At 44.6% G+C, this 144,179-nt stretch overlaps 2 pseudogenes; both read right to left on the bottom strand.

Moving 5' to 3' along the window:
• Positions 1–2,931: 2,931 nt before the first annotated feature.
• LOC115859909 (small ribosomal subunit protein uS2-like) lies at positions 2,932–109,699 on the bottom strand (annotated as a pseudogene).
• On the bottom strand, positions 103,754–103,834 carry LOC115859969 (U6 spliceosomal RNA; annotated as a pseudogene).
• Positions 109,700–144,179: the final 34,480 nt, after the last annotated feature.

Consider the following 144,179-nt stretch of genomic DNA (forward strand, 5'->3'; position numbering starts at 1 on the left):
AGTGAAGGCAGAGGGACCAAATAGGAGAGACATAGGGAGCCTGAAGTGATGAATGGGCCTGAGTTACTGCAGCCTTTGGAGGCAAGTATCAATCACAGATAGGGAACAGAGAGGAAGAAGAAGTTCAAGGAGAAAAGGGAAGTTCAGTTTTAGGTATGTTGAGTATATCTTTGGGAGGTGCAGGTGCAAACAATAAGAGGTCACATTTATTGAGCATTTATTATATGCCAGCACTGTTCTGAGTATTTTATAGTTCTTACTCATCCTTCACAACAACCCATGTTTTAGGTATTATATCATCTATATCCATTTTACAGAGAAGGAAACTGAGGCATAGCAAGGTTAAATAAACGGCAGGAGATCATGCAGCCGCTGACAGGTGGCGCCAGGCTTTGACCCAAGTTTTGCTGACCACAGACTCCCCGCCTTTAATCCATCAGCTGTACGGCTTCTTGGCAGTGTACATTTAGAACTCAGGAGGAGACGGGCTACTGACAATGAATACAGTTTTCAGAGATTACATGTGGTTGACAATGAAGTAGAGAAAAGAGCAAGAGGTGGGTAGAAAACTGCAGAACGTGTGAGGCAGAGAGATATGACAGGGACATGCAGAGGTGACAGGTGTCATAGTTGTTTTGTTTCGAAATAGGAAATCCTGAAGCCTGTTTATAGACCAGGGAGAAGAAATCTTAAATTTCAAAATTTAGGATGGGAGGGGTAACTTGGGGGATGGGTGGAAGGACTAGCCTTGTAGATGTACAGACAGAGGTGAGCCTAATGTGAGCATGGAGAGTCAAGGGCATCTCAGTATTCTCCATGAAGTAGGAAGCAAGAGGCTCTAACAGAGCCTGGGAGGCCAGGAGATGGAGTCCAGAGAGAGGAGGTATATCTGATGGCTTCTCAGGGGCCCTTTGAACATCTGATGCCGCGGGGATGGAAATCACAGAAAATGCACATTCCCCTTTATTTTTGCAAACTATTTGAATGGCCTCACAGACTCAAGGCCTCTAAGGGACCCCAGACATTGTCCTTTCTACAGCCTCTTCCATGTCTAAGAATTGTTATCTTTAATGAGTTGAGTTTGAGGTGAGAGTGGGACGCCCAAATAGATACATGAAAAAGCAGAGGAAATGATGAGACTTTCTATATAACAGCTTTCCTGGGCTCGGGAGTGTAGACTATGGACAAGAAAGCAAATGTGCTCTGTGTAAAGGGGAACCTAAACACGCAGCCATGACCCATGGACCAAGTGCACTAACGCCCCAGTGGGGCCAGGCCCTGGCATCCACGCTGGTCTGCAGGCCTGGGTGGGCAGCTGACTCCCACGCCCAGCGGCTCTCATTACCAGGGGAGCTGGGAGGCAGTGCGATGTCAGGTAGAGCTCAGATCTCAGAAGCAGGATGCTGCCAAGGCTTCAGTCAACCCTTCCTTTTCACTTGTTATCAGTGAAAAGGAGAGAAGCTAGGGCAGAGAACCTGATGGAGACACCAGTCAGAACACATGGCTCTGGGGCTTCTAGGTGTTCCCAAGGTGATTCCACTTGCCTGGGCTGTGCAAAGGATCACACTCAGGGCCAGTCATGGGCAGGGATGGACTGGCTAATAATACCTTCTGGGGACTGGAAGTTTCTTCTTTAATGTTGTTTTTAATCTGGGGAGTCATCATCAGTAATTCATTACCTATTTATAAGAAACACTTGGATAACACCCTGCATACTGCGTTAAGCTAATTACTTGGACTAACACCAGGTGGCATTATTTCCTAAGGGTGAACCAGCCTCTGGCACTCCTGGCCTGGGCTCAGACTCCGGGCTGTGGAGCAGACACAGGTGTGGAAGGAAGGCCTCGGCTTCTGGCCCACAGCCAGATCTACTCACCGCAATTCACCAATAGTGTCCATGGTTGCTGCAGAAGGGGAAGGCCAAGTTCTGGGCATAGAAGGACAGCACCATTAATCCATCTTAGTGATCAGGGTTTGAGTTAATTATACCTTTTTATTTTCTGCGTTTCTAATGCTTTGACGTCTGGGGGCCTTGCTGCCCCAGGAGAGACTGCCCCCCTCAGGGCTAGCTAATTCCTAGACATGGTAAAGACTCACAAGCGATGCTCTTCATAGGCAAACCAACCAATCCAGAACCCATACCCCATCCTTCTCCTCTATCCAACTCTCACACTCTGGACCACCATCCATCTGCCCTAATCACCCCAGGGTCAGGTATGGGACAAGCAGAGACAGGCCCTACACCCCAGAACCTGCTGAAATGATTTAAACCAGAAATGCTTAAGCTTGCTTACCCTGCCTTACTTGTTCCCTCTCACAGGAAAATAAAGGCTCTGGCCCATGTTTTCCTCCCACTCTCCCTGCCTCCTCACTGACCCTGGTGCTTCTCTGTGTGGCCCTGCCTGGTGTAGTGTACCCCCTCCTCTTGGAATTGCCCTCTCAAAGGCAATTGTCTCCTGATCTGTTGGCCTTATCATACCTGAATAATAATAAAACCTACATTTTAAAACAGGGTTTCTATTGAAGCTGCTCATTTGTGAACCATATAAATGATTAGGCAGAGAGAAGGAATTAATATTTATTCTGTTTTTTATTATGTGACAGGCATTGTAATAGTCATTTTTAATCTATTATATAATAGTATTTTCCTGGTAACGCTGTAGTGTAGATTTTTTTTTTTACAAAAACTCAAATAGTTTAAGTGCCATTTCCAAGGTCACAGAAGCTAAACCCAGGCTTTCTGGTTTCCAGCCAGACTTTCCCATTGCACTGGTTGTAGATAATTAAGACAGATTTCTTCTTGCTGTTACTTTATTCCCTCTTCCCTTCTCTGTTTAATGATCCCTGCTTACCCCATCCTCTACCACTTTTCTTTCCTTCTACTTTTCCATTTATTTATTTACTTATTTATTAGCAACTGTTTATTTTCCATCAACCTATTCCTTCAGACCAGTCTGCGACCTCAGGTCGAGTAGCAGTGAACATGGGAGCTGGAGCAGTCCATTCACTCTGAAATCCCTTCTTGGTCACAGCCTTTTCAGCTGAGGCCTGCTCTTCCTTTTCAATCTCTTCAGGATCCCTGTAGAAGCAGAGATCAGGCATGATCTCTGACGGGTGTTCACGGGAGGTGGTGCCACGCATGTGCAGAACTTCCCAGGCCAGCACCCAGCACATCAGACCCACTGGGTGGGCTCTCTTATTGCTACACAGGATGGCAATGTCCACATAGCACAGAGGAGAGTCTGTGTTACAGGGAGCGATGGTAGACAGGTTAACGTAAGACTCCTCTGTGAGAGGCTGGTGTCGGCCCTGGGATCAGTAACCACCGGAAGTCTTGGCTCCCCAAAGGCTGCCTGGATCTGGTTAGTGAAGGTTCCAGGAATGGAGCACCCACTATAGGAGTGGCTCCGATGGCAGCAGCGAGCTTCGGCACAACTCGCTGGCCAGAGAATATGACACTGACATCAGCCGGGTTTTCAATGGCAACAATCGTGCAAGCTGCCAACAGGACCTTCTCCCAAGTTCTCTCCAGATTTATGATATAGATGCCGTGTAGATTCCTTTTGTAGGTGTGCTGTTCCATTTGGAAGTCGAGGTTGGTGACACCTAAGTGGGTTCCTGCTGCAAGGAATTTGAGGACATCCTCCTCCTTTATTTGCAGGACATCAAGGGCTTCAGATATTGTGAAAGTTTCCCTTTAAGTTGTTATGGGAACGCGGAACAGCACCATATGGACCCCTGTCTGGGTAGTTCAGAAAGGCCCTACCTTTCCCCTTAAACAAAACAATGTCTTGGCAATGTTATTTGTGTGTGTGTTTCTTAACTAGGTGAAAATCTGAAAGACAAATCATAAATTCCAGGATATAATAAAATTTCTTCTTTTAACTACAAAAACTTTCCGTTCTGAACTTATGATTATTTTTACATTTTAAGTGCAATAATCCAATTTCAAATATGTACTTTGTTTTAAATGCTTTTGTAAAACGCCAGGGCCAAGATAGAGGAAAAGCTCTGGATTTATCCTCCCATGTGAAATAACTATAAATTCAGACAAAATATATGAAACAACAGCATTCAAGAAATTGGATCAGGTAACAGAAGACAGTGATCCCTGAGATGCAGGACACCAACTAGGTCATCCCCATGGTGGCCCTAACTTTCTGCCTAAAGAGTTTTTAGGCTGTGGTATAAGGAGGGGGAACCAAGCAGAGCCTAGTGGGCCCCCTGCACTGAACAGGTAGAGCTAATAGGGTTTAAGGAGGCAAAGGAACAGAGATGAGAAAGCTGCAGGTAAGGAGAACTCTAGAAAAACACAGAGGCTCCCCTCAAGTACTCAGTTGAGTGCTGTTCAGTGTATGTGTGTGAGGAAAGAACACCCTGAAAGGATAAAAGGGGGCAATACCTAGAGTCACACAGTAAATAGTATCTGTTATGACCAGCCAGGCTGGCAAACCTCCCAATCCATGAAGCACTGGGTAGTGTAATCAGACTGGTCTTGCCTCAGTAGTGGGGCCAAAACACTCTAGATTAAATGCTGCTCTTGTTGGGCCAAATGAAGCTTCAAAGCAAAACCTGAAAGCATCAAACTGTTTCCAAGTACTTTATGTTCCAAACAAAGGTCAAGAACATTTATGAAATACACAAATATGCAGCATTCAGCAAAGTACAGTAACAGGGATCCTATAAAAATTACCAAACATATAAGGAAGTAGAAGAATGTGGCTTAAAAGGAGGAGGAAAAATCTATCAATTGAAACACCAGAATTGACACAGATGATAGAATGAGTAAAACAAACAAACAAAAACCCCTTTAAAATGGTAATTCAGAAAGCTAGGCGTGGTACAGCCACTGTGGAGAACAGTATGGAGGTTCCTTAAAAAAAAACAAAAATAGAGCTACCATATGATGCAGCAATCCCACTCCTGTGCATATATCCAGAGAAAACCATATTTTGAAAAGATATATGTACCCCAGTGTTCATTGCAGCACTATTTACAATAGCCAGGACATGGAAGCAACCTAAATGTCCATCGATGGAAGAATGGATAAAGAAGATGTGGTATACGTATACATGGAATATTACTCAGCCATAAAAAAGAATGAAATAATGCCATTTTTAGCGACATGGATGGACCTAGAGATTATCATACTGAGTGAAGTAAGTCAGACAAAGACAAATACCATATGACATTGTTTATATGTGGAATTTAAAAAAAATGGTACAAATGAACCTATTTATAAAACAGAAATGGAGTCACAGATGAAGAAAAAAACGTACTGTTACCAAGGGGGGAAGGGGGGGAGGGATAAAGTGGGAGATTAGGATTGACATATACACATTACTATATATAAAATAGATAACTAATAAGGACCTACTGTATAGCCCAGGGACGTCTTCTCAATACTCTATAATGGCCTATATGGGAATAGAATCTAAAAGCGAGTGAATGTTTGTATAACTGATTCACTTTGTTCTACAGCAGAAACTAACACAGTTTTGTAAATTAACTAATACTCCAATAAAAATTAATTTTAAACAAAGCTGGGGGAAAATTAAACATGATAACCAGAGAAATGGAAGATGAAGTCCAAGTTGAGCTTCTAGAGATGAAAACGATAATGTCTGAAATAAAAAATATACCAGGTAAGATTAGCAAAAGATTAGACATAGTAGGAACAAAGATCAGTGAATTTGAAAATATAGCAAAAGAAACTATCCAAGTTTGTTAACCTCTTCTTATGCAATGTGTAATCCGTTGTTAATCCCATCCAGTGTACTTCTTCATTTTGTACTTTTCATCCTAAAAGTTTGATTTGTGTCTCTTTTATATTGTCCATGTTTCTACTTAAATTTGAAATGAAATAACTATTTTAATGTCCTTGTCAGCTAAATTTAACATCTGTATCAATTCTTTGTCATTTTCAAATGGCTGATTGATTTCTTCCCCGTCACTATGGTCATATTTTTATGCTTCTTTGGATGTCTAATAATTTTTTATTGGATACTAGACATTGTGAATTTTTTTGGTGATGGTTAGATAGTTTTGTATTCCTATAAATATTCCTGAGCTTTGCTCTGGGATGCAGCTAAGTTATTTGGAAGTCGTTTGATCCTTTTAGGTCCTCCTTTGAAGACCTGTTATGTGGGACCAGAGTCATGTTTACTCTAGGGCTAATTGCTTCCCAATACTGAGGAAGACATTTCTGAGTACTCTACCCAACACCCCATGGATTATGAGGTGGGAACAGGCACTATTCCTAGTTAGTGTGAGCACCAGGTACTTGTCCCTCTAATCCTTTTGAGTGGTTCTTTCCTCAGTCTCAATACACTCCTCACATTAATACACTCATCAGTATTCTGTAGAAGTCATTAAAGGGACTCTCTGAGAATCTCTGAGGTTCTCTCTCTGTGCAGCTCTCTCCTCTCTGGTACTCTCTACTGGAAACTCTAGCTACCTTAGTTTCTCTGGACATTCAGAGAAATGTCTCCTTATCTCATGCAGTCTTCTGGGCTTTTCCAGGTTTGCCTTTCCTAACCACAGTAGGATTTCTCCCAAGAGAGTAAGCCTGGGCAATCATAGGTCTCACTTTGTTTGTTCCCCATCTATCAGGGATCACTGTCCTCTGTTGCCTAATGTGAAATGTCTCAAAACCACTGTTTTGTGAATATTGTCCAGTTTAAAAGTGTTAGGCAGGAGGGTAAATCTGGTCACTGTTACTCCATCTTAGTTAAAAGTAGAACCCCTGGATGATTTACATGTAATTTAATTATTGACTTGGTTGGCTTTATATCTACTATGTTGCTCAGGGTTTTCTGTTTGTTTGATTTGTTCTTTTCCATTATTTTCCTTTTCTTGCTCTCATTTGTATTAATTATTTATTCGTGATTTCATTTTATACATTATTAATTCATTCGTTACTTTTTTAAAAGGCTTTTTTTAGAGCAGTTTTAGGTTCACAGGAGAATAAAGAGGAAGGTACAGAGATGTCCCATGTACTCCATGTATGTACACCATACATGCACAGCTTTCCCTGTTATCAACATCCCCCACCAGAGTGGTCCATTTGTTACAGTTGATGAATCTACAATGACACATCATAATTACCCGAAGTCCATAGTTTACCTTAGGGTTCACTCGGTGTAAATTTCATGGGTTTGGACAAGTGTATAATGACATGTATCTATTGTTATAATATCATAGAGTATTTTCACTGCCTTAACAATGCTTGGTGCACTGCGTATTCATCCTTCCCCCTCCCCAACCTTGACATCCACTGATCATTTTTCTGTCTATATTTTTGCCTTTTCCAGAATGTTCTATAGTTGGAGTCATACAGATATAACCTTTTCAGATTGGCCTATTTCACTTAGTAATATGCATTTAAGGTTCCTACAGGTCTTTTCATGCTTGATAGCTCATTTCTTATTAGTGTGGAATAATTTTCCATTGTTTGGATGTACCACAGTTTATTTATCCATTCACCTACTGGAGAACATCTTGGTTGCTTCCAAGTTTTGGCAATTATGAATAACGCTGCTATAAACATCTGTGTTCAGGTTTTCGTGTGGATATAAGTTTTTAACTCCTTTGGGTAAATATCTAGGAGCACAATTACTGGATCATATGGTAAGAGTATGTTTAGTTTTGTAAGGAACCACCAAACTGTCTTCCAAAGTGGCTGTACCATTTTCCATTCCCATGAGCAATGTAGGACAGTTCCTGTTGCTCCACAACCTCACCAGCATTTGGTGTTGTCAGTGTTCTGGATTTTGGCCATTCTTATAGGTGCGTGGTGGTATCTCGTTTCAATTTGCATTTCCTTGATGATATATGAGGTAGAGGATCTTCTTATACACTATTTGCCATCTGTATGGCAGTGCTGAAATGTCTTTTAAGGTCTTTGGCCAATTTTCTAACCGGGTTTTTGTTTTCTTATTGTTGACTTTTACTAGTTCTTTATATATATATATATATATATATATATATATATATATATATATATTTTTTTTTTTTTTTTTTTTTTTGCAGTACGCGGGCCTCTCACTGTTGTGGCCTCTCCCGCTGCGGAGCACAGTCTCCGGACGCGCAGGCTCAGCGGCCATGGCTCACGGGCTTAGCCGCTCCGTGGCATGTGGGATCTTCCCGGACCGGGGCACGAACCCGTGTCCCCTGCATCGGCAGGCGGACTCCCAACCACTGCACCACCAGGGAAGCCCTTGTTAAGCTTTTAGTTTACTTTTTACTTGTTTGTTTAGCAGCCTCATCTTTCTCCCAGGCTCTGCCAAAAGAGAGACACTGTGTGTGTCCCACCTTGCCTTTGAGGGTCTTGTTCCTCCTTGGAATCTGGTTAACTTAGTTGCCTTGTGAACTCAGATCACTCATGGGCTCTATAAAAGTTATAATTTTATAGTTTATCTAGCTTTTACTCATTGTTAGGACGGGAATAACATTCTTTCCAGCTCTCTTCATCCTGAGAGAAAGCCTCATTCTCTTAGCATCGAATTCACTCTTTTTTAAAAAAGTTTTGTTTAATCTTTTTAAATTATTATATTATTTTTTTTTGGCTGTGTTGGGTCTTCCTTGCTGCACGTGGGATTTCTCTAGTTGCAGCGAGCGAGGGCTACTCTTCATTGTGGTGCGTGGGCTTCTCAGTGCGGTGGCTTCTCTTGTTGCAGAGGCTAGGCTCTAGGCACGTGGGCTTCAGTAGTTGTGGCTCACAGGCTCTAGAGCGCAGGCTCAGTAGTTGTGGCGCACGGGCTTAGTTGCTCCATGGCATGTGGGATCTTCCCGGACCAGGGATTGAACCTGTGTCCCCTGCACTGGCAGGCGGATTCTTAACCACTGCACCACCAAGGAAGTCCCTGAATTCACTCTTTTTCTTAATGGCCAGAAGAGGTGAGTCTCCCATTTCACACAAAGGAAACTGAGATCTTGGAGAGGTTATCCTCCTCGACTAGTAGGTGATGACGCTGGGACTCCTCAGCTACCAGAAATCTGTGAGGTCTTCATTGGGATGGAGGGGCAGGATGAGACAGCAGAAAGCTTGGGCACCCTGGGAGGTGAGAGAGCATGAGGAATAGTCGCTGCCCAAGGGGTGAGGGTCCAAATATTCACGCTTCGGTCGGAGGCAAGAATCGAGCTATCAACCCAAACCAAAAAGCCTGGCTGGGTGGCTTTCTGAAACATCACTGGCTAAGAATTGACCCACCCAGTGTAGGGGAAGAGGATTGTGGAGGGCAGTGCTGATGCATCCACCACAACTCTGCTTTACACTCAGGATCCAGGACGATGCCTCACACCCCCCCTCCACCGCCTGCCCCCCTGACCTTCACAGCCGTGCTCTCCGCCACTCCCAGCCTACTCCATGCCCCTCCACGATGCAGACACACTAGCCTCCTTGCTGTTTTTCAAACACACTCCTCCCTTTCCTGACATTATTGACTTCTTGAAGGTGTTGCCTGAACCTCTAATGCCCTGTCTGACTCTCACAAAATGCCCTCAGGTCTGCCTTCCAAAGCTGAAGATAGGGGGAAACAACTCTGTGTGTATATGTGTGTGTGTGTGTCCATCCAAGAGAGTGATGAGGGCAACAGTGTGCATTGTGTATGTGAAATGAAAGTAAGGCTCTGGGTGTGACTGGCAGGAGGAGGGCACCCCAGCAAAGGTGAGGGATGGCTCAGAGGGCACTCAGAGGGGAGCAGAGGCAGGCAAAAATGGGCTTGCTCATTTTATCACAATTCTAGAGCAGCCCTGGAGAGATGCATCTCATCCATCAGTGCTAATGTTTTGGTGACGTAAGTGCCTAGCTACAAATGAGACAGAGTTAGTGCAGCAGGGTAACGATGACAGCTCTTGCTGGGGATGCTCTTCCAAGCCAGCTGCATGAAAAGGGACCCAGTGAGGTTGCCCCTGCTGCAGACAGAGGCGCAGACAGGGTAGGCACACCTAGGTGAATGGCTTGAGGGGTCGCGGAAGGTCTAATGCTAGAGTGGATGAAATCCCACGATTAGGGATTCAATACTTCACCATGTCCTCCATACCATGTCTTTTAAAATGCAAATCTAAGAAGGGTGATATGTTTGATTCCTTTGGTTTGGTTTTATGTGAACAGCATGGGCTTTGAATCCATTAGAACTGAGTTCAAATCCTCACCATACCAATGACCAGCGATGAGCACTGCGAACCTTTTGTTTTTAGTCTTTAAGCCTTCTGAGCATTCATTCCCTCGTCTGTAAAATGAGGACAATGATACCCACTTACAGGTATGTGAGGATGAAGTGAGATGGTGAACATAAAATGCCTCACACAGCATATCCCACAAGAATCACCCATTCACCCATTCATTCACCAAATATTTATTGAGCACCTACTAAGTGCCAGGCACCCCTCTACATGCCGGGCATTCAACAGTGAACAGGGCAAATTCCCCACCATCATGGAGCTCGCATTGTAGAACAAGGTGATAAAAAAGTAAATAAACAGGTAAATATAAAGTATGTCAGATAGTAAGTGCTCCAGGGAACAACAGAGCAAGGGGGTAGGGAGTATGGGGAAGGGGCATCATTCCAGTTTTATATGGGGTGTTCAAATGCCTCTTCCTTGAAGTGATATTTGAGCAGGCCCTGAAGGAAGTGAGGGTGTGAGTGCCAAAGATATTGGGGAGACAGTTGGTAGAGGAGCAAAGAGTGAACAAAGGTCTGGAGCCGGTGGCAGGCTGGGCAAGTGTGAGGGATGAGGGAGGGCAAGGAGGCCAGGGTGGCCTGAGCAGAGTGTGGACAGGAGCCATGGGAGAGGAAGAGGGGCCGAGGGTGTTATATGTCCTGTAGGACTTGTGGGCCCATGAGAACCACAGCTTCTACCCTGAGATGGAGCCGTGGGAGGGTCATAAGAGAGGGGTGGCCCATGTTCACCCGGGGTGCTGTGTGGAGTGTAGACTGCAGGAAGGGGAAGGTGTAGACACTGGGAGACCGTTCAGGGAGCCATGGTGATGCAAGGAGATGTTGTCTAGGTCCAACTGTGTGGCTGGTGAGAAGAGATCAGATCCTGGATAGAAAGCGGAGGCCACAGGATGTGCTGGTGAATGGAATGTGGTATAAGAGGGACAGCAAGGGGGACTACAAGGTGTTTGACTTGAGCGACTGGAAGGACAGACGTGCCAGTTACTGAAATGAGGAAACTGAAGGTGGTGGGCTACAAGTTGGTTTTGGATGTGTTTGTTGGACACCCAAGAGGAGCTGTCAGCTGACAGATGGATGCATGAGTCTGACATGCAGAGAAGAGGTTAAGACTGGAGGGAGCAGTGGACAGAGGGAGGTAGGGCAGTGTCTCGGGACCATCCCTTCTTTCTCTCCATGTAGGTATGTCTGTAGGGGGGCATAAAGAAGGCATTGGAAGGAGGGCAGGGCTCTGACAGTTCACACCTAGGCCCCACCCCTTCCTAGTATGTGTTTTTTCAGATGACTGTCTGCTTTGAGCTCATCTGTTTGTCCGTGGAGGAGGAGTTGGACCAGATCATCTTAAGGTCTGACACGTCATGGCTCTGTGCGTGGCTCATGGAGACTCAGACTCACTTAGAAGAGGTAACGCAGCAAACCATCCATAACCTGTGTGGGTCCATCTATCAGTTATCTACCTGGGAAGCAGAGGAAAGATCCTGAGGGTTAGAACCCACAGAGGCAGGTGCTAAGGGCGGGGGTGAGAGCCCATCTGGAAGGATGTGGGTGCTACTCTTCAGAGTAGAAGGGGCAAAAGATGGGTTTTGCATTGCTGCCCAGAGCAAGAAAGAGTGGACTGCCCACCCCTGCTCTTCAGGAGCCTGGCCATCCCAGCTGCTGAGTGGCCTGTTCACCTTGCAGCTCAAACCTGAAAGCTCCATGTTCCTAAGAGAATTGACTGCCTTTCCTAAAGGAGGCTGTTTCCCTGCCTGAAAGCACTGATCACACTGCAGCTGCACAATTCGGTACAGGCTTCCAGTTCTACAACTAACTGAAGGAAACAGTTCTTTGGCCTGAAACCCGCCAGTCTGAGATGGGTGGTCCCTCAGAGAGTGTCCTAATGAGGCAGAAACTTCACTTGCTAAGAGAGAAATTAAACCGTGTCGTTAGTATTTCAAGTTATCAAAAGGGGGGCACTTATGGAATAAATTATCATGCAATAAAAAACAAAAGCAGGGCTTCCCTGGTGGCACAGTGGTTGAGAGTCCGCCTGCCGATGCAGGGGACACGGGTTCGTGCCCCGGTCCGGGAAGATCCCACATGCCGCGGAGCGGCTGAGCCTGCGCGTCCGGAGCCTGTGCTCCGCAACGGGAGAGGCCACAACAGTGAGAGGCCCCCGTACCGCAAAAAACAAAAAAACAAAAGCAGTCAAGTCAAATTAAGCAAGAATATAAGTTAAGCCATGAGTACAGAGCATGCTGGGATTTAAGTAAAAATGGTTGAGAATTACACCCAAAAAGTGGCTCCTTGCCAGGGTCATGCTGGTCAGAGGTGAGGCCCACGGTCAGAGGGTCGACAGAGTCCTAGGTCCACGCCATTCACAGCGGGGAATCGGATGCCACCTCCATTGGTCCAAGGAAGGCAGAGACAAGGACGATCGAAGGCGCTCAAACTCTGGTGTGTGGAAGAATCACTTTTCAAACTGAAGGAGTGCTATGTCCATCCCCAGAGATTCAGTATGTGTGGGATGTGGCCTGGGATTCTGTATCTTAACAAACACCTCAAATGAGTCTGCTTCAAGTGATCCTGTGCCACCCTTGAAGAAGCACTGGTATAGGAGGGGAAGGTCCCACCCAAGGAGGCTGGGGACTAGGGGAGGGTTTCGGTGTTTTAGTAGTGAGTTTTGCTGGCAGTGGAGATGGAAGCCTGGCCCTGGACATACCAGCAAGGCAGCAGTAGGATCAATTGCTAATTGAACCTGTTTGGGCTCATCCCTGGTGGCCAAGTATTGGGTCCATGTAAACAAGACCTACCCTTAGCCCCCAGATGACAGGCAGGGGAGTGGAGAAACTAGGAAGGCTGGTGGAGGATGTCTGTGACTCCACCTGGGATGAATAGGGAAGGGAGAAGAGGACCATTGGCAAACTCTAGGATATGCCAACAAAATTTATGAGGGGCGTGTATATCTATTTGTGTTTCAACCATGGCTGACTTTGATAGGAAAGGACTTTGTTCCCCAAAGATTCATCAACAGGAGAGTTACCACTGGTGCTCCCTGGCTGAGTATAGGAGGACTTGTTTGTAAACAAAGAGTTAAATTTTACAGAGAAGAAAGCTCGTCACAGAAGCTTCCTTGTTGATCTAAAATGGGAGAATGCATTCTCAAGGGGTGGGCTTGCATGGCATTTCCCTGCCTCCTGGTGTGGAGGAGAGGGTAGGCTCTCCCATGAGGATGTATAAACTCACCAGCCTGTGGTTATGGATGAGGCCCCATTAGCTGGAGTGACCACCCCATGTAGGCTCATTACCTCCACCTGTGCCAACACAGTACTCTGGAAAAAGTACTAAAGTACTAGAGTACCTGGGCGATGAGACAGGTAAGCAAGTAATAGAGAAAGAGGGTGCAGACGCATCTCAAACCAGGCAGTGAAATTAGTCAACTTTTCAACCTGCAGCTGGAATAGAATCATTCAGCTGAGATCGTAATTTTGTTTCCTGAGGTAGCAATTTATAACCCTAGACAGGTATAAAATAACTATAGAGATAATGAAACACTGGATGCAGAATTCTTTCCAGTGGGTTATATTGTATGGGATTTGTAACAAGTCTTGAAATCATTCTACTGCTTTATATATGCTCTGTCTGCTTTTCTGTTTTTATGATGTTGGAAATGGGTAAGAGAATCTGACACACCACATTTGCAAGACTGATTTATTAATTTGCAGTTCTCATAATTGCTGAGAATAATTTTTCTCTTGTTAAGTCTGCCACGACAGGAGTTTCAATTACCTGGAAGAATCCAATATATTGAATTTGTGATTGTACTTTCAAATGTCTGAGGAAGTGTGATTAATTAAAAAATAAATGAAGTAAATGTTTAAGAAGGATTTAATCTGTTAACCTTAAGTTAATTGACATTAATCAAAGAGCCAGTAGAAACAATTTTTATACTTCTTTTTCATTGCTGGATTTGTACAGACGAAACTGATTTGTAGGCTGAGCTCGAAGGTTTAAGATAAACTAGGCTTTAAGAATTAAAACTTTGATATATTGCATATTAGATTTTGAAAAAAAACCCACAATGAACTGTAATCAGTGTTTTCAAGGTACAGAAGTCTCCTTTCTCCATATGAAGAAAAGAAAAGAAAAAAATTATAGCCACATTCTCATCAGCTCCCTGCAGGATTGCTCCAGCTCTTGCCGCAAGTTGGTTGTTATTCGTCTTATTAATTTCTGCCAACCTTACGAGTCAAAAATGATATTTCATTATTGCTTTAATTTACATTTCTATGACTACAGAGAGGCTGAACATCTTTTCATCTTGAATTGGACATTTATGGTGGTGTCAGAATTTCTGCTGAAGCCTGAAAGCTAAAAACAGTACGTGATACCGTGTGTGGGAATGTAAACTGGTACAGTCACTGTGGAAAACAGCATGGAGGGTCTTCAAAAAATTAAAAATAGAAACACCATATGATCCAGCAATTCCACTTTGGGAAATGTATTCAAAGAAAATGAAAACACTAACTGGAAATGATATATGTGCCCCCAAGTTCATTGCATCATTATTTACAATATCCAAGTTATGGAAACAACCTAAGTGTCCATCAGTGGATGAATGGATATATAAAATATATATTATATAAATTAATATATATTTATGTATATTAATATGTATTATATTATTTAGCCATAAAAAAGAATGAAATATTGCCATTTGCGACACCATGGGTGGAACTTGAAGGCATTATGCTAAGTGAAATAAGTCAGACAAAGACAAATACTACATGATCTCACTTATATGTGGAATCCCCTTTCCCCACCCCCCCAAAAAAACCCCAAAGCTCATAAATACAGAGAACAGATCGGTGGGCTGGGCAAAAAGAGTGAAGAAAGTCAAAAGGTACAAACTTCCAGGTATAAAGTAGATAAGTGATGGGGAGGTAACGTACGGCATGGCTACTGTAGTTAATAATACTGTATTGCATATGGACAGTTGCTAAGAGTAAATCTTAAAAGTTCTCATCACAAGAAAAACATTCTCTAACTGTGTATGGCAAAGTCCTAGGACCCACCACTGTGCTCACTCACTAACTGGATGCTGCCCCAGAAGGACACAGCTCATTCCAAAGCCAAGGCCAATCCTGTGGGCACTGCAGCGGGAGGCTGCCCTCCTTTCAACTAAATGGCAAATTCTTTCTTGAGGGGAGATCCAAACAGCACGCCTCCATGGTTGCCATGTCAACCAGTGGGATTAAATTACATTTAACTAGTGATGAAATACCCCCTCCTTCTATCCCTAGGGCAGGCAATGCTGTATTCTACAGGGCTCCACAGAGGGCCTCCAGCAAGACTGAGCCCTAGTTGCCTACAGCAGTAACAAGCTTGATGGCGTTCCCTCACATCTGTTCCCCGCGATCACTTCTCAGGTGATCTGCGTACAAGCCCTGGTCTCAAACTCTGCTGTGGTGGGAACCCAGGCTGAGAGGCTGGCTTACTGCGTCTCTTAGTTCAACAGTGCCCTCTTCTGTTGGTACAATGGAGTTCAGGTTCTTTGATGAATGGTGGTGTGTGTGCCATCATTAGTGGCATGCTTCTGATTCTGTGATACTCTCTGTTTCTAAGGACACTTAAATTCAAATGTTTCTTCCTCCCTTCCTTTCACTATCAAGCCTCTAAGGGATACCTCCTCCTTCCAAATTACCCCCCTCCCCTAAAGTGCTTAAGGCTCACATACTTTCTCTGCTATTGTCATGCTATTACTGTTCTCCTTTTCTATTTCATAAGGCGTTATCATTATTGCTGTACTATATAGTCAATATTACTTAGATTTACTCACATCTTTACTATTTTATTTTCTCATTATTCTTCCCCACATATCAGATATTTCTTCGGGAATAATTTTTCTTCCTTCTAAAGAATCTTCTGGATTTCTTTTTAGTGATGGTCTTTGGTGGTCAACTCCTTCAGTTTTTGTTTGCCTCAAAATTAATTTAGTTAACCTTTGTATTTGAAAAATATTTTTTATTGTTGTAGAATCCTAGTTATTTTTTCTCTCAGCAAATTAAAGATATAATTCCACTATATTCTGTTGTTCATTATTGTCTTTGAGCAGACACTTATCTGTTTAATTGTCAATTTTAGAGCCCATTTCTCTTTTCTCTGCTTCAAAGATTTTTTAATCTGCTGTCCCGTAGTCTTTACATGGATTTACTTATTTATTTATTGGCCACGCCGCACAGCATGTGGGATCTTAGTTCCCCAACCAGGGGTCGAACCCGCACTCCCTGCAGTGGAGGCACTGAGTCTTAACCACTGGACCACCAGGGAAGTCCCTGGATTTATTTATAAAATTTATTTTATTTAATAAACATTTAGCCCTTTACTAGGCGTTAGACATTTCTAAGCTCCTTGAATATCAAGGATATCAAGGAATATCCTTTAAATCTCAAAACAACCTTATGAGGTAGGTGTTATTAAATGTCTTTTCATATGAGTAGACTGAGGCCCGGAGAGGTTAGGTAACTTCCCTAAGTTTACACAGCTAGTAAATGGTAGAGCCATGATTTCAACCAATGTAGTCTGAGGGGTCAGGAAGAAGACAGTCTAAAGGAGAATTCAGGTTTTCTAGTATGGTTTGGGAATATGGTGGTGCCTAAAAGAAGGAAAAAGTGTTGTGATGATTAATTTTTTTTTTTTCCGGTACGCGGGCCTCTCACTGTTGTGGCCTCTCCCGTTGCGGAGCACAGGCTCTGGATGCGCAGGCTCAGCGGCCATGGCTCACGGGCCCAGCCGCTCTGCGGCACGTGGGATCTTCCCGGACCGGGGCACGAACCCGTGTCCCCTGCATCGGCAGGCGGACTCTCAATCACTGCGCCACCAGGGAAGCCCTGATGATTAATTTTATATATCAACTCTACTGGGTCATAGGGTGCTCAGCTATTTGGTCAAACATTACTCCGAAAACCAAAATCTGTATTAGTTCTCCAGAGAAACAGAAGCAACAGGAGATATTTATATCTATTTACTATTTATCCATCTATCTATCCCCGCGCCACACACACTCGTTTTTTGTTTTTTTTTAATTGTAAGGGATTAGCTCACGTGATTATGGAGGCTGAGAAGGCCCGGATCTGCAGTTGTCAAGCTGGAGCCCCAGGAGAGCTAACGGTGTAGCTCCTGTGTGAAGGCCGGCAGTCTTAAAACCCAGGAAGAGCTGCTGTTTCAGTTTGAGTCCGAAGGCAGGAAAACACTGATGTCCCAGTTTGAAGGCAGTGAGGCAGGAGGAAGTGCGGCGATGGGCACGTGCTTGTGGAATTCACCGGTCTTGCCGTGTTCACCAGCACCCTGAAGCAGATGGCTCGATTCGACAGTGGAATGGCCTCTCGAAGACTCAATTATCGTGCCAGCTAGGTGGCGATATGTTGCAGGACTGGGGCATGGTTCTCCAGAAAGCTACATAGGCTCCGAATCAGCACCCAATATATGATGCCCTTCCTTGCATTGCCCAGATTCACAGGTCCTGGCATCAAGGGGTGGGAATGGGAGCGTCACCCCTCACGATGACTCCTAGTGACCCACTAGCAAAATTTTTGCTTCCTGTTCCCATGACCTTATGCTCTGCTGGCATAGAGGTCTTCGTTCCAGAGGGAGGAATGCTTGCCCCAGAAGACACAACAATGATTCCATTAAACTGAGAGTTAAGACTTCCGCTCAGTCACTTTGAGCTCCTCATGCCTCTGAATCAACAGGCAGAGAAGGGAGTTACTGTGCTGACTTATGTGACTGAGCCCGACTATCAAAGAGAGATTGGACTGCGACTCCACAAGGGCGGTAAAGAGGAATATGTCGGGACTATGGGAGATTCCTTAGGGTGTTTTAAAATATTACCATGCCCTGTGATTAAGATCAATGGAAAACGACAGCTACCCAATCCAGGCAGGACTATGAATGGCTCAGACCCTTCAGGAACGAAGGTTTGGGTCACCCTACCGTGAAGCAAAAGGAAGATGGGATGAGTGAATGAGTAGTGGAAGAAGATATATATTATATATATTATAATTTGTATTATTATATATATCTATATATAAGATACATAATACATATATTAAGTATTTTTGTTTTCTTCCCTGTCTTATTCCTTTATCATGAATCATAACATGTATTGACTTTATATGATCATATTTAAGTATTGTTAATTTAACATCATAGTATTTAAGCTACAAGATATCAAGAAGAAGAGGAAATGTCACTCAAGGACTTTACTTCCTCTTTTGGGGGAGGAGCTAGTGCATTTTTCAGTTGTACATAGGACAGTTGTCTCATGTGAGGTGGAATTATGACCTTCTTATTGTCTTTATTTGGAAATTACATATGGTTTAAGATGACGTGATAGGTGCCAGGTGGACAAGGGTGGCCTTGTGGTGCTTACTTAATTTTACGTGTCAACTTGACGGGGCCATGGGATGCCCAGATATTTGGCCAAATGTTATCCTGGTGTCTCTGTGAAGGTGTTTTTGAAGGAGCTTAACATTTAAACTGATAGATGGAGTAAAGCGGATTGCCCTCCATACCGTGGGTGGGCCTCTTTCAATCAGTTGAAGACCTGAATAGCACAAAAAAAGACTGACCCTCCCCTGAATAAGAGGGGGTTGAAGATGAGGTACAGAGATTCAGAGATGACCACGGTGAATCTGTGTGTCTATTTCTAGTCATAGTTACGAAGCCACCCGTCAAAAACACAAGCCTGAAACTCAGGAGCTTCTGCTGAAGACACAGATTTAGGGGTGGTCAGCACAGTTCTTAGAACAATGTCAGTGTACGTAATTATCCGCGCAAAGCAGGACACTTAGAAGATACAGTTCTTCACGAGAGTTGTTCTCAATGTGTGGGCCAGAGCCTCGTCTCACAAACGTCTGAGACGCTAGTTAGAGAAACACGTTCCTAGGTTCCCTCCTGACTGAGTTAAAACCTCAGGTAGAGCCCAGGGATCCTCATTTTCAACAAGCATCCGGATGACTTTCCTGCACACCTAAGTCAGTGAGAAGGCAAGGTGCCTTCCAGGAGAGCTGCGTGCCCGACGGGTAGACAGGTGGCTCCTGACTCGCTAGATGGCGCCAAACCACATGGAATCTCCAGTTCTGCGCTCAGTCGCTCAGCCGGAATATAAAAAGGACTTGTAAAAGGCTCCTCTGGATCCTTTAAAAGAAACTCTGTAAGAGGATTTCTGCCAACCCTTTCCCACAGTGAAGGAATGACAAAGACTAAAACACCTACACTGACACTGTCCGTCACCCCGAGGAAGCTCTGCCCCGAAGAGCCTAGAGCGATGGGTAGGGAGCAGGTAGAATCCTCTACTGACTGACTTCCTTGGGCCACACTTGTTCCATCACACAGGTCTAGGAGGTATTGGTGAGAGTCTCCTCAGACCCAGTGAGAGGCACAGCTGTGGAGAGCCAGGGGTCTGCCCCCTCCCACCCGGGTGTCCATGTGTCCCCAGCACAGGCCAAGCTTTATGTTTCATGGTCAGACACAAGGGCCTGGGTTGCCCTGCAGAGCCAGGGGCATCCTGTATCCTTTTCCTCAGAAGCAATAGCTCTATCTTGTGTCAGAGGAGGATTAGTGGAGGGAAGAGTAGACCCCGGGGGACCACGGGGTATGCGAAGAGGGAAGACAAGAGTACCACAAGCTGAGAAGAGGGAGCAAACAGGAGAGCTCAGTCAGGAGCCCCTGGGAGAGAGAAGATACACCTGAACAGGGTGACCGAGGAGGGTTTCATGAGGGAGCAGGGTACAAGAGAAGGGGCAGGATTACGGAAAACCGACGAGAGATGATGTTTCCAGCAATGCTAGCAACAGCGGGGAGAGAGCCATTACCCTCCCTGGGCCAAGGGTCCAGTGCAAGGGCAGTGACTGGAATCTAGCGGGAGAGCTGGAGCTGTAGGAGAGAACCAGGACCTGGAGTGCCAGGGCTGGGGAAATGCCCCTACCTTGCCTTCCTTGTGTCTCCTCTGCCTGCTTCCTCCCACCTCTCTTCCTTGGATCTCCGTGGGGGCCTCCCTTTGCCAAGCCCAGTGGGAAGCTAGAGGGCAGAGAGGAGAAGGCAGAACAGGGATCGTGGAAGAACAAGACGAGGCTATCAGCATAAGAGACCAGGACCAGGAAAGACGCCCTTTGGTGTTCAGCCCTTCGCAATTTCAACATGATGCTGGGAGCAGGTGCTGAATTTTGGGAGCCACAGGTGCCTGTGCTTGGCCCTAAAACTTACTCCACGGTAGACACTTGGGGCAGGTTTCTTAATGCCTAACGTGGAACAGCGGGAACGACCATGTGCATCTTCCATGTTTTGTGCAGATTCAAAGAGATAACGTGTGCCTATCACACGAGCCTGGCTGGGGACAGCGTGGGGGAGATGGGGGTACCCAGGGCAAGGGTCTCTCCTCTTGCCATGTCCTCCCTGTATGCGTAGGAATCCAGAGGGTTGGCCAGAGACTTCTATTCCCATGGCTGTGCCTAGTGGCTTAGAACTGAATCAGACTAGCCCTCAGCTTGGCCATTAGGTCCCAGGACAAGTGCAAGGGCTCTCCTGCTGCATTCTCTGGACCAAGGACAGCGCAGGGACCGAGAGGCAGCAGGCCAGCTGCAGGCCTGGTCAGACTGGGCTGGGCCCATTCAGTGGCCCCCAACCCATCCTTTCAACACACAGTCCGGGGACCTGAATTCTACTTTTCTGAGCCGGGGAGCCTTGACGTCTCCACGATCATCTGCGTGGTTGTTCGTCAATCCTCTCCTCGCCCCAGTGCCCTCCCACTCCTCAGTCCTGCCCTTCTCATTCTCAGGGCCCCGGGGAACATCCATAACTCCAGGCGGGCCGGACGGTGCTCCTGGAGCCCAGGGCTGAGCTTGGAGATCTGCTCCGGCAATAAGGCGACGGCAATAAGGCGACCTCAGGGTCAAAGAAATGACCATTTACCATGACCGGAGTTTGGACTAGATTGGCTCCGAGGCTGGGTAGGGCTTTGAAGGGAGGACTGGGGTCCTTTGGTTCCCCGCACACCCAGATTGGGAGGAAGCCGTGTCCCCCGCAAGGCCCAGCACCAGTCTTGTTTCTACAGCCCGCCCACTTCCCGTCACGTGCACAGTCCGCTCCCTCTGACACACACCGCACGTCCCGCCACGTCCACCGCCAGCGGGAGAGGACCACACCGGACAGCAAGGACTGCGGAGGCAGGGCCGGGCGGGCCTGGGTCTCCCCTGCACAGTAAGCCTGAAATGTGACCCCCATATTGTCTCCAAACGTGGTCATTCAGTTGGTGCTTTTTTGTTAAAAAGCATCAAAGAATAATGTATAAATTGCCCTTTTTTTTTTTTTGCGGTACGCGGGCCTCTCACTGCTGTGGCCTCTCCCGTTGCGGAGCACAGACTCCGGATGCGCAGGCTCAGCGGCCATGGCCCACGGGCCCAGCCGCTCCACGGCATGTGAGATCCTCCCAGACCGGGGCACGAACCCGTGTCCCCTGCATCGGCAGGCGGACTCTCAACCGCTGCACCACCAGGGAAGCCCTAAATTGCCCTTTTTATGACCCCATTTTGGCATTTATCCATTTCTTAAAAATAGAAGCTTCAAGAAATGGAAGTAGATGGGGTCTTTCTCAGGTTATGAAGGCCTTGCCCCAGAGGGTCACAGAGGATCTGAAACGGAGCAGGTACTTCATAGTACCGGTGAGTTCTAGCGCGCGTCTCCTCCCTCCCCTCTGAGGGAGCCCTGGTCCACCTGTGAAGCAGAGGTGGGGAGGGCCCGTGCCTGGTGGCGGGAGGGGGCAGGTGAAGGGGGCGGGGGTGGGGGCGGGTGAGGGTGTGGGGGGAGGGCGGGGGGGAGGGCGGAGGTGGGGGCGGGTGAGGGTGTGGGGGGAGGGCGGGGGTGGGGGGAGGGCGGGGGTGGGAGGGGAGGGTGCTGCCCAGCCTTCCCTGCTTCCTCCCGGTGGGCAGCTGGCTCTTCCCCAACACAGGGTCTCGGCGGAGGTCCACTCAAGAGGCCGTGCCTCGCAGCCCAGCGTCTCCACTGCCAAAACACACACACACACACACACACGCGCACACACACACACGCACACGGACACGCGTGCACACACACACAGACACACACACACACACACTATGCCCAGGGGATGCTGCAGAGAATTCTCTGGACACCAGTTCTGCAGACTGGGAGCAGAGTGGGCATCAGAGCCTCAGGAGTCTCAGAAACACACACCCGGCTAGCAAAAATCTCTAACTCTGGACCCTGACCTCCAGAGGGAGAAGACTTGGCAGGCAGAAGGGCCACTGAGGACTACAGATGTGTCAGGGGAGCACAGTGAGGTCAGGCTGCTTATTAACTTGCTAATGGGACAGGCACTGGGATTCCTGGAGAGGGGAGTGGCGATGATAACAGTACAATAGCCAGCATTTACTTCTGGCCAGGAACCGGGCTAAAAGGTTTTACAGACATTACCAGCCACCCCACACTGTGGATATCACTTTTCCCACTCCAGAGATAAGGAAACTGGAGGGCTGACAGAGGTTAGGTAACTTGCTGGCTCACGCAGGAGTAAGGGGTGGAGGATTACAGACTAGATGTTTCATGTCCCCATTCCTGGAAGGGAAGGAGAGAGGGAGGGAGGGAAAAGAGAGTCTAGCAGCAGACCCCAAAGTAGGCCAAAGTGGCTAAGAGGTAGCGTTACTGAGAGCCTAAGTCTGAGCTCCCTCCCCGATTTTAAAATCCAATCTCTCTTGAAATTTAAACCGCACACTATTTCTTCTTAGCTGCAAGTCTTCTCTCCCTCCCTTCTTCCTTCCTGCTGCCTCCCCTCCTTCCCTCCTTTTTTGTTCATCTGCCACGTGATGCCATGTACTGTGCTCTGCTCTAGGCCTCTTGGATAATGAAAATGTGCAAGTGCTTTGAGAATCCTGGAGGGAGAGCTCTATCTAGAGGAGGAACCAGGAAGCCTTCCCCAGAGGAGGAGGAATTTTAGTTCAGTCTAGAAGGATTGTTTGGCTTTGGTGTGGGAATCCTTCTGATAGAGAAGTAGAGGTAGGGACTGTAGGCGGAGGGAAGAGCATGTTAGAAAGCCGAACCCAAGAAACTCTCTCCACTAGACTCTACCTGCGGTATCCATAAACTAAAGGAAATTCCTCTCTTCTCCAGGTCCCCCAAATTGACAAAGGTTTCTGGCTTTTCAGGAAATGACCTTCTTTACCGTCTGTGAGAATGGGACCCTAGAACTCAGGAACCCAACTTATACTTCCAGTAGGGCTTTGTGGGCATCAGTTTGATGAGTAAAGTCAGGCCTTGCTCCTTAAAAGAGGCTGCTCATACCTAATTCAATGAGGATCATTCTCAAGTGTGACACTCCAGCTAAGGTCTTGGTCGCACAATCCATTTGCCCAATTATATCCTGGTAAGAACTTGTGCAAGTGACTGCATCACCACGGAAAGTAAGAATTCAGAACTTCTGATTTGCAGTCCAGGGATAATCAGATATCATTTAAAAAAATTAATTAGTTCATTTATTTATTTTTTGGTTGCATTGGATCTTTGTTGCTGCCTGCGGGCTTTCTCTAGTTGCGGCGAGTGGGGGCTACTCTTCGTTGTGGTGCGCAGGCTTCTCACTGCGGTGGCTTCTCTTGTTGCAGAGCGGGGGCTCTAGGTGCGGGGGCTTCAGTAGTCGTGGCACGTGGACTCAGTAGTTGTGGCTCATGGGCTCTAGAGCACAGGATCAGTAGTTGTGGTGCATGGGCTTAGTTGATCAGCGGCATGTGGGATCTTCCTGAACCAGGGCTTGAACCATGTCCCCTGCATTGGCAGGCGGATTCTTAACCACTGCGCCACCAGGGAAGTCCCCAGATACCATTTTTAAATGTTTTACTTTGGTTTAAAAAAGTAGAGTTTACTAAATTATTTGGATTATGGAAAGTTTAGGAAGAAAGTAAAATGACGTTCTTAAATACATGAAAATGATATCAACAGTATTCAAAATGAATAGTCACAAAAATGTTTTTCATTAGTTCATTCAGTTTTATGTCATTAATTCTTGTTCTGCTGGATCTTGGGTTAGTAGTCTGTTTTCATGAAGCTGAAGCTGTCTGTTTCTGAACTAAAAGCAGTCCTGGAAATCTTGCTGTTTTCTGAACGTTGTCTAAGCAGAGCCAGCACAGAATCCTGGACCTGAGAGATTAGTCTTTGAAGCATCGATAGTTCGTAGGATGTGGTACAGTCCATCTCCACAAGGTGGGCTCTAAGACTGTCCTTTGCTGAAGACACAAACGCTGGCCTGTAGCTTATAGAAGAGACTTCAAGCAAGCAACTTGCTTGAAGACAGTGAGACAAAAGCTATCTGTAAATGATGATGGGAGACTGAATATACCAATGGACTAAGGCCAGACTATATATAAAAGTAGAACTCTGACCCACAACCTGCAGCAACCAGCCCAAGAAGCCAACCCGTCCAAGAAGCCAAAGGATAATTCCTGGAGCAATCAGCCCCAAATGGCCAACACTTGATTAAAAACTGACAGCTTCCTGAATTTTTGCCCTAGCTTCCAACTTAGAGCCAACCAGCAAAGCTAAATGTGCCCCCCTAACCAGTCACACAGGATGTGCCATTTCTAGTTGGCCATCTCCAGTTTCTCCAAGTCAACAGCCTCCAATCAGGGCATACTTGAAGCCTTCCCTTTTTTCCCACTACAGAGCTTTCCCACTCCTCTGCCCGCCTTTGAGTTTCTGCCAAGATGCAAGCAATGGTGGCTGACTCCCTTGTTGTAGTAAGCTCAGAAAAAATAGGCTTTGCTTATTTTCATTTGGGTGGTTTTTAAAAAAAACTTCCACAACACAGAAATAATAATGGCTATGGTTATTTTATAATTGACCATTTTCAAATGTGAAAGGTCTGATGAAGTTTTGTTAACATGAAAAATACACTGGTTGAAGAAATTGGGTTGTTTCAATGGCACATAAAATAAAGATAGAAAAATCTTAAGGTTAACATATAATAGTCTGAAGGCCTATTTTTTTCTTAGAATATTAAGTAAAAAGATTCAATAGATAACTAATAAGAACCTGCTGTATATAAAAAAAAATATTCAGTAGGTGTAGAGTAGGGCCTAGATATTTGAATTTTTATAAAACTCCAAGAATAAGTCTGATGTGCATCCGGCTTGACATCCACTGGCCTAGAAGATGCTTTATGCAAATAAAAGAAGATTGTGACCAATTAAACATTTTAATAAGATGCAAAATTATTATGGCTAACAAGATACTGTTGTTTTCTAATATCAGGCAAAGCACCTCCAGGACTCTGACAAGTGTGGGAAAATGCTGCAAAACGACTTCATCAGAGTTTTGATCAGTTATCCTAGAGGGAAAAAAACATTATAACAGCAAGGGTATTGACCATTACCCAGGGACTTCCCACAAAGCATACAATTCCTGGAATATTTATATTAATAACATTTTATCTATCCAAATTTAACCTAGGGTAGAATGAGTATCTTTTCTGATGTGACAACTCTTCCCATGTAACTCTTATAGTGAAAGCACATCAAATAAATCAAATTCTTTCTAATACCTCTCTTTTTATAAGGTAAAAGAACAAATTTTGTGATTTTCCAGGGAACTGGAAAGATAGTTTTAGATGTAAGAGAGATCCTAAAGTTTTATTCTTTCCTATATCTAGGATCTAATTTTGAGTAGGCAAACATTTTTTTAAAAAATGTTGTAAGAGGAAATTTGGACACTTGACTAAGATAGGGTCATGGGTGAAGAGAAATAGAACTTGGTTACCTACTCAATCAAAATGGCAATCACACATTAAAGGATAAACATAGAAGATAACATGGGATGGAAAAGAACCTTAGTTCTTTTGTAAGAGAGGACTCTTTGTTTTGTTTTTTCTTAAATAATAAAGGCCTTAATACAGTCAATATAAAGTTCTGAAAATTATGCTGTTAAGACCCAGAGTTTCTACTACACAGGAAGCTTATGAAGAAGGCAGAGAATAACCTTTCATGTTATAGTCAAATGCATTCGTTGGTAAACCAAGTAAGCCCATTGGCATTGAATGGACTTTGCTATAATTTTAACATATTTCATTACTTTTTATTCAGATGCAGGTATGTTAAACCAAGGAAAAGAAACTTAACTTTCCAAGCTTTTTTCTTCATTATGCTCTTTCACATTCTGGAGCAAACTGACACTTTAAGACAGCAGTTCTCTCTCAGGGGTCCATGAGGTTGAAATTATTTTAATAATAATGGTAAGATGTTATTTATGTTAACATGAAATGCATTTATCATTGCTATCTTTAAATGAGCCAATTAATAAATATTTGTAAAATTTCTGAATATCAGTTTCTAATATGGGAAATATTGACAGTTCTATAACCCACATATATAAAAGCTCTTTGAGATCTGTGGTAGGCAGCCTCTAGACGATCACTGAGTCAGCCTCCTGGTATTCATAGCTTGTGCAATTGTTTCTCCTTAAGCGTAGGCTGGACTTACTGACTTGCTTCCAATGAATAAAATATGACAGAGTGATGAGATGTTACTTCTGATACCAAGGTTGCAAGAAGACCATGACTTCCTTCTTGGGTGCATTCTCCTGCTCTCTGGCTCACCCTGAGGAAAGTCAGCTGCCACACTGTGATCTTCTCTCTAGAGAAGCCCATGTAGCAAGACACTGAGGAAGGCTTTTGCCCAACAGCCAGTGCGAAACTGAAGACCTCTGCCCACCAGCCCACGAGGAACTGAGTCCTGACAACCACATGAGTGAACTTGGAAGCAGATTCTTGCCCAGTCGAGATTTCACACGAAACTGCAGCCCTGGCCAACAGCTGGACTGCAAACTCATGACAAACCTTGAGCCTTCAGAAAATAGGAAATCTTTCCATAGTCTTACAATGAGCGATAAAGGCCTTTCTGAATTAGAGACAGACAGACAGACAGACACGCAGAGCGCTTATAGCTTTAAATCTGCAACTTCAGCCACAGATAAATACAGAAACAAAAAAAAATTTTAGTTATAAACATAGCAAAGAGCTGTTCTTCTCCCACTGTGCACTCAATGATTAATTGATTTTAGATAAAAGGACAAACAGATAAACAAACAAACAAAAAACCCTACTGAACTGAATTATCTGTCATCTCTCCCAACAGAGAATAGATGTCTGTCATCCTTCTAGAGAAATCACCCGAATTGTGAGATTATAAAACCAAATTCCTAATCATTCCTACCAACAATGGGAACTAACTCATTGGCCATAACAAAACAAAAACAAAAATCCAGTAGGGAAGAAAAAAAATAAACCAGAGAAGGGGAGGGTTAGCAAAGTTAAATTCTGTTGTCACTTGGAACTCACCTGTGGGTGTCAAGAAGAGACATATCTGAGTTAACCTCCCCATGGAGCGCACTCCTGAGGCAATGCAGTTTACCTGTTTCTGTCAGGTAAATCCATTGGGTGGCTAGGCTAACCTCTGAAACTGTTAAAAAAAATAAAAATTTTTAACAAAAGTAAAATCATGATAATAAACTCATGCCAAAGGCTTTATTTAACCCATTTATTAATATGGGAAACAGCAGGGCATTATAACTAGTTCAAAGGAGAAATCAAAGAGGGGATACTTATATAGGCCATCAGGAATATAGAAATAAATTTGCTTAATTATGTGAAACCACTTAGCATCCACAGGGCAGTAATCAAGTGCATCTTCACCAGACACAATTTGCTTTTCCATGGACGAGAATAAAATGTATTATTAATTTCTACAACATACAGAGTTGTGTCACAGCACAAAGACAATGAATAGCAGAGAGATAACCTAGAGGGTGGTCTAGATAGGACACTAGGTCCTCTTCTTTGCCCCTTTCCAAAGCTTTCACAATCTCCCTGATAGAGAACTTTGTGAGCACTGGCTCCACATATGTTGCTTTTTTCATATCTAATTAAATGGGAATCTTTCTCAAATACGGTGCTCCGTCTTTCTCTAAATAGAGTGGATGGCTTTGGTTGTCAAGTCAGTGTTTTAAATTATATTCTGGCAAAAAGAACACATTTTAATTAAACCCATGCAATAACTATATTGTTCAAGGAAAGTTAGGAGACTATAAGAGTTTCTGAATTGAAGGATGAGGGGAGAGGAGTGTCAGGGAGAATTGGGTACCATTTGCTTAACTTCAGGTAGCAAAGCAGAGTCTACTACAGTGAAGGTTAGAGATAGCTTAGGAAGACAGAGAAAGGGTTTCCTGATGTATCCAATGAAGAAAAAAACCCTACAAACACAAACACACAAAAGCAACGTGAACAATACTCCAAACAAGTAGCTCCAATTAAACTTAGCTCATCAAGTTCACTCAATCTAATGTAAGTAATTAATTCTTAATATACTATAATTCACAATTAATAATATAATTAATTCTTCTGCTGCTGAGTTTTCTGTCAGCAGTTTGTTTTCAGAAAGCCATTTGCTTCCAGACTAAAATGAGTCCTGGAAATCCCACCCAGTCCACTGGTGTGGTCTGAAGTGTCAGCTCAGAAGCTTGTCCCTGAGAATCTATTCTTTGAAGTATCAATAGTTCAAAGTCCCTGATGCAATCCTTCCCATGAAGCTCTGAGACTCTTTCTTAGTTGACAAGAGAAACTCTAGTTTATAGCTTATGAGAGAGCCATCAGGCAAGCATAAAAGTAAAGCAAAAATTATTTGTAAATGACGAAGACAGAAAGGCTGAGGTTAATTTATTACATTAACTGATCATATCAGTATATAGAAAAATAAAATCCTCTATTGGGGGACACTTCATATGAGTTTGAGCAGTGATTTCCCCTGAAAGTGAAAACATATTAAGGACAGTGAGTACACTGAAAAGTTTCCAGGAATTTCACATAAAGCATACAATTTAAAAAAATTTATATTAATAATAGTTCACCTATTCTAACTTAATTCATGGAAGATTTTTTCATGATTTGGTAATTCTTCTTATGCAGCTCTTACAATAATGTTGAGCTTGTTAAGAAATATGGGCATGTCAACAAACCTAATGATTTCTAACATTGCTCCTTTTATAAGGCAAAATAACAAATTGTTGCCATTTTCCATGGGCCTTTTAGGTTACCTCAACGATAGGTTTAGGTGTAAATAATATTCCGGAAACTTTATTTTATTCTTTCTAAACTTAGGGCTCGATCTTGGGAGGACAAAATTAAAAAGCTTGTCAGAGGAGTTTTAATCCTATCTTAATCACTTGATTAAAATGGGATCATGGGTGATTGAGAAACAATACCAACTTACCAACTTAATCTAATTACAATAAAATATTTTAAAATAAACAGAAGAAAATAATACAATTCTATAGAAACTCAGCCCTTTCACAAGTAAAGAAACTTAAAAAAATAATCAAAAACATCATAAAGTCAACATCGTCACAGAAAATTATTCTGCAAAGACATGGAATCTTTGATTTCTAGGTAGATGACAGAGATGGTAAATAACCTTTCACGTTGTAAACGAGGGCATTAGTAAACCAGGGAATCAAGCCCATCACAATTTTAAGAGTTCATAAATTTATTTTCAGACTGAGATGCTTTAAACCAAGGCAAGGGGCTTCCCTGGTGGCGCAGTGGTTAAGAATCCACCTGCCAATGCAGGGGGCACGGGTTTGAGTCCTGATCCGGGAAGATCCCACATGCAGCAGAGCAACTAAGGCTGTGCACCACAACTACTGAGCCTGCACTCTAGAGCCCGCGAGCCACAACTACTGAGCCCACGTGCCACAACTACTGAAGTCCATGCGCCTAGAGGCCATGCTCCACAACAAGGGAAGCCACTGCAATGAGAAGCCCACGCACAGCAGTGAAGAGTAGCTTCTGCTCACCACAACTAGAGAAAGCCCGCGCGCATCAATGAAGACCCAGTGCAGCCAAAAATTAATAAATTAAATAAATTAATTAAAAAAACCCAAAAAACATGGCAAATAAAATGTACTTTTCTCGAGTTTTGTCCTTCATTCTTATTCTGACTGTAACAAACTCTTATTTTAGGATGAAACTATTCTTCCTTGAAAATAAAAAATGCATAAAGTTGTTTTTCTTCATCACTATTGTTCTTATATAGTTTTAACCACTTATATTACCATTACTTTTAATCAAAGTAATTAATTTCTGTTTTATAAAGAAAACTGTCCAATAGATGATTGACCTTAGTCGTATACAAGCATTTTAGCAGGCCAGAAAAAGATCTTGAATACACAAAACACAACTTTCTACTGTCACCCAATCCTTTTATACCTTCTTAAAGTGGCAAAAATGTTTATTAAATGACCCCCAATATAACCACTCTATAGCATATGAAAATGAAAACAAAAGTAAATAAATAATCAGTACTTGTGTCCAGTATTTTCCTTTTATTGTCTTAATTAATATTAGTTCAAGGGATTTCCCTGGTGGCACAGTGGTTAAGAATCCGCCTGCCAATGCAGGAGACACGGGTTGGATCCCTGGTCTGGGAAGATACCACATGCCGCGGAGCAACTAAGCCCGTGCACCATAACTACTGAGCCTGCGTTCTAGAGCCCGTGAGCCACAACTATTGAGCCTGCATGCCACAACTACTGAAGCCCGCGTGCTTAGAGCCTGTGCTCCGCAACAAGAGAAGCCACTGAAATGAGAAGCCCGCGCACCGAAACAGAGTAGCCCCCACTCGCCTCAACTAGAGAAAGGCCCATGTGCAGCAATGAAGAACCAATGCAGCCCAAAATTAATATAAAAAAAAATAAATTTATGTAAAAAAATATTAGTTCAAGGTTTTAAGTTTCTTAAAATATTGAAAATTATGTGTAAGCTGATGCATACAACACATAATTTTTGTTGATATAAAAAACTGAGGAAAAAAGTTAAGGTTCTGTTGTCAATTAAGGAGCACTCTGGGGGCAAAGAAAAGATGGGCTTAGGCATAAGCAGCCCAGGAGGGAGACTTCTCTTGCAAAGCAGTTTCCCTGGCTCCCCCAGGAAAGTACACTGGAGCATCTTGGTGATGACGGATGAAATCCTCAAAATATTGTCAAGTGGTAAATGGATGACTCTCACAGAAATTTCAAATGGACATGTACCAAGGATGTTATGTAATTCTTTAATTAATGAGGGAACCAGTAAGATGTTAAAGTCAGTTTGAATCAAGATTTGGCTTACACTAGTTTGTGGTCTCTGTGAGACAGAATTTATTTGCATAGTTATGAAAAGGAATCATTTGCCCTGTTGTGGAAGAAGACATCTGCATCACCATCCATTTCCCACAATTTAACCTCTAATTCTAGAGTTGTGAAACAGCCTCGTCCACCAAAGGCAATCAGAGGTGCACAGTCCGTATACAGTTACACCGTCCCTGACAATCACACTAGGCAAGGCCAGCATTTCACAGAAGGTACTCTACTAATCGCTTTTCTTCACTTTTGAGACTTTCATGCTTTTTTTTCCCTAGGAGCTTTTTGAAGGAGTTAAAAGTATCTCTGTGTGTGTGTGTGTGTGTGTGTGTGTGTGTGTAGTGCAGGCAGGGTGGAGTGGTGGAGGGGAAGTATTAACATATTGGAAATGAGATCACATTCGGACAGTCTTCTATGCCATGCCAAAAAATTTACTCTGTGTACAATGATAAAGTTCTGAAGCACAGAAGTGACATGATCACTTTATATATTTAAAAAAAATCACCCTGGTCTCAGTGGAGGATAGTTTATCAGGCTGGCCCTTGAACCTATGCTTTTTATTTTTTTTTTGACTGCATTGGGTCTTCATCGCTGTGCACGGGCTTTCTCTAGCTGCAGCGAGCGGGAGCTACTCTTCGTTGTGGTGCGTGGACTTCTCATTGCTGTGGCTTCTCTTGTTGCGGAGCCCAAGCTATAGGCGCACGGGCTTCAGTAGTTGTGGCATGCGGGCTCAGTAGTTGTTGCTCGAGGGCTCTAGAGCGCAGACTCAGTAGTTGTGGTATACAGGCTTGTTGCTTTGCAGCATGTGGGATCTTCCTGGACCAGGGATCGAACCTGTGTCCCCTGCATTGGCAGGCAGATTCTTAACCACTGTGCCACCAGGGAAGTCCCTGGAGTATAGTTTAGAGAAGAAAGAGATGGAAGTGTGAGTCCAGTTAGTAGGTTGGTGTGATGGTCCTGGGGATTAATAGGAAGAGGATGAGATGAGGCGTTTCCCAGGTAAAACGAAGGTAAAACCCACAAGTACTTGGCAAGGTAGATTCAGAAGCCCAGAGACAGGATACGTCCAAGACTACTTAAGGTTTCTTGTAGGTTACTTGTAGCCATTGTTGAGTCTGGGAATACAGGAGTGACAGTAGGTCCCAGAAGAATAAGTTCAGCCTTAGCCACCATGCTGCCTGACTGAAGACCCAGAATCCTTCAATGATAACATCTAATAGAGAGAGGAAAGGGTGGTAGGGATTTAAGGAGAATGATCAGGGCTGGGATGAGGTATCAAAGCCAGAGTGGCTGGGTGGCTGGTGAGGGAGACAGAAGCAGCTGGAAAGTGAATCCTGGCAAAGAGGAAAAGGGGCCGTGAAGCAAGCTGAGAAGCAGTGGTCGTGGACATAAATGATCAGTTCCTTCCTCTGACCCTTTATTCTACCACGTGTGACATTTACTAGCACTTCCTGCGTTTTGGAGGCTATTTGGGGGTATGTCTTCCTTAACCAACTGTATTTGCCCCGTGTAGCTCCAGGACCTCACTGAGAACCTCGAACACAGCTGCCATTCAAGACATGTTGAGTAAATTAATGGAAAGAACAAGTAAACAAAGAGGAAACTGGAGAGGAGTGTTGAGCCACAGAGGAGAAACTGGGAAAATGGTCTGCTAGGAAGGGCTTAAGAGAAACGTCAGGCTCACATAGAAAACTGTGTGGGTGGGGCCCAGAAGGTGCCAATAAAGATGGGGTGAACAACTTACGCCACTCTGGTGGCCACGTGCCCGAATGCAGCCCCTTGCGGTCAGCCAGAGCGGTGCTGCCTGCAGCTGGGCCACAAGCCAACGCGTTGCCTTCTGACCACACGTGTAGCGAGCAACCTTGTAGGGAGGCTCCCCTGGAAGGGAACTGGTCTCCTTTTGGATCTCTCGGCATCGCTAGTTGATTGATTGCCCAGAGAAAGCACAGACTCATTATCACCAAGGAAAATATCCAACTCACCAAGACACTTAAGTTCCCACTTCTGATTTCACCCCTCTGAACAAGATGACCACTAGATTCTCTGTCAATGGGCACATTCACTCACCTGCCATTTCCCCTGCCTGCTCTCCTGTTACTGTTTGATGCCTTTCTCACTCTATAGTTATTGGCTGGCACTATAGAACTAGTATGTAAAAGTAGAAGTTTTATATTTTTCAATTGCCAGCTTTTTACAATGTCACTATTTTTTTTTCTTTTTTTTTTTGCAAAAGTTGACTTTTGGTACTTTATCCTTGATTTCTGCCACATTAAAGTCATAGGAGCCAGGGGTGAGCCTCAGGCGTTAAGGGTAATGTGCTCTGCCCTGGATGAGAAAGAACCAACACCCCATCTTATTCCTCTAGCAAAAGTGCAGTAATGTATTAACTTTTTTTTTTTTCTTTTTTTTTGCGGTACGCGGGCCTCTCACTGTTGTGGCCTCTCCCATTGTGAAGCACAGGCTCCGGACGCGCAGGCTCAGTGGCCATGGCTCATGGGCCCAGCTGCTCCGCGCACATGTGGGATCCTCCTGGACCGGGGCACGAACCCGTGTCCCCTGCATCGGCAGGCGGACTCTCAACCACTGCGCCACCAGGGAAGCCCCTGTATTAACTTTTTAAACATTCTTCAGTTAGCACTCATCGTCCTACTATGGTGGAGAACATAATAAATATTAAAGCAACATTTTCCAAATACCTCAAATCTCATCCCAAATATATCAATAAGATCAAATACTTTAAATTCCTTCCATGTCTTTTGATTACAAGGATCCCTTTAAACTGCCAAACAATTTAGTGGAGCCTCACAAGAATGTCTGAACTTTAATGAACATTCTGATGCTTGAGAAAACATTATGACCAAAAGCTCTTATGAATTCAGTAACTCTGAATTTGCAATTAATTAATCACACTGTTATAGATTGTCACACTATTGGTCCAAAAAAAATCAACCCCCTGGTTTAGTTTCCTGTCACATTGACTCCGGATGGAGTGACCTGCTTGGCCAAGGGGACATCAATAAACTTGACACAGCAATAGCGTGGTAAATGCTTGCCCTCTGGGGTTTGCCTTCTTGGAACCTAGCTGCCATCATGTGAGGAAGCTGGTCTAGCCTCACAAGGGGAGAGAGAGGCCCACCTGTCCCAGCTGAGCTATCAGTCCAGTCACCAGCTGATTGCTAGCTCAATGCAGCCACATGAATGATCCCAGGTAGAACCAGCAGGACAACCCAGGCAACCAACAGAATCATGAGAAATGACAAGATCATTGTTGTTTTAAGCCAGTAAGTTTTGGAGTAGTTTGTTATGCAGCCATAGATAATCTAAATACAATGGTATTTACATAATTTGAAATACACTAGTATGTAAATGAATGAGGTGGTTCATTCATTCATTTAATAAATATTTACCAGAGCCTAGTAAGTACACATTGTCCAGGCTACTCTCAGGGCTGGCTCAGCCTAAGGACTCATGGATACTTGATAATAACCCTGTGGCCCCAGAAAGTCTGAAATCACAGGGAGGGAAGGAAGTCCCAAATTAGGATAATATTCTATAGAGAGTATTTTCAAGGTTAGGAAAAAAAACAAGAACAGCCTCCCCATCTCCACCCCAGGTCTGTAATGCGAGCTGACCCTTTAATTGTGGTGGTTTGATCACTGGTCTGAAAATAAAGACTTAGTTGTGGTTTTGCATCTGCCTGAGCTAATCATTTTTCTTTGCTCTACCCACGATTATTTGCTGTACTATGAGTTCCGTCAAACAGTTTGTCTTTAACAGTGACTAATCTTGTGTTAAAGTAGCCCTTTACAGTTTACGAAGTGTTCTTCATTCTACAAAGCACTTTCACATTCATTATCTCATTAAACCTGGGAACAACTCAGGGAAGTTTTTTGTTCCAGGCCCCTTGGAGCAAATGTGCATGTAGAGGGTCAGTGCAAATCTGTCACCACGGTTGGACAAATGGTTTTGAGTGTAGACCTTATGAGTGGTTGGGCATTTTCATAAACTTATATTAAAGATGAGCTCTCATAAATGATATCATAATACAATCTGAAAGGTGATACTCCTTTATCGATAGCGTTAATGCTTTTTCAATTAGAATTTTAGATTAATTTCTGTTTTGTTCTCTGGAACTTTTAATTAAGACAGAAAAACTTTAACATCTCACATCCTTCACAATATACATTAAAAGTTTGGATTTTTCTCTCTTTGAGGCCCCTGTTCCCCCAGGGATATTTTAGCAAGAAGAATGTGATTCAAAGATTTCCAGATGTTACTTTTCAGATGCGTCTCAGCATGCATTTGTAAACCATCTGGTGGCAGCAGCAGCTGGACTGACTCCAACTGTAAATGTACATTCAGGTAAATGGGTATTAATAGAAGAAATGGAGCTGATGCGTGGTTTGTCAATTAAGTTTGTGATATTGTTTAATCAGTTGTTGAAATGAGCTCTCGGTAACCAAGACAGGCTTTCAAAATTCTATAGTCGGTTTTCCTTTTTGCTCAAGATGGGTGTTCCTTACGTGGATATTCCAAATCCGTGGTTAGGTCAGAAACTATTTGTGTTTAGTTTTAGAGTTAACTCTGCTCTATTTAAGTGTTCTGAAGCATCCATAGTATTGCTTTTACAAATATGAAAATACCTTTGCATCCCCATGCCCTTTCCAACCAGTGAAAGAAAGGACTGTCTCTGAAATGTGCTGGGGACAAACAGTTAGTGGGTATCTGGGGTGCTGGTAAATGTATATCTTGATCATCTGGCTTCTGAGTCAGGAAACTGCTTAAAGCATAAGTGAGTGGCAACATTCCCTAGTTCCTGGAATGAAAGATTATATTCCCTAGCCATCTGGCTCTGGGACCTTCAACAGGGTAGGATCATCTCATGAATTCAGCTCCATTTTGGGGGAAGTTTTGATGATATGCCAGGGGCTGGGCTGAACTTTTCCTAGCTATAAACTAAGTTTTAACTTTGCAAATTAACACAGTAACAATAAATAGTAAAAAGTATGAAAATTAATTTAAAACATTTCAGGGAGAATATTCCATCTACATTTAAAAAATTACTTCCAAGCGCCTCAAAAGTAATTGATTTCCTAATTTAAAGATGGTAATAATAGCAAACATTTATTAAGCATTACTGTGAGCTAGGTATTTTGCTACTTGATTTATATAGATAATCTCATTTAATTATCACATTGAACTGATGGAGTTCTCTCATTAATCTTAACTGTATAGAAGAGGAAATCAAGGTGCCGGGTATTAGGAAATTTGCCCGAAGTCATAGATCTTGTAAATGATAGTTGAACTGGGATTGAACTGAACTAGATTGTTCTAAAACCCCACATCCTTAAATATTTAATTATAATGGTACTCAGTTATTGCTATTCATTCATTTATTTGTTCATTCATCCAAGAGAAGCTTTTTGAATACTGGGGAGTCACAGTTTAATAATGTTTAATCTTTCCTCTTAAGAAGTTTACAGTTAATGATGAGACCACAAATGAAAGACAGAATGATATATACAACAGCAGATATATACAAAGTATGCTATGGGAACACCATAAATCGGAATAAGAAAGTCTTCTGAGAGCAAAAGTCACGTATGGAGGAGTATGTGATGGTTATAGAGAGAAGAAGGGAAGGGCATAGCAAGAATATTCAGAGGCATGAGACAGCTAGCCATTCCGGAGCCCACCTGGACCCCCTAACCTTACTTCCTGGGTCTGAGAATTTTATTCATCTTTAAATCTTGAAGCAAAATGGAAGGACTTAAACATGAAGGCAGAGATGGAGACAGGCTCAAACTGTATGTTAGAAGAAACTATTTGGAAAGCATCATGGAGAGTGGATTTGAGAGGGGTCAGACCAGAGGCAGGAGAGTCTCTAGATGATCCAGGTCACAAGTGATGAAGGCCTGAATTAAAGCAGTGGCAGTGGGAGGTGATAAAGCGGTGGGATCAGCCAGTCTTGAATACTAGTTGTATTTGGAGAGAAAGGGCAAGGATTGTGTGGTGAGGGAGAGGTACGCCTAGGAAGAGCCAGTAATTCCTGGTTGGAGCAGCTGTGTGAATGGTGGATGCCCTTCTACAATGCCAGCCTCACAGGGGGAGAAGGAGGAGGCTGGGTGGAAAGGTGGTGAGTTCAATTCTGGTCGTGGTGGTTTTCAATTTGGGTTGGGGCAGTGGATAAGCTAGTATTTCATAAAGTGTTTAGAGCAGTACCTGCTACAGAGTATATAAGGATTTGTTGAATAAAAATTGAGTTCTCTGGTAGACAGTTAGATACCATATATGGTTCTGGAGCTCAAAGAAGAAGTCTGGGCTGGAGACACAGATCTGGCACTCATCAGAATGAAAATGGTAGTGGTCACCATGGGCCTTCCTGAGGGTGTCCAAGGGTGTGTACAGCATGAGCAGAGGAGACTGAGGGGGAACGGACAGAGAGGCATGAGAGGAAACAGGAATAAGTGGTGTTCAGAGGTAAGGCAAGAGGAGACTGCAAGAAAAAGAAAGTAATTAATATTATCAATGACTCACAAAGTCAAGATAAGCTATAGACCAAACATTGTCCATTGGATTTAACTGTATGGACATCAGTGATCATAATGAGAACATTTTGGTGAAGGGAGGTTGGGCAGCAGTAAGGAATGAGTAAAAGGAGACAAACGGATGCAGCTAAGATAACTTCCTCCCAGAGTTAAATGTGGAATGATAAAGAAAAAGGGCAAGATTTGGAGGTAGACATAAGATTGAGGAAGGTTGGTTGGTTTGTGTTTTTAAGATAGAAGAGTCTTTGAGCCTCTTCTTGGCCGAGCAGGGTGAGAGGGAGAGGAGGGACTGATGGAACATGAAGGAAGAAAGAGATGGTCCCAGAGTTCAGAGGAGAGATGAGCTATGGAGGGCAGAGGAGGACCACAGGAAAGGGAGATGGATGCAGACGAGCAAGTGGTAGGGCTGGAGGAGAAACATGTCCACCCAATTCAAAGTCTCTTGCTCACTTCTTATCTCTGTGAAAATATAGATAGTTCGGCACTGTACTATTACCACTCCTTCCTTGCAGGCAATGTCTTCACTTGCTTGTGTTATACAGGGATGGGTCGGTTTACCTCTTCCCTCTCAGGATGAGTCTTTTCTATCTTCTCCTCAGGTGCTTCTTTTTACCTCCCAGCCCTTGGGTGTCCACTGAGGAGTCATCCTTGTTGCTGTTTTGCTATATCTCAACATTCTCTCTGCACAGTGATATCCATGCTTCTAGAGTCACCTGCCACCTGCCAGCTGGTGTCTCTACCCGAATCTCCCCTCCTCAGATCACCTCTCTTCACCAAGCCATTTTATGCACTTATGCACCGCTGCAAGATTGATACATTTCAGGAGTTCTGATCTGGCCCTTTCCTTGATCAGAAACCATTGATGACCAAATCCCAACCAACCCTTCCAACCCTACTTCCTATCACTTGGAGATTCTGCCTGACTCACTCATCAGTACAGGGTTCTTTGTTCCTGACACCCCTGTGACTCTCAACATCCTTGATTTAGGGTATTTTATCATAATAAAGTATTAAAGTCATGAGAGGCAATCAATCTAGCAGGAGAGACTGGATTGCCTCCTTTGAGCTATCTGGAGATAGTATAGATCTAGGAGATGTGGGGCTTGGCTGCAGAGGTAAAGAATGAGGCAATAACGTGGAGCCAAGACCATGGGGATGAAGAGTAGAACAGCAAGGGGGAAGACCCAAGGGGAAAGAGCTCCCCTGCACCCTTGCAAAGTACAGTAAGCCTTACTTCTGACTCAAGGGGGACCGCAAAGCAATGCTTGTTCTGACGTCTGGATCCCTGAGGGTATCCACGGTTGACAACAATTGGCTCCTTTTGTATGTATTTTCCACCACTGTGGGTATCATCAGTAGGGCTAGCCCACCCTCTATTTAAAGTAAATGGCTCACTGTTCCTTGTACACACCACGCCAGACTTTCCTGCTTCTATGTCCTCACTCACGCTGTTTCCTTTGCCAGACACCCTTCACACACTTCTCCACATCTGCCAATCCAGTCTTCAAGAGCTGACTCAGATGCCATCTAATGAATGAATATCCCTATCATCTCCCTAGGGTAGCAATTTCTCCCTTCCCTGAACTTCTCTTTTGGTCAAAGTCACCTAGAGGTCCTTATTTTTTTTCAGAACCAACGGTTGTTCCTGAAGAACCAGGACTGTTCTTTATTCCTCAGCACTAGAGGAGCAAATGGAACTGGGGAATAGAAAGAGAATAGCCAACTCTCCTCCTCCCCGCCCCTCCTCCCCTTCACCCCCATACCTCGCTAATCACAAAGGAGAGCACTCTACCTTAAAAACATGGAGGTCTGGCTGATCACCATCTTAGCCCTGGAATCAAATTTAGCATCATGATTGGGATTGACATATATATGCTAATGTGTATAAAATAGATAACTAATGAGAAACTGCTGTATAGCACAGGGAACTCTACATAGTGCTCTGTGTGACCTAAATGGGAAGGAAATCCAAAAACGAGGGAATATATGTATATACATGGCTGATTCACTTCACTGTACAGTAGAACTAACACAACATTATAAAACAACTATAACCTAATTAAAAAAAATTAGCATCAAAGGAGACAGAAAGTGTGTGTATGTGGCAGGCAAGCTGGGAGTGGGCGTGGGTGGGAAGTAGTCTGTTCTAGATTTTTAAAAATTTAAGAGACATAACAACCAAGTGCATCTTTGATTGGATACCTATTCCAAAAAAAGTTACAAGATCTATTTTGGAAATAATTTTGGAAAATTTGACATTAAGTCGGTATTAGATGATACTAGGAAATTGTTAATTTGGTTAGTGTATAATGTTAATTTAGTTATAAAAGAATGACTTCTCTTGGAAATGCATGTTGAAATACTTTGGGATGAAGAGTCACTATCTCTGCAGTAGTTCAGCAAATATATATATATATATACATACATACATACATATACACACATATATAACATAATATATAATATGGCAAAATGCTAACTAGGTGGTAGATTGTTCATTATATTGTTCTTTTCACTCTTCTGTAGATGTAAAATTTTTCATAATAAAAAAAATTAAGTAAAAGAGTAGAGGTAAAAAGTGACACCAGACTTCTTGGCCAGGTAGAGAGAAGAAGCCAGGACTAGGATGGACCGGACTGCACCATCATGCTGAGAGAGAAGTGGCCTCAGGTCTGGGTGCAGAGCTCCTCACTGGAGGTAATGATATTTCTTTCACCTCTATGGTGAGAAGGGAAAATGAAAGAGGATACCTTTATTCTTTTTTTTTTTTTTTTTTTGTGGTACGTGGGCCTCTCACTGTTGTGGCCTCTCCCATTGCGGAGCACAGGCTCCAGATGCGCAGGCTCAGCGGCCATGGCTCACGGGCCCAGCCACTTCGCGGCATGTGGGATCTTCCCGGACCGGGGCACAAACCCGTGTCCCCTGCATCGGCAGGCGGACTCTCAACCAGTGCGCCGCCAGGGAAGCCCCACCTTTATTCTTTCATTAAAGAAATTCATCTAACATTTGGTAAAAACCCAACTCTGTTCCAAGTACATTCACAGATGCCAATTTATGTAATTCTCACAATAATTTTGTGAGGCAATTTTTGTCCTTATTACTTTCATTTTTATAGATGAGGAAAACAAACCCCAAATTCAGTGATTTTATTTAGATCCCAGAACCAAGACATGGCAGAGCGAGAATGTGACCCCAGTTCTGCAGATTCCAAGTCTTATGTCATTCTAAGATCCTTTCATTGTCTTTTCCTGGGGAATAAAGGCCAAAGCCCTCGGGACAGAGCCATTAAGCCCGTGGAGCTTGTCTTGGGTGGATTTGGGGGGAAAACAGAGAGGCCCCTATTTGGGTTAGTCCTAGTATCCTTTGGGTATGATACTTTGTAAACATAGACCATTGGGCCTATCTGAAGGACCACAGTATTTCCTGGTTTCATCCCAACAGCCCCTGAAATTGCGAGTTTGCTAACTGCGGTGTAGAGAAATGTTTGCTGATCCCTTGTCTAGCCATCAGGTTAGCATGTATCACATAGGGACTTCTGTGGTTGCACCCAGGGAGTCCTATTGGTGCTCTCCAAAAGCAGCAAGGAAATCCAGCTGCCTTTGGGAGTAAGGTTCTAATGAAGGAGAGATTTCTGAGTCAAAGCAGACAGTAGACGCTCAACCACATCAAGGAAGAAACAGACACAGGCAGAGGTCGAATTGCAGTACTGGGGAATGCTGACTGATTAGGCAACCGCAGGGCGGGACATTCCGAGCTCCTCCTGGGCTGGAGCAAAGCGGAAGAGTGAGGCTGGAAGGTGAGCTGAAGCAGGCAGGGAGGCACAAATTGTCAGGATCTGTGAACATCTGGGGATGCTTAATCGGGAGGAAATGTAGACCTCCCACACAGTAGCACATTTATGAGCTCTGATTATACACTAAGGTACAGAAAAAAATAACAGAAACTAGTGCGCTGGTAAATAATACCCCTCCTTGATGCATAAAACCTGCAGCTTGCTTGAATCTTGCCCTTTCACCACGTTTAAAAGGCAAATGATGCCAAGTGTATCAGCGTGACAGGAAGGGGGCTGAGCTCCTGTTTAACACTGACCGCTCCTGGGAGGCCGTGCCAAGTAGGAGCCTCCTGAGCCACTAAGGGAACTGATGGCCCCAAGATTCCTCTGGGAGACCTGAAAATATGTCACTCAGGCCTTTAAGTCTCAGAACCAGGGCAGGAGTTGGGAGGCAGGGTGGGGCTGGAGGGTAAGGGATGAGGGCCTCACTCACTCACTTATTCACTCACTCACTCATTCACTCATTCATTCATTCATTCGGTATAACGTTAAAAATGTGTGCTCTGGCGTCAGCACATCTGGATTTAAATCCCAGCCCCACAGCTTGAGAGCTCTGTGAACTCCAGCCAGTAACTTAGCCTCTTTAAGGCTTTGGTTTCCTCATCTTACAAAGGGGTCCTGTTAATGAGGAATAAAATGCATGGTAATACGATAATGCCCCCACTGGGCAGGCACACGGTGGGTGATCCATCGATGTATGCTATAATCGTTATCGAGTCTTTCGATAAATACGTAAGGAGCGCTGGACTAGTTTCTGAGGGAACAAAGATGGTGACCTTGGGGGCATAATTTTACCCCCACTTGTGGAATGAGACATTGGCCAAATTTTTCTTGCAGGCTTCGGGTCTCCTTCCCTTCTAGTTCTGTTTTTCCCACTTTCCCACGTTTGGAAAACTTAATGGATGTGTTAGGAGAGCCACTGACCGAAACCACGCTCCCTGGCCAGCCCCGATAGTAACCACTTGCATGAATTCTCTTACAACAGGAGTTCCTGGTAAGGAACGTGGAACTAAAAAGCTACCACCAACCAGAAGAATTCAGGGAAGGTCAAAGGAGAGAGGAGACACCAGTGCATGTGTCCTACCAACCTCCCAGAACCCTCCTCGCTGGAATCCATCTTGGCTGAGAGATGTGCGCGCGCCACCAGGAAGGACCCTGAGTTAGAATGATTGGCCAGAGACAACCGGGAAACTAACCCCATCACCATAAAACCCGAGACGGCAAGCCACGTGGCAGAGCAGTCCTCTTGGGTTCCCTTTCCCGCCTGCCCTCTGCCCAGGCGCCCCTTCCCAGTAAAGTCTCCTGCTTTGTCAGCACGTTTGTCTCCTTGGACAATTCATTTCCGAGTGTTAGACAAGAGCCTGCTTTCGGGTCCTGGAAGGGGTCCCCCTTCCTGCAACAGATGGAACAAGGGAGAAAGTGGGCTCTGTGGTCAGAGAGGTGATGAGAAAATGAGAACATTCTAGAATCCTCTCTGTGCCTGGCACACAGTAGGGACTTGGTAGTTGAATAATGTGCCTTCAAATTCTCAGAAGGAGAATGGAAAATTTAATCCAATTTTCCTGGTGTTTTTAATTAAAATGGAGTCACTCATTTGGAATTCAGGGGTCGCAAACTGGACCAATGGATCAGGTCTGGTGCAGTGATAAGTTTTGTTTGGCAAGTTTTAAAATTGGAAAATTTCACATGAAAACCTGGATTTCTGGCTTCTCCTGGAAAATGTGAAGATCTGCAACCCTGAGCCTGCATTCCCGTGTGGAAAGGGAGTGGGTGGAGGCTGCCACCATTCCAGGGGACCCTCCTGCCCTCTCCCCTGCGGCACCACCACCCCTATCGTATTACAGCCTCCCTCAGCTGGGGCACTACCTGTTTATACACTTTCCAAGTGAGCCACGACTTCATTTGCTCATCTTGGCCACGCTTGAGGTGATCACAGTGAGGAGAGCAGAGCTCAGAGGACTCCAGGTGCAGCCCTTTCTCAACCCGGCGCTCTCCCCCTGCGCTCCTTCCGGTGCTCGGGCTTCCAACTTCCATGACTGACCTTTCTCTTTCCATGCAGATATGTTGGCCCCTTCTCAACACTGCCGACACCACCCTTTTCTTATGGTTACTACCCCTCCAGACAACAAGAAAACGACTGAATGACAATTACTGTGACATCTGATACAAGGGCAATTTCCCTCTGGCTAGCCAACCCCCGGATGGAACATAACTGCACATTCTTTGCATACCTTTGCCGTGACTGAGGGTGATCCTGTAGTGAAGGCTTTGCTGAGAGATCAGGACATTCAAAAGACACAGACCTACTAGAGAATGGACTTGAGGATATGGGGAGGGGGAAGGGTAAGCTGGGACGAAGTGAGAGAGTGGCATGGACATATATACACTACCAAACGTAAAATAGCTAGCTAGTGGGAAGCAGCTGCATAGCACAGGGAGATCAGCTCAGTGCTTTGTGACCACCTAGAGGGGTGGGATAGGGAGGGTGGGAGGGAGGGAGACGCAAGAGGGAAGAGATAGGGGAACATATGTAAATGTATAACTGATTCACTTTGTTATAAAGCAGAAACTAACACACCATTGTAAAGCAATTATACTCCAATAAAGATGTTAAAAAAAAAGTGAAGGCACAGGGGGCTCAAACATCATAGAGTACGGTGGCTTTCAAGACCACTTCGTTCTTTTTTTACCTGTGTTCCTTTCATTATACTTTTATTTATTTATTTTTTTACCAAATGAACTCTTACATGGGGCCTGATCAAACCAGAGCTTCACCTGGCAGTACCTTCTTGGATTCCTGGGGGCCCAGAGATCGCAGATTGAAAAACACTGGTCTAATCATACTGTCTCTTTTACAAATCAGGAGGCAGAGGCCTGGAGTGGGACAGCGGCCTGTCCAAGCTCACGGAGGGAGGAGCTCGCAGAGTGGATTCAGAGACGCCTCATGCCGGGTCTGGCACGCTTTGCCCCCGGGGCAGCTCCCACAGCAGCAGCACTAACAACTGGACCCCTGCGTGTCACTCCTGCTGAACCGGAGCCTTCACCTTACAGCACTCAGGTGGGGTCTCTGTCTAGCTGAGTGACGGCACTTGGGGAAGTGTCACTGAGTTTCTGAGTTTGGGGTTCGTACAGTCTGGAAGCTGCTGCCTCCAGAGCAGCCAGCCCCCCAGATGGCCCTAGTGATCCTGCGTCCTTGTGTTCACACCCTTGTGCAGTGCCCGCCCACGCTCTGCTAGCTTGGCCTTTGGCCCAGTGGAATATGGCAGAAGTGACGGGTGTCACGTCTCAGATTAGGTTAAAAAGACACAGCAGCTGGCATTTCTCTTTCTCTCTCATCACTCACTCTGGGAGGAAGCTCTGTTGAGAGTAGCCCTATGAAGAGTCTCATGGTGAGGAACTGAAGTCCACTGCCCAACGGCCACTGGAGGGCGCTTCAAAGCATGTCCTGCAGCCGTAGTCATGGGTGCCGGGACTGCTGCCCTGGCTGACAGGCAGCTTGACAGAAACCCTACAAGAAAATATGAGCCAGAACCCCCCAGCTCTGCTCCCAGATTCCTGACCCCCAGAAGCTCTGATATAGCCAAAGTCTGTTGTCTTAAGCGGCTGAGTTGTGATGTGATTTGCTGCTCAGCCCTAGATAACCTTTACGCAGAAGCACTGCAGTGATGTGGGGTGATGGGCATCCTTAGGAAGACTTCCAAATCCAGGCAAAAACATAAATGTCTGGCTTCCTATAGCTAAAATTATCCTGACGACGTGGATCAAAGCCAGAATTAGAGTGTTATTTCATTAGATTTAACCAAAAAATATATATTTATGGGATTTGGGAGGAGGTTTAAAAAAAAGAACTACACGTGGAACTAAAGATGGAGGTTTTTTAAAAAACTGAGGTGTATTTCTTATAACAGAAAATTCATTCTTTTTTAAATAAATTTTTATTGGAGTATAGTTGATCTACAATGTTGTGTTAGTTTCAGGTGTACAGCAAAGTGAATCAGTTATACATGTATCCACTCTTTTTTAGATTCTTTTCCCATATAGGCCACTACGGAGTATTGAGTTCCCTGTTCTATACAGTAGGTCCTTATTAGTTATCTATTTTATATATAGTCGTATGTATATGTCAGTCCCAACCTCCCAGTTTATCCCTCCCCCCGACCCCCACCGGTAACCATAAGTTTGTTTTCTACATCTGTGACTCTATTTTGGTTTTGTAAATAATTTCATTTGTATTATTTTTTCAGATTCCACATATAAGCAATATCGTGTGATAAACTTAATCCCTTTAAAGTGTACAATCTTTATTGTCGTTTTTATTGTACTCAGTATGCTGTGCAACCATCACCTTTATCTAACTCTAGAACAATTTCATCGCTCCAAAAATACGACTTATTTGTTCTTCCCATTTCCTGACAACCACTAATCTACTGTCTGTCTCTATGGCTTTGCCGATTCTGGACATTTCATAGAAACGGAATCATGCAGTGTGTCCTTTTTTATTTGGCTTCTTTCACTAAGCATAATGTTTTCAAAGTTCATCATGTTCTATCATATATCAGTACTTCATTCCTTTTTATTGTTGAATAATATTTCATTGTGTGGATATACCACATTTTATATACCCATTTATCGGCTGATGGGCACTTAGGCTGTTTCCACTTTCTGGCTACTCTGCATAATGTTGCCATGAATGTGTGTGTGTTTACACATTTTTGCATGAAAATATATTTTTAGTTCTTTTGGGTATATACCTAAGAGTGGAATTGTAAGATCATATGGTAACTCTATGTTTAAGTTTTTGAGTGACTGCCAAACTGTTTTCCACAGTGGCTGCACCATTTTACATTCAAGTGGGTATTTTTAACCTAGTAAACAGTCTAATGGCTATACAAAAAGGGAACTTCAAAATATGCATAAAATTGAGACATGCTATGTCTCAATTTTATAGAGAAATTTATTTCATTATATTTGAGTCTCTGCTTCTGACTTTTCATCATTTAGCATGTCATTGGGCATTGCACAGACTCAGGACTAGTGGTTATAGTTGAGACTGCTAGTTGTACCCTGACATCTGTTCTTCCTTCTAAGTAATTGAACCCTTGGTTTTAAGCTGGTACTTCATAAAAGGGAGAATTCTCAGCTTCCTATGCAGATAAGTATATCCATTGACTAAGTTCTGATAAATGAGAGGTAATCAAAAGTTTGGTATGTGACTTCCAAGAAATACCCTCAAAGGGAGGAGATATGTCCCTTTTCCTCTTCCCCTCTTCTGCTAGCTGGAATGCAGATGCAATGGCTGAGCTCAAGCTGACAGTTTTGGACCAGGAGGTGGTGACTCTGCGCTAAGGAAGGCAAAGCAAGAAAATAGAAGATGCCTGCGTGCTTGACATGGCAGAACCCTGAACTACTCGTGGATTGACCATCTTCAGACTTTTTAAATGTGAGTTAAAAATAAAGTTTTATCTTATTTAAACTATTGCTATTCAGTGTTTCTGGTTATATACAGCTGAACTTAAACCTGAAAACCCAAGTGCTTAAGAGTAGTGATTAAAAGTACAGTCTTTGGAGACTAACAGACCTGAATTCAAATCCTTGAAAGTTTTCTCTTCCTCACTTCCCCGATTCAATCATAGTCCATACCTATAATTTTACCTCTTTACTCTCTCTCAGTTTTTTTCCATCTCTAACATTGCCTCCAAGCCACCATTGTCTTTCTCTTGGACTTCTAAAATAGCCAACAATGGTCATCCATCTCCACTCTTGCCACTCTTCAACGTGTTCTCCATACAGCACTCAGTGTGATCTTCTTAAACTACAATTTAGGTCCTGTCACTTTGCTTAAAACTCATCAATGGCTTTCCATTGATCTTAGGATAAAGACTAAAATCCTCAAAGGCCTTGCGGGTTCTGACCTCTTTCTTCTTCAGGCTCTTCTGGACCCATGCACCTCTCTTTCTGTCCACTTCAGCCTCACTGACCTTCTTTCGATTCCTTGACTAGGTCATGATGAATCCCACCACAAGCTTTGCACATGAGCCTGCTCCTTTCCGGGGTGATGAAGCCAGGGTGATGTGCTGGGGTACTGCCAACAGCACACAGGACAGTAGACAGAGGCTCTGCACTTAGCAGCACCCCAATCCAAAAACAAGCCAGTAAGGGTGGACCCCATGAGATCTCCATGCCCTAGTCTCTTGGGATCCAGGCCAGGCCTGTGCTGGGCCAAGGGAGAGGGTCTACTGATAAAGGTGGTCATGCAGGAGTTCATCCCACCAGGGCCTGGCCTCTACCCCCATGAACAGCACTTGCCCCCCGTGCTGGGGGCCTATTTGAGGGCCATTCTTGTCGCCTCCCCTAATCAAGGTTCATTCAGTCCCAACGTTCGCAGTCTTCCCCTGTGCCTTCCCCTGGATCCTACCAGAAGCAGTAATAAATTACACCAGAGCTCTCTCATCCCTCCGTCTTTCTAGGTCATTTCCTGGAGGGATGAGGGGTAGGCAGGTGATGAGTAGCAGACCTAGAAGACACAGGGGTGCTCTGCTGCTAGGACATAACCAGGAGCCACCTTGCCTTGCCCACCACTGAGCCAGAAGCATCCTCCTGGCCCTGTCAGCATGACTGGAGACATAATTTGCAGACTCCTAGTTAAAAAATTATTAAACATTTCAAGATGGTGACAGCAGAGCTTTGAACCAAGCACAGGGCCCTTTTGAGCACAAGGTTCTGTGAGACTATACAGGTCACACACCCAGGAAGTCAGTTCTGCCTTGCAAATCCTGTTACGACAGCTGCCAAGTGAGACTGCCAGAGAGACTCTGAGTGAGCAGGAGAGTCTCCTGGGCTCATGTTTATGCTTGGGATGACAACAGAAGGAGGAGTGAAGGTGGAGGGTTGGATAGTCATGGGCAAAACTTTGTGGAAGGCAGAACCTGAGTGTCTGCATGCCCATTTTCCTGCTTGCCCAGGATTGAGCCTGTTATACATGTCATCTCCTCATGTCGGTGGCCTGTCCTCATGGACGTCCCCATTTATCATGATGGGGTGGGGAGAACACAAATTCTGCTGCTTGCTGGCTGGGTGAGACTGTAACACCCATGAGATTTCCCTCTTCTGCTTGGATTTTTAATATCTGTGATCTCTCTTTATCCCAGCTGAAATTACTCTTCTCCATAGGATCAGGGCTCTGAGAATTCCACACTTAAGGGGCAAACCAAACAACAGGCATATTTATTACCATGGATGGGCTACTGGGTACCTGATCGTGGGACTGGGAATGTTGTATACCCACTCACCCATACACTACTTTCCCCAGCAAACACATAGATCACACACACACACACACACACACGACTTACCTTTACCCAAGTCTCTTTTGGAGACGGGTTACAAGTCCATTTAAAAAAGTGAGGTCATACTATGCTCTGACTGTTTATGTCCCCTAAACTTCATATTAGAAACCCTAAACCCCCAAGTGATTGTATTTAGAGGTGGGGCTTTTGGGAGGTGATTAGGTCATGAGGGAGCAGCCCTCATGAATGGGATTAGTGCCCTTACCTAAGAGACTCCAGGGAGCTCTCTTGCCCTCTTTCTGCCATGTGAGGAGACAAGATGTCAGTCAGCAACCTGGAAGAAAGCCCAAGGCCTGGACCTGATCTTGGGCCTTGAGCCTCCGGAACTGTGAGAAATAAATATCTCTTGTTTATAAGCCACCCAGTGTGTGGTGTTTTGCTATAGCAGCCTGAATGGGATAATAGAGGTCAGAGGGGGATGTGGGGTATACAGTACTCCTCCTCCCTGGGACACCTCTCTCCTCACTCACTCCCACCAAATCTTTGTGAAATTCTACCATCCCTCCCAAAAAGAAAACTAACAAAATGAAACCAACCAAAAGCTCAACACAGCCTCCCTCACATTCCCCAGTCCAAGGGGTGGCTGTGGCCTTTTCGAAGGAGTCCATATGATTTGGGGTCAGCCCTAAAATGAAACCTGTGTTTGTAGTGAGGGATTGTAATCCTCCAGAAACACTTTGAGAGAACTGAGGATGTGAGAGGGCTATACCCAGGTGGAATATTTACAAGACATCATTTCACCTGGTCCACAATTTTCAAGATATAACAAAAATCAAACAATTATTGGTCACAGCACAATAGTAAAGAAAAGAGGCCCACTAGCTTCCCAAACAAAGATCGTATTCAGCTTCCCGATCACACATGTTGAAATCTCCATTCCCTCATAACACTTGAAGCTGCTTCAGCCCATTATGGGGCCAGGGATCACTCCCTCTGGAGGCTTAGACAAACAGCCAAGTTCCTTAGGTGAGGGTCATCATTGGATTTGTTTCCCTACCAGATGGTTTCCAACCACCTGGATGTCATCCCTCCCACCTCCAGGCCTGCAGCTGGAGTGACCACTCTTGCAGCCAATTTCACTCTGTCTCTTGTGAGCCTCACCCTTGGCAAGTCTTCCCAAGAAAAGTGAAACCTGATGATGGAATTTAAAGTCTTTAGAAATGGGAAATCAAGTTAGGAGGCACATAACAAGTGCTGGGTAACAGGAATGGATGAATGAATGAATGAATGAATGAATCTAACCCATGAGCCAACAACTTCACTAATAAGGGGGAAAAAAAACTGCATTGCAGGGTTTTTCACGTTTGCTCCTCAGCACACCTATTGGAGAATCAGCTGGCGGGTTTGTTAACAGTGCAAATGTCTGGGTCCTACCCCAGACCCACTGGATCAGAATCTTTGGGGGAATTTACTGGATCCGGCATTGCTAGCAAACTCCTCAGGGAGTTTCGTGGGTTTGCAGAGTTAGACTAGCAGTGTGCCACAGGCACTGTAGCCTCAAGAATTCTGGACCAAAGACTGTCAGGGAGTTCTGCCATCATGATTCATATCAAGCCGTTCCTTTTTTTGAATAGCGGTCTGTGGAAATATTAACAGATACTCACTTTGGTTTGTGGGCTGAGCTAAACAAAGAAAAGCCTAGAGGAGCCAAAGGACTCATAAAAGTGCATGAAATATGCTACTTTGCATCTCCTCAGTGAAAGAGAGCTCGGCACCACTATGACCCAGAGAAAAACAGATGATGTTTAACAATGCGTTAAAATGGTGCCTGGTTCCTAGTCATTTCACAGGGGGCCCAGAATTTCACTTCACGCAGACAGCAAGCAGAGTGGGGAAAAAAAAGGGTGCTAGTGGTTCCGGAGCACTCTGATCTCAGAAAAAGACAGAAGGGTTTTCCTTGAACAATTACTCTCTTGCAAATACCAGCTGTCAGATACAGAGCTGACGTCTAGACTCAACAGAATGTCACTATCAGCGGGAAGGTCCGTAAGGAATAAACCCCTGTGATGTTACATAGTTCAGTTGCATTCAGTAGAGCTTGCTTCCCATAATTTACCTTCCTGAATAGAAATTCGTCACTGCTCCACAAAGGGACCGTCTGTAAAGAGTTCCCAGGATCTCAAAGGAGTTTCCATGCTGACCAGTGTACTCACTTTATTCGGAAGCTTCGGGGACGCTACCTACAAGTTCTCACTTGCTAGACAGAAAAAAAGCACTGATTCCTTGACTGCTAGGGAGCAGAATATTGTGGAGTTTCATAAAGGCATAAAGTTTCTACTTAAGACTCTCTCACCTGTTCTTTGCACTGCCAATTAATTCTCCATCACCCCTTCCACTCCTGCACCTCGGCCCTACTCTTTCTTCTCTGGACTTCTCACTTTGGACAAAATTGGGAAATAAGTGAGCTTCGTCTGCAGAGCTCCTGTCTTCCTCCCACTTCCCTGCCTCTCCCCAGGGCTGGAAGCCCTCATCTCTCCCTCCATTTTCGGCCTCCATCCCTAGCAGGGGGGCTGCCCAGAGCCTGAGGCTGGGCCCATCCTGAGAAGCTCACAGCCTCTTCCATACTGCTCTCCACCAGATTTCATGAAGACAGAGGCTAACTGTTAGTGACTGAGGCTGGCTTACAATCCTCCTTACATGGATGACTTCTAAATCACCTGACAGCCCTGGCTGTCTATCTTCATCTCAGCAACTCAACTACTCACACCAACAGGTGATCTTGAAAATGGGGCCAAGTTAAACCAGCCTTCTCCTTTCCTAGGAACATCCTCCTGATTCCACTGTTGCCTACTGGAGACAATGTGAAGCAGGGAGATTTGATCTTTGGACCCTGTCTTCCATATTCTTCTCTTCATACTCCCATCCTCCAAGCTCTTTTTTTATAATTTTTAAATTTAATTTAATTTATTATTTCATACAGCAGGTTCTTATTAGTCATCAATTTTGTACACATCAGTGTATACATGTCAATCCCAATCGCCCAATTCATCACACCCCCCTACCCCCCCCCCCCCCCGCGGATTTCCCCCCTTGGTGCCCATACGTTTGTTCTCAACATCTGAGTCTCAATTTCTGCCCGGCAAACCGGTTCATCTGTACCATTTTTCTAGGTTCCACATATGTGCGTTAATATACGATATTTGTTTTTCCCCTTCTGACTTACTTCACTCTGTATGACAGTCTCTAGATGCATCCACGTCTCTACAAATGACCCAATTTCATTCATTTTTATGGCTGAGTAATATTCCATAGTATATATGTACCACATCTTCTTTATCCATTTCTCTGTTGATGGGCATTTAGGTTGCTTCCATGACCTGGCTATTGTAAATAGTGCTGCAATGAACATTGGGGTGCATGTGTATTTTTGAATTATGTTTTTCTCTGGGTATATGCCCAGTGGTGGGATTGCTGGATCATATGGTAATTCTATTTTTAGTTTTTTAAGGAACCTCCATACTGTTTCCATAGTGGCTGTATCAGTTTACATTCCCACCAACAGTGCAAGAGGGTTCCCTTTTCCCCACAACCTCTCCAGCATTTGTTGTTTGTAGATTTTCTGATGATGCCCATTCTAACTGGTGTGAGGTGATATCTCATTGTAGTTTTGATTTGCATTTCTCTAATAATTAGTGATGTTGAGCAGCTTTTCATGTGCCTCTTGGCCATCTGTATGTCTTCTTTGGAGAAATGTCTATTTAGGTCTTCTGCCCATTTTGGGACTGGGGTGTTTGTTTTTCTAATATTGAGCTGTATGTGCTTTTTCTATATTTTGGAGATTAATCCTTTGCCTGTTGATTCATTTGCAAATATTTTCTCCCATTCTGAGGGTTGTCTTTTCTTCTTGTTTATAGTTTTGTTGTGCAAAAGCTTTTAAGTTTCATTAGGTCCCATTTGTTTACTTCTGTTTTTATTTCCATTGCTCTAGGAAGTGGGTCCAAAAAGATATTACTGTGATTTATGTCAAAGAGTGTTCTTCCTATATTGTCCTCTAAGAGTTTTATAGTGTCCACTTTTACATTTAGGACTTTAATCCATTTTGAGTTTATTTTTGTGTATGGTGTTAGGGAGTGTTCTAATTTCATTCTTTTACATGTAGCTGTCCAGTTTTCCCAGCACCACTTTCTGAAGAGACTGTCTTTTCTCCATTGTATATCCTTGCCTCCTTTGTCACTGATTAGTTGACCATAGGTGTGTAGGTTTATCTCTGGGCTTTCTATCTTGTTCCATTGATCTATATTTCTGTTTTTGTGCCAGTACCATATTGTCTTGATTACTGTAGCTTTGTAGTATAGCCTGAAGTCAGGGAGTCTGATTCTTCCAGCTCCGTTTTCTTCCCTTAAGATTGCTTTGGCTATTTGGGGCCTTTTGTGTCTCCATACAAATTTTAAGATTCTTTGTTCTAGTTCTGTAAAAAATGCCATTGGTAATTTGATAAGGATTGCATTGAATCTGTAGATTGCTTTGGGTAGTATAGTCATTTTCACAATATTGATCCTTCCTATCCAAGAACATGCTATATATCTCTACATCTGTTTGTGTCATCTTTGATTTCTTTCATCAGTGTCTTATAGTTTTCTGAGTACAGGTCTTTTACCTCCTTAGGTAGGTTTATTCCTAGGTATTTTATTCTTTTTGTTGCAATGGTGAATGAGATTGTTTACTTAATTTCTCTTTCTGATATTTCGTTGTTAGTGTATAGGAATGCAAGAGGTTTCTGTTCATTAATTTTGTATCTTGTGACTACTAAATTAACTGACTACCTCTAGTAGTTTTCTGGTGGCATCTTTAGGATTCTCTATATGTAGTATCATGTCATCTGCAAACAGTGACAGTTTTACTTTTTCTTTTCCAATTTGAATTCCGGGGCTAGGACTTACAAAACTATATTGAATAATAGTGGCAAGAGTGGACATCCTTGTCTTGTTTCTGATCTTAGAGGAAATGCTTTCAGTTTTTCACCATTGAGAATATTTGCTGTGGGTTTGTTGTATATGGTCTTTATTATGTTGAGGTAGGTTCCCTCTATGCCCACTTTCTGGAGAGTTTTTATCATAAATGGGTGTTGAATTTTTTTAAATTAATTAATCAATGTATTTATTTTTGGCTGAGTTGGGTCTTTGTTGCTGTGCACGGATGTTCTCTAGTTGCGGCGAGTGGGGGCTACTGTTCATTTCAGTGTGTGGGCTTCTCATTGCGGTGGCTTCTCTTGTTGCAGAGCACAGGTTCTATGCACACAGGCTTCAGTGGTTGTGGCACGCAGGCTTCAGTAGTGGATCGCGGGTTATAGAGTGCAGGCTCAGCAGTTGTGGCACATGGGCTTAGTTGCTCCTCTGCATGTGGGATCTTCCTGGATCAGGGCTCGAACCCATGTTCCCTGCATTCACAGGCAGATTCTTGAACACTGCATCACCAGGGAAGCCCTGGGTGTTGAATTTTATCAAAAGCTTTTTCTGCAGCTATTGAGATTATCATATGGTTTTTATTCTTAAATTTGTTAATAGGGTGTATCACATTGATTGATTTAGGTATAATGAAGAATCCTTGCATTCCTGGGGTAAATCTCACTTGATCATGGTATATGACTCTTTTAATGTGTTGTTGGATTCTGTTTGCTAGTATTTTGTTGAGGATTTTTGCATCTATTTTCATCAGTGATATTGGTCTGTAATTTTATTTTTTTGTGGTGTCTCTGTCTGGTTTGGTATCAGCGTGATGGTGCCCTCGTAGAATGAGTTTGGGCGTGTTCCTTCCTCTGCAATATTTTGGAAGAGTTTGAGAAGGATGGGTGTTAGCTCTTCTCTAAATGTTTGATAGAATTCACCTGTGAAGCCATGTGGTCCTGGACTTTTGTTTGTTGGAATGTTTTTAATCACAGTTTCAAATTCATTACTTGTGATTGGTCTCTTCATATTTTCTATTTCTTCCTGGTTCAGTCTTGGAAGGCTAAAACTTTCTAAGAATTTGGCCATTTCTTCCAGGTTGTCCATTTTATTGGCATAGAGTTTCTTGTAGTAGTCTCTTAGGATGCTTTGTATGTCTGTGGTGTCCGTTGTAACTTCTCCTTTTTCATTTCTAATTTTATTGATTTGAGTCCTCTCCCTCTTTTTCTTGATGAGTCTGGCTAAAGGTTTGTCAATTTTATTTATCTTCTCAAAGAATCAGCTTTTAGTTTTATTGATCTTTGCTATTGTTTTGTTTCTATTTCATTTATTTCTGCTCTGATCTTTATGATTTCTTTCCTTCTACTAACTTTGGGTTTTGTTTGTTCTTCTTTCTCTAGTTCTTTTAGGTGTAAGTTTAGTTTGTTTATTTGAGATTTTTCTTGTATCTTGAGGTAGGATTGTATTGCTATAAACTTCCCTCTTAGAACTGCTTTTGCTGCATCCCATAGGTTTTGGATCATCGTGTTTTCGTTGTCATGTGTCTCTAGGTATTTTTTGAATTTCTCTTTGATTTCTTTAGTGATCTCTTTGTTATTTAGTAACATTGTTTAGCCTCCATGTGCCTGTGTTTTTTATGTTTTTTTCCCTATAATTGATTTCTAATCAAATAGCGTTGTGGTCAGAAAAGATGCTTGATACGATTTCTATTTTCTTAAATTTACCGAGGCTTGATTTGTGACCCCAGATGTGATCTATCCTGGAGAATGTTCCATGTGCACTTGAGAAAAAAGTGTAATCTGCTGTTTTCAGGTGGAATGTCCTATAAATATCCATTAAATCTATCTGGACTATTGTGTCGTTTAAAGCTTGTTTCTCCTTATTAATTTTCTATCTGGATTATCTCTCCATTGATGTAAGTGAGGTGTTAAATACCTCACTATTATTATGTTACTGTTGATTTCCTCTTTTATAGCTGTTAGCATTTACCTTAGGTATGGAGGTGTTCCTATGTTGGGTGCATATATATTTATAATTGTTAGATCTTCTTCTTGGATTGATCCCTTGATCATTATGTAGTGTCCTTCTGTGTCTCTTGTAACAGTCTTTATTTTAAAGTCTATATTATGGGATATGAGTATTGCTACTCCAGCTTTCTTTTGATTTCTATTTACATGGAATATCTTTTTCCATCCCCTCGCTTTCAGTCTGTATGTGTCCCTAGGTCTGAAGTGGGTCTCTTATAGACAGCATATATATATGGGTCTTGTTTTTGTATCCATTCAACGAGACTGTGTCTTTTGGTTGGAGCACTTAATCCATTCACATTAAGGTAATTATCGATATGTATGTTCCTATTACCATTTCCTTAATTGTTTTGGGTTTGTTTTTATAGGTCCTTTCCTTCTCTTGTATTTCCCACTTAGAGAAGTTCCTTTAGCATTTGTTATAGAGCTGGTTTGGTGGTGCTGAATTCTCTTAGCTTTTGCTTGTCTGTAAAACTTTTGATTTCTCCATCGAATCTGAATGAGATCCTAGCTGGATAGAGTAATCTTGTTTGTAGGTTCTTCCCTTTCATCACTTTAAGTATATTGTGCCACTCTCTCCTGGCTTGTAGAGTTTGTGCTGAGAAATGAGCTGTTAACCTTATGGGAGTTCCCTTGTATGTTGTCATTTTTTTCCTTGTTGGTTTTAATAATTTTTCTTTGTTTTTGATTTTTGTCAATTTGTTTACTATGTGTCTTGGCATGTTTTTCCTTGGGTTTATCCAGACTGGGACTCTCTGTGCTTCCTAGACTTGGGTGGCTATTTCCTTTCCCATGTTGGGGAAGTTTTTGACTATAATCTCTTCAAATATTTTCTCGGGCACTTTCTCTCTCTGTTCTCCTACTGACACCCCTGTAATGATAATGTTAGTGCATTTAATGTTGTTCCCGAGGTCTCTTAGGCTGTCTTCATTTCTTTTCATTCTTTTTTCTTTATTCTGCTCTGTGGCAGTGAATTCCACTGTTCTGTCTCCGTTCTTCTGCCTCAGTTATTCTGCTATTGATTCCTTCTAGTGTATTTTTCATTTCAGTTATTGTATTGTTCATCTCTGTTTGGTTTTTTAAAAAGTTCTTCTGAGTGTTTGTTCTTTAATTCCTCTAGATCTTTTTTTATCATAAATTTATTTATTTTTATTTATTTATTTTTGGCTGTGTTGGGTCTTCATTGCTGTGCGTGGGCTTTCTCTAGTTGTGGCGAACGGGGGCTACTCTTCATTGCAGTGCACAGGCTTCTTATTGTGGTGGCTTGTCTTGTTGCAGAGCACAGGCTCTAGGCACGTGGGCCTCAGTAGTTGTGGCTCACGGGCTGTAGAGCGCAGGCTCAGTAGTTGTGATGCACAGTCTTATTTGCTCCGCAGATGTGGGATCTTCCCAGACCAGGGCTCAATCCTGTGTCCCCTGCATTGGCAGGGGGAATCTTAACAACTGCACCACCAGGGAAGTCCCTCTTGTAGATCTTTGTAAAACATTTCTTGCATCTTCTTGATCTTTGCCTCCATTTTTTTCCAAGGTCCTGGATCATCTTTACTATCATTATTCCAAATTTTTTTTTCTGGAAGGTTGCCTATCTCCACTTCATTTAGTTGTTTTCCTGGGGTTTTGTCTTGTTCCTTCATCTGGTACATAGTTCTCTGCCTTTTCATTTTGTCTGTCTTTCTGTGAATGTGGTTTTCGTTTCACAGGCTGCAGGATTGCAGTTCTTCTTGCTTCTGCTGTCTGCCCTCTGGTGGATGAGGCTATCTAAGAGGCTTATGCAAGCTTCCTGATGGGAGGGACTGGTGGTGGGTAGAGCTGGGTGTTGCTCTGGTGGGCAGAGCTCAGTAAAACTTTAATCTGCTTGTCTGTTGATGGGTGGGGCTGGGTTCCCTCCCTGTTGGTTGTTTCACCTGAGGTAATGCAGCATGGAAGCTACAGGCTCTTTGGTGGGGCTAATGGCATACTCTGGGAGGGCTCATGCCAAATAGTACTTCCCAGAACTTCTGTTGCCAGTGTCCTTGTCCCTGTGGTGACCCACAGTCACCCCCCATCTCTGACGGAGACCCTTCAACACTAGCAGATAGGTCTGGTTCAGTCTCCTAAGGGGTCACTGCTCCTTCCCCCTGGGTCCTGATGAGCACACCACTCTGTGTGTGCCCTCCAAGAGTGGAGTCTCCGTTTCCCCCAGTCCCATCGAAGTCCTGCAGTCAAATCGCACCAGCCTTCAAAGTCCGATTCTCTGGGGTTCATGCTCCCATTGCTGGACCCCCAGCTTGGGAAGCCTGATGTGGGGCTCAGAACCTTCACTCCAGTAGGTGGACCCTTGTGGTATAAGTGTTCTCCAGTTTGTGAGTCACCCACCCAGCGGTCATGGGATTTGATTTATTTTGATTGTGCCCCTCCTACCATCTCATTGAAGCTTTTCCTTTGTCTTGGATGTGGGGTATCTTTCCTGGTGAGTTCCAGTGTCTTCCTGTTGATGATTGCCCAGCAGTTAGTTGTGATTCTGGTGCTCTCGTAAGAGGGAGTGAGCGCACATACTTCTACTCTGCTATCTTTTTTTTTTTTTCTTGATAAATGTAACAAAAATGTTTAATGATATCTGAAAATATTCACTACATATCAACAAGTGAAAATACAAACTTATTTAATAGCGTAACATGATCCCAGTTTTGTGAAAGATATTTGGGTTTTAATGTTTATTTATGCAAGGAAGACCTCCAGAAAGCCAGCATATGGAGCACATAGTAAGCCCTTAGTGATATTTGTTGAAAGTATAAATGAATGATCAAATGAATAAGGATATGTTAATAGTGATTTTCTTTGAGTATTGGAATTATGAGTCATTTAAAATTTTCTTCCTTCTACTTGATAGTCCAGACTTTTCATAATATATACATAGTATTTTATTTTATTATTTATTTATTTAACATCTTTATTGGAGTATAATTGCTTTACAATGGTGTGTCAGTTTCTGCTTTATAACAAAGTGAATCAGTCATACATATACACATGTTCCCATATCTCCTCCCTCTTGCATCTGCCTCCCTCCCACCCTCCCCATCCCACACCCCCAGGTGATCACAAAGCACCTAGCTGATCTCCCTGTGCTATGTGGCTGCTTCCCACCAGCTGTCTATTCTACGTTTGGTAGTGTATATATGTCCATGCCACTCTCTCACTTTATCACAGCCTACCCTTCCCCCTCCCCACATCCTCAAGTCTACTCTGCCATCTTGAGCCAATCGCCAGTGTGAATTTAAAATAGTTCTCGTGAGCATTTGCACTTTAATACTTCTCTGTATTTGTAAATGAAAGTTAATTCCTGCTTGCAAAGAGGCAGACATCAGTAGATAGGATGAATAAGTATTTTGAGGTGCAAAGAAACAGGTTGTTCACTGTGACCTTAGAGGCTAGTGGAAAACAGAATAGGGCAATCACAGCACTTATACTGTATTGTAATAATCTGTTTACTTGTTTGATGTCTCCTCTTTGATGTAGCACTTGAGGGCAGGGACCATACTTATTTCTCTCTATATATCTTTCTATATCTAGACAAATGTCACGTTAAATATTTGTTGAGTAAGTGAATAAATCAATGATTAGAGGAATGGAGGGGGGGTGAAATGAGTCTACCAGAGTATGACTAATGTAAATAATAGTCTCATCACCTTGAACTTAATCAAAGTCTTAATGGAGGCTTGCCAAGAAGCAGTAGCTCTTGGAGGTATGAAATGGTGAGCTGCATTCATAAGTGGCAGCAAGACCTTTCTATTCCTGCAGGTCCCTACAGACAAGATGCTAACGCCTCTCAATTTTACACACAGAATATATGGAATAATCATTTGAAGTGGAATGCTTTAACTCTAATGTAAAAATAGTTTGGTAATTTTTTACAGGTAAAAAACCAAATTCCAAATATTAATTTTCCCTGTTTATTGAATATCTGTTATTCAGAATGCCCAAAAAAGTAGCTTTCTACCCACTCCTGGACATAAACCATATGATTTGAACAGGATTTGCCATTTTCTTTTATATTCCACCCCAATGGCCATAGTGATTGTTTCAGAAGTCAGTATCTAACCTAAGCCAGACCAATCATATCACCCCTCTTTCTTGGCCACAACTGTTTATTCAGATCTAGACATGAACCAAGTCTAAGATGAGCCAATGAGAGCCCTTTGCTGGGGTTACTTGGAGAGTCTCAGATCTGTGGGAGTGGAGATATGAGCCTGTGGACTGACCACACTGCCCACGGTGCAGAAGGATATGTTCTCAGCAGAAGAGATGGACACCAACTTGAAGAGAAGCAGAATCAGAGATGGCTTGATGGGTCTCCTTGGGTCCTTCCTGCAGTATATGAAACCTCTGTCTCTGAGAAAATTTGAATAGGTTTCTGTCATCCAAAGAGACCTAATTCACTCAGCTTGTTGCTCCAGACTCGGTAATTTCAGATGAGGTTAATGCTATTCGTGATCTAAAAAGATGATTTTCTTGCATTTTCATGAGTTAATCATTGTCCTCATGCAATCATTAGCATGCAGATGCTAAAACAAGTAGTTCTCCATGTCATTCAACTCCTTGTGAAACCAAACACGAATGACTTATTTTCAAAATTCAGTTTTGTTTGTTTTGAAAAATACAGCTTTATTTTTTGTGTCATTGCAACATTTTATTCTGATGGTTGAGAAATTCACTTTAAAACTTTCAAATGACTCTTGTCTGCATTAAAATATTTCCTAGACTATGTCAGTCAAATCTTGATTTCTGTTTTTTTAATATATTTTTGTCCTCTAGGAATTATTGCAGCTGGCCGTTTCAGCTTAGTTACTCTACAAGAAAAAATGATATTCTTTTTTCTTTTGATTAAAATACATACAGAAACTGTTTGAGCTGTTCCCTTCCTCTCATGGATTTCTTAGATCTGGGCCACACATTTCTGTTTCATTTCAGTGAAAGACAGGAGAAAACAAGAAGTAGTGAAATAAATAATGCTGAGATGCAAAGGACATTATTTTTTTGTTTGCCTACAAGATTAATGTCGCTATCAGATATTGAGACTACCAAGAAAGCTAACTCAATCTTAGGCAGAATAATGAAAGAATACAACAAGGAAGATGATTGATAATTTTCTACTTTTCATTTATCAGCTCCATGTACACTATTATGATACGCAATTCAGAATGCTATGTCTGAGGAGTGATATTCACAGATAGTTGATGAAGGGCCAGTATCTAGGAAGTTACAGATCTGAAGTCTGTGACATTTTGAGGAATGGGTGAGAACACAGAGGATGAGCCAGAAAAGAAGATAAACTGTAGGAAAGTGAATACTATGCTCCTGTCCGATGGAAAAGAGTAACTACTTATCAAGGATCTTACAGAGGGGATTCGGGCAGAGTGTGATGATTTAGACTTGTAGAATCCCTTCTGCCTGCTCTTCAGTTGCGGATAGCACAGCATAGAGAAGGGCAAGTAAAGACCAGGGCTTGGACCCTAGCTCCGCCGCATGTTATTTACGTAGTTCTGGGTAAGTTTTTAACCTTGGAGAGTATCTACTTCTTCATATGTTAAAATAGCAATACTAATATTAAACCACTGTGATTTTTGTGACAATTAAATAGGATAAGGCAAGCATCACCCAAATACTCCCAAGTCATTCAGCCTCTGGGTCCTTCACCCTTTCCTTTTGTCCAGGTATAACTTTCAAAGTTAAAAACAGGTCTCTCATACAGATATAAAATGTACACACATCAAAGACTTATGTAACTCATTGATGAGGGAAGCACCAGAACGGCAAAGTTATTTCAAAGGCGTGTAGTAGAGACAGAAATATTTACAGTCACTTAAAGAAAGACCGATGACTAAGATTGCTTGATTTGTGACAAAACTGGTTAATGATCCAGAGGGCAACAAAACAGTAACCTTTGCGGAGTGTCTTTTCTCTGGTTGGAAATAATTTTCATTTCTATGTGTAGGGGAGGAAAAATTCTTTTCCTCCACCCGTCTTAGATTATCCATCTGAAGCCCTGTAAATGAGACTGGCCAAAGAGAGATTAACAAGAGAAAAACAAACAGACGTTTATTAGGCTGTGAATCGTGCTTACACATGGGAGTACCCAGAGATGAGTAATTCAGAGGGGTGATTAGAACTTGGGTTTATATATCATGTTAGGGTAAAACAAAGGAAAAGGGGTTTGGGGCTTCTGGGTGGTTCGGGGGTCGGGAGGGGAGGAAGCAAGTAATGGGAAGGTGACCAAGAAAAGCATGGTAAGTAAGGGTCATTTCATAAAGTTGTTTTCTACCTCTTCCTGATCTGGTAGGGAGATACTTTTTGCAAACTAAAATTTCCTTTATGAGTGTTAACTTCCTTTACAAAAGGAAAACTTGTGCCCTGCTTTTAGAATTTTTCTTTCATCTGCTGGTTCTCAGTGGTCTATAGCTCAAAACAATCCGTTTGTCAAAGAGACGTACTTTGGAGTAGCATCTTCTACTAGACAAACTTTGTTTTGTGTGTGTGTGTGTGTGTGTGTCTGTGTGTGTGTGTGTGTTTTTAAAGAGACACATTTTCTACATAGATTTGTAAAATATAAATTTATTTATTTATTATTTATTTATTTTTGGCTGTGTTGGGTCTTCGTTGTGGCACACAGGCTTCTCCTTGCGGTGGCTTTTCTTGTTGCAAAGCATGTGCCCTAGGAGCACAGGCTCAGTAGTTGTGGCGCACGGGCTTAGTTGCTCTGCAGAATGTGGGATTTTCCTGGACCAGGGTTCGAACCTGTGTCCCCTGCATTGGCAGGTGGATTCTTCACCACTGCGCCACCAGTGAAATCCCTGTAGACATACTTTGAAGTAGCATCTAGCTCTATGTGTGAACCTGGCCAGATTATGGTGCTCGACTATTAAATCTAACATGAATCTAGGGGTTGCTATGAAGGTATTTTGCAAATGTGGTTAACATCCACAATCAGTTGACTTTGTGACTTTGTACTCCTTATATCAGCCAAAAGTGTTTGCATTGCAGTCAAATAAGAATCATCTTCAGCAAGTTAACCACCACCCTTCCAGATTTGTAAAATACCCTAATCAATAGTAAATCATGGACCCTGGTGGTTCAGTGGTTAAGAATCCGCCTGCCAATGCAGGGAACATGGGTTTGAGCCCTGGTCCGAGAAGATCCCACATGCCGCAGAGCAACTAAGCCTGTGCACCACAACTACTGAGCCTGTGCTCTAGAGCCCACGAGCCACAACTACTGAGCCCACGTGCCAGAACTACTGAAGCCCACGTGCCTAGAGCCCATGCTCTGCAACAAGAGAAGCCACCAGAGTGAGAAGCCCATGCACCACAACAAAGAGTAGCCCCCACTCGCCCCAACTAGAGAAAGCCCGCGTGCAGGAATGAAGATCCAATGCTGCCAAAAATAAATAAATTAAAATAAATAAATTAAAAAAAAATTATAAATCTTGAGTAAAACACTTACATGCCTCCAGAGGATGAGATAATCCTTGGATGGAGCTGGTGGTGCTTCAGGATGACACTCATAGGACATGCAGTCATCCTATTGCCTATTTCCAAATTGTTGATCTTTTTCTCCTTACTACTTTAATAGACAAACTGTCTCAAGCTCTATCCCACAAAAGTCCAATTCCATTCTCAATTTTCCGAGGATTCCTGGGGTCTTAGATTCTTCTGGTCACTTCGATTTCCTGCCTGTGGTGGGTAGCTCTATGTGTGAAGCTGGCCAGATTATGGTACTTGATTATTCAATTGAACGTGAAACTAGGGGTTGCTCTGCAGGTATTTTGCAGATGTAGTTAACATCCACAATCAGTTGACTTTGTGACTTTATGTCGGTAATGTGAGTGGGTCTGATCCAATCAGATGAAAAGCCTTAAGAACACAACTGAAGTTTCCCCAAGGAAGAAGGAAATCTGCCTCCGTTTCCAGTCTATTGGTCTGTCCATAGATTGTGGACCTGACAGCTCCCACAATCACATAAGCCAATTTCTTGAAAATTTATTTATATAAATTATATATATATGTGTATATATATGTTTCAATTTTCAATATATATTGAATTCTCAATATATATTGAAATATATTTCAATATATGTATTTATATTTCTCTCTCTCTATATATATATGTTTAGCTACTAGTTCTGTTTCCCTCGTCAGCCCTCTTGCTCCCTGTGGCTGCCATCCTCACTCTGCACCAGTTTGCTCAATGCATGGACACTAACAAACTTCACTAATCTAAGGCAGGGTGTGTCAATAACTTTAACAGAAACATTGGGGATAATGGAGGAAAATACAGCAGAGCAGACAACTGGACTACTGGAAATCATTTTTCTTAATGGTCAGCTGTCAGCACAAAAGGATTTCCCACTGATCAGCATTTCCTCGATTCCAACCTGCTACTATGTTGGAACACATTCTTTCCTAAAATCTGTCTTCCTTAGCTGTCTTCTTGGATGCTGGGCCTCTAAACTTCAATCTCTTGCAAATGTCAAAAGAAAACTCACAAAAAAAAAAAAGAAGAAGAAAACTCACAATTGTCAGCATTCCATTACAGAAAGAACATAAATTCCATGGAGGCAGGAAACTGGGGCTGTTTTATCTCCTGATGTAGCCCAAGCACCAAACACAATAACTTGTAGTAAGGCATTCACGACTTGTCCAATGAATTGAGTGAATTAGTGAGTACAAATCATTTTTCTCCCAATGAGTCCCATTCTAGTTTAGCACCAAATGGGCTATTTTGCATAACTAAAGAATCCATGAACAATCTTTGCAGAATAAAATGTCTGCTATGGTTAACAGTAGGTAGGTGTGATGGTCAGTCAGTTTTTACATATCAGTTTATCTTGGCTACAATCCCCAGTGATTCAAACACCAGTGTAGGTGTTGCTGTGAAGGTATTTTGAAGATGTGATTAAGGTGCACAGTCAGTTGATTTTGTAAGGGAGACTATCGCTTAGCTATTCTGGGTGGGCATGACTCAATAATTTAAAAGGTTTAAGAGCAGAGCTGAGGCTTCTTTGAAGAAGGTAAAATTCTACCTGTGATAGCAGCTTCAGCCCATGCCCAAGAGTTCCAGCCTGCCCCTCCCGAAGGCATGCATCCTAGATTTCATACTTACCTCATCAGACCCCACAATTGCGTAAGCCAGTTCCTTATAATAAATCTCTTAATATATATTTCCTGCTGGTTGTTTCTCTGGTTGAACCCTGACTGATACAATAGGTTGTAGGGTTGGTGGCCACGGTAATATTCTTTAAGACAATTTTCCCCTTTTTCATGTGTAAAGACCCTGGAATGGTACCTAACATATAATGAGCATTAATTAAATGGTAGCTATCATTTACTATTCTAGAACTCAGAGAAAAACATCTAAATCCAGGATTTATTTGGATTTCACCAGACTTTGAAGTTCTGTTTATTTCTGCCAGAAAAGCTTCCCACATGTAATTGACAAATGGTTAACTAAAGGATAGTCCAAGTCACTGCTATCATTCATTTTCAATGTGACACAGCACAATTTTGGAATACATTTTTTTCTCTGATAAAATATGTTTAGTTAGTAGGATCCCAGAGGAAGTAACCTGTAGAACCACGTAGTGGATATCTATCGCCTTTAATTGCCCTTGTCTTTTAAACTGAACCTCTCCACATTTTGGTGTTTCCCACATTGTGAGTTCTGCCTTCTTAAGGAAGATTTTTCTTTTTCATCCCTGTATTTCCTACCTCCTTGCCAGAGGACAAACATGTGACTGAGATCCCATAGGTCATGGCTGCCCGAGTGAGATGGGGTTTGGAGTGAGTTCCATGAGGTTGGGCGTGGGTACCAGCCTGGACCTGGATAGTGAGGGTGGTGGAAGCTCTCTCATCACAAGTCTGTGGCTGTAGAATCATTCTTGGAAGTCTGGCCTAGAACCCAATGCTCCAGGCCTCCCAACAATTCTGTGAGTTATCCAGTATCTCGTAATAAACCCCTTGCTATTCAAACTGACAGGAGTGGATTGACTACAAGTAACTTAACACCCTGAATGATACAAATGACTTGGGACATGGAAGATGATTTATACAACTTTGCTGAATTAATTATATATTTCCTATTTAAATTTATTTTAAATTATAAATATAAATTGTGTCCACGGGGGAAAATTTTCTAAAAGTTCAGGTGGGCATGAAGTGAAAAATAAGTCTCCACCACACTTCCCACCCAATCTCACAACATCCAGCCTGACTCCAAGGGTCAATAACCACTAGCAATTTTGGGGTTCATTCAGAAAATATTGGTGTATACACACACACACACATACACACACACACACACACACACACACCCTACATTTTTAAAACTCAAAAGGAGCTTAATATACTCTTCTGTAGCTTGATTATTTTTTTACTTGACAGTATATTTTAGATGTCTTTTTATTTTAAAAAATTAATTAATTTATTTATTTATTCATTTTAGCTGCTCTGGGTCTCCGTTGCTGTGCGCAGGCTCTTCGTTGTGGCATGCGGGCTTCTCTGGTGGCTGCATGCAGGCTCTAGAGCACCCAGCCTCAGTAGTTGTGGTGTGCGGGCTTAGTTGCAGTATGCAGGATCTTATTTCCCCGAACAGAGATCGAACCTGGGACCCCTGCATTGGGAGCATGGAGTCTTAACCACTGGAACACCAGGGAAATCCCTAGATATCTTTTTTTTTGAAATTTTGAATATTATTTTATTTATTTATTTTTTATACAGCAGGTTCTTATTAGTTATCTATTTTATACATATTAGTGTATATACATCAATCCCAATCTCCCAGTTCATCCCACCCCACCCCATCCCCACTTTTCCCCCTTGGTGTCCATATATTTGTTCTCTACATCTGTGTCCCTATTTCTGCCTTGCAAACTGGTTCATCTGTACCATTTTTCTAGATTCCTAGATGTCTTCTAAAAATCAGTACATATAGATCTATTTCATTATTTAATTTAATTAAATTAATTAATTATTATTATTTTTTTTTGCGGTACGCGGGCCTCTCACTGTTGTGGCCTCTCCCGTTGCAGAGCACAGGCTCTGGATGCGCAGGCTCCGGACGCGCAGGCTCAGCGGCCACGGCTCATGGGCCTAGCCACTCCGCGGCATGTGGGATCTTCCCAGACCGGGGCATGAACCCGTGTCCCCTGCATTGGCAGGCGGACTCTCAACCACTGTGCCACCAGGGAAGCTCTATTTCATTATTTTAATGATTATGTGGTAATCTAGTATATGAATGTCTTACTTTATTTAAACAGGCCTATTGATGGACATTTATGTTGTTATCAACTTCCTGCTCTTCTAATGCTGCTACAACATCTATTATAAGTTGGTACAATGATGTGTCTATGTGCACACACACACAGACACACACACACTTGCACATTTGTGAAAGTTTATCTATAGAATAAATTCCAAAAAGTGGAATCAAAACATCAAAGAGTGTACAAATTTTAAATGTTGATAGATATTGCCAAATTCCCCTCCAAAAATGTTACTGAAATATATTTTACACTCAGCAATTTTCCCTCCAAGCATTAATGAGCTTTAAACTGTAGCAGCTGGATTTTTGTTTGTTTGGTTGTTTTTAGAATTTTGCCTCAAACATTGCTTTCTGGGTTTATTTGCCTACTCAAACAAAAGAGCAGAAGCAAGGAGATGAAAATGAGACAGAATGGAAGGGAAGACAGATAGGCTTAGACCCAAGATCTGGGGAAAGCACAGCCTAAGAAGCAAGGTTCAGGCAAAGAAGCTTGTGTTTGCAACATGAAGACCAGGAAATGGGTTCCTCAGACAAGAAGGCAGTCTGCAGGAATGCTTCAAGTCTTCAAATATAGCGCTGCAGACACAATAGACTTAATTATGTGAAATGTATCAGCACATATGATATAGGAGCTACATGAACGCAACCTACACTTACGTGTCATACCCCAGGATGTGATCCAGTATTCTGTAATGTGAACGAAACAAGCTATGTGTGTTCCATGCCTTTGGTGAGACAACTGAAGCCTGGATTGTATAAAATGCTGTTACTGAACTCAGGTTCGGCTGCTCACCTCTTGAAAGCCAATACTCGTGACACAAGTGTTGGTTGGAAATGAAAGGTTGCCTCATTCAGGAGGCTGGAAACCTGAGGAGAAGGCAGACTCAAGTCCAAGAACCAACTCTGAAGATTTTGCTTGACTATAAAAGTTTTTAAAGGGAGAAAGGGGAAGTTAATTGCAGTTAATCCTTTGGGGAGGGGTTCAGAAATTTCATTATCTTCCACTGTGTGCAGACTTTCTTCTGACTGGCTGGCGGTGAGGTAACAGGGTAGTACTCCAGGATTCTTGTGCTCAGCCTGAAGTTACCATCCTTCACCTGGGTGGTGGCCTTAGTTCTCAAGACCAAAGGTGTTGTTATGTATATCCCTTGAGGAGGAACCAGGATCCTGCTTTAGTGCTGCACCACACTTTCTTGATTGCTCCCCCTTTGTTTCAGCATTCTCTCACTTTTCTGATTAGCAACTGTTTGAATCTGCCCTTTGGAACTCAGGGAAGGTCACGGAGGCTGAAAGACGCCTATTTCCTACAGACAATAAATGAGGGAGAGGGCAGACAGCAGAAGCAAGAAGAAATACAATCCTGCAGCCCGTGGAACAAAAAACACATTCACAGAAACACAGACAAGATAAAAAGGCAGAGGGCTAGGTACCAGATGAAGGAACAAGATAAAACCCCAGAAAAACAACTAAAAGAAGTGGAGAGAGGCAACCGTCCAGAAAAAGAATTCAGAATAATGATAGTGAAGATGATCCAGGACCTCAGAAAAAGAATGGAGGCAAAGATAGAGAAGATGCAAGAAATGTTTAACAAAGACCTAGAAGAATTAAAGAACAAACAAACAGAGATGAATAATATAATAACTGAAATGAAAACTACACTAGAAGGAATCAATAGCAGAATAACTGAGGCAGAAAAATGGATAAGTGACCTGAAAGACAGAATGGTGGAATTCACTGCTGCAGAACAGAATAAAGAGAAGAGAATGAAAAGAAATAAAGACAGCCTAAGAGGCCTCTGGGAAAACATTAAATGCAACAACATTCTCATTATAGGGGTCTGAGAAGGAGAAGAGAGAGAGAAAGGACCAGAGAAAATATTTGAAGAAATCAGAGTCGAAAACTTCCCTAACATGGGAAAGGAAATAGCCACCCAAGTCCAGGAAGTTCAGAGAGTCCCATACAGGATAAACACAAGGAGAAACACACCGAGACACATAGTAATCAAATTGGCAAAAATTAAAGACAAAGAAAAATTATTGAAAGCAGCATGGGAAAAATGACAACATACAAGGGAATTCCCATAGGTTAACAGCTGATTTCTCAGCACAATCTCTACAAGCCAGAAGGGAGTGGCATGATATAATTAAAGTGATGAAAGGCAAGAACCTACAACCAAGATTACTCTACCCAGCAAGGATCTCATTCAGATTCAATGGAGAAATCAAAAGCTTTACAGACAAGCAAAAGCTAAGAGAATACAGCACCACCAAACCAACTCTACAACAAATGCTAAAGGAACTTCTCTAAGTGGGAAACACAAGAGAAGGAAAGGACCTACAAAAAACACCCCAGAACAATTAAGAAAATGGTCATAGGAACACACATATCGATAATTACCTTAAATGTGAATGGATTAAATGCCCCAACAAAAAGACACAGACTTGCTGAATGGATACAAAAACAAGACCCATATATATGCTGTCTAAAAGAGACCCACTTCAGACCTAGGGAAATATTCAGACTGAAAGTGAGAGGATGGAAAAAGATATTCCATGCAAAGGGAAAGCAAAAGAAAACTGGAGTAGCAATACTAATATCAGATAAAATAGACTTTAAAATAAAGAATATGGGCTTCCCTGGTGGCGCAGTGGTTGATAGTCCGCCTGCTGATGCAGGGGACACGGGTTCGTGCCCCGGTTTGGGAAGATCCCACATGCCACGGAGCGGCTAGGCCCGTGAGCCATGGCCACTGAACCTGCACATCCGGAGCCTGTGCTCCACAGCGGGAGAGGCCACAACAGTGAGAGGCCCACGTACCGCAAAGAAAAAAAAAAAAAAAAGAATGTTACAAGAGACAAGGAAGGACACTATATAATGATCAGGGGATCAATCTAAGAAGAAGATATAACAATTATAAATATATATGCACCCAACATAGAAGCATCTCAATACATATGGCAACAGCTAACAGCTATAATAGAGGAAATCGACAGTAACACAATAATAGTGGGGAATTTTAACATCTCACTTACACCAATGGACAGATAATCCAAAATGAAAATAAATAAGGAAACAGAAGCTTTAAATGACACAATAGACCAGATAGATTTAATTGATATTTATAGGACATTCCATGCAAAAACAGGAGATTACACTCTCTTCTCAAGTGCGCATGGAACATTCTCCAGGATAGGTCACACCTTGGGTCACAAATCAAGCCTCAGTAAATTTAAGAAAATTGAAATTATATCAAGTATCTTTTCTGACCACAATGCTATGAGATTAGAAATCAACTACAGGGAAAAAAACATAAAAACCACAAACACATGGAGGTTATACAATACGTTACTAAATAACAAGAGATCATTGAAGAAATCAAAGAGAAAATAAAAAAATACCTAGAGACAAATGACAATGAAAACACAATGATCCAAAACCTATGGGATGCAGCAAAAGTAGTTCTAAGAGGGAAGTTTATATCTATACAAGCCTACTTCAAGAAACAAGAAAAATCTCAAATAAATAAACTAACCTTACACCTGAAGGAACTAGAGAAAGAACAACAAACAAAACCCAAAGTTAGCAGAATGAATGAAATCAAAAAGTTCAGAGCAGAAATAAATGAAATAGAAACAAAGAAAACAATAGCAAAGATCAATAAAACTAAACCTGGTTCTTTGAGAAGAGAAAGAAAATTGATAAACCATTAGCAATACTCATCAAGAAAAAGAGGGAGAGGACTCAAATCAATAAAATTAGAAATGAAAAAGGAGAAGTTACAACAGACACCACAGAAATACAAAGCATCCTAAGAGACTACTACCAGCAACGCTATGCCAATAAAATGGACAACCTGGAAGAAATGGAGAAATTCTTAGAAAGGTATAACCTTCCAAGACTGAACCAGGAAGAAATAGAAAATATGAACAGACCTATCACAAGTAATGAAATTGAAAGTGTGATTAAAAATCTTCCAACAAACAAAAGTCCAGGACCAGATGGCTTCACAGGTGAATTCTATCAAACATTTAGAGAAGAGCTAACACCCATCCTTCTCAAACTCTTCCAAAATATTGCAGAGGAAGGAACACACCCAAACTCATTCTACAAGGCCACCATCACCCTGATACCAAAACTAGACAGAGACACCACAAAAAAATAAAATTACAGACCAATATCACTGATGAATACAGATGCAAAAATCCTCAACAAAATACTAGCAAACAGACTCAAACAACACATTTAAAGGATCATACACCATGATAAAGTGGGATTTATCCCAGGGATGCAAGAATTCTTCAATATACACAAATCAATCAATGTGATACACCATATTAACAAATTGAAGAAGAAAAACCATAAGATCATCTCAATAGGTGCAGAAAAAGCTTCTGACAAAATTCAACACCAATTTATGATAAAAACTCTCCAGAAAGTGGGCATAGAGGGAACCTACCTCAATGTAATAAAGGCCATGTATGACAAACCCACAGCAAACAACATTCTCAATGGTGAAAACCTGAAAGCATTTCCTCTAAGATCAGGAACAAGACAAGGATGTCCACCTCACCACTATTATTCAACATAGTTTTGGAAATCCTAGCCATGGCAATCAGAGAAGAAAAAGCAATAAAAGGAATACAAATTGGAAAAGAAGAGGAAAATCTGTCACTGCTTGCAGATGACGTGATACTATACATAGAGAATCCTAAAGATGCCACCAGAAAACTACTAGAGCTAATCAATGAATTTGGTAAAGTTGCAGGATACAAAATTAATGCACAGTAATCTCTTGCATTCCTATACACTAATGATGAAAAATCTGAAAGAGAAATTAAGGAAACACTCCCATTTACCATTGCAACAAGAAAGAATAAAATACCTAGGAATAAACCTACCTAGGGAGAAAAAAGACCTGTTTGTAGAAAACTATATGACACTGATGAAAGAAATGAAAGATGATACCAATAGATGGAGAGATATACCATGTTCCTGGATTGGAAGAATCAATACTGTGAAAATGACTATACTACCCAAAGCAATCTACAGATTCAATGCAATCCCTATCAAATTACCAATGGCATTTTTTATAGAACTAGAACAAAAAATCTTAAAATATGTATGGAGACACAAAAGATCCTGAATAGCCAAAGCAGTCTTGAGGGAAAAAAATGGAGCTGGAGGAATCAGACTCCCTGACTTCAGACTATACTACAAAGCTACAGTAATCAAGACAATATGGTACTGGCACAAAAACAGAAACATAGATCAATGGAACAAGATAGAAAGCTCAGAGATAAACCCACGCACCTATGATCAACTAATCTATGACAAAGGAGGCAAGGATATACAATGGAGAAAAGACGGTCTCTTCAATAAGTGGTTCTGGTAAAACTGACATCTACATGTAAAAGAATGAAATTAGAACACTCTCTAACACCATACACAAAAATAAACTCAAAATGGATTAGAGACCTAAATGTAAGACCGGACAGTATAAAGCTCTTAGAGGACAGCATAGGAAGAACACTCTTTGACATAAATCACAGCAAGATCTTTTTTGATCCACCTCCTAGAGTAATGGAAATAAAAAGAAAAATAAGCAAATAGGACCTAATGAAACGTCTAAGCTTTTTCACAGCAAAGGAAACCGTAAGCAAGACGAAAAGACAACCCTCAGAATGGGAGAAAATATTTGCAAATGAATCAACGGACAAAGGATTAATCTCCAAAATATATAAACAGCTCATGCAGCTCAATATTAAAAAAACAAATAACCGAATCCCCAAATGGGCAGAAGACCTAAATAGACATTTCTCCAAAGAAGACATACAGATGGCCAAGAGGCACATGAAAAGCTGCTCAACATCACTAATTATTAGAGAAATGAAAATCAAAACTACAATGAGGTATCACTTCACACCAGTTAAAATGGGCATCATCAGAAAATATACAAACAACAAATGCTGAAGAGGGTGCAGAGAAAAGGGAACCCTCTTGCACTTTCGGTGGGAATGTAAAGTGATATAGCCATTATTGAGAACAGTATGTAGGTTCCTTAAAAAACTAAAAATAGAATTACCATATGATCCAGCAATCCCCTACTGGGCATATACCCAGAGAAAACCATAATTGAAAAAGGCACATGCACGCCAATATTCATTGCAGCACTATTTACAATAGCCAGGTCATGGAAGCAACTAAAACACGCATCGACAGATGAATGGATATAGAAGATGTGGTACATATATACAATGGAATATTACTCAGCCATAAAAGGAATGAAATTGCATCATTTGTTGAGACGTGGATGGATCTAGCGACTGTCATACAGAGTGAAGTAAGTCAGAAAGAGAAAAACAAATATCATATATTAATGCATATATGTGGAACCTAGAAAAATGGTACAAATGAACCGGTTTGCAGGGCAGAAATTGAGACACAGATGTAGAGAACAAATGTATGGACACCAAGGGGGGAAAGCGGTGGGGTGATGGAGGTTGTGATGTGATGAATTGGGCGATCGGGATTGACACGTATACACTGATGTGTATAAAACTGATGACTAATAAGAACCTACTGTATGAAAAAAATAAATAAAATTAAAAGATTAAAAAAATAAATGAGGGACATGGAAAGGACTTGTACCCTGGAGGACCCCACAGGGTCCTGCTCAGTTTCCGTGCTACCAACCTTCTCACATCACTCATATGTTCAAGTCCACCAGCTAGGGTGTAAAATTAACATTGACAATCAGTGTTTCTCTGTCTCTGGTGCTTTCTACTTTTTAGGAAGACTAACTTTCCTCACAGCCCTTTCAAATAATTCTAACTTCCTCAGGCATTGTCCACATACATTCAGGAGATTAATTCTTTTTCCTACATATGTGGAATCATCTTGGCACCCCTTCTGATTCTCTGGGGGGTTGTGATGGTGTCTCCTCTGGCTGTCAATACCCAAAGAAGCAATTATGCTATTTAATAGTAAAATAAACTAGAATATGTTACCCCCAAATATGCTACTTTGGCATAAGGATTATTTTGAGCTGAAGGTAATTGAGATGTAGATACAAGAAAAGTGCCTTGCCCTTCCTGTATTTGCCTGAAAGTTGGACATAAATATACAAAGATATCCCTCCTCCTCTCTACCAGGACAAACAAAAGTTAATCATTAGGAACAATTTATCAGCCTGAAGAAGGCACCAGAGGAGGAATCTACATAACAAACTTTACTGATTATCCTTTATCTACTATTGGATCCCCATATATTTACCTACGCACAATTTGCCGCCCTTGAAAGCCTAAAACATCTTTCCTTTGTCCTGTCTTTTCTCTACAAATTTATTCTTCTTTATTGAGGACACTTTACGAGCCTGAATTCTAAGCTACCTATTTGAGTTACTCATCTCTGAATACTCCCATTTGTTACATGCATGATATAGATGCTAATAAACTTGTTTTTCTCTTGTTAATCTGTCTTTTATAAAGAGCCCCAAAGAAGACCCTAAGATGGATAAAGAAAAACACTTTCCTCCCCTACAGTAGATAAACTTCTGTTTAGTCTTTCCAGAGCACAGAAATCACCCTCAAGAATACCCTCAAAGTTCACATTTAAAAATTTGCAATTTCTCAGTTTCCTGGGACCGGAAGGTAGGTCTAATGTAGAGGATGGGGGTGCTTTTTTTTTTTTTTTTTTTTTTTTGCGGTACGCGGGCCTCTCACTGTTGTGGCCTCTCCCATTGTGGAGCACAGGCTCCGGACGCACAGGCCCAGTGGCCATGGCTCACGCGCCCAGCCGCTCCGCGGCATGTGGGATCTTCCCGGACCGGGGCACGAACCTGTGTCCCCTGCATCGGCGGGCGGACTCCCAACTACTGCGCCACAAGGGAAGCCCGGAGGGTGCTTTTTAATAATTTTGTCGTCTCTCAGAGACTCTCAACCTTTCCTAACAGTTAGTTTTCAGCATTGAGAGGATTCTCTTGGACAAGGAAGCAGGAATAAAGCAAGATCCAAGGAATCCCACTGCTTATGTATTATCCATCAGCACTGTACCATAAAGCCCAAATGAGGGCCTTATAGCTTTTTCTTTTGAGGTACACTTGTGGGTGGTTTCTGTGTTCTGCAAAGACTACCCAAGAGTTTATGTTTTTTTTTTAAACAAATAATACTTTATTAGAATTACACATTCAAATCCCAGTTCTTGATTGTTTTAAAATTCAACTTATGAATCTTAATTATTTATTTATTCACTAAAAAATAGTTGTCAGGCTCTGGTCCAGGCACCGAGGAAACAGCAGGAACAAAACAGATGAAATATCTTACTCTCATGAAGTTACATACTAATGGGGGGAAGACAGAAAATAAACAATGTAAACAAGCAAATTACTATGTCAGAAGTTCATAATTTCTATGAAAACAAATAAAATGGGGGAATGGGATGAGAATGAATTTTAAAATAAGTTGGCAAAGAAGGCTCTGCTGAGAGGTAAACACCTTCAAATATTTTACTTTAATTTTTCCAGCTTTATTGAGATATAATAGACATATAACACAGTGTACATTTAAGGTATATATCCTGTTGATTTGATACATTTATACATTGCAAAATGATTACCACCATAGTGTTAGCCAGCATCTCCATCATGTCACATAATTACCATTTTTCTCTTGTGGTGAGAACATTAAAACCTACTCTTAGCAATTTTCAAGTATACAATACAGTATCATTAACTACAATCACCATGCTGTATATTAGGTCCCCAGAACTTATTCATCTTATATCTCTAAGTTTGCATCCTTTGACCAACTTTGCCCCATCTCCTCCTCCTTCCTCTGCTCCTGGTAACTACCATTCATATATATATAATCTCCAATATCTTCTTTATTCATTCATCTATTGATGGACACTTGAGTTGTCTATCTCTTGGATATTGTGAATAATGCTTCAATGAACATGGGAGTGCAGATATCTCTTTGAGATCCTGTTTTCATTTCCTTTGGATATATACCAAGAAGTGTGAATACTGGATTGTACAGTAGTTCTATTTTTAATTTTTTGAGAAACCTCCATACTGTTTTCCATAATGGCTGTACAAGTTTACATTCTCACCAACAGTGCACAAGGGTTCTCTTTTCTCCACATTCTCACCAAAGCTTGTTTTATCTTGGGTCATTCTTTTACATGTGAATATCCAATTTTCCCAGCAGTATTTATTGAAGAGGGTGTCTTTTCTCCATTGAGTATTCTTGGCTTCCTTGTCAAACATTAGTTGACCACATGTGCATGCATTATTTCTGGACTCTCATTTCTCTTCCACTTGTCTATGTGTCTGTTTTTATGCCATGACCACACTGTTTTGATTACTACAGCTTTATAATATAGCTTAAAATCAGGAAGTGTGATGCCTCCAGATTTGTTTTTCTTTCTCAGGATTGCTTTGACTTCTTGGGGTCTTTTGTGGTTCCATATAAATTTTAGGGTTTTTTTTTTTTCTATATCTGTAAAAGATGACATTGGAATCTTGGTAGGGATTACATCGAATCTATAGATGACTTTGGGTATTATGGACATTTTAACAATATTAATTCTTCTGATGCATGAACATAGGATATCTTTCCATTTGTTTGCGTCTTCTTCAAATTCTTTTATTAATGTCTTATAATTTTCAGTGTACAGGTCTTTCACTTCCTTGGTTAAATTTATTCCTAAGTATTTTATTGTTTTTGATGCTATCGTGTATGGAATTTTAAATTTTCTTTTTCAGATATTTTATTTTTGGTGTATAGAAATACAATTGGTTTTTTTTAATGTTGATTTTTTATCTTGCAACTTTATTGAGTCCATTGATTAAATGTAAGGATTTTTTTGGTGGCATCTTTAGGATTTTCTATATATGAGATCATATCTACAAACAAAGACAATTTTACTTCTTCCTTTCCAACTTGGACACCTTTTTTTTCTTTTCCTTGCCTGATTGTTCTGGCTAGGACTTTTAGTACTATGTTCAATGAGAGTGGTGAGAGTGCACATCCACGTCTTGTTCATGATCTTAGGGGAACAGCTTTCAACCTTTCACCATTGAATATAATGTTAACTGTGTGTTTGTCATATATGACCTTTATTATGTTGAGGTATGTTCCCTCTACAGCCAATTTGTTAAGCATTTTTTATTATAAATGCTTGTTGTATTTTGTCAAGGGATTTTTTTGCACCTATTGCGATGATCTCAAGATTTTTATCTTTCATTCTATTAAAGTGGCATATCACATTTATTGATTTTCATAGGTTGAACCATCTTTGCATCCCAAGGGTAATTCCCACTTGATCCTGTTGTGTGATCTTTTAATATGCTGTTGAATTTGGTTAACTAAGTTTTTCTTGAGAATTTTTGCATCTATATTCATCAGGGATATTAGTCTACAGTTTTCTTCTCTTGTAGTATCCTCATTTAGCTTTGGTATCAGGGTAATACTGGCCTCATAAGATGAGTTTAGGAGTGTTCCTTCCTCTTTGAATTTTTGGAACAGTTTGAGAAGAATTGGCATCAATTTATCTCTAAATATTTTGTAGAAATCACTAGTGAAACCATCTTTTCTGTGTGGGATTTTCTGTGTTGGGAGGTTTTGGTTACTGACGCAATGTCCTTACTCATTATTGGTCTGTTCAGATTTCCTATTTCTTCATGATTCAGTCATTGAAGGTTGTGTGTTTCTAGGAATTTAACCCATTTCTGCCTGCCGATGCAGGGGACATGGGTTCACGCCCCGCTGTGGTATGAGCATACCACATGCTGCGGAGTGGCTGGGCCCATGAGCCATGGCTGCTGGGCCTGCGCGTCCGGAGCCTGTGCTCCGCAGCGGGAGAGACCACAGTGGTGAGAGGCCCGCGTCCTGCAAAAAAAAAAAAACAACAAAAAAATGGGCAGGGTATTCCCTGGCCGTCCAGTGGTTATGAATCCACACTTCCACTGCAGGGGACATGCATTTGATCTCTGGTCGGGGAACTAAGATCCTGCAAGCTGCCCGGTGTGGCAAAATAAATAAATAAATAAAATAAAATAAAAGGGAAGAAGATCTGTATAGACATTTTTCTGAAGAGGACATTCAGAAGGGCAGCAGCCACATGGAAATATCCTCAACATCATTAATCATCAGAGAAATGCAAATTAAAACTGCAGTGAGATATCACCTCACACCTGTCAGAATGGCTATCACAATAAAGAAAACAAATAACAAATGTTGGTGAGGATGTGGAGAAAAGAGAACCCTCATATACTGCTGGTGGGAATGTAAATTGGTACAGCCACTGTGGAAAACAGTATGGAGTTTTCTCAAAAAAATGAAAAATAGAACTACCATATGACCCAGGAATTCCACTCCTGGGTATATATCTGAAAAAAGAAAAAGAAAGAAAACACTAATTTGAAAAGGTACATGCACCCCAACATTCATAGCAGCATTATTTACAATTGCCAAGATATGGAAGCAACCTAAGTGTCCATCAACAGATGAATGGATAAAGAAGAAGTGGTATATATATACACAATGGAATATTACTCGGCCATAAAAAGAACAAATTTTTGCCATTTGCAACAGTATGGATGGACTTGGAGGGTATAATGCTAAGTAAAATGTCAGGCAGAGAAAGACAAATACTGTATGATATCACTTATATGTGGAATCTAAAAAATAAGACAAACTAGTGAATATAACAAAAAAGAAACAAACTCACAGAAATAGAAAACAAACTAGTGGTTACTAATGAGAGGAAGGGGGGGAGGAGCAAAAGGGATAGGGGATTAAGAGGCACAAACTATTGTGTATAAAACAAATAAGCTATGAGGATATATTGTACAACCCAGGGAATATAGCCAATATTTTATAATAACTATAAATGGAGTATAACCTTTAAAAATTGTGAATAACTATGTTGTATACCTGAAGCTTATGTAATACTGTACATCAACTATACCTCAATAAAAAAGTCCGCCCACCTCCAAAAGATGCTAAAGAAGTATGTTATACAAAATGTGCAAGAATCATGTTTTTCCTAAACCTAAAAATAACTTTTTGGACAACTTTCTATAAAAAAAGATAGTTAAGATTAGTTTACCTTTCATGAAATTATTCTTTCTTTCTTCTTCATAAATTTTTAAAAATCATAAGGCAATGTAATAAATTTCTATTAAAGAATTGGCTTATGCCAAATTGTGTAATTTAATTTTAATCGTGGATATAATTTAAATAAAGTTTGTTTGCTGAGTTCAATTACTGTAATTGACAACACAAAATTTTATTGACTATGTTGAGTGGTAAAGCTACTCAAATCATAAGCCAAAACCATGAATAAAAATATAACCTAAGACAATTTTATACAAGACTTTGAAAAATCGTTTTCTTACCAAGACACGATCAGATTCCAAACTCAAAATAGACCTAGTATTTATAATATTATTATATACTTATGTTGCATTCTTGGCTTAGAATTTTTCTCTTCCATCTCACAACTCACCTTCAAATATTGTCATATTGGACAGTCAGCCGTATTTGTAAAACAGACAGGAATAATAAATATTAAAATGAGAAAATTGCAAAATTTTCTAATACTTTACAATACAATTCACTTGTGACTTACACAATCCATGGTTTCCATGTTTACAATAGTCAAGCAGCAGGGAGGTAACTGAGCACTTAAAAATTCCTCCTGAAAATGAAGATTTTCCTCTGATTTGCTTTCACACCTGTGGTGCTTACTTGCTCTGATACGCCTGTGGCTGGAAGGGTGAGTCTGTTACAGGTAATTCAGAAGGGAGAGGTCAAGAGTCTACCATCCTTTCCTCTGTGCAGGGAAGGGCTCACCAGTTATCAGTTGCGTCCAAACCTGAGAACGGACTCAAGCAAATGAACATGGTCTGACATCACACTGTCCTATGGGATTGAAAGACCTCTAATGAAACCACTAATTGGGCTGCTCAGTCACAGTTAATCAATCACTGTGAGTATTAGCATCTGGTTATGTCATCAGTTGAAAAAGGTGATTTTTTTTTTCCAATCAAGATATAGTCTGAAATCTGTAGAAACAGTGCTAGGGTTCCATGGAACCCTGTTTGAGAAACCATGCTCTGAGGGTTAAATGGGTTAATAATATGTGCAAAGGTCTCAGAAGATTGTCTGGTGCAGAGTGGTAGCTGCTGCTTCACTGTGAACAAAGGGACTTGCAATCAGGAAGAAGACTGGCATTAACACCAAAAATTATAATATAACAAGGTCATTGCCTTAAGGAAGGCATGTATACAGTTCTCTGGACACACTGAGAAGCAGCACCTAAGTTTGTTCCAGAGTTAAGAGATGGTTTTACTTAGTAGATGGCATTTGACTCAAATTCAAAGAATGTTTAGGTGCTTTCTAGTCAGACATTAGAGGGAGAGGGTTCTCTAGACAGAGGAATCACGTGGGTAATAGCTTCATTACACATGTAATGGATAATCACCGGCAAGGGAAAAATAAGAAGGCAATCTATGTATTGTGTTTCTATTTTATCTTCAATTGACACAGGTAATTGTTTCCATAGACACTTTTGCCTTGGTCAGAAATGTTGTAATTTAAAAGTATATGCTAGGGACTTCCCTGGTGGCACAGTGGTTAATAATCCACCTGCCAAGGCAGGGGACACGGGTTTGATCCCTGGGCCAGCAGAATCCCACATGCCATGGAACAACTAAGCCCACGAGTCACAACTACTGAGCTCACATGCCACAACTACTGAGCTCGCGTGCCTAGAGCCTGTGCTCCACAACAAGAAAAGCCACCAGAAGTGAGAAGCCTGCACACTGCAACAAAGAGTAGCCCCCTCTCGCCGCAACTAGAGAAAGCCTGTGCACAGCAACGAAGGCCCATCGCAACCAAAATGAATAAATAAATAATTGTTTTTAAAAATAAATAAATAAAATAAAATATATGCTGAATTTAACACTTGGATGTGAACTCGACAATTTGTAAAAACCAAATTTTAGTTTACTAATGGCCACAGTCAGAGCAGAAGTGTGTTCTGAGTAACATTTGGTTTAGGGAAAAGACAAATAGGAACACAACTGGTTCATACATCTAGTTCATCCCTGTCCAGACTGAAACTGGCACTCAGTAATTTGTTGGGAAACTCAGGAACATGTATGTGTGTGGAGGCGATGCCCTCTAACAACCTTTCAGGAAATTCGTGATTATGTTACAATGTTCCTATTGAGCTTTCAAAACCACTTTACACTGAACAAACTTGAAGCTGTTTCAAGTGCAACTTGCTGGGATTTGAAAGCAAATCTTAGTTCTTGAGAAGAATGAGAGAGATTTAAGGAGGTGTGGAGAGAATGCTGAACTGGATCCAGAATCTCTTTATAATGTATTTTGAAAAAAAATAATTCAGCATTGTTTTTAAATCATGATTTCTGAAATGAGGAGTAGAAATTGGCAAGTCTTATTGAGATGCAGGTTTGGCCAAAATTGTCCTTCACTCTGAAGGGTTTTGGGGTTTTTGTTTTTCCATCTTAAGTGAAATCTCTGCTGCTGCCTTGAGCTTGTGAGCTCTTTGGGTGAGGTTCTTGCTTTAGTTAGAGAACAAGTAAGGAGTCACAGTGAAATTCACACTGGAGAAAGTGGGCCTAAGAGACGTGGACAGAGGGAAGCGTGAGTGTTCCTCTCTTCATTAGCCTGACGCCTGCAGCGGTGGTAGCCAAGGTCCTGTTGTCCATGGTACCACGGTGAGTTCTCATCAGAGCCCCAGGGACAGCATGGCTGTGACAGTCCAGGAGCTTCCGGTACCATCCAAAGGAGGCAGCAACATGGAGCACGGGAGGCGGGGCGAGAGACGTTTGGGAATGGTCATTATCTGACTTCCCACAGATTAATCATTTTGTCCAAAGCCCTGAGGACCCCACTGTAAAAAACACTGAACAAGGAAGAGGAGATAGAAGAAGAAAAAGGCAGGAGGGTGGGGTGGGAAAGGACATGGGGTGGGAGAGAAGGATGTCGAGGGAGAGACGGGCTAGGAGAAAGGGCAGGAAAGGGGAAAGGGCAAGAAAGGGACAAGGAATTCTGTCGGGGCAGAGGGCCTCGCTGAGGACCACCATTAGCTCGGAGCATGCTTGCCCCTAGATGGCGCTGTGTGGTTAGCAAGTTGGGAAAAATAACTCTTATTCTGTACGTAGTGTGTTTGGGTCAGTTCCCCCACGCAGCCCCCCAAATTAACCCCTAGATGCTGCCCTTTGTCCCTGTGTCCCCTCCCTCCATTCTCTTTGCTCTTTCTCATCTACTGTGTGCTAATCTAGGTGCTTTATGTGTTATCTCCTGGATGCTCAGAAGCAGCCTGTGAGATAGGCAGCGTTATCTATTTTATAGATGAGAACACTGAGACCCAGATATATGAACTTAGAAGCCCAAGGTCTCTCAATCTGTAGGTTCAACAGCTGGAGGCAGGGCTTGATTCCAGATCTGTGGGATGGCAACGTTCATGCACCTGTTGGTGGGGAATCTCAGACTTGTCTCCTCATGGCCATCTCTGTCTGACTCTGAGCCTGGTTGGTGTCCTCTTTATTGCACATTAGGCGGGGGCCAGCCTGTCGGCCATCTGGCCCCTCAGTCAATCAACACTCTTTATTGGGTGAACACTACGTTGTGTACAGAGCCCTGTCCTGAGCCCGTGGCAGTGAACGGCACAGGTGGCTTCCATGGGAGGGAGGTGGATGCTCTGAGTCATTACTTCTCCCAGAAGGACCCCAAGGTGGGTGCCTGGCTCATTGGTCATCAGAGTTGACACAGCTGAGTGTGAGTAACCAGAAACAGCGAGAGAGGGAGGAAATAAGGGAAGAAACAAAATAATCGAAATCATCGTTGCTTCCTTCTGTTCTGACAATGAAGACATTTTATTTTCCATTTAGAGTTATACCTCTCTAGGCACATGGAAACAACAGGTTAAGGATCCAAGAAATAGGTCTTATTCTCAAATAATTAGTAATTAGTAATTAATTGTAAAAAACTCAAGATAGAAATCACTAGTCAATGTTATTCAGGTGCTAATAAGAATGTTGGAAAAGAAAGCATAACCATTTGATTCCATCTTATAATTTATTTTAAATTGAGGCAGTGAAAAGAAAAAAAAAGAGGGAGAAATAAAAGGGAACCAGAAGCAGAGGAGAGACAAAAGAGAACAGGAAAGAAAATGGAACAAAAAGAGGTGACTGCACGGGTCCCGCTTAGGAAGCCATATCTTTCCTCAGGATACTTTGGCCTCTATTCTTGTCTGTTTATTCTTTGTATCTCCATGTCTTTGTTCTCTGCACATATTTGAAAGTGAATAGGGAAAGAAAATAGAATTCAAAGGTAGTTTTTCCTCCACATCTTATTGTTCGAATATTAACTACATGGCCATTTTCACTGCATTGAAAATGATCAGTCAATTATCAATTCAGGCAACAAAATAAAATTCTTGGTCTTAGCCTGGACTAACTGCTTGTTAAAAATTTACAAAGAGGTTGAATGAGTTTGTAGCTGAGTAGGTACAGAAGAAAGGAAAGAGTGTTGTGATGCTGGTGGCGGTAATGACAAGAAGAGCTTTAAAAAATATATCCTATGTGCCTGCTACTGTACGAAGCAACTGACAAGTTATAGATGAGAATAAAGTGGAAAGAATTAAGAGAAAAAGCAAACATGAGATGATATACTAGTAATATGATTCCTAACCTGAAAGTTTTTCAGGGCTCATCAAAACCAAAGGCAATCTTGTCTTTCCTGAGAAAAAAAAGAACCACTTCTGTTGCATCTGGTATATTCATCTGTTGTTGGAGAAGGTACAGCCAGGTGTTCAGAGAAATAGCCTTCTTCAGGTCCTTCTGTAAACTGTCTGGCTTTTAGCAATGGTCTTGACTTCGCAGAATAGAACAGTGTGAGAGGCAGGCATCCAAGTGAGTTAGCTTCCAACTTTCAGGATACGGAGAGGCAAACATCCTTGAGTCAAGTAGCTGTGAACCATGAACAGGAGGCCCTCAAAATCCATTTGGTTAGAGTGTTAAGATCAAGCAAGAAAGCAGTTAACTTTAAGTGTCAGTGCTATTGCAACCTCAATGAGGTTTTATCTATGGAGTGAAGGATTAGGGGAGACCGAATGTATTGTCATCCGGAGGAAGTATTTATAAACTTGGAAGAGCCTCATGCGAGAGCAGAACAAAGGCTGCCAAGGGGGTTCATAAATTGAGATGGATGGTCTGAAAGTATTTTCCACACATACTGCACATGCACGGTGATATGTACACTGCACGGCCCGAGCTCAGTGTTGAATTGCCCTGCATGAATGCCTATGCTATCTCCTTTGTTGGCATGGGGTGGGGTGGAGAGCTTGAATCAGTGTCAGGGTTAGAATTGGGATGGAGAAGAAAGGATGTTCTGAGGATGAGACTGCGTAGTGGGTTGGGATGGGAGGAAAAGGAAGACTGCAAGGAAAGGGGGTGGCAGTGAGGGCAGAAGACCCTTCATGATAGGTCACATGGAGGAGAAGAAAAACCATGAGGTAGGGCTGGGGGAGAAGATATGAGAGGGGATGATACGATGTGGGGAATGACACAGGAAAAAAAAAAAAAACAAAAAACCGAAAGGGAAAGGCTTCAGTAGGGGGAACAATGGTCTTGACCAGTAAGGCACATGGGCCAAACCTGGCCTGCTGCCAGATTTTGCAAATAAAGTTTTACTGGAACACAACAATCCTCCTTTGTTTATGAATTATTTATGGTTGTTTTCATGTTGCAGCAACAGCAGATGAGTAGCTATAACGGAGATCTTATAACACTCAAAACCCAAAATATTTACTATCTTGTCCTTTACAGAAAACATTTGCCCAGCCCTAGCCTTGACGATGGAGTCTGCACCCTTCTCTGCCACTCAGATGCTACTGATCTCTGCCAGGATCTATTTGTATCAATGGCAAAGCCCGATTCTATTCTACATGGCATCTATTTGTATTTATTTTGTATATGCTTAAAGCTTTGCTAGATTATTCATGGGAAGGAGAAGGTATGTGATATCTCATAAAAAAATAAGTAGCAGGAACTGCTAAGAGACAGGAGTGTGTGTCCAAGAGGCCTCTAACGCTGTGTCTCCAGAGGATGTCCTTTCATTAACCAGTGGCACATCGCAATGGGTTGAAGTGTGCCCCCCCCAAATTTATATGTTGAAGTCCTAACCTCTAGTACCACAGCATGTGACCTTATTTGAATATAGGGTTGTCGCAGATGCAATCATTTAAGGTTAGGTCACTACAGTGGGTCCCTAATCCAACATGACTTGTGTCCATATAAGAAGGGGAAATCAGGAAATGCACACAGGGAAAATATCATGTGAAGATGCAGGCAGAGATGGGGTGATGCAGCTGAAGCCAAAGGACACCAAAGATTGCCAGCAAACCACTAGAAGCTAGGGGAGAGGCCGCGGACAGATTTTCTCTCCCAACCCTCAGAAGGAAACAACCCTACTAACACCTTGATCTTGTACTTCCAGTCTCCAGAACAGTGAGACAATAAATTTCTGTTGTTTTAGTCATTCAGTGTGTGGTATTTTGTTACAGCAGCCCTAGTAAACTAATACACACATGTACAAAGTTCCCCAAGTAGACTCTCTTTGCTGGCAGTGACCATCTCCCTAGGGGCCAATTTTATTACTAGGGGGACACTTACTTCAGTCCAGAGCTCACAGGAGTCTAGGGGCCTTTCCTTTCTTTCTCTCAAAAAATCCCAACTCAACAGGCAAGCCTTCCAGCACCCGACCTTCAGCCCTGGGATTGCCTGTTTTCAACAATACTTCTTCCTTTGACAAAGACTCCAGAATAGTTACAAGCTTTCTTTTTTATGTCCACACAGTAGGGCAAACCAAAAATGCTTTATTATCTTTCTAACTCAAACTCAGATTTAAGGTTTACTCAAAAGCTGTAAAAATCATTAATGTGCTCTGAAGATGCCATGTCCATTAGCAGTGTGGTTGCCAACAGGAGTGTCCCAGACCCCCAATAGGCCAGGAGTTATAGCCACTGACCTACAAATCTGTATGATCATCAAACTTTGTGTGTTGGCTCAGTTCCGTTTTAAAAGTACTACATTTATAGGACCATCAGGTCACAATAAAATTTTTATCTTCAAATATTAAAAATTAAACTAGTAGTTCACATGTGGGTCCATGGAGTTGTTTGACTTTAAAAGAGAGCTCCCTAGTACTTAAGCAAAACCTCTATTTTAAAGGAATGAGCAGCAATTGTCATTTTAAAAATTATTGATTCCCCCAACACTTCCCTTATTTGTATGTATGATAAACATTCTAAACATAGGTAGCAGACACTCTGCCAGGTACTAGAATAAGAAAGGAACGGGACACACACTGTCCCCAAGGCTCTCAGAGTCTAGTGGGAAAGGCAGATAAGGAAATCAAGGATGGACCCCAGAGAAGCCAGGACTCATGCCAGAAGCCTGTGCATGAGAGAATGGAGGCGGACACCCAACTCAGCATGAAACGGCTAAGACAACACAAGGAGTTGGAACAGGCTTAAGAGTCATGGATGTTTGAAAGGGAGTTATTCTGAGATCAGGGCAAGGGCTTTCCAGAAAGAAGAAAAGAGAGTTAACACTTTGTGAGCACCTGCTATATGCTAGCATCCTGCCAAATATACTCCATACATTTATGTATCACTGTGACCTTCTGAGACAGGTACTGTAATTAAATTTTTTATTGTAGTAAAAAATACGTAACATAATATTTACAATTTTAACCACCTTTAAGGGTACAGTTCAGTGGCATTAAGTACATTCATATTGCTGTACAACCATGCCCACCCTCCAGTTCCAGAACCTGTTTATCTTCCCAAACGGAAACTCTGAACCTATAAAACAATAACTCCCCACACCACTGCCCTCCAGTCCCTGGCAAAAGTAACCACCATGTTACTTTCGGTCTCTATGAACTTGACTACTCTAGGTAATTCATATAAGTGTAATCATACAATACTTGTTCTTTTGTAACTGCCTTATTTCAATTTGCATAATGTCTACAAGGTTCATCCACGTGGTAGCGTGTGTCAGGATTTCATTCCTTTTTAAGGTGAGTTCAATCCCATGGTATATGTATACCATATGTTATTGATCCATTCATCCAACGATAGTTGCTTGGGTTGCTTCCAACTTTCGGTTTTTTGTGAACTATGCTACTATGAACATGGATGTACGCATATCTGTTCAATCCCTGCCTTCAATCCTTTTTGTTTCTACCCAGAAGTGGGAGATGCGCAATCATATGGCAATTCTGGGATTACCTGGGAAAATTTGGACACAGACTTTAAATTTTTTTCAAGAACTGCCATACTGTTTTTCAGAGGAGGCGCTGTTTTACGTTCCCAGCAGCAATGCATCATTTCTCCACATTTTTGCAAATGCTTGTTATTTTCTGTTTTTTGGATAATGGCTGTCTTAATGGGTGTGAAGTGGAGTCACACTATGGGGAGACAGGTACTCTTCTTATCAGCTCTTTTTTCAGATGAGAAAACAAAAGCTTAGGAATTTGCTTAAGGTCATCTGGCCAATTCGTGGCACATGCAGGTTTTAACCTGAGTCCATCCTACTCTGGCTCTGTGTTCCTAAGCATGATACCAGATTGCCTGGTGTGGAGTTAGAAGAGAACCCAGGAAGCTTGAGCGTGTAAATAAAGGAACGGGTGGGGATGTGTGAATGGAGATGAGGCTCCATTATATGCAGGGGTCAAGTCATAAAGACTTTTGTGTTTTTTCCTGGAAAAAATTTCAGTTCTTATAAACAACTTGGAAACATAAAATGTATATGGTAATCATATTAATCTAAGGATAAAGACAAGGAAACATGATATGAGCCCATTAAAAAAAAAAACAACAAAAAACCCAAATCGATGTTTCTCAGAAATGTAATCAGAATAGCTGTAGGTTAAGGCCTAATGTAAGGAATAACTTATTTTTCCATCAAAGTACAACTGAAAATAACCAAGAATAATAAGACGTTGGCTTCACATTTTTCCATTTGTACTAAGGATATTTTTGGGGCATCTTATGGAAAGTATAACCTCAAGGGTTAAGGGGCCATTCAACAGGCATCTCAGCAAACTCCTACTGGGAATCTTGTGCTTGTACAAGGAAAAGCCCCCAAGCTGTGGTCCTGGACGAAAGACCCGGAAGGAAGAAAAAACCCCACTCCCACCATACACTTTGGGGTTCAGACTGTCCAGGCATGCCCAGACAGAGTGCACCGTGGAGTAGGGGAAGAGAGGGGTGTCTCTGTGAGAGGGACTAGAGCCCTCTGGCCAGAAGTCAGGGTGGTCTGGGGACCCTTGAGCCTGTGGCTGGTGGATTGAGTAGGAGGCATTTGCTATACTAGTAGTACTGCCCGCAATCTAGACCAGCACAGAGGCCAAAACTAACACCCCTCAATAAGGTGGAAACGTTTGGGTATAAGTGGAGAGACAGAGGAATAGCAGCTGAGGGTAAAGGCGTAAGTAAACGGTTATGCAGCGAGGCAGATCTAATACTACCTGTCGTAACAGAGCCTTGGAGCAGGAGATGATGCTATCTTTTAGCTCAATTATACGAGATGCCTGAAAGGGTGAAGCCATGTATCGTTGGGCCCAATCCTGCTTTTGGAACTTGCCAAGATCAAATGGAAGTCTGCAAAGCTGAGTGGCCTTGCCCTGGAAGATATTTTGGTCATATGACATGACAATGAAGTGGATTAACTTCTTTTTTTTTTTTTAAATTCTTTGGAGTCCAGGATTTTCTTTTTTATTTATTTATTTATTTATTTATTTATGGCTGTGTTGGGTCTTCGCTTCTGTGCGAGGGCTTTCTCTAGTTGCGGTGAGTGGGGGTCACTCTTCATCGCGGTACGCGGGCCTCTCACTGTGGCAGCCTCTCTTGTTGCGGAGCACAGGCTCCAGACGCGCAGGCTCAGTAGTTGTGGTGCACGGGCTTAGTTGCTCCGCGGCATGTGGGATCCTCCCAGACCAGGGCTCGAACCTGCGTCCCCTGCATTGGCAGGCAGACTCTCAACCACTGCGCCACCAGGGAAGCCCCGAAGTGGATTAACTTCTAATGAGTGAGTGGTATTCTCGTAATGTGCCAGCACCTTTTCTCCAGTTACATCTACCACAGCATGATATGACATAACGCTGGTCTTGTCGGTAAGATTGTAACGCCAATGTTGAGCTTCCAGTGTATTGAGAAATTGAGTGAAGCCTCCTATCCTTATCCTGTGCGGGTTCCTCCAAATCTTAGGCATATGAAAAGGACCATGGCCAAAGGCCATGTGTTGTGAAGACTAACTTTACCCCGAGAGAGGTCTCACATCTCCCTTTGGCCTGTGAGCTTCTGGAGAGGCAGGGGTGGGCGTGTGACACTGACCTTAAAAACCTTCTTAGGAGCTACATGGAGAATCAAAGAAGCATAGGACATGCTTTGTAAAGAAGGAGTAAAGAACTTGAGAGGTTTTTAGTCTCTGGAAGAGACTTAAGGAGGACTCCAACGGGGTCTTTAAACCCCCAAACTCTGGAAAATGCTTCTTATCTGTCCTGAGGTGAAAACAAAAAGAAACGGACTTGCTTCACTGCTGGGGGGCTTTCAGTGACTCACAGGAAGAGCTTAGATGGAGGGAAGAGGCAGCTGAGGATAACTGGGTATGGAAAGTGGGAATATAGGGAATAAACTCAGAGCACAGCATCTAATAATGGCAACAGTAGTAGACATCATCTATTAAACACCCAGGCCTGCCTTGTGCTATGCTGTCAACTGTATGCTACTCTGTTATTCTGTGAGTATTTATTAAACACTTGCTATGCTCGACTCAAGGGCTACAATGATGAACAAAAATAGGTATATTTCCACAGTGCTCTGGGTGAGGTGGGGCAGGTTCTCTGGGTGACTTACTGGATGAGTCGGAAATAAATTAAGCACGTAAATGTATCATTACGATGTCCACGAGAATGTATAAATTCCATGAGAGTGTGAAATAAGCACATCTGATAGGCTTTGGGATGTCAGGAAAACTCATTCCTCTCTGTTAGGCTTCCTTATTCTCGTTTCACTGAGGAGGAAACTGAGGCTCAGAGAAGTTAAGTCATTTGCCCAAGAGTACACAGCAATTAATAGGCAGAGCTGAGGTTCCTGTCTATCCAGGTCTGTCTGATCCCAGAAGCTTTTCTCTCAACCTCCTGACTCTAAACTCTCAGTTTGGAGACTGGGGAAAGGATGAATTGATCTGTTTTACCCTGGCGTGACCTGAAGGCCTTCCAATCCTTCACAATCTACTTTTCCTGCCCTGTCTTGGAATGGACTGTAAGCCCCCTCCCAAAGTGCCCTCAGACTATCAGTTCTTTCTCCCTCCTACACCTACATGGCCCTGCCAGGAGCCCACAGCCCTTTCGTCAGCCCCTACCAGGCTGCAGTTGAAGCTGAGACCATTACACCTCAAGCCTCTTCGTTCCAGACCTGTTCAGGGCAGACAGCTGTGCTGTCTGTATGAGTGAGTGTCTGCACATGTGTGGAAGGGCTCTTGGGTGTGCATCCTACCTGGGGGTGCTTGCTGATACCTGTGTTCTGGAAAAACATGTAAATGCTTCTGTGCACACATGGAAATGTACATATATGTTCAAGCACGTAATGGTCATCCATGCTGTGACAAGTGTGTTTGTGGCCTGCAGACTAGAGGCCATCCGTCTGTGGGCCTGTGACATAAGGGGTATAGGCAGGCGGTTTGGGAGCCCATTCAAAGCAACGCAGAGTGTTTTCTCTTCTAGGGATTCAGGGCCTGGGTTTGTCCCTGGAGCAGAGGGAAGCTGGATCCTGAGGGGAGAGAAGACTTCACATTTTTTATGTGGGGCTGCAGGCTGTTTCGGGGGTGTGCTAGGAGTGGTGGCTGTGAAATGGAGAAGAGCAGTTGAGGAGAAACCACCCTGGTGGTGTGAGCCATTGCCACTGTGATGCTGCCCTTCCCGGGTCAAGCTGAAGCCCAGGGCACAGCTCTTAGGGCATCCCGGCTGATGACGGGCAGCCCTGATCTGCTGTTCTTGACTTCCCAGCAGTCGGGGCAGTGACTTATTGGATGCTCACCTGTATTATTTACTCCTTGCAGACACCTGTGAGATTTGGGTTGTTGTGTCCATTATATAGATGAGGAAACAGACTCAGAGAGGTTAATTAACTTGCCCAAGGTCACACAAGTCAGTCGGTGGTGGGGCAGGAATTTGAACCCAGGTTTGTTGGACATAAAAGCCTACGAGTCGTCTAAACTCTGTTCCATGAACTCCCCCAAATAGTCCTCCTTCATAGAAGAGCCTGTAGAGGCGAAGTGACCTGTGCAGGGACTCGCAGCTGCTGAGTGACGATCAGGGAATCAGGGACAGCATGAGGACCACTCGCCTCCACCGCCTCTCTTTGGCCCCTTATTTAGTCTGTCACAGGCGGCTCCCGCTTCTGCTCTGGGGAAGGGGAGCTGGGGCACCAGGGTCCAGAGCCTGGCATTGACGCCTCCTCACAGAGAGTCGCCGTCCAGTGGGCTCCAGCAGGCTGGGACCCTGGTGGCCTTGAAGGCTGTCCGGGGACAGGGAAAGATGCTGCTCTTCTCCGGTAAGCCTGTGCTTGGGGAAGGAGGAGGAAGGCAAAGAGGGGCCCAGGACCCTTCCCCTTCTCTGAGAGGGGCCCGTAGGGCCTGGGCTGATGCCCCTCCAGCAGCAAATGGGTTGAGAGGGGCCCAACTGAGAAGCAGAGTCCAACGCCTGCAGGTGAGACGGAGCCTGTGGGAAGGGGGCGGCCTGGGCCTGGGCGGCAGGGTCTAGCAGGGCTGACTGGTGGGCGCCATGCCCTGGGAAATGGACACCCGCAGGCAGCTCGGCTGGTCACCAGAAGCCATTTTCTTTGTTAGCAGGTGCTGTGCTGGAGGCCGGGATGAGCCGTCAGAGCCCAGGAGGCATCTCCCCAGTGTAAAGATACTCCACCGTGCATGGCTGGAGGGACTGCTGGGGGTTAAGTGCTGTGCTGTCCAATAGAAATAGAATGCAGACCACACGTTTAGTCTTAAATTTTCTAGCAGCCACATTAAAAAGTGTAAAATGAAACAGGTGAAATTAATTTTAATATTGTATTTTATTTAAATGGATGTATCCAAAATCTTATAACTGTAACATGTAATCAATAACAGAAATTGTAAATGAGCTATTTTACATTCTGTTTTTGTAGTTTTCAAAATCCAGTGTGTGTTTTTCACTTATGGCACATCAGTGCTCAGACCCTCCAGGGGTCAGTCAGGACCCCCCGGCCTCCACCTTCAGCCACAGATGGACGTTCCCCATCTCAGTCTGGGGAGGCAGCAGACCAGTCCCATGGGCTTTTTTAAAAAAAATTATTTATTTAATTAATTATTTATTTGGCTGCGTTGGGTCTTTGTTGCTGCGCACAGCTTTCTCGAGTTGCAGCGAGCGGGGGCTACTCTTCGTTGCAGTGCGTGGGCTCTAGGCGCGCAGACGTCATTAGTTGTGGCGCACGGGCTTAGTTGCTCCGCGGCACGTGGGATCTTCCCGGACCTGGGCTCGAACCCGTGTTCCCTGCATTGGCAGGCAGATTCTTAACCACTGCGCCACTAGGGAAGTCCTCTTTTGGCTTTTTTTACTTTCATCCAACACCCTATGGTCTGGTTACCTTTTGTCCTCCCACTTCAATGCTGCTGACTTTTATTTTCCAGCCAACCTCGTTGTTTTCATTTCTTTTGTTTGAAGTTCCAGAGACACAGTTTTATTTTCAGTGATTTGCTTAATTCACAAACCCACAGCTGGAGCCCAGGGTTTGTTTGTTATGAAACTGCTGCCCTCAGTTTCAGGAAACTACTCCCTCCCCGACTCTCCTCACCCCCAATATTTGCTCCTCTCTGTGACCAAACGGGCTGAGCTTCCTGCTTCCCACGACGCCCTCCAGGCCCCTGGGGGAGGAGAAGGGGAGCCTCGCCTCAAAGACCAAGGGCAAACTGGGGTCTCTTCTTTTCTCCTGACCTAGGTGGGATGGGGCCAGTGTTCTTAGGCTCAGCTATGTGCCTCTCTCCTCACTCTGCAATGTTCTGTCCTGGGTCTCACTGCAGCCCCCAGGGCATTGTGCCCTTTTAAAGTGAGAGGCAGGAGAGTTTAGTCTGGTCTGATCTTTAGGGTGGACTCAAATGAAATATATAGATATTATATTTTTTTATATATTTGTTTATATTAATTTATATAGTATATATTTATATTATATATGTATTATATAATATATATTATATAAATATAATTTTTATATATCAGTTTTTATATATTAATATATATCAACTATAATGTTGTTTTAGTTATTTAACTAAAAACATTGTACATGTACTCTATTATATATGGCACTGTAACACTGCATATTACTCATTATATATGTTATAAGAAACATTTTACTATACCAGATTGATACAATATACAAATATTACAGTGCACCTCCAACTTAACTTAAGGGATGTTTCACTATATCTCACTTTTGGCCTTACATTCTCCCTAAAAATTTATTCCCCGTGTAAAAAAATTTTTTTTTTTTTTTTTTGCAGTACGCGGGCCTCTCACTGTTGTGGCCTCTCCCGTTGCGGAGCACAGGCTCTGGACGCACAGGCTCAGCGGCCATGGCTCACGGGCCCAGCCGCTCCGCGGCATGTGGGATCTTCCCGGACCGGGGCACGAACCCGTGTCCCCTGCATCGGCAGGCGGACTCCCAACCACTGAAGGGAAGCCCCTTGTAAAAAATTTTTTATAAATTTTAATTTTTTTTTAATTTAATTTTTTTTAATTTAATTTTTTTTTATAAAAAAAAATTTTTTTATAAATTTTATTTAGCCTCTCAAGCTAGTGTGTATCAGAATCACCTGGAGCATTTGTTAAAACATTCCCGAGCCCCACCCCAGAGATTTTGACTCATAGGTGAGACCCATGACATTGCCTCTAGAATGCTCCCAGGCGATGCTGAAGCTGCAGGTCCTCGGCTGCACTTGAAGTAGCAGTGTTTTAACAAAAGTCCATACTGTGCTTACTACTGCCATGCTCTTCTTTCTAAACACTGTGCAAATATCAACCACCAATCCTCGTGACAGCCCTGTGAGGTAGGGACTCTCATTCTCAGTTTACAGATGGGGTAATTGAGGTGTGAAGAGGCTAACTTACTTGCCCAAGGTCACTCAGCAGAGTACCACAGCCAGGACTCATTCATATTTGTAACCTGTTATGTGTCCCCATAAGAATCCAGGCCTCCCCGATCACGTCCCTGGATGCTTGCCCAGTGACTCTGGAGGGTGAGCAGGAGAGCTATGGGCATCTGTTGCTCTTGCCCCAAAGCTGGCATGAGCTTCCCAAGATCTGGTCATGGCTTGGTTTCTCTGGATGTCCCTGCCAGTGGTGTGGCAGGAGCAGGGCAGCAACAGGAAGCAGGTGAGGCAGAGTCTCTGCAGCGTTGACCAGGTGTAGCAGCTGCTTAAACCAGAGATTGTAAATTCATAAGTCTACAGTGGCCAGACTCTAAATGAGAGACTCCAGTGAGATATAAGAAAATACTTTCCTTAAAACCATTCATTCGGGCTTTCCTGGTGGCGCAGTGGTTAAGAATCCACCTGCCGATGCAGGGGACACGGGTTCGAGCTCTGGTCCGGGAAGATCCCACATGCCTCAAAGCAACTAAGTCTGTGCGCCACAACTACTGAGCCTGCGCTCTATAGCCCACAAGCCACAACTACTGAGCCCGAGTCCCACAGCTACTGAAGCCCACGCGCCTAGAGCCCATGTTTGCAAGAAGAGAAGCCACCACAGTGAGAAGCCCATGAGCCACAACTAAAAGAAAGCCCATGCACAGCAACAAGGACCCAACGCAGCCAAAAATAAATAAATTTATATTTTAAAAAAATTGTAAAAAACACAAAAAGAAACCACTCATTCTCTCAGCCTGTTATTTGTTTTTCCACTTTTGGTAGATACATAGATAGAAGAAATATTTCACATTTATTTCAACTCTACTATAGGAGAAACAAAACATAGAAGCCTATTATATAGTGTAGTGAATACTTGCTCTCCTTTTGGAGTAGATCATAATTAGGGAGTGGTGGGGACTAAGACAAACTGGCCTGTCCACAGGGAGTAGCGGCTGCTCACTTCCAACCAATTGTTGCCAAAGGCCAATTTCAAGAGAAGTTGAAATCCAGATTTTTATGGGATATATCTTGATTTTAAAATTTTGGTAAATACATACACAGTTACACACACAAACATACATATACAGGTGATCCTCAGTTTTGGCAGATATCCTATTTATGAACTCTATTTGCTAATATTAATTTGTAATCCCCAAATCAATGCTCTTGGCACTTTTGTGGTCATTTGTGGATATGCACAGAGTGGCAAAGAATTTGAGTCAACCAATAGGAACAATCCCAGCTGAAGCATCAGGTGATGCTTTTTGTCTCCCTGAGACTGCCATGGGAAAAAGCCCAGGCCAGCCTGCTGGATGATGGAGCAAGAATGAATGTAATATATGACCAGATCTACAGGAGGAAAACTATGAAACTCTGATGAAAGAAGTCACAGAAGATCTAAGTAAATGCAGAGATAGTCCATATGTCCATGAAAAGGAAGACTCAATACTGTTAAGATGTTCATTCTTCCCAACATGATCTATAGATTCAATGCAATCCTAATCAAAATCTTAGCAAGTTATTTTGTGGGATATTGGCAAACTGATTCAAAAATTTATATGGGGCTTCCCTGGTGGCACAGTGGTTGAGAGTCCGCCTGCCGATGCAGGGGACACGGGTTCGTGCCCCGGTCCGGGAAGATCCCACATGCCGTGGAGCGGCTGGGTCCGTGAGCCGTGGCTGCTGAGCCTGCGCGTCTGGAGCCTGTGCTCCGCAATGGGAGAGGCCGCAGCAGTGAGAGGCCCGCGTACCGAAAAAAAAAAAAAATTATATGGAAAACAAAAGCCTCAGAATAGCCAACACAAAACTGAAGGACAACAAAGTTGGAGGACTGACACTACCTGACTTCAAGATTTGCTACAAAGTGACAGAAATCGAGATAGTGTGGTACTGGTGAAACAAAAATAGATCAGTAGAACAGAATAGAAAGCACAGAAATAGACCCACACAGTACAGTCAACTGATCTTTTACAAAGGAACAAAGGCAATTCAAGGAAAAAAGATAGCCTTTTCAATAAATGATGCTGGATCAGGTGGGTATCCACATGCAAAAAGACGCATCAAAACACAGACCTTCCACCTTCCACAAGAATCACTTCAAAATGGATTATAGATGTAAATGTAAAACACAAAAGTATACAACTCCTAAAAAGTAACACAGGAGCAAATCTAGGCGACCTTGGGTTTGGTAATAACTCTAGGTACAACATGAAAAGCACAACCCATGGAAAAAAATGGATAAATTGGACTTCATTCAACTTTCTCTGCAAAAGACGCTGTTAAGAGAATGAAAAGACGAGCTACAAACCAAGCAAAAAATCTTTAGAAAAACACATATCTGATTAAGGACTTTTATACAAATTCTACAAAAAACTCTGAATCAAGCTGTTCTTCAATAGGTGAATGGATAAATAAACTGTGTGTATCTAAACAATTAGCTACTAAAAATGAGCACTAAAAATATTAGCTATCAAGCCATGAAGAGAAATGGAGGAAACTTAAATGCATATTACTAAGTAAAAGAAGTCAATCTGAAAAGGTTACATACTGAGCAATTCCAAGTGTATAACATTCTGGAAAAGGCAAAAGTATAGAGACAGTAAAAAAAAAAATTCAGTGGTGACCAGGTGTTTGTGGGGAGGGAGACGAAAAGGTGCGGCACAGGGATTTTTAGGGCGGTGGAAGTATTCTATGTGGTACTATAAGCATGGGTGTTTGTCATAATACGATCGTCAAAAACCATAAGCTATGGACTTTCGTTATAATGATGTATCAATGTAGGTTTAATGAACGTAACAATTGTACCACTCATGTGGGAGATGTTAATGGTAAGAGAGGTTGGTAGAAGAGGTTGGAGCAGGGAGGTATGTGGGAACTCTGTACTTTACATTCAGTTTTGCTGTGAGCCTAAAAATACTCTAAAATACATTAATTTTTTAAAAATTTATTTATTTTTGTCTGCGTTGGGTCTTCGCTGCTGCGCGCAGGCTTTCTCTAGTTGTGGCGAGCAGGGGCTACTCTTCCTTGCGGTACGCGGGCTTCTCATCGTGATGGCTTCTCTTGGTGCGGATCACAGGCTTCTAGGCACGCGGGCTTCAGTAGTTGTGACACATGGGCTCAGTAGTTGTGGCTCGCAGGCTCTAGGGCGCAGGCTCAGTAGTTGCAGCGCACGGGCTTAGTTGCTCCGCGGCATGTGGGATCTTCCTGGACCGGGGCTCGAACCCGTGTCCCCTGCATCGGCAGGCGGATTCTTAACCACTGTGCCACCAGGGAAGCCCCAAAAGCATATTAACTTTTAAAAATTACAAAAGGCTCTCTGACCTTTTTTTCTTTTAATAAAGAGGTCTAGAGAAGGTTGGGTACACCTTTGGCACTCCCTGCCTGTTGCCATGTTGGGACTAGGTGGATGATGAGTTTATCTAGTGAAGCTAGAGATGGTTAACTGGCTGTTTCTGAGCCTGATAGAGCTAAAGATCATTACAGCCAATTCTCTTATTTGCAGTAGTTATGTTCTAGAGAGTCACCATGTACCTTGAAGCAGTGAATACTGAATCATTGTTCTTAGGAGAAGTAGATATACTATATATACCTATATAGTAGGTGAGAGATGGAGGCTGTGCTTTCAGAGGCCTGGGGTTAGCAGGAAGCCTGCCAGGGTTGAGGCAAAGCAGGAAATCAGACCTGAAACCCAAATCTTCCCTTCCCAAAGCAAGATTCTGGGTGGAGCACAAACAGACCATTTCCTTGAATATCATTAGGGCTGTTGCCTAGAATAGCAATGAAAGTAACGCCAACACTCAGCATTTTGATGCTGTAAAACCTCAGCAGGTGGAAGTCAGGGATTGGGGTGCAGGGGAACATGAGGAGGGTGGCCCCCCAGACTTTCTCCTTCCTGCCTTTCCCTCAGAGATCCACCTTCACCCCAGGAGGATAACGGTATATCCTGGTGAAACCATCGAGGAAGGGCTTACCTCCTACACCTATTTCCATTTCCAGCTCTCCCCCCAATCCAAAGTGCTTCTTACTGTGGAACCTAAACCCATTTTCCTGACAATGGAAATGAGACAATGAGTGCCAGCATCGTGTTCACAGAGATGGAGGGAGATTGGGAGCGGTGAGGACGAGCCAATACTTGAGCTTATTGGCACAAGACTGGTGGAGAGCTGGGGGGAGTGCAGTGGCAGAAACAGGAAAGGTCCCCCCACTCTTCTCCCACCTCACAGCTGAAGGCTGGGTGCATTTAGAACTCCTCAGCTGGAGCCTGAGAAGACCCTTGTACAGGTTTGTATAGCCTCCCTTCCCTCTCCCAACACACACACACACACACACACACAGAGCTACACACTCAGTGTAAATATCCTGGGGGCCTGATCAGATAGCCTTTCTCTAAGTGCTGGAGGCCAGCCAGGAGCGCTTTCCAAATACGGCCATGTGCGCTGGGGGTTAGCAGGGTGGCAGGTGAGGGAGCAAAGGAGCCTCTTGCTGTATCCCCCAGGCAGACCTTGAATCTCCTCAATATGGAGAGGGCCCCCCTTGGCTCACACAGGACAGATCTGACGATCCCAGGCAGACGCTGCGCTGCTGACCCCGCTGTCGAGAGTAGACCTCAGCCTGCCTGTGGCCTCACTGCGCTCTGAGCGCCCTGCATGTGGGCCGGGCATCGCAGAGAGAGGCAGAGGATCCTGCCTGACATCGCCGCCCTGGCCCGTCAGGGGAGAGTGTCCTGTCAGAGGAGAGTGTCCTGGGGCTCTTCTTTTGTTCTCCCCTCTCCATGCTTCATAGGAGCATCCGCAGGGCTCACAGGTTAAGTCCAGACCTGGGTCCTACACATCCAGGGATTTAGCAGGAGGCATTCCCTAGGGGCCATGGGTTAATGGGAGCCTCTGAAAGGAATGCTTGACAGCTCTTTAAGCCTAGAAGAGCTTCCACCTTGTCACAGAACCTGGAAGGAGCTCAGGCTGGGAGGAGGGAGGACATCTCTCTGGGCTGGTAGAGCCATACCCACCCTGGATGGGGCGCATTCTCCTCGAAAAGGTGAGCTCTTGGCAGAAGGAGGGGAGAAGCAGGGAACCCTGAGATACCTGGGGATTGGGTTCAGATTTCACTTCTAAGGCTCTGGAATGTTTCCAGGTAAGATCTGAGGTGAACAGAGGGCTGAGACCTGGGGCCAGGAAGCAGATCCCTGCTGCTAAGCCCTAGGGCACCAGGTCCTTTAGTCCCAGGTTCATCAACATTCTCACTTTCCTCCCCAAGAACTCATCCTTCTAGCAGACCGACTGAAAATGTATAGAAAGCAGTAGCCCCTCTCTGCAGAGCAATGCACAACACACACACACACACACACACACACACACACACACACACACACACATATTTCATGCAATTTCAGGGAGTTCACAGATCTTATGACTCTCATCCATGGGCCTTACTCTGTACCAAGAAAATTGGCCGAGGATTTCAAAGCCCAAGGCCTGAGGAATGGTGAGGATCTATAGTACCCTGGGCACCGTCTTAACCTGAAGAGCCAGGGCTTGCAGACGTGCCCAGGCCGCAGGGCCATGCCCCACACGTACTCATGGCACAACCTTTGCGGGAAGGTGCAGTAGACTCTGGGAGCACAGCAGCCGCTGGCATTTCCCAGCTTCCTTCTCCCTGCCCACCAGTAGCTCCATCCACTCCCCATCCACAGTTCTCACATGTCCTCCTCCACGTAGCAGGTCACCAGTGTGTTGATGACTCCACCAGGGAAGTGCTAGCATGGGAGAGAGGGCAGATCAAGAGTGCGTAGAACAGTCTCTCCGGTCTTGCCCCGTGACTCCCCAGCTCTCGTACGGGGTGCTATTTGAGTGCTGAGCACCATCACACAGCACCCCCCGTGCTTTGGCCCCCCGCTGAATAAAGAGCTCAGCGTCAGCTGTAACGCTCTCCCCTGCCTCCAGCACCTGTGGGAGACTAGAGTTCAAGAAACAGAGGTACTGGGGGCTTCCCTGGTGGTGCAGTGGTTGAGAGTCCACCTGCCGATGCAGGGGACACGGGTTCGTGCCCCGGTCCGGGAGGATCCCACGTGCCGCGGAGCGGCTGGGCCCGTGAGCCATGGCCGCTGAGCCTGCGCGTCTGGAGCCTGTGCTCCGCAGCGGGAGAGGCCACAGCAATGAGAGGCCTGCGTACCACAAAAAAAAAAAAAAGAAAAGAAAAGAAACAGAGGTACTTGGGCTCAGCCCAGGTGCACTCACTGGTCTGCTCCTAGTGGAAGGGCTTTGGCAGTGTGGGAACTTCCTCGGTCCCTGGTGGGTAGAAGGCCCCTCCCCCTCATCACTCTCTCATCAGGCTCTGAAAGAAGCCTTCATGGACCAGAATGTGGCAGAGGAGGATGTGCCTGGGAAAGGTTCATCCTGACCCAGCTGCCTCTCACCATCTGCCAAGCATCAGGCTCTTTGCTCTACGCCTTGCCCCATCCAGGAGGGCACTAAGGTTGGCACCCACCCCTGGCCTTTGGTGGTGACAGGTCCTTAGAGCCCCTCAAAGTTCCATACCAGAAGCGAGGCACTAGGATGGGAGAACAGGCTCTCTGGGTAGGGTGACAATGAGGAAGGAACCGTGGAATTTGGGCGGCACAGTGTGACAGAGCTTTACGGGGCCTTAGCAGGAATCCTGAAGGATTCTACGTGGAGAAACTGAGGCCCAGAGAGGGGAGGGAATGATGGGCAGCGTGTTAGGGCAGTGCTGGAGTTAACCACTGACCTTCCTGAAGCCTCAGAATCTACTACACTACCAGATGTAAAATAGCTAGCTAGTGGGAAGCAGCCGCATAGCACAGGGAGATCAGCTCGGTGCTTTGTGACCATCTAGAGGGGTGGGATAGGGAGGGTGGGAGGGAGACGCAAGAGGGAGGAGATATGGGGATATATGTATATGTATAGCCGATTCACTTTGTTATACAGCAGAAACTAACACACCATTGTAAAGCAATTATACTCCAATAAAGATGTTAAAAAAAAAGTCTACTACCAACCGGGCCTTTTGTTTTGCAAATGCCACCCTCCTCCCTTACCAGGAGGGGTCTGTCAGCTGCCCCACCTGGCCCTGAACCTCCCCAGGACCTTGTTTTCTCCACCCAGAAGGCCCATCAGCGTGGGCCACTAATTCCTCTCCATCACAAGCTGCAAGCCCCCAGGGAAGTTACACCAGCTCACGGGCAGCTCCCAGAGGGCTGGGGGTGGTAGGCAGGTGAAGACTTCTTTTCTAAAAAGGCAGGTCAGCCGGGGAGTCAGCTGCTCCATCTGTGTCCCGGAGAATGCAGCCCACGGAGGGTGAGGAGTGGCCCTGTGCGCAGCTACAGCTAAGGCTCCTAGTGGAAGGAGCCTGTACCTGTACCAGTGCAGATGGGTGCTGGCCGGAGTTCCACCCAAAGCAAGGGCCTGGCAGGGCAGCCCTGAACCTGGAGGCTTTGTTCCTACCACACCAATGAGCGGGGGCAGCAGCAGTGTGTGTGTGTGTGTGTGTGTGTGTGTGTGTGTGTGTGTGTGTGGAGGGGGCCCCCAAAGGCTCCTGTCTCCTCAGGTTTCTGAGCTGGTGGGGTACCCGATCTTGGGCAGCGAGGGGCTGGGCCGCAGAGTCAGGCGTGGGTCCACGAGGAGTGCACGGGGTGAGGGAGGTGTGAGCCTAGCACTGCTTAGCAACCAAAAGAGATGGAGAAATAAATACACAAACCACCTTTCCAAACCTTTCCTGCACTGGAGCGGCGCATCCCTGGGACTGACACCCGGGGAGATGCTCTCACAGTCGTTCGTCCACAGCATCCCAGCTCCCAGCCCTGCGCCCTCTCTGCTATCTTGCTCTGAACTTGTTCTGGTTTCCGTTGCAGCAGTAGCTCCCGGAGGGTGGCATCTGGGCCCACGGATCGCCTAGACCAAGGCTGCAGCCATGGGAATGCGTCCTGCCCGGCCCGCCTGCCAGGGAGTGAGGGCAGCCCCTGCCTCCAGAGGCAGCAGCCACTGCCTGGAGCCTGGGCTGAGGGCGACGCAGCCTGGAAGCCAGCGATGCTGGGCTGGGGCCTGTCCTCCCCTCTACCGCAGGTCTCGTGCTGCCGCTTCTGAAGTACCAGGTGATCTCTCCCCTCCCACCCAGGCTGGGGCAGAGGTGGGGGCGGGCTCTTTCTGCACCTGAGCAACTTCCTGGAGGACGGAGATGAGGCAACTCCTAGAGGTCAGCTTGGACTCGCCCACCTGTGCCCCTGCTCCCTGGAAAGGGCTCTGGAGTGGCCCCCGCAAGCATCTCTTTCCCTGCAGGGAACCTCCGGGCAACTCTGTCCCACCCCCCCACCTCATACACACACTTGATGAAGAGGGTCCATCGGGTACAGGGGTGAGAGTGCCTGAAGGGCCGCTGAACATCCTGGGGTCTGGGAGCATTTGGATACACCTCGGGCCAGGATTTTGAGCAACACTGAAAGTTTGGTCATTTAATAATCCTAGTGACTGGGAGGGACAGCTTGTAGGCAAGCAGGTGTGCCTGAACCTAGTGCTTTGCTGGGCACCTGGGGTGAGGAGGTGGGACAGACCCCGTGCTTGTCCTTGGGGAAGCGAGATGAAAGCCTGGCACAGCTCTAGGGCCAGGGCAGGATGAGGTGGGGTGTGTGTGTGTGTACGTGTGTGCGTGCGTGTGTGTTGCAAAGACAGGTGTGGGAACGGAATTCCTGGGGGGAGGAGGAGACATGGAGGGGCCAGGCCAGCTTAGGGGCAAGCCCCCCGCTAGCGGGACACTCCCCTGTTCACTCCGTCACCTCCGGAGCAGGGCCCTGTAGACTGCCAGCCCTCTTTGTCACAGTGAGGCCTTAGTGGCCCACCCTCCTGTCCCCCTGAGGAGCCTCACTAGTTAATCACCATCTCTGTAGAGAAGAGCCATCTGCTTTTTTCTTTCTTTTTCCTTTTTAAAAATGAGGTATAATTGACATACACATTAGTGCCAGGTATGCAACAGAATGATTCAATATTTGTATATGTTGTAAAATGAGCACCATAATAAATCTTTTTAATATCTGTCACCTTGCATATTTACAGTTATTTTTCTTGCGATGACGACGTTTAAGATTTACCCTCTTAGCAGCTTTCAAATGTGCAAATAGTATTATTAACTATAGTCGCCATGCTGTACCTTACATCCTCGTGACTTATTTATTTCAAAAACTATGGAACACTATGTGAATATGCGTGTCATCCGTGCCCAGGCTAATCTTCTCTGTATTGTTCTAATTTTAATTTTTTTTTTTTTTTTGCGGTACGCGGGCCCCTCACTGTTGTGGCCTCTCCCGTTGCGGAGCGCAGGCTCCTGGCTCACGCGCCCAGCCGCTCCGCGGCATGTGGGATCCTCCCGGACCGGGGTACGAACCTGTGTCGCCTGCATCGGCAGGCGGACTCTCAACCACTGCGCCACCAGGGAAGCCCCTAATTTTAATTTTTAATTAATTAATTTTTTTAACGGTACGCGGTCCTCTCACTGTTGTGGCCTCTCCCATTGCGGAGCACAGGCTTTGGACGCGCAGGCTCAGCGGCCATGGCTCACGGGCCCAGCCACTCTGCGGCATGTGGGATCTTCCCAGACCGGGGCACAAACCCGCGTCCCCTGCATTGACAGGCGGACTCTCAACCACTGCGCCACCAGGGAAGCCCTGTATTGTTGTAATTTTAGTATGTGTGCTCTCAGAGTGAGCACAGGAGTCTTCTTAAGGGGCCAGATCTCTTACTGCCCCACCCAGAAAAGTGCCTTCAGAGAAGAGACCCTTTTCTATTGTCGCAAGTTGTCTCTTCAGCCTATCCAGGGACCTCTCCAACACAAGAGTCCTCTCACTGTTGTCTAGAATCCAGCTCTGAACTTCCAGAATGATGGAAATGTTCTATATCTGCACTGCCCCAGGCAGTGGCTGCTAGTCACATGTGACCACCGAGCACTTCAAAGGTGGCTAGTGAAAACTTTTGTTGAATTTTCTTCAATTTAAATGTAGATGTAAGTAGTCACATATGGCTCGTGGCTACCCTATTGGACAGTGTAGGAGGTGATGGAGGGGCCTGTCCACTTAAGGTCATGGAGCCCCAGCATATGGGAGCTGGAGAGGATTCTGACTCCACCCCTTCCTTCTGCAGCGAGGAAGTAAAAGCAGGCAGGGCAGGGGAATGCAGAGAATCGGCAGGACACAAGGGGGTGGGCAGGGTCCCCATCCAGGCCCCTGACTCTGCAGAGGGGTGCTGCAGAGAACTCCTGCCTGTGGGAATGCTGCCCTGGAGGAGCCCTGCGGTCCCACCCGATCCCAAGAGGCTGCATTCTAGAGGTGGCCTGGGTCTAGTTAGACCTAGTTCAGTGACTCAGGCTTTTTAATCAAATGAGGGCTGAGCAGCTCCTTTGAAGAGGGGCAGCTTCAGCGTCGTCGGGTAGACGCTGCCATCTCACTCCCTGGCTACACATCCCCTGTAGACAGCCCATGGGGTGGGAGTGGGAGAAGAGACTGCAGCCTGTTGAGTCCCAGGTCTGAGAGCTGGAGGCTAGCTGTGTGCTTGTGCGCGTGACCCCGTTCCCGCGTGAAGCTCTGTACCTGGGATGGCACAACTGAAGCAGGTAAAGCAGGAAGCCCCCAGGACCTGAGTCAGCTGGGCCGGATTCTAAGTCTTGGTTCTTCAGTATTTCACCAGGTGAACTTGAGCAAATGCCTTCCACACTCGGGGCCTCAGTTTCCCCACGTGTAAAGTGGGAATATCGGTCAGATCTCTGGCATTCTACATTTGGAGGTGATGGTGCCTTAGACTGTGTCAATGGCTCCCAGGGCAGGGCAGAGGTGTCTGCAGGGGCTAGGGGGGAGTTTCCCAGTGCACCAAAGGCTGGCTGGCTAGCTCAGCAATGCAGAGCCTGAGCTCGGGGCTGGCTCCCAGGAGCTGGGAGCACCTTTGGGACTCACAGTCTCCTGCCACTACATTAGCCTTGGTCCTTGAGGGACTGGAGTGGGTACAGACCCAGCTCTCTGCAAACTTCCTACCTGCAGCTGTATAGAGAACTCCACAGTGGATGGATGGCGTCAGTCCCTGAAGGACAGAGTCTCTATGCTGCTCAACGCATCCAGTTTGTCATTCTGGGTCACATGATCACGTGGCCATCTCTCCCTCTGTTTCAAACCCTAGTGCACCCATGTGCAATGGGGTTGTGAATATGACATCTTCATTCTTTGCCCTCAAAGCTGGTGCTGGGGGCAGGGCACACATCCAGGGGGAGCTCCAGCCCCCGTGCCCCACACGAGGGCACAAGCACAGGCAGACGGGGCTCCCAGACGGGGCTCCAGCTGGGGGCTAGGGCTGAGGGCAGGGCCTGCCTGGAGGGCAAAGGGCCTCAGAGGGCCAGGGCAAAGTCAGTGCCATTGTTATGCTAATCAGATTTCTTGCAGAGTTTGGGAAGAAGCTGGAGCCCAGGACCTAGAGGGGCCTGGTGAGTGGTGGGACGTCCAGGCTGTGGAGGACCCTGTGCACAGGTCATCGTTCCTGTAGGGGTCCTGGCAGGAATCAGGAGAGTTTCCGACTGCCCAGCACATAACCATTCTCCCTTCACCTTGCCTCACCCCAGCAGCCGTCTGCAGAAACATCCCCTCTTCCCTGCCCATCCACACGAGGCCTCCATCACATTCTGGCCATTCGACTGTGAAACCCACGGCACCCCTCCTGGATGGAGGCGCTGTGCTGGACCCCGGGCAGACAGTGTATCAGGCGTAGCGCTGTCTTCAAGAGCGTAAGTCTGGCAGAACTTCTCATCCTCAACAAGGTATCTAACTTCTCTAAATCCTTTGCGTGTAACAAGGGAATAAGAATATCCCCAGTAAAGGGTAACTGAAAGCATTTGGTGAGAAAATGGAGGTAAAGAACAAACACAGTGATTTGCAAACTTGGCTCCATACTGGAGTCACCTGGGGAGTTTTACACGCTGCAGATGTCCAGGTGCCACTCCCAAAGTTTCTGATTTAATTGGTCTGGGCTGCAGCCTGGGCATCGGAATTTCTACAAACTCCCCAGGGGACATGAACACGCAGCCAAGTTTGAGAACCACCGGTCTAGCATGTCATCTGTGTATAATAACTTATCCCCTTCGAGGGTCCCCACCCACCCTTCTTCTCTGCCGCTGAGGGGACGCACCTGTGATACATTGTCTGCACCAGTGAGCGTGTTGGCTCTGCCTCTGAGGTGGGAGGAGCGGACTCGGAGGCTGGGCACCTGCCTACAGTCCTCGACATACTGGGGGAAGCAACACAGAGAGCCCACTTGACCTTTGAGTGCGCAGTGCCCTCCCGCCCTGGGGGACACAAGCCGCACGTGTGGAAATTATGTGGGAGGTGAGGAAGCTCCAGATGGCCTCGTTGGGACGTGATGCTGCCTGGGGGGATTTGGGGGCCTGGTACTCCCCCAGCACCTTCAGCTTCGTTGTGGTTTCTCCTCATCTGCGCTCAGCTCCTGGGCCCCTAGGCCCTCCATGAACAGCCGCAGGGAGCTGGTGGGGCCCGAGATGAGGATGCACTGGTGTCCACTACCGTGCAGCACTCCGCATAGAGCCAGGTGAGGCCACAGTCATACAGACAGACAGACAGACAGAGGCTGAGGGAGCACGACCGGGCTGCATAGCTTTCCCAAGTGAGAGTGGTCGCCATGTTGGTGGTCGGCTGCTGCAGCGGCGGGTGGGTAAGGTGTGAGCGGGGGAGGGAACGTGCCCCTCACCTGGCTTAGTGACCCTCCACTGCCTCTCACTAGGGGCCCCCCAACCCCATTCCTCTTATCTCCATGTTCCCCCCCCTTCCCTGGACAGAGCAGGCAGAGAGCACATGTTGGCAGTGTTACCAACCAGGGTTCCTGGCCTCCTTAATCAACAGAATTGTTCAGAGGCCAGACAAGAAATTCAGGCCAGGCTTTACTGGGGCCCCTGCTGCAGCAGGGACAAGTAACAGGTTCCCTTGTTTGCTCGCTCGCTGAGGAGGGGTGAGTTGGATCCTTATGTGAGGTGAGGGCAGGGGTGTGTCGGGGCCGAGGGGTGGCGTAGGTGCTTTGCCCACCCCTTAGGTGGTGTGGTGTGCAGGGAGCACGTGCAGTACCCTGCTTTTGCCCCCAGCTTCTCTTCGTATCTCGTTCAGAATTTGCCCCAAATGCGCATGCATACAGTTATTTTTAGTCCCTTATCGTTTCTTTGTATTTTGTGGCTCAAGGAGATGTTTGTCCAGGTGCAGGCATTGCAGCACCGCAGCGCTGCAGCAAAGGGCCCCAGGTCCCAGCCTGTCTCAGCTGCGCCCTGAGTAGTGGCTGTACTGGGGGTCAGGGCAGGAGGATGGCAGCAGGATTTTTGGAGAGCGGGGACAGTTGAAGATTCCTGACCATTTCATTTTGATTGGCCAGGAGCCAGTCTTGCTGAGGCTCAAGTGATGGAAATTCCCTTGGTAATATTGGGAGTCCCTGCATCCCAGCACAACCTCTCCCCCCAGCAAATGGGAATTCCTATGGGAAAGATCAGAACCTCGTGGAGACACATAACCTCTAAGACCTAGGGACCCCAGCAACAAGGGAAGTTGGGCATGGGTGCAGGGCCAGGCAGAGGGAGGCGAGCGGATGGCAGGGCTGGGACGCTGCCTCATGAAGCATGCAGAACCTACGGCTTCTCCACCTTTCTTACCCCTCCCCCAGCCCACCCAAAGGTGTCTCTGCGATAGTCCAGCCTCACCCAATAAAGTAGCCCCACAGAAAAAGAGCAGGCAGGACAGTGAGTAAAATAATGCAAACAAGGCGCAACTGGCCCCACCCTCACATGGGTTTGGGTGGCTTCAGGTGGAGCAGGGACACCGGGTGAGCAGAGGAGGGGCGGAGCCTGTGTGACCGTCCAGGCGGTCAGGGAGTACTGGTGGGTCAGGACCACTTGGGGCTCATCTCCTTACTTGCATTTTCTGCAGAGAAGGAACCAGCAACGAGGAAGCTTTTGTTCTGGGTCAGCCTAACCAACCTGTTGTTTGTCAGGGTGGGTATGACTCACTCTCATTTGCCCTTCAGGCAATGGTGTCACCAAGAGGTGAAGTCACTTCCTGAACTCGAGCAGCCTCAGTGGAGTAAAGGAGGGACCGGAGCTAGGGCTCCCGGGGCCCGGTCCTAAGTTGATCTCCCCGCCTTCTTCCCCTTCCACGCTGCGAGATGCCTCCCTTGGCCCGTGGCCGCTTTGGGCCCGGTTTTCCAGAGTGCGTGTGCACGGGATGTGGCTCCCCCACGTTCATAGGAGGAGCCCTCTGTACACGCACATGTGGCACAGTGTGAAGGTGTGCACACATCACTTTGTGCAAGTGTAATTGCATGTTTGTAAATTCAGCGCGAAGGTGCATGAGTTAGCACAAGTCCTCCCACCCGGCCCTCCCCTGATGCCTCAGGATCCCACTGGATATTCCCTCTTCTTCCTTGAGGTAAAGGAGGAGGCCCGCCCGCTTCTCCACAAGGCCTGCCTTATCCTGTCTGCTGGCTGCTCATCCCTCCCATAGCCTCCGGGCTCCTGTGCCCTCCAGGATCGTCTTTCCCCAGTTTTCAGTCTCTCTCTTTCCATTAGCTCTTAACTCCACCTACCAGCACGCTCAGGCATCCACTGGCATTTAGGAACGCCCAGCCTTCCCTACCCAGCTTCTCCTGTATCTCTCCCCACCTCTCACCCCACCCCTGACATTCCCTTCCCTGTTGAATTTCTCAGAACAGCCTACATCTGTCACGTCCACTTCCTAACACCAACATCTACCTCTTAGCTGCTCACCCTCTGCTCTCCCTGCTCCTCCTGTAAAAGAGCTCTTCTCAAGACCACCCCTGACTGTGGAACCACCAACTGTGGCCTTTTCTCAACGCTTCCCTTTCTCTTGCCAAACTAGAGACTCCTTTCCGTATTACCTCTGAGATTTCTCGGGACCCTCACCTTCCTCTCCATCCTCACCGTCACCGGCAGTGTTACTCTGATGACCCCTTGTCTCCTGCTCATACCGTATTTCTAAATCCAACAGCTTGGAGCAGGTCTCATCCCTGCTCAAAGCTGACAGCAGCTCCCCCAGGGCTTGCTGTCCTGCATAGAAGCTTAGCCAGGCACTGAAAATCATCTCCGGTTTCCAGCCATGTACTCCCTGTGCTCCCGTGACACTCATCACAGGCTAATGTTTTGTGTCTTACGTGTTAGATTATAAGCTCTGTTGGGACAGGGACTCTGTCTTGTGCGCTGTGTTTATGGCTGTACCCGCAGAGCCAAGCACTGTGCTTGGCACATAAGTGCCCAATATCTGTTGAATCAATGAGCAAGTAAATAACTGAAGGAAGGAAGGAATGAACAAAGTTGACTGTCTCTGTGTGAGAAACGCCATGGGCCTCACAGGGAAAGTCCCCAGGTCACTGGCCCTACATACAAAGATGCAAGTCCTTCAGAATCACCAGCTTGGAGCTTGGAGCTCAGCTAGAAGCAGTAGAGCAGGGTACTGTCAATTCCCAGGCTCCAGAGTAGGGTAGAGTGGACCTCTCACCCCAAGTGTGATCCTTGGAGGGGCAGGGGAGCCCTGGGACAAGGTGACCTGGGGTGACCCCATATATAATCACCATGTCCTGGTTCAAGAAGCCTTTGACCTTCTCTGAACTCTAGTGGATGCTGGGTGGTGAATTCTATCCCATTTTCCATGTAGCCGGAGGAGCCCAAGGAATCGTAGTGGCTGTGACTCTCTGGCAGAAGGACATAGGCTCAGGTCTGCTCAAGAGAGGCCCAGGCAGTGGGGCTGAGAGGCAGGCTGTGAGTGGGTGTGGCCAGTGTGGTTGAAGACTTAGGTGCAGGAATGGGATAGTCCTGGAGTTGGGCTCTTGGAAAATGTCTTTCATGGATCAAGGACGGTGATTCTTGAACTTATTCTGTGCTTATACCTCTAAAACTTTTGTCTCAAATGACACATTTAAAAGCAACTGCTAACAGTGGGATGGGGAGAAGATTTTGGGCAGAGTTTTCAATAAGAGGCTGTTGACGGAGGATGAGGATGGACGAGCACAAGTGCCTGGGCTGCGTTTGAGGAGTCAGTCCTGTCGTGGTCTCAGAAGAGCTGGGACGTGGCCTTCTGGGTGGGCCAGGCATTCCTGGACCTTGCCATCTCACCTTGGTGGCCATCTCTAGAAAGTGGGTGCCATGTTTCTCCTTTCAGGGCCCGGGGAGCAGAGGCAGAGAGGAAGCAGTTCAAACAGCAGCAGGAGGGCTTACCTGGGTGGGGGTCAGAAACACCCTCAGGCTGGGGAGAGGCCCGGAGGGCCTGGGTGTGACCACAAGCAGCAGAAAGAGAGCTGCTCCCGATGCGGGGCGGGGACCAAGAGGTTGGGTGAACCTGTGTCAGAGGTGACTCTGAAGGCCTGGGGGAGGGCGCTGTCTTAATCCATTTGGGCTGCTGTAAAAATAGTACCATAAACTGGGTGGCTTATCAAAAATAGAAACATTTCTCACAGTTCTGGAGGCTGGAAGGCTGAGGTCAGGGTGCTAGCACGGTTGGTTCCGGCGAGGGCCCTCTTCCGGGTTGCACACTGAGGACTCCCCTTGTCTCCTCTCGTGGTGCGCAGAGGGTGAGAGAGCTCGCTGGGGTCTCTTTTATAGGAACATGAATCCCATTCACGAGGGCTCCCTCCTTGTGCCCTAATCACCTCCCAAGGACCCCACCTCCTACTACCATCACATCGGGGTTAGGATTTACTTAATGGATTTGGGGGAGACAAACACTCAGTCTATAACAGGTGCTGATGCTGGTCTCCCCATAGCACTGGGTCTGTAGGGATGAAAGAGTCTGCTTGAGGGGCTGGGGGGTCTTGGGCTTTGGGGTCTTGCCTGGCTCTACCCTTAGTGCTTAGGGTGGGATTAGGCAGGTTGTACAAGCTCTCTGGGTTTCCATTTTGCAGCAGGGAATGGACGGGGCTTCTTGTTTTAAAACTTCCAAGGAAGCGGGAGACTCAGTGAGACAAGAGGACAAAACAAAAACATTGAAAATGAAGTAAGAATGTGCTGAGACCTTTGATGAACCACTGGTGTAGAAGAAGGTCAAGCTGTGCTGAGCCTGGTCACAGAAGCACCCACCTTAGGTCACACATCCCTCCCACCCGCCAGTGACACTTGGGCTGAGGTGAAGAGCCTCTGACTTGTCCCAGAGCTCCTTCCCACTCAGTGTGCCTCAGGCTTTCCAGCTGTACAATGGGGATTTTCTAGGGTGCTCATGTGCTCCTCAGCAATTCAGTCCAAGACAGTAGAGAAAGAATGGACCTTGCAGGAAAGAAAGTCTTAGGTCCAAGAGAGAAAGAAGACGGGGAGGAAGTGAGGGGCTGAGCATCCAGGTGGTTGATGAGGACGGCAGAGCCGTTGCCGTTGCCCAAGGACAGTCTCTTGGTGAACTGGCTCCACTTAGTACAGAGCCTGGCCACACTCATGCCTCCTTGCTCCTTCTGGCTTTTCCAGACTGAGAGCATTTTCTAGAAGGAGATCCTGGCCCAGGGAGGGGGAAGGAAAAATAGAAGAGGCCTGTACTCCCACAAAGGCAGAGTCCCTAAAGCCACACACTGCTTCTGCTACTGCTTCCCCCAACCTTAACCCAGGCACCTAAGCCTCATGCTTGCTCCCTGTGGCCTCTGAAGGAGGATTTCCAAGTCTCCACCAGTCAATTGCACCGGCATTAAATAAGCCTCAGCTAAGTGCCTCTTTTTGTCTATGACCTTGATCACTGCAAGGCCATTCACTCAATCCTCCATTCCATTATCTCGTGCTGAACACCTACTCTGTGATTGCCCTGTGCTGCATGCTGGAGATATAGATAAAGATGATTACTGCTGCCTTCAGGGAATGCCAGCAGGCCGGGACACAGACAAGATGCAGTGACATCTCTGAGCAGATGAAGTCTGCGCCTCGTGATGCTGGCTGGGGGAGGCAATGCCATGTAGGTCCTATAGGTGGCAGCAGATGCCCATCGCAGCCCACAGGGGCTCCTGGACACCTGGGGGCAGGTAGCCAGCCAGGTGCCAGGGGGTGAAGTGGACCTATGGAACTGGGTGGAGCAGGGAGAGAGGACATCACCTCCAGAGAGTCTGTGTACTTTGTCCTTAGAAGGATGTGTCTGAGCCTAACTCCCAGTTCCTCAGCATCTTGTCCAGACACCTTCCCATCACCTTTGGGAGGCAGAATTAGTGACCTTGGAAACTCACAGCGTACTGCGCTGATGCTGGGTGAGTGCCAAACATTGTACATACACCCATGTAGGCTTCATAACAACCGTGCAAACTAGCTGTCCTTATCCCCGTTTTATAGACGTGGAGACTGAGGCTCACAGGGATGTAGGTGACTCAGAAGTGATGGAGCAGGGATTCAAAGCAGCTGTGGTTGACTCTGTTTCTATAAAAGCCCCCTGGGTTCTGCTGACAGGAAGCCTGCTTTCAGATGCCTGGAGGAAAATGGCCCCAGCTGTTGTGTGGGGAGCGGCAGGACCCCAGCTCAATTTAACTTTGCAAGAGGCTTTCCCCATCCAGATGGAGATTCCCTCTTTCTTTTCAGCTGCTAGTCCTCCTTTATTTCCACTCTCCTTGCCTTCCCATTCTACTGACCGTCCCACCACTGTGTCCAAGAACATGAGTTCTATTTTCACACCTATCCGTGTGATACGATAGGTGTGAAATGACTTGTCATATTTGGTTTCCTGTTCACAAAATGTTTTTACAATTATGATCTTATTTGATTCTCAGCCTTCCCATGAGGTGGGTAATTTTATTATTCCCATTTTACAGATGGGGACATGGAGGGCCAGAGAAGGTTTTACCTCAAAGAAGGTGCATTCCCCACTCTTGATTCCAAAGAGCCTCTGCTCTGGAACTTGACTTTTACCAATCTGCTTTCAGAAAATCACTTCCTTCTTCCTTTCCTTTTCCCACCCAGGTCTTTAATCTTCAAAGCCCCTCATCCAGGAAGCTTGCCCCAAGGCCCACAGTCCATACTGGCCTTGCCTCTCCTTGGGCTCCTGCTTCTTTCCCCCTGGGTGCTCACAGCCAGCACTGCATGACCTAATGCTTTGGAGGCAGTACAGTATGGTGGGAAGGAGGGCATAGTGGCTGTGGGGTGGTGCCTGAATCCCAGTGCCTCCCCTTACTTCCTAAGTGATTCTGAGCAGCTGACTTACCCTCCCTGGGCCTCCACTGAGCCCCGCTATAACAATGGGCTTAATGGCAGTGCCTAGCTCAGAGGGTCTCTGTGTGGATCAGATGAGCTGCCCACTGGCCAATAAATGTAATTGCATATGTATAAGACAATGAAAGCAGCTTGAGAACTGGAATCACTCCCAAAGTGCCTTGTGTGTTGCTCTGCACAGAGCAGTTGGTAAAATTCCCAAAATTGTGTTTGAAAAGCCTGAGAACCCTCTCCACCCTGACCAGTTCCCTGGCCTGACTTCTCCTTTGGAGGAGAACAAGGGAGGAAGGTTTTACCTCCCTCTGCCCTCCCCCGGGACTGGGGCTGCCCTAGGCCTGAGCTCACTGTGCCCTTGTCCTAGCCTCCCAATCCCGCAGTTCTCTCCGGAAACTTGGGGAAGGGGAAGTAGGCTTTGGAAACAACCCATCAGGCATGTGTCCAAACTCAGCCTCTGACTTATGGCCTAAGGTTTGCTGTTCAACCTCCCTGAGCCCTGATAACCCTCATCTGTACAATAGGACTGTTGGTTTGAGATGAGACATGAGAAAAGATGCTGTGAAACCTAAGCATTTACAGGCTTAGCAACTGCTACTGTTATCAAAGCCCACCCTCCTCCCTTAGGTCCTCTGGTCCCACCTGAGCTTTCTAAATGGAAACCCCCTTTCTCCTCATCATTGGGCCCTCTCCCAACCCTGCCCTTCCCCTTCTGAGCCCTAACGAATTGCTTGTTCTCACAGGGCTTGGCACAGAACGGATGTTGTCTTTCTCCTCCTTCCTCTTGGCTGCCTTAAGCTTTTCTTTTGCCTTTTCGCTGCTTTTTAGATCTTAACATTTATGATAATCCGCCTTGTAGTACTAATAACAGCTGAGTCCTTACAACATTCCCTGCACTGTGGTAAGGGCTTTCCATGCATTATCTCAGTAAATCTTCAGAGCAACCCTCTGCAGTAAGTCCTGGCATTATTCCTGCTTTAAAAATGAGTAAACTGAGACTTGAGGGGTTACTCGACAAGAGGAAACTTGTCCACGGTTTTGGACCTGGTTAGCGCTGCTCGTGGAGCAGCGCTGCAACCCAGAAATTCCCCAAATCCAACTCTAGTAGCCTCGTCTGCTTCCCTGAGGGAGCTCACCGTGCCCACACCCTTCTAGATACTTCGGCTGTGAGCCCCCTGAGGGCAAGGGCATGTCTTAATTATCTCTGAGATCCACACTGCGCCTAGTGAGGGGTGCCTAATGGGACCCTCATTAGGTAGGGGAATCTCTTTGCCCTCCCTCTGCCTGAGTCGCTGTCTGAAGGCACTGGGGTCTGCGTGCGGGCTGGAGGTGCAGGAGCCCCGGAGCACCAGCAGGCGTCCCCCGTGAGGCATCCTGCCCCAGAAGTTCTATGCCACTCCCCGTCTGGGGCTGTCTGTCTGGGATCCACTGAAGCCTGTCGCCGTGGAGCCCTTCTCCTCCTTTTGCACACTCCATACGTGGGGAGGTAGTCATTCTCCTATGCGTTGATCTATTATCCTGGGGCAGACGGCAGGGCAGCCAGTAACAAGTCTTACCCACAGTACCTAGCTAGGTGGGGGAAGGGTAACCAGCAGAGGGGCTGGAGGAAGCGGGGCTGTGGGAGAGGAAGGCTGTGCCCAGTGACGCCAGCAGCTGCCCCATCCCAGCCTGGCCCTGGGCTCCCTAGAGGGGGCAGAAGCTGATGAGGAAAAGCACTGCTCAGGGACAAGGTCAAAGCTGAGATGGGCATAGAGCCTAGATTTCCAACCTCCCAGCTCAGACCCCACCCCCATGCCCTCGAAGCTCCAACCTCTGTACTAACCTTGGCTGTGCCTGTGTCTGGCCTCTCCCAGGCTGTGTCTCAGTGTTCCCATCTGGAAGATGTGTGAGTCCTCCTGCTTGTTCCCTGACAGAGCTGGGCCCAGGGGCACGGATGCTGCCTCTCTCCAAGCCTCTATGAGCAGCAGCTGTTTATGGGAAAGTGCACCACAGACTGGCGTGAGAAGAAGCACCTAGTGGAACCTTCTGGAAGTGGGGAGCTGGGGGAAGGGGGGCTGTCCATCCTCAGTTTTCCTAGTATTGGGGGGAGGGATGGGCAGCCCTCGGGGTTTGGGGAGGCTTCTGCAGACAGGGCAGTTTCTGCTTGGCCCTAACTCCTTTTGGGGCCCCATCTCTCTGCCCTTTTCCCTTTTCCCTGTAGCTTTCAACCGGTCTGGGGCAGCTCCTTAGAAACACATTCACTCCCCAAGTCTCAGGAGGGGTGCTATTTATTCAGCCTACTATGCTCTCACTTGGTTTTTCCGTGCTGATTCTTCCCAGGCCCACTTTCAATATTACCATCTCCTCGGGGAAGCAGGTCCTGACTCCGCCTGGAGTTGACTGCTTTCTCCTGTGGGCCCCGCAGCACAGGAATGAGCCCTACTTTGAGAGTACTGACCTCAGTTACTTACGTGCATGGGCATCTGCCTCTCGCCCAGCACAAAGTAGGGGATAATACTTATTAAATGAGTGAATTAGTGAACTGTGATGGACAGTGCAAAGAGCCCTGGACCAGTTGCAGGGGCCTGGGTTCTAGTTCTGGCTCTACCATGGACTTGCTGTGTGATATTGGACCCGTCCCTTCCCCTCTCTGGGCCTTAGTTTCCAAAGAAGTACAATGAGGCAGGAGGCGAGGCAGGCTCTAAGATGCCCTCCAGCTCAGGCCCTCTAACACTCTCAGTTCTATGCCTCCAGGATGGATCTTTCTGCTGGGGGAGGAAGTAGAGTCCCAAAGGGAACGGCACGTGCAAAGGGCCTGTGGAGAGGAAGCAGCGTGAGAACAAGGGGCTGAAACAGAGCCAGCATGGCTAAAACAGACTGATGAGAGGGAATGGGAGGAGAGGTGAGACCGAGGAGGCAGGGGATGATGAGAGCAGATGCTTCCTGTGCGCCAGGCCCCATTAGAAGTGCTTACCACATTCAATTCTCATAACAACCTGTGAGGTAGGTACCATTATTGCCTCATTCGTAGATGAGGAGACTGAGATCAGCAGGGTTTAGAAGGTAACTTGCCCAAGGTCAGACTGATAGAAAGTGACGGGAGAGTCGGGCTGTAAATTTAGGCAGTATGACCCAGAGCTCATTCCATAGCTGACTTGAGTGTTGAACCATAACGGCTCTTGAACCCCACATTAAAAAGTCCTATGTTTACCCTAGAACCAAAGGGAAGCTTTCGATGGTTTACGCAGGGGATGGTGTAATTAAATGTGTTGTTCAAAGATCACTCTGGCTGCAATGGGACTAGAACACTGTAATGTACCCGTTAGGAAGCCATGGCATTTGAACTCTAGAGTTACAATAGAAGCTTGAACTAGGGTGGGCGCATGTGGTGGAGATGAAGAAGATTGGACTGAATGGAGCAAAATTTAGGAAATAAAATTCACAGGACTGGGGGATTAATTAGATATAAGGAAGTAAAGGAGAGAGAGGTTTCCGGATGCCTGGTGATATATAGGGTGCAGTAGGAGAGAATGAGGATTCCAGAAGGGAAAGAGGGTTGAGGAGATCATGAGTTCAGGGACCTGTTGAGTGTGGGGCTACTCATGAGACATCCCAGGGGTGATATCAAATGGCAGGTGGATATATGCATCTGGTGAAGGATTTATGCATTGTTTGCAATTGGTACTTAATGCCATGGGTCTGAATGACATTAGCCAGGGAGGAAATACAGAGCAAGGTCAAAGGCTCCAGATTTAATGGACCAGCAGGGAAAAGAGTCTACATAGGAGACCCAAAGGGAGTAGCCAGAGAAAACCATTAAGTGTCCCTGAAGCCACAGAGGACCGTGTTGAGCAATTGGTCTGTGTGACTCAGGGTAACAAGTGGATGTGCAGCCATGGGTGCTTTTAGCAGGAACTGTTCAGTGAAGCAGAAGGGCAGGAGACCAGGCATGGGCTGAGCCATGATGGGAGGGGGGCAGGCAGCTATTCTGAGAAGCTGGGCTGCAAAGAGGAGGAAAGAAGGGACCAGGGTGCTGGCTGGGTCAACATCTGTGTGGATGGTGGTCCATCCAGGCTGATCCTGGGAAGCTTGGGGTGAAGGAGTTCTGTGAGTCAGGAGCCAAAGTCTTTGCTTAATGGTGTGGTGGGACCTGGAATCCAGTCATGACAGTAGTGAGTGAGTGGAGAGGGTCCAAGGTAAGAAAGCTTCTCCCAATGTCACCTCAGCCTTGAGATGTGAGGGGAATAGATGGTTATCCCTATGACACAGGAGGAAACCAAGACTTAAGAGGTTAAGTTATATATCCTAATTCGAGGGGGCGGGTACCCTGCCCCAGAACCCTGTTTCTCCCTCAGTGAGGCCGTCTGCTGATGGAGAGTCGGTCACGAATCTCAGGAGAGTGATGCTATCTCCTTTCCTACCAGCAGGTCTGACACGATTGTGACCAGTCATGGCCAGTGGGGGAGACTGACCACCCATCCTTCCTCTCCCTCTCCTCTCCCCAAACCCTAGAGCAGGCAGAGCGAGGAGCAGAGAGGGAACAGGTGTGCAGGGGTGGTGGGGAGATGGGGCAGCCTGGGGACTGCATCAGAAGGAGAGTGACACCAGCCACCGTTTACTGAGCACCTACAAAGTGCTGTGAAGTTCTTCGAATAATAATATTTCATCTGGGCAGCCCTATTACGTGGCTACTCTCATTTCCACTGTTCAGACAAGAACATTGAGGCTTTAGGGAGCTTAGAGAAGAATGGGCTGAGGGCTCTGCCTCTTGACTCTGGGACCCCTTCTGTGGCTGTGGTGTCAGAGAAGACTGGCAGACCCAATGGGACTCAGAGAGAGTGGTGCTGCACTGTGGCGGGCCGTGTGGAGTGATGCCAGCACCAGAAGGGACAGCTTTTTTTTTTTTTTTCCAAGCACTCCACATGGCTTGTGGGATCTTAGTTCCCCAACCAGGGATCTAACCCATGCCCCCTGCAGTGGAAGCGTGGAGTCCTAACCACTGGACTGCCAGGGAGTTTCCAGTAACAACTTTTTAAAGCTCCACACCCAGAATGGTGCTGCAGGACCCACACATATATTTTGAGTCAAGATTCAGGACTCTGATGTGATAAAGGCAAGTTCTGGTTTGTTTTCCCAAGTTTCTTTTATTTATCTCCTGATTTCTTTTTGTTGTACTTCTTAAGAGATCTCCTTCACTTTGTTTTCCAACACTTTTATTACCTTAAAACATTTTTGCTCTCATATTTTTAACTTCAAAGGCCCTTTCTGAGCCTCTGATGATGTCTATTTTTATTGCACCCACTACTTGCTTTATGGATGCAAAAATTTCCTCGTATGTCCCTGGAAGAGATTGATTACAGACGAATTTTTAAAAACGTCATCTCTGCATCCTGCATTGTCTCTTTTGTGTGTGTTTGTTTGCTTTGGTCTCTTCTTCCAAACTGGAGGCTTCCATTAAACTCCTGTGATCCCTCGGCTCTCCTCTCTATTCATGACTGAGAAGTAAGAGGAAGGGCCGAGAAGCTCAGTGTATGTGGACAAGGCTCGTGAACTGGTAGCGCGAAGTACCCCATAGCGGAGGCTCTGAGTTGGCTTTCCCTGGGGCACCCTCCAGTGCCAGTATCTGAAGGTCTTTTTGTTGAGATCTCTATCTCCCATCTGGGGAAAATATACCTTTCCACCTCCTTTCTGGGGACAGAGATTGGGAAAGGGCTGAAAGCACACCAGTCCGTATACAGACTAACACACAGCCTCTATTTTTCCAGCCCCTGTCTGTGTTCCCACCCTCACTATGTTGAGTGCATCTCTACTGGACACGATTGAAGTGTCTCTACTGCAATCTCCAAGAAAGGAAACTTCTGGCCTCTTCCTGGTGGGGTAGCGTGATAGCGTGGCTGTGTCTGCAGGGGAGAGGGCACAAGGGAAGTCTAACTTCTCCGTGACAGATTCTCAGCTGGTGCCCCTGTTTCCAGTCCAGGCTTCATCTCTTCCGGACACATTCCAGTCCTGAGACCTGGTCCTGGGGTGCATCCCTCATGTTCCCGCCGCATAACCCGTGCTGGCTCTGCTGGCTAAACCCTCCCTCTGATTTCTGTCTTCAAAATCTGGTTGTCGTTTTTCATCAGCCATGGTTTCCTCTCCCTGCTCTTCATCCTTGAGGGTTTATACCTTTCTTGTTCCTTTGCTGTCTTTTAAGAGGCTTAGGGAGAGAACAGACATAAATGTGTCGAAAGTGGTACTTGGTAACATTTTATGAAGGTAGTATGTTGAAGGAATAGTTGTTAAGACCACAGTGGACAGACATTAAAGAAACCACGGGAAAGCAAAACAAAAATGTGGTGAAGATGGGGGCTATCTGTCCTTTCCTAGCGCCCCCAACACTGAAAGGAAGCCCTGCCCCTGACTTCCAGCTCTGAGCCAAGCGTGGGACCACGCTGGGCTCTGATGTCTTTTAAAATGGAAGGTAGGGATTGGCAGGAGGCACTAAAGCTGAGAAAGGGCACACTAGCTTTCCCTGGACTCCTGTCCCTCACCTTCTTGAGACCATGCCTGGACCCTGGAAGCTGCAGGTGGAGGGATAAGGAGGTGGGAGTGGGGCAGCGCGGAGGGGGCAAGAGCTCCTTGCCTGACGCCTGGTGAAGTTCGAGGGGAGAACTGCTCTGGGGATAGGTGGCTTCACCTTGGTTGTCACCAAAGGAGTGTGGAGATCTGTGAGACAGAGTTAGGCTGACTGCCAGCCCTCCCTCCCAAGACAATTCATTCAGAAGAAAGGTTGGCTCTGCTTAAAAGGGTGTGGGCCAGACAGAGAGAGACTGCCGTGTGTTTGGAGTGAGAATGTGGGAGTCCGACTCTTGACTGTAACTTTCCAGCTATGTGACCTGGGGCACACTGCTCAACCTCTCTGAGTCTCAGTTTTCTCTTCTGTACAATGGGCATAACGTGCCCACCTCATACAGTTGTTGTGAGGATGAAATGAGGCAGCCCTGTGTGTGGCATGCAGTAGGCACTCAAAAACTGACATTTAAAATATGAAAAGTGATGTTGGAACGACTCCCTGCATCCCAACCCCTTCCACTGCTTATATTCTTCCACAGTGGTGTATGGCCAGCCCACTACTACTGTAACAGATTCACCACAAGGGGCGATACCTATGAAGAGAGCCCCCTCCACCTTCCCCCTTCAAGGGATGCCCAGGCCCTCCTGGTTCCTTGCTCCTTGGGCACTATTTGGAGATTCCAGGAAGAAGTGTGTTTGGGTTTGGGCACCTCTAGGTGCCCAGGTCTCTAAGCCTACCCAGAGTGGATCTGGAAAGAGAGATGGGGGTCCCTGGGGCAAATAATGTCTATACCCTTCACAGCCTCCAATCTGCCCTGTACCTTCCCTCCAATCAGGACAGCAGGTCTAGTCAGGCTGGGAGCCACATGAGGCAGAAAGATCCCTTTTGTCCCATGCATATTCCCATGCCTTCCCAAGGGCTCATAAGTGCAAAGCCCAGAGTCTTGCGAACAGTAGTCCCAGGCCAAGAAGCATGAGACAGGCAGATCTCTTCCCTTCCAGCTATCTGCTGAAGCAGGGCCTCCACATGGCTAGATCCTGCAGGGCCCTCAGGCTGCAGTGGGAGCTGACAAAGCCTGAAATGTAGCTGGAGGAGCCCACACCACACACAGGGTCACACAGTGGCCTGTGCATGAACACACACATTTCTCCTATTTACCCTCACATGTACTTACCTCTCTCCCATAGACAAGTCTGCTTCTTCTACCAGCAAGCACATTCCACTCCCCTACCTCTGAAGCAGCACACACACACACACACACACACACACACATGCACACTCACACTCCTATCTGCCTAGACTTCTGAAGAAGGGGCAGAAAGGCTAAGAACAGAATTCGGAGACCCATCAGCCTCTTTCTTTCTACCCATAGTCATCATCAGAGAAAGGAGTGGTCCAGAGACTAGGAGAAAGGCTGACTTCACAGAACAGTGTTGAGTTTGTGATTGTTTACCCAGAAGTACAGAGACACACCCCTGGCTGTTTGGGGATGATATGCCCTCTCCAAAATCAACAGCATCACCCCTGTCTGACACGCTGTGATATAAGCTCAGGGCAGTATGCGTAATTTGAGATCCTGAGGTCAGTTTCAAGGCTAGAGATGGAGGTGGGGCAGGTCGTCACCTTCCCATGCCAGCCTATCTCGTTGCCATAGCAACACAGCTCTGCCCTCATCCCCTGGAGTCCTGGTTTCTGTCATGGGTGGAACACTGTGGCACTTCACTATATGGTCCTGGGTACCGCATTCCCTCTGGGAAAGAACATTTCCATCCTAGACCAAGCAGGATAGGGGTGGCCTGAGGCTGTCAAGGAGGGCGGGGTTTTCTCATTTGGGGGGAATGTGGGTTTCCTAGGGTTTCCCACTGACAAGCTCTACTCCTCCCTACAGCAATTCCAACTCACGCAGCTATTGGGCCCCTGAAAATGTCCCCATAGGTTGACTGCCCTTTCTTGATCTGCACCACAGCTGACTCTAATAAAAACCCTGCAGTCTCAGAGAAGTGTCACAGTGCAGTGGGGGAGCCAGACTCTGGTGTCAGGAGCCCTGGGAGCGAGTATTAGGATTGCCAGTCATCGGCTGTGTGATTTGAGTTGTTTGTCTTTCTCTGTGCTCAGGATTCTCGCCTATAAAAATAAGGATAACATGCACATCTCCCTGGGTGGTTATAAGAAAGTGGCACATATGTTGCACCCATCCTGGGCTCCGGTACAGGAGGGTGGAAGGCCCAGGCCACCGTTGGTTTCTCTTGCATGTGGAGGGGGGCTTCAGTGCCTTGAGGCTGAGCACTCCAGCAGAGGTCTGACTGTGAGGGTAGGATGATACACAAGCCTCGGTGGACAGGACTGATTCCGGGGATGGCTGGCACCATCTTCCAGAGCATGATGTCCAATTGGCTGCCAAGTTCCTGGGAAAGGGGAAGGTGTTACCGTGGTCTGCCTTCCTCTGGCCTAGATTGGAACTACTCAAAGTGTGGGCCGTGGTCCATGGCCCTCTGCAAAATACCCCATGGCAGTGAAACAAACACAGGAGTTCAAAGGACGTCTTCAGAACATTGTTTTAGCAATTTGACATTGCTGAAACATCCGAGTGGCATCCAAGTTGGGCTTCTCTTGAGTTATTTTTTAAGATTTCAGTTTGCTAGTGATTCATTTTTTATTGTATTTTTTAAAAAGCATTGATCTGGAATGGATTGGGGGAAAAAACACTATTCCTTCACCATTTAGAGTTTGAGAAGCACTGCACTTGATAACATCAAAGCCATCTTAAGATCAGCTCCAAGTCCAATTGAGGAGAGAAGGGGAAAAACATCAACAGCACTGGTTGCAAAAATTAGCCACAAATAACATGCTGATGAGTTGGCAGCATTTCCATTGGACTGTGAGCTCCTTGGGGCGGGTGGGGGCCATGTTCACTTATTTGTGTTCTTCAGTGTGCTTGTGATGGTGCCTTGCATACAGTAGGGCCTCAGTAAATGCTTGTGAAATACATAAAAGCTAATGAAAAGCTTGTGGTAACAGGATTCAAGAAAGTGGAGCTAAGGCCATTATGTCTCTGCCTACCTGTGATCCAACTCTGGTCTCTGAGAACAATCATTGTCACTCCCCAATAAGCTATGTAAAGACGAAATGAAGAGGAGAAATGATCTAGAGCAGGGTGTCCCCAAACTCTGTGTCCTGGTACTGGTCCGTGGCCTGTTAGGAACCAGGCTGCACAGCAGGAGGTGAGGGGCAAGTGAGCGCGCAAAGCTTCACCTGTATTTACAGCCGCTCCCCATCGCTCACATTACAGCCTGAGTTCCGCCTCCCGTCAGATCAGCGGCGGCATTAGATTCTCTTAGGAGCGCGAACCCTACTGTGAACTGCGCATGTGGTGGATCTAGGTTGCGCCTCCTTATGAGAATCTAATGCCTGATGATTGGAGGTGGAGCCGAGGCGGTGATACTAACGCTGGGGAGCGGCTGCAAATACAGATTATCATTAGCAGAGAGGTGTGACTGCACAGAGCCCATAATAAATCAATTGCTTGTAGACTCATATCAAAACCCTATCAGCGAGTGGCAAGTGACAGTGAAGCTGCATCTTATGGAGTAGACTGGACATAAGCAACACACTTTGGGTGTCACTGTCTCCCATCACCCTCACATGGGACCATCTAGTTGCAGGAAAAAAAGCTCAGGGCCCCCACCGATTCTGCATTATGGTGAGTTGTATAAGTATTTCATTATATATTACAATGTAATAATCATAGATATAAAGTGCACAATAAATGGAATGCGCTTGAATCATCCCGAAATCATCCCCCCCCGCCCCCCCCCCGCCCCGGTCCGTGGAAAAATTGTCTTCCATGAAACCAGTCCCTGGTGCCAAAAAGATTGAGGACCGCTGATCTAGATCACCTTAAACCCCATCTTCCCCACTCCTGGGAAGTTTCTTCCCTTCCCAATGAGGGTTAACAAGGTCAATCAGGAAGGCACTTCATATACACAGTTGAATAAATTAACCATAATTTTTGACAGTTACACTGTGCAAGTAGATCTGAGTGGACAGTGACCCCAGCCAGTTGCGGTGGGAGATCAGTGGAAATGAGGCCTGGTGTGAGCGTGTGCTGTAGGGGTGGTGGGGTTGGCTGTGAGCCCTGCTCCCCAGTGCCCTGGCACAAGTTGGAGAAGAGGAGTATGGTACAGTCCAGAGTCCATGAAATTCACCCGGGGGGCCCTTCCAAACCCCTACACTGCCTGGGGCCTTTGATTATGATCTGAAGTTGGATTTCAACTGGAATAAACTCTTAGCATGAGAAATGTAAAGCCTTTCACCCGTGTCTAAGCTGCTTTTATTTCTGTCGTCTGATCTCATTTGCTCGGGTGCCTGGTTTAGCATTAACGTCTGAAGGATGAGTTGCAGCACGTATTCACTCCTCTTTAAAGAGAGAACTCGGAGAAATGTGAACAGGGGGTTTGGGGTGGGAAATGCCCATGCCGGGCCAGGCACTGGGCTTGGCACTGCAATTGTAAAGATGAATAAGCCCGCTCCCTGCCCTGCACCTCTCACCATCCAGCTTACACCTGTCGCCAAGTGAGGCATGGGTGACCTGCAAGGAGACACTTCCTAGGAGGTGGCGTGTGGCAGAATTCTGAAGGTGAGGATTCTGCCAGGTGGAGCAGGGAAGAAGGACCCCGTAGGCAGGGGCAGGTAACGCACAAGTGGGGACTGGCGAGGTGTACGCAGTTTCCCAGGGATTGGTGACCTGCCCAGGGTTACTCTTCAGTCGGAGACATTGAGTAGCAACCTGTCCACTGGCAGTGCTTCTCAGTGTGGTCTGAAGACCCATAACACAAGAATCACCTGGGGTGCCAGCTAGATATGCAGATTCTAGATCACTCTAGAGGTTGAGAACCAGTGCCAAGGGCTCACTCCTGTCCCCAGCCTCACCTCTGACTGACCAGGGGCTGGGTGGCAGACTGAGGCCGTGGACCTGAGAGACGCCCAGAACTTGCACAGAGCAGGGCTCATGATCCTCACACTCTCCTCAGACTGCACCAAAACACTCAGACAACATGTGTGTCCAGCTGCCACGTGATCAGGATAGGGCCCTTAGACTCACGCCTCAGCCTGTGGGACTTGGAACTGCAGTCCTCTTAACCAGAATGTTACCCAGACAGGCTTGATTACCTACAAGTTTGTGGTGAACAAGGAACTGACCAGTTATTACCCAGCTCCTTCTTGAGAAATTTGACAAGTTAACCTAGAATATCCACAGCTGTGCTGTCCGGTATGGTAACCACTAACCTACCTGTGGCTGTTTAAATAGAATTTTTTTTTTTTTTTTTTGCGGTACGCGGGCCTCTCACTGTTGTGGCCTCTCCCGTTGCGGAGCACAGGCTCCGGACGCGCAGGCTCAGCGGCCATGGCTCACGGGCCCAGCCGCTCCGCGGTATGTGGGATCCTCCCGGACCGGGGCACGAACCCGTGTCCCCTGCATCGGCAGGCGGACTCTCAACCACTGCGCCACCAGGGAAGCCCCTAAATAGAATATTTTTATCATCACGGACAGTTCTACTGAATATTGCTGAAGAGAAAACAAATTCTATTCTTACATGTGTTACTCAGAAATTTGACATTGGGTCTCTTTTGTGTGCTGGACCAATGTCAGCTCTGAATGAAAGAGCTCAAGGTTTGTGTCAGATACCTGAATAGCCAGTCTACCTGGCTGTTCAGTTTGGTGGGGAAAAGAAATGAAACTGGTTAGTAATCATCATCTGTTCCAGAGGTAACATTGCGAGCTTATGAAAAGATTCTCTTTTCAGCTACTCAGTCATTCTCCAAACATTTGTGGGATACCTGTTATGTCTCAGCACCCTGTCTAGACACTGGGGATGCAACATTGACAGGACAGATGTGGCTCTGATCTTTGGGGAACTTGCAGACTTGTGTGGTCGAGCACAAGGATCACAGATGAAGCATCGAGCAGAATGGCTTCACTTTTCTCTCCCAGGATGTATTCCCACCAACTGCCTGGGATTTTCAATAAAAAGATACAGCAAAATTCTAAAGATCTCAAATCGTGTTTCAGAGTGAGCAATGAACCACTCTACCCCTAAAATGTCCTAGGCTTTCTCTCTGGGGCTCTGAAACACAGCTGGCAAGCCAGAGCCATCTGGACACATTTAGAACAATGGAAGTGAGAGAGAGGCAGCTTGAGAGGACCCCCAAAGGGAGCTCTTGGGGGTCAGCAGGCATAAACAAATGCTGAGTGGCTGGTGAAATGGTTTGGCTGTAGAGGCTAATGCACTGAGGTTCAAAGCTTTGAAGAGACTCTGCGGGGCAATAATAACAAACGACTTTGATTTAATTACGTACCACAAACTTTCTAACTGACTTTGGAGGGTGACAGCGCTTCTGAGATCCAAGTCTGGCAAGAATTTGCCATAGGTGATTTTTTTTAGGTTATTTTACAGACTGACGTTTTCGTGAGACTCAGGAAATAAACAAGCCCTTTGAAATCAAGAATGTGTGTGCGTGTGTGTGTGTGTGTGTGTGTGTGTGAGACACCGCAATTTTCTAATTTTAAAATAGCATAGTTTGTGCTTGATCATAACGTGTGTCTCAGATCTCAGCTAAATGTCTTTTTGACTGCCACTCATCTGCTCTCAGAAAAATGTAGGTAAAGCTGTGTTGCAAAGTGTTTTATGAAAAACACAGGGGTCCTTTGGGGAGGTGGAGGGAGCTCTTTTAGTTTATATTTCAGGCAAGTATTTAAAGGACTGAGTGGCGAAGGATGCAATTATTTGTGTTGAGAATGGGCCTACTGTTACCAAAATCTTCAATACTCTTCATGGGCGTTTCTTGGGGACTTACTGTGTGCTAGTGCCCATCTGGCCACAGGGGAAATACACAGGGGAGTAAGAAAAACTTGCCTTGGTGTCCACAGCTTGCAGACTCCCAGTAAAGACAGGCCAGGATGAGTAGGTGGGAGAGATTTACCCTCATGGAGGGAATCTGGAAAGGCTTCTAGAAGGGGGGTCTTGGAACTGGGCCAAGCTGGCATGTACAATTGTCACCTGGCTCATTGCACCATGGAAAGGGCTTCCTCAGACTCCACCAGCTTGTTCAGGCCTATAGGCACCATCTTGTGCACTGGAAATTGTCCCTAAATTGAACTTTGTTTTTTTTTGTTTTTGTTTGTTTTGCAACTTTAAGAATTGAGTTGGGGCAGGTGGAGATTTACAACAAAACTCTAAAATATCATTTGTTTCCAAAATAGATTTGAGAAGTCTTTCTTGGGTGAAGTTTCCATCATTAAAATATATGCTACAGGCCTGAGCTTGGGAAGCAGATACATAGTGGTTATAAGGGCCGTTGGGTCAGAGAGACCTGGGTTTGCAACTGGCTCCACTCCAGTGAGATGGTGAGCAAGTTCCTGAGCCACTTTGAGCCTTAGTTTACTCATCGAGAAAATGGCAGTCAAGATTCCTATCCTATGAAATCCATCTATGGTTAGGATTCAATGAGCTACTTTGGTGAATTTCTCAGTATCCTGTCAGGCATGTAGGAAGTACTTGGTCAATGTTGGCCAAGGTCAGATGACCCCCTGACATCTCAGTTTATCCATTCCTAACTAGCCTATCCTGTCCTGTGGTCACATACAACTTAGAAGCAGCTGTGGGGCGCAAAGGGTTTGGGGTAGGGGGTGGTTGGGGTAAAAGGCTTTTTGGTGGAGTTGTCTTAAGTAAAAGTCTAAAGGGAGCTAATTTGTAGCAGGAAAGTTTTGGCTTATCTTCTCAAACACACCCTCTCTTAGGCAACCCCACTCAATGTAATTGGGCCAGGTTTATATCCTTCCTCTCCACTCCCAAGGAGCCTGTGCTCATCTCAATTTAGCCCTTATCACACAGTGTTGAAATAGCCTGTTTATAGGTTGGTCTTCACTATTTTGAGTATGAGTTCCTTTAAGGACTGGGACTCTGTCTTACTAATTCAGCAGCAAGCCCAAAGCCTGGGATGAAGTTGGCGCTCAATACTTTGTGAATGGATGGATGGCTGAAGGGGCTTCTAATCAGAAACAGAGCTACGGTCAGGCACCAATATCTGGATTCTCTTTCAGTTCACTTAAGTGACAGATAGGAGGCAAACTAAAGATATGTACTCAGGATGTTATAAATTACTGTCCTAGAGGAGCTAGTAGCATTTCCTAAAGTGGGCAAATTTGTAAAACCCAGAGAATTGTAAGGTTGAGTGTCAGTTTCTCTCCAGCCTATTGCCCTGGCTCATCCAGATTCTATATTTGGGTGACCAAGAGAAGTTCTCTAAGCTTATGGAGAATGAGTCATCCTACCTGCCTGTCCTCAACGGTTAGACCTGGGGCAGGGGGGAGAGGAGGATGTCTGGGAAAGGTTAGCTCAGCTTGGGTGTTGAACCAAGGAGCAGAAGAATGAAAAACTTCCAGGGTCAGGGAAAGTCATTAATTGATAAGTCTCGAAAGGAAGAAATGCGTTCGTAGCCACGTGTTTACATAAGCTCATGTCAACACTTCCTGCTTCCCCCACTATGGTAGGTGAACTCAACAATGGCTGGTCACTCACTGATTCACCCTGTGTAGTAACCAGTAACCATTATTCATTCATTCACCAAATATAGGGGAATTTCTGTGTGTAGCATAAAAGTACAAAAAGTACCATATTAAGCCACATAAAGGTATATCCTACTTTACACCTGACCTCAAGGAGCTTATGGTCTAATAATACAGATTGATAGATATACACATAATGGGTATAATAAAAGGTAGAAAATGAAAGTTTAAAAAGAGTCAAAGGGCCATGGGAGTCCAAGAGAGTGGGATATCACCACTGGAAGGCAATATATCAATGGGGTTGAGAAGCTTCAGAAGTAAATAGGTTCAAATCTTGGAATTAATCATTTACTGACTATGTGACCTACGGTGAAGAACTGAACCTCTCTGGGCCTCTGTTTCTTCCTCTATTGGATTTTTGTGAGGGATGAAGGAGAACATGTGTGTAGAGCCTTAGCACAGAGCCTGATACACAGATGGCTAGTGCTTCTCAGCTCAACTCCACAGCCCAGTGACCTGCAGAGCTTTAAAAATCACAGATGTCCAGGTGTGGAAGTCAGAGTTACTTGGTTATAAACATGAAATTTACTCTGGCTAACATTAAGCAAGCAAAAAATGTATCGGAAAGACATAGAATGCTCACAGAATTGATGGAAAACAGAAGATCCCGTCCTCAGAAAGGATGAGACTGGTGGCTCTGGGGGTTCTGTGTGGGCATAATGGGCAGTTAACTTCAGGGGCAATGAATGTTCATTCCAGTTTCCTCCTCCCAGGATTTGGATCCTGGGAGAGTCTGGGTGACTTAATTGGTCCCATGCTCATACCTTGGTTAGGGTGACGGTGTGTTGACTTAACACCTCCTCCAATCAGCATGGGGGCATGGGTATAGTTTCCCAGGGGAAAATGAGGTGGTTTCACCTGAACTGATCATGAGTGTTGGGCAAATTAGAGACAACAGTTGTTCATAGCACAGAGCCCCCTCTAGACCTACACAGTGAGCATCTATGGACAGAGCATGGGCAAGTCTACTTTTAAAGAGCCCCACAAATAATTCAGAGATGCACCAAAAGGTGAGATTCACTGAAAACACACTAGAAAAGGGAGGAGTATCATAAGTTCTTAAAAGAGGCAGAGGAGGCAGGTACAGAGTTGAATAACATATATCTCTTCAAAACTTAAACTCCGTTGTGATAGTTGGCATAGGAGGATTATACTGAGTGTGATTCGCCCCTCTTATCTTCTACAGGAGAAGATAAATAATATTCTCATAACACAAGAATATGTGCAAGGTTTTGAGGGAGACTGGACCTTTCCTCCAGATAACTATTTTGGTCTCCATGACAACAGGTGCATCAAGGTCAGTCCACAGCCCCCAGCAAGTGAGTGATCTGAGAAGAAAGGGTGCTACCACTGACCCAGGAGAGGTAGGCTTCTCTGCATTGGGGGTCATCACCGTGCCAGTGGCTCCTCAGATGGCAAAGAGAAAAACTACAAGTCATTCCAGGCAATATTCCACTCACTGTTTTCAAGGCCAGCGTCTTCCACAGGGGGATTGGGCATCTGCCAGGTGACCGGTGGGAGTAACCTGCACTTTCTGAACTTTTCTGTAGTGTTGGGGAGGAAAGATGGAGCAGCAGGCCTGGAAGTCCACCAAGAGATATGGAATCATGGCAATGTGCCTGACCAGCTCTGGGAGGTTGCCCAGACCTGCTGGATGTGAGCTTCAGGATCTTTGAAAGACCAAACTTTGCTCTAGACATTTTGCTCCAGGTCCATTAATCCTGATGACAAGTTCCAAAATTGCAAAGGGATTGCCCTTTGCCAGATCATATGTATCTATAGTCTGACATTAACAAACTGAGTTTGCCTTTTCTATGTATAATTGGCACCCAAATATAGCTAAAGAAAAAAAAGAAAAGAAAAGAAAAGAAAAAGAGAGAGGATTTTTGGCTTATTCACCAGTTTAAAAATTATACTATGACATTTATTGCTTCCATTACCCAAAAATGTCAGTTTGGGTCAGACTTGTCTCTCTCTTTGCACCGCGTGCCCATCCCCCCACCCCCACCATAAAGTCTTCCCATGCTGATCTAATCAACAGTGAGCTCTTGTGTCTGGAAGTCCCATTGTACTTTCTGTCCATAGCAGGACAGACCCTGGACAGGATTAGATCACAGGAGAAGGGTGCCTTTGGGCACTTGAAGCCTCTCTCTTTATGTGGCCTATAAAAGTTCAGAAAGTGTAGATTATTGTTTTTGGAGATATTTATCTTTTCATTCTTACCTCTCATTGTCCAAAAAGAAGGGTTGATCCCTTATTAGCTGTCCATTAGTTTCCCTCTCAGGATTCCATTTCACTGTCGAAAATTTTAGTTGAGTCTTTAATGTGAATTGATAATTGGTTGCATTTATCTTCCTCGGGATGAAGGAGAACAATGCTTAATCCAAAGAAATTAATCTTCAGTCATGGAGTTTCAGGCTGCATCACTGGTGTGGAAGAATTACTTTGTCTGGGAAGGAATATTAGAATACAGGTTTGGTTACTGTAACAAAGGCCAAGATAGTGGTGACTTAGCCAAAGTAAAGATTTCTTTCTTTTTCACATAAAGTTCAAGCCTGGGCAGCCAAGGCTAATATGGTAGTTCACAGCGTCCAGGACTTAGGATCTTTCCGCCTTATTGCTCTGCCATCCTGAAAATGCATCTCCACCTTGTGGTCCGGGAAGCCTGTCCCAGCTCCAGCCACCACGTCTGTGCTACCACCTCCAGCAGGACCAGGACAGGGGAAGGAAGGGGCTGGCTTTTGCTTTCTAGTGGCACTAAATGGAAGTTGTACAAGTTGCCTATTCTCACCTTTGATTTTCTAGAATCTTGTCAAAGGGCCATACCTAGTTGCAAGAGAGTCTGGGAAATAGAGTCTTCAGTTGGGTAGCCATATGTCCAGGCAACACTCTGTTACCACAGAGGACACAAAGGACAAATATGGGGGTGACAACTTGCAGTCTCTGCCATAGGAGACCTTCCTGCTGCCTTCAGTTTACACTCTTTGAGTAACTGTTTATCCTAACCAAGGCCGGTGTTCCATCTTTATAGGGAGTTTATCATCTCACCTTGAAACATGTCTATCTCCTCTGTGGGCAGTGTCTATGAACGTTTCTACCATCACTCCGCTGCAGAACTGAGGGATCTAGTTGACAATACTTTATTACTTTATTAAGTACTTTATTAAGTAATAAAGGTGCTTTATGACCCTCATTTCCCACTCCTGGATTGGCCACCAAGTCTGTTGCTCCTACTTTAGCATTACACATCTGGCCCCTTCTCTCCCTCTGCACCATCATTGTCTTAGTTCAGGGTTTCAACATTTCATCTCCTTCCCTCTGTTATTAATTTATTCAGTAAGTAATCACTGAGCATCTACTCTGTAGCAAGAAATAATGTAGGTGCTGGAGATAAAATGGTGATCCTTGCCTGTCAGTAGTTCACAGTGTAACAGGGGAGACAAAACCAAACCAAAACAAAACACTCACGTAGCTAGAAGGCGATGCACAAGCTAATGAAACCTATATTTCTTCACCAGGCTACCGACCCACATCATTCTAATGCATTCTCTTCACTGCTCTGGAGTTATATTCCTTAAAAAAAAAAAAAAGCCCTAATGTGTAGTTCTTCTCTATTTAAAGTCAACTCCAATCTGTTCCCTACTCCCCTTTATAATTAATGTAAAGGAGGCAGAGGTGGTACTCAAGAATTCAACAAATAATAAGGCACAAGCGTCCATCAACCAGCAGATAAGGCCATGCCAGTGTGGATCAGTGAACCAGCCCTGCAGGGAAGGGTCCTCCTCCTTTGGCCCAAAACCCACCCCTCCCCCTCCAAGCCCCCATGCGCTCTGGTTGCTCTCAGCTGCTTTCTGTTCTCCTAATATGCCGTGCTCTTCCATGACCCTATATTTTGCCCATGCTCTTCCTTCTAACAGGAATGTTTTTAACTCCTTCGTGGTAAATTTTCTTCCACCTCTCCTTCCTCCTATCTGGATATCGATATTTGATAGTTGATATTTCTTGAATAATTTCTATCTTTCAGGCACTATTTCAAACACTTTATATCATGTAAAAACTTGTTTGAGTCTCAACTATTAATTCTTCCATATAGTTTTCCACTTCAAAGGTAAGTCAAGGCCCAGAGAGGTTAAATAAATTGTCCTTGTCACCCAGCTCAGATGTCATTTTCTCTGTGAAATCTTTCCAGACGTACCTAGGCAGAGTTTGTTGCTTTTTGCTTTGTGTTCCGGTAATACTTTGTATGTCTTTCTGTTATGTATCAATATCTCGTTGTATTGTAACTCATCTGTTTACATACCTCTTTTCCTCAGTAGTAGAGGATAAAATCTCCAGGACCTGGCACAGCACTTGGCATGTGATAGACACTCAGTAAAATCTCTGAATGTTGAAGAAACAAGTAAACCTGTAGTAATTGCCTTCTTACCATACCAAACCACCTTTTAATCAACAACCTCAATAAATCCCTAAAAGTGTCTTTTTTTAAATTTTTCAGTATTTCTTAAGCCAGGATAACTTTACCTGAAAGAAGAGGAGGCAACCACCAATGTAGTATGAATTCAGGAGCTCTGAGAAGACATAAGTCCTTAAAAATAAATTTTTACCTATTAACTACCTAGAACCTTGCTGGCCAGAATAACAACTCTTTGATTTCATGCTTTAACTGCTGTTGAAATACAAATATACCTTAAATAATGACCATCATAAGTGTTAGTATGCAGGCACCCTTTCTGTGGATGATGATTGGTTAGGAAACTGCCATAGGACTGGTGGGGCTGGACAGGACAGCATTGCAAGTCCACTCTGGGGAAAGGTGCAGAAATGAGGAGTGTGGGGAGGAACAGGCACAACGCTCACCAATCCTGAGCCAAGTGATGGGGGAAAAGTGAGTTCATCAGACTGTCTCCCTTCTGCCTCATACTCTTCCAGGGTCTCAGCCTCTGCCCAGAGGTCTTCATTAAGGCCTTTAGAGCAGGAAAAGAAGAGCCTGCCACTGTCGACTTTCACGTGACCAAGAATCCCAGCATAGCTCTCTTGCTAACTTTGGCAGTCTCTCTCCATTAGTTTGGTTTTTTTAATATTTTATTTATTTATTTATCTATCTATTTATTTATTTATTTTTGGGGGGGGCTGTGTTGGGTCTTAGTTGCAGTATGTGGGATCCTTGTTTAGGCGTGTTGGATCTTTCGTTGTGGCCCACGGGCTCCTCATTGCGGCGTGTGGGCTTCTTTCTAGTTGGGGCATGCGGGTTTTTTCTTCTCTAGTTGTGGCGTACAGGCTGCAGGGTGCATGGGCTCTGTAGTTGTGGCACATGGGCTCTCTAGTTAAGGCACATGAGCTCAGTAGTTGTGGCACGTGGGCTTAGTTGCCCCGTGACATGTGGAATCTTTAGTTCCTTGACCAGGGATGGAACCCGCGTCCCCTATGTTGGAAGGCGGATTCTTTGCCACTGGACCACCAGGGAAGTCCCTCCATTAGTTTTTTAAATATTTTAAATGGGTAGCCAGCAAAGATACTGTATTTACACATAATAAGGTGCACAAGAGATGATCTGGAGTTCTCCTAAGGATCTGAAGCTCCTTCAAGGTGATATTGAACACCATGCTTGAGAAGATCTCTGTCGCTTCAGAGAATCTGGATACAGTGCCTGGCACATGGTGGCATCAGTCTTGATTCCTTCCAACAAGCCGTGTCCAAGGCCAATCAATAAGATAATGAGAAATGATGTAGGACTGACTCATTTTTTTAAGATAACACTATATACTCACACAGACAGACAGACACACACACCCCAGTGTAATTGAAGTCACCATGAAACCACAATTTTGTACTCTCATAATCAACAGAAATCACAAACTCTTTTCATTTTTCTAATCTACATAATGATAATTGTAAATGACTATTCTATCCAGAAGATGTTCCGTGACCAAATTAGGTATTCCCTGATAGTTGAACATTTAGGCTGTTTACATTAAAAAAAAATAATTATCAGGTTTCTTTAAAAAATGTAAACAGAAAGACATTTCACTGCTAAGTACTTCAATTTGCATCTCTAAACAATAAGGACTTTAAAAAATGTCAGTATCAGAATCTCCTAATAAAATTAACACTTATTCCTTAATATTATCTAACATCTGTTCAATATTCAAAATTCCCAATAGTCCTCACTATGTCTTTTTTATGATTTATTTGCTCAAACCTAAATCTAAACAAGGTCCATACATTGCATTTCATGGTTACAGCTCTTGAATCCCTTTTTTTTTTTTTAAACATCTTTATTGGGGTATAATTATTTTACAATGGTGTGTTAGTTTCTGCTTTATAACAAAGTGAATCAGTTATACATATACATATGTTCCCACACCTCTTCCCTCTTGCATCTTCCTCCCTCCCTCCCTCCCTATCCCACCCCTCCAGGCGGTCACAAAGCACCGAGCTGATATCCCTGTGCTATGAGGCTGCTTCCCACTAGCTATCTACCTTACGTTTTGTAGTGTATATATGTCCATCCCTCTCTCTCACTTTGAATCCCTTTTAACCTAGAATCCTTCCCTCTTTTCCCAATCTTTTCTATTCCATCGACTTGTGGAGGAAACTGCATCAGGCTTCAATTAGAATTTTTACCTTCTGAGTCGCTTCCTGGAAATGTCATTAAACATATTCTCTTAATCTTTGCATTTAAATTAAAATTTGGATCTTAATCACATTTTTGGTAAAAAATACTTCACAGGGGACCATATTTCATATCGCATCCAAATGTACATAATATAAGTGTTCCACCAAAAGTGATGATAAGATTAATTGATCAGTGAGGTTAAGTGATGACAGTCTGATCAGTTCATTTTAAAGTTGTATTTTTTTTCCTTTAGACCAGCAAGTAATCAGTGGGGTGATGTTCTAGCATCCTGCAAATATCCAGTTTCCCTTCAATTTTTGCCGTAATGGTTTTAGCTTCCATAGCTGAATATCACCTAAGTTGAACATCTCACTAGGAGTTGCAAAATGTCAATTTCTATTTTCATCACTTTATGTTTATTCACTGGAAGTTTATTGACTTATTGACTTTCTTTTTTTTCTCTAATTTATTAACGGGACTTCTGTAAACAAGAGCTTCCCCTTATTAACTAGGGCTATTTAGTGACCCTGCATTCCAGTTAATATCAGTGTGTAGCAAACCTCCCAGAGAGCGGTGTAAAACAAAAATTTTATTTTGTTTGTGGATTCTGTGGGTGAGGAATTCAGGCAGGTCACAGTCAGGCAGGACACGTCTCTGTTCTGTACTGTCTGAGCCTCAACTGGAAAGACGTGCAGGCTGGGATGACTCAGCAACTGGATGTTTGAATGATCTGGAAGCAACTTCACTCATAAGTTGCTCTTGGGCCAGAATGACTTGAACCCTGAGCTCAGCTGGGACTATTAACCAGAGCTCCTTCATATGGACTATCTGTGTGGCTTGGGCTTCCTCACAGCGTGGTGGACTCAGGGAAATTGAACTCTTTTACTTAGATGATCAGGGCTCCAGAATCAATGTTCCAGCAGACATGGCAGAAGCTGAATTGCCTTTTATGACATATCCTCAGAAATTACAAAGCATCTCTTTCAATACAATCTATTAGTCAAAGCAGTCACAAACTTGCCCAGATTTAAGGGGAGAGGACATAGACATCACCTCTTGATGGGAAGGTGGGATGGTCACATTTTAGAAGAGCACGTGGGATGCAAGATATTGTGGTCATCCTTGGAAAATACAATTTGTCACAACTTAAAATAGAGTTCCAGGCTTCCCTGGTGGCGCAGTGGTTGGGAGTCCGCCTGCCGATGCAGGGGACATGGGTTCGTGCCCTGGTCCGGGAGGATCCCGCGTGCCGCGGAGCGGCTGGGTCCGTGGGCCATGGCCGCTGGGCCTGCGTGTCCGGAGCCCGTGCTCCGCAACGGGAGAGGCCACAACAGTGAGAGGCCCGCGTATCGCAAAAAAAAAAAAAAAAAAAATAGAGCTCCTATAGGAAAAAAAAACCATTTAATTCTACCTACACTATTATCAATATTCAGAGTAAGAAAACAGTGTAGTAGATGTCTTGAATGGTGACAAATTAAGATTTTTTTCTGAGAGGTGAGTGTTAGGCTTTCTCATTTTTAACTATTAAAAAAAATAGTCAATGTGTCTCAATCAATTCTTTTGATACACAGATTGTCCCAACTTTGGCTCACGGGAGCCCCTTCAAGCTGGCTTCTGTGTCTTTTTGATAATTCACCATTAACCTTTGATAGCTTTGTTGCTTTCTGACAAGATGTGTCAGGCTCATACTGTACATTCCCTGCCCCACTCCTGGAATTAGCCATTTCTCCTAGGAACTCCAAGGCCTTTTCATGGAGAATGATATTTAGAAACCAAATCTGGACACTAAGGATGTTCATTTCTACAGGGCTGATGTGGCCTCCAGGGTTTGTTAGTGGACAAAGCAAAGAAAAAGCTTTAGATTCCTTAAAAAAAAAAAAAAGCAGTATGTATAGGTGTATCTATAGACGTCTACGTTTATATTAATGTTTATAATTCAAATTTAAATATTATGGAATTTTATCTAACATCTTTGATTTTATACTTTTATGTCTTTTCTCTTATACTATCTTACCATATAAATCTCACACTGTAAAACTATCTCAGAAAACAGAAAATAGCTTCAAAATGCCAAAGCTAATATCCCTTCTAACAATAGGGAATAACTAAAAATAAAGCCTAAGATTTCTTTGCAGATTTTTGTTGCTGTTGTTATGCTTATTTTACTTTTCAGTTTTGTCCTTAGAATAAATCACACTAAGCTTGTCTAGTCAATGAACTGTACAGAGTAAATGTATGGCAGATGCATGCTCAAGGTGCACTCGGGTGAATCTTGCCGCCTTCCTGTCCCTTTACCACATTCCCTCCCATCGCATGGTTTACTGTGTTTATTAGACTTCGATTTATGCTTCCAGTACTTCTTTTTACAAATGTAAACAAATATGTATGTTTGTTTATACTCAACTCTTTTTACACAAATAGTAGAATATTATTTGTATTTTTCTGCATCTTGCTTTTTTTACTTAACAGTATATCCTGAAGATCACACCACAAAACTACTAGAATTCTTCCTCATCTTTTCCATGGCTGCATGTACTCCACTGTGTGGGTTTACCATAGTTTATTTAATCAGTCCCCTGGGAATGGAGGTTCAGGTTGATTCAAATCTTTTTATTTCAAATAAGGCCACAGTCAATGACTTTGTGCATGTATTATTTTGTATTACTGTATCTTTAGGATAGATTCCTAGAACTAGAACTGCCAGGTCCAAGGGTCAGTGCATCTGTAATTTTGCTTGACGTTGCCAATTCTCTTCCATAGGGGCTATGTTACTGCTTTCCTAAGAACAAGGAAGGGGATACTGGTTCCCCACAGGCTTGTCATCAGAAGATGTCATCAAACTTTTGGATTTTTTGCCAATTGGATAGGTGAGAAATGGTATCTTGGTGTACTATTATTTAGCACTTCTTTAATTATGAATGTGCTTGAGTAACTTTAATATGCTGAAAGACCATTTTTATTTCCTTTTATGAGTCCTGTCTGTTTATGTCTTTGGCTCATTTTTCTACTGAGCTGTTGATCCTTTTCATTTTCCAATATCTAGGAGTACTGTTTTGCCAAGCAAAAAATTATTTTTCCTTTTGAAATCATTGAATTTATCACTATTTCCTTTTATTGATTCTGGATTTAAGTCATAACTAGAAAGGTTTTCTTCATTTTCAGGTTGTAGGAATCCATGAAATATTTCTACCCATGAACAAGCTTGTCTACTGAAGAATTAGACTTGGGAAATCTAGAAAAGAGCAAATAAGATCCCATCATCTCTTAAATTAGAATTTATTCTGGCAAAAATTTAGAGATTAATGCCACCCAAGACACCAGGACTTAATTATCCAGGTGGGGTGTGGTGAGAATGAACAACGGCCAAAATGGGAAAGATGGTTGATTGATAGTTTGTAAGATAGGGAGAGGGTAGTTATTTACCTTGGGTGTTAGCCTTGTTAAAAACCGATTTTTATTTGTTTATAAGAATGTGAATTTAGGGGCTTCCCTGGTGGCACGGTGGTTGAGAGTCTGCCTGCCAATGCAGGGGACACGGGTTCGAGCCCTGGTCTGGGAGGATCCCACATGCCGCGGAGCAACTGGGCCCGTGAGCCACAACTACCGAGCCTACGCCTCTGGAGCTTGTGCTCCACAACGAGAGGCCGTGACGGTGAGAGGCCCGCGCACCGCGATGAGGAGTGGCCCCCACTCGCCACAACTGGAGAAAGCCCTCGCACAGAAACGAAGACCCAGTACAGCCAAAGATAAATAAATAAATTTAAAAAAAAAAAAAAAAGAATATGAGTTTAGGGGACTTCCCTGGAGGTCCAGTCGTTAACACTCTGTGCTTCCAATGCAGGGGGCACGGGTTCAATCCTTGGCTGGGAAACTAAGATCACACATGCCATGTGGCACAACCAAAAAAAAAATTGTGAGTTTAATGAAGAGTAGAGGAGATTTGTTATAAGGATGACAAATACAGTCTTGGCCCTGAGCTTAGTATCGTAGGAGATAGGGATGACTGGGAAACTACCTCTTGTTTGTTTCACATTATTTAATATAAATATAAAATATTACAGTGTAATATACAATCTCATAATATAAAACAAAAGAGTATCAACTATTTGCCCAGCTCTTTATTTTCACATACATTTCACTGTTTTTTAACTTAATTTTAAATCCTTTATTCAAGTGAAATCTTATACAACCCTCAAGCACATAAAATAGATGAAAGTGGGGCTGCTTTAGCAGAAGGGCTGGAAGGTCCTGATCCCCAACCCTTTGGGTCATCTCCTTACCCCAGCATGGAGGCCTAAGGCTCTGCCAAACACAGTCAGAAAACCCAGGTCTAATATATCCTTTCTACCACCTTACAAAGCTACTGGGTGATCAGTGTACAAAAATGATTCACCTTACCTGCAGCCACTAAATCTTAATTCCTTTCTCAGTTGGCTCCTACGGAGTTCTCCCAGCATTTCCCAGGGCAGCTCTTTATTCCTTCCATCTGGGAAGCAACGATATTCCTTTCCATCTCCCACTGGTCAGACTTGCACAGTGGCTCTTCTTCCCCAGAACTGGCTCTTGATCCTGATTTCCTTGCATTCTGTCTTCTGGAGACCCCAAACAATGGGGCATGGCAGGAAGAGTGAAAGACTTTGAAATGTGCAAAAATAATGACAACTTGTCCTGTCTAGGGCACTCTTCCAAATCACCTCCACCTTTCATTGTCCTTAAGCTTCTTTTAAAACTATGTAAGTTGTAGAATACCGATAGCATTCCACAAATAATTCTTGTCCAAAGAAATTTAAATTGTGTCTCCTGGAGATGCACTCGACTACTGCCCTGTGAATATGGATCAATTTTGAAGTTATTTGTAAATTCATTTCGTATTCTTCATGGTCTATCTATGAGTGCCCTTTTTGAAGTCTCCTTTAATTCTTTTGTTACATCTTATTGGTTCCCTCTTTAATGAATTAAAAACTCTTTGACATGTGTTCATTTCATATTTGTATGAGAATATTTATTTTTAGCTTAAAAAAATGATCGTTTAATGTGCAGTAACTAACGTCTGCCAAGCCCACTATTAAAGTAAGAGAGAGAGCTGTGGAAACCTGCTCTGATGTTCCCAGAAATAGTGAAGAGGGTAGAAGCGAAGTCCTTGTCACTGGAAGGAATCATTTTGGTTTTTTTCCCCCTCTACTCTCACTCTTCTCTTCTCTTGGTCAAAAGTCACTTTCAGTCCCTGTCAGGTCCTCTAGGGGCCTATCTTTCAGTCTTCTAGACCGTCTGTACTTTATCCCTGTCTTTCAACCTTATGTCTAATTAATGTGCAATACATGTGAGATCAGAGAAGCGTGGGCATGTTCAGTGACCATGAAGTTGGCCGTCAGAAGTCCACTTGCCGAGACACTAGAAGTCCCTTGGGACAACCCACACCAAAGGCAGAAAGAAAGAGACACAAAAACATTACCTAGCAAAAAAGCACTAATCTTGGCACTGAAGAGCATTTGAGAGAATAACTCAATGTCTGTCACTCACATCTATCTTCCAGTCCAGCCTCCGTAAGATTAATGTCTGAGTTCCAGGAAGAGCAGAAAAGCTGAAAGTAGAACCAAAACAAACAGTTGGACTTAAAACTCTGTAGGACTTGGGGCAGGAGCAGCACAGCTCACAGAGTTCCACTGGGAAGGGAGAAGGCACAGTCTTCCCCTCCCCTCTCACCATGTACCAGCATTGGTCCTGAAGGTTCCATTGCTTTAGACAGGAGGGCCCAGTGCACTAGCAGCCACTTGGAAATAATTATGGGGGACTACGGGATCTGAGCTATGTATGTGGATACAATAGGCCAGTGAAATTTGAGTTATTACTATAACTATAACCACTACCCACAGTCTGGTCAGACCTAGAAACATATTTTCAGTTTTTCATTCAACAAAAGTTTTTGTGTTTTTTTTTTGTTTGTTTTTAAGCATTTAGTGATATGTCAGTCACTGAGTACAGACTTACGCTAAACTAAATCTGCTTCCTTGTAACTTATGCCTGGTGATTCTAGCTCAGCTCTGCCCACTACAGCTCCCTTAAATGTTTGTGGTTAAAAAAAAAAAAATCCCTGTAGTCCTTTATTGCAAAGGGACAGACCTAGTTCCAAGTGACTTAAGCAAAATCAGGAATGTACTGGCTCCTGTGACTGGAAGGTCAGAGAGCGTAGGTGGGGGTGACTGACAGCCCGGCCCAGCTGGATGAAGAGTGTCATCAATTTCACCTTTCTGCACCCATCACTCAGTTCAGGTTTTCTCTGTATTGACTTTATTCTCAGGAATGATCCCCATCCTGATGATCAAAACGGCCCTTGGTGGCTCAAGGCTTTACAGGGCTCTAAGCACCTTTGATCTCAGGAGGGAGATCTTTCCTTCTAGAATCCCCGCATATTGCTGAATTCTGATTGGTCCTTCTTGATCAGTGCCCACCCCCAACCAGTCAGTGAATCCCCTAGGTAAGGTCCTCTGATTGGCCAACTGGGTCATGTGCCCACCCACACTTCCACAGGGAAGGTAGTACCATGTGATTGACAGGCCCTTTGGAGCTTTGCAAACACTTTTCCTCTGTTCACACCCCTAAATGCACCAAAGGCAGAAAGCAAGAGACATAAAAACATTACCTTGCAAAAAATCATTCATCTTGCTCAGTAGGACTCTGTCCTTGGTGAGCATTGATTCTGGAGCCAAACCACCTTGCCTTAGATTTTAGCTCCACTTTTTATCAGCTATGTGACCTTGGGCAAATTACTCTAGACCTCAATTTTCTCATCTGCAAAACTGGGATAATAATAGTACCTACCTCAGAGTGTTATTGAGAGGATTAACTGAAGTAATATGTATAAAATACTAGTGTCTAGCCCATTGTGTTAGGTGAGTGTTAACTGTTATTATTATTATTATGACCATACCTCCAGGGCCAGCAAAACTTGACCAAGAACATAAACTCCATTTATTTGAAGGAAATCGCAGGAAGAAAAAAAGCAGCCTTGTTCACACTATTATCCAAACCTTTGAATGTGTCTTTCTCAGACTGAACTACTGAATCTACTTTTACCAGGAGAGCTACAAGGAATTCACCACGGTTGCAGATCACTGGATAGGCTATGTTCTGGTCAGAAGGTTGGGATTTTAGACTTCCAACAGGATCCCTTCTCATTAAGTGAAGATGAATGGCATTTTCCACATTTGCCAAAGTATAGATCAGCATTCTAAAAGAACTTGCATGCATCTAGCCCTCATCCTGATTAGTCACGGCACTTAAAAATCTGAGCGAGACAAGTATCCTTTGTGAATTTTACGTTATAACTCTTTCTGTTAGAGGTTAGTACAACTGTGTCGGCTTTGAGAGATATAAACCCAATTAAAGTGTGTCTGGTTTTTTAGAAAGCGGAGGGGGATAAAGCCTCTGAGAGCAGCTTTCTCATTTTCTGCTCTTTACCAAACCACTTGACTTTGTGCCACCTCATTCCTAACAGCTAAATCTTGGGTCACATGGGGGGTGAGCTACAGTGAGTTTTAAAAAACCTGGCTTGAGTTGGAAAGCAAGCTAATTTGGAAACAGAACCCACACAGACATAGACATATGCATCTACTCATTGCCCATTTCACCAAGGATGCGTTTTGGGAGTTAGGAATTCTTGACAGGGCATTTGAGGTGATCAGCTCTGTGTCCTTGTCCCTTTCTGTTTTCTGCAATAAAACCATGAGCAGTGCTCATATTCAAAAATAGAAAATGAATGAGCTATTTTGGTAACAACCTATAACTAAATACCACTCAGACCTTCAGATGTCAGACCATACCACAAGTCTTCTCCCTGACTTTCCACCAAGGTGTTAACAATAACTATACAATGTTTTTTTTCTCTAGGGGGTTACATTCAGAAACATGTATTTGTCATTTACTGAGCATCTATTGTATGAGCAGCCTTTTTAGATGCTCTGTATCTTCTATCACAATCAGTAATTGACCACATGAGAAAGATGGAGGAGCCCCAACTGTCCCAGCCCCCAGTTTGAATCTTTCCGGCCTGGGCCCCAGACAAGTGGGCAAGTGAGCAAGCCTCCAGGTGACTCTGGTTCCCAGGTTTGAGCCACGACAGCCCATGCTGAGTGGAGCAGAGCTGGGCTGTCTCTTCCCAGGGCAGATGGAAGAGACATGCACAAAATGCACTGACAAAGTGAATTTGTTGTTGTTTTATCCTACTTGGTTTGGGAACGTTTGTTACATCGCCGTAGAGAATAAGAACAATGAGGATAAATATATCTGCTTTACTTATAAAGTTGTGAAGCAGGGAGAAACACTTTGTACATTTTTAAAAAATAAATTTATTTATTTATTTATTTATGGTTGAGTTGGGTCTTTGCTGCTGCGTGCGGGCTTTCTCTAGTTGCGGCGAGCGGGGGCTACTCTTCACTGCATTGCGTGGGCTTTTCATTGCAGTGGCTTCTCTTGTTGCAGAGCATGAGCTCTCGGCACGTGGGCTTCAGTAGTTGTGGCACACGGGCTTGGTTTCTCCGAGGCACGTGGGATCTTCCCAGACCAGGGCTTGAATCCGTGTCCCCTGCATTGGCAGGCGGACTCTCAACCACTGCACCACCAGGGAAGCCCCCTGT

The sequence above is a fragment of the Globicephala melas genome, chromosome 1 (assembly GCF_963455315.2).
Source record: "Globicephala melas chromosome 1, mGloMel1.2, whole genome shotgun sequence".
NCBI classification, from domain to species: Eukaryota; Metazoa; Chordata; class Mammalia; order Artiodactyla; family Delphinidae; genus Globicephala; species Globicephala melas.